We start from the raw sequence: 144,179 nt of genomic DNA, 5'->3' as shown, positions 1-144,179 counted from the left end.
CAAAGCCATGTGCTTTTCTGACAGCTATCATCGACAACAACGCATCGCTAACCTCAGTGCTGCCATCTTGACGGGCCTAAACCTCAGTGCTACCAACTAAACTTTACTAGCGCAAGATATGAATTGGTAAACAAAGCCACGTGCTTTTTTGATATCCACGTGCTTTTTGACAGCTATCTTTAAACAACAACCAATCGCTAACCTCAGTGCTGCTATCTTGATGGGCCTAAACCTCAGTGCTGCCAACTAAAACTTACTAGCGCGAGATCTGTATCAGTAAATCGTGATTTTTTGACAGCTGTCATACGCCACCTGGCATCGCAAACCTCGGTGGTGCACAGCAGCCATCTCATCAACAGAGCATCGTGCTGCCAACTTTAGCTACTACCTTTCAAATGTGGAGGCCGCAATTTGAAAAATTCTATGTGCTTTTCTTGACAAGCTGCCATCTTTAATCAACAGAGCACCGTGTTCCTAACTTTAGCTAATACTTCTGAAATGTGGTGGCGGGCAATTTCCACATGACAGCTGCCATCAGACATCTTGCATCGCTAACTTTAGAGCTGCCCTCTTTAGCTACTTACCATTGAAATATGGTGGCGGAAAACTTGAAAAATTCCACAGCCTTAGTGCTCCTATCTTTACGGTACCGCGGGTAATTTAAAATCCACGTACTTTTTGACAGCTGTCATCCGCCGTCTTGCATCGCTAACCCCAGTGCTGCCATCTTTAGCTACTTACATTTGAAATGTGGTGGTGGTAATTTCCACGTAACAGCTCTCATCCGCCATCTTGCATCGCTTACCTTTGTTTTGCTATCTTTAAGGTACTGTGGGTAATATGCGAAACATCCGTCAGCTGCCTTCCTCCATCATGCATCGCAAACCTCAGTGCTGCCATCTTTAGCTACTTACCTTTGAAATGTGGCGGCGGATAATTTGAAAAATTTTACGTGTTTTTAATCAAGAGAGCACCGTGCTGCTGTCTTTACGGTTACTACCTTACGCACGTAGTAGCAGGTAATTTGAAAAATTCTAAACATCTGTCATCCGCCATCTTTAATTATCAAAGCACCGTGCTGCTATCTTTAGCTACTACTTTTGAATTGTGGTGGCGGATAATTTGAAAAAGGTTCCGTTAGTATCATCGACTTTAATGCATTTGCGAACCTAAACTCTCATCTACCATTTTGAAGGAGACCATCCTTAGTTTCCAACAAGATGCCCCTCCCGACGTTAAATACTACTTAGAGGTTACTACACATGATGGCGGTATCTGTTATGGCTACTTCCTCCACCACTAACTCCTCCTCCCCTACCTCCTCCGCATCCACCTCCTCCTCCTCTGTCATAGCACAGCTTAATCGAACATGCATCGCGAAGGCAAGAGTGTGCAGCGATAACATCACTGTGCATGTTTAGACTTGTGGATTACAAAAGAAATATAACAAGACTAAAATCGATGCCGTTAACTTCAACATGTAATTAGAACATTGATTGATGTGCTGAGAACACTAACTAAAATCGAACACGGTATTCGATACAACATGTGTTTAGAACATTTCAGTGGTACCTTTGTTCTAAGAAGATCAGATTGAAACATAAGAAGACTAGAATGGAACACTTTACTGGTTGGTGCTACTTCAACATGTGAATAGAACAGTGTTTTAGATCACTAAATAAGTGATCAAGACTAGAATCGAACACTGCACTCGATGTCGTTAAATTTAACATGTAAACAGAACTTTGTTTGATGTGTTCAGAACACGATACACGATACAACATGTGTTTAGAACATGTCAGGGGTTACCTTTGTTCTAAAAAGATTAGATTGAAACATAACAAGACCAAAATCGAACACTGTACTCGGTGTCGTGAACTTCAGGATGTGATTAGAACAGTGATTGATGGGTTTAGATCACTAACTAGAACTGAACACTGTACTCGATACAACATGTGTTTAGAACATGTCAGTGGATACCTTTGTTATAAGAAGATTAGATTGAAACATAACAAGACTAGAATCGAACACTGTTCTCGATTTCGTGAATTTCAACATGTGATTAGAACAGTGATTGATGTGTTTAGATCACTAACTAGAACCGAACACTGTACTCGATACAACATATATTTAGAACATGTCAGGGGATACTTTTGTTCTAAGAAGATCAGATTGAAACATAGCAAGACTAGAATCGAACACTGTACTCGATGTTGTTAACTTCAACATGTGATAAGAACATTGTTTGATGTGTTCAGAGCTAAAGTACAACTTGAATGATTTGCCTAGAGTAAAAATCAGAAACACACACTGTGCACATATCGCGTAGCTATCTCGCTTAGAAAACGATACAACTTCAATGATTTGCCTAGTGCGTAATTTAAAAAACCATACTGCGTAGCTAACTCGCTCAGTAAACGATATAGCAACACTTCAAATGATTTGCCTAGTGCGAAAATCAAACTTGCCATAATGCGTAGCTAACTTGTTCACCGCACTGCTAAGACGCTCAGTAATTGCAAATACACGGGTAATCGACTAGAACACTGAGATATGTCATGCGAATATCAAGAAAGCACACTGCGTAGCCAACTCGCTCGGTCACTCGCTTAGTAATTGCAAATATATAACAACACGACTAGAACACTGATACACGTTACTCTTATGTTTCGAAGCACACGCGGACAAGAATGTTGCGAGATACTACACCTGACATACTTACATGTTTAAAAAATGGGAGGATGAAAAATCATAAATTATTTGTATACATGTCTCCTCGAAGTTGTAAGAGCAAATGGATGCAGTACTGTGAGTTTCTGCTACGGCTGGCGAACGTAAGTGGCATGTTATCTCAGGAAAAAATACGCATGACCTTGTCCCTGCATATACGCAAGTCAGACACAATGATGGATACCGCGATTTAAATCCTGGTAACTTATGCCGTCAGGAAGGGCATCCAGCCAGATCCTTACGTTTTATGTAATTACACGTTGTCAGGAAGACTGACGATCGCGGTTAGCCACCCCCTAGCAATCACTATTTTTAGGGCTGCCGACATTAGTGGTTCGAGCCCGCTATCTCCCGAAAAGTAACAGTAACTTCTTCGACAGGATTAGTCTATGTACCGGCACCGGGTTTTACCCTCTCCCTACTGTCGTATATCAGATCCTCGGGCAGTTAGTAGTATACAATTTCTAATGAATAAGATGTATGCCAAAAGCCAGCATTATGTTCTATAAGAGTTAGGGCATATGTCGGATAGGGTCGTTAAGCCCTGTGCAGGCTCCTTCGACAGGAGTAGCCTATGTGCCGGTACCGTGTAGGCTTCTTAATGCTATTCGATAGGATTAGGCTATGTGCTCTCCGTACAATCATATTATTTTATCTCAGGAACTTACACCAGCTAAGTGCTAGAAGGAATTACCTACACGGTCAAGAAAATGCGTAAACCGTATGCCTTATCATACACACAGTGCCCTCGCTGTTTGCCGAAGGTTACTACAGCCGGAAGAGTAGAGTACAGTTTCTGTCGATGCATGCATTCCTTACCTTGCTCTAACTGACTCTGTAACGCACACAGACACTACCTCAAAGACAGTGTTCTGGAGAGATATACTTTCAACTGGGGCTAGTACCTTACCTAAGCGGCTTTATCTGCTATGCGGAACAAGGCCTTTACAAGCTAACGCTGTATATCTTCGACCATGCACCCGGATGCCCTTCCTGACACAAAACCTACAATGTAATTACTATTGAACACACTCAAGTTCCTGAGCCAGAATCATTATCCACACGTCCTACTTGGGTGCTTGCGCACGATGGTGGCTACAAGATGGCTGCTGCTCTTATGAGACTCCCTTGGGATGCTTGCGCAAGATGGTGGCTACAAGATGGCGACTCTACATGGCTCCTTATGAGACGCCTTTAGGGTGCTTGCGCAAGATGGCGCTCGAAAGATGGCTATTGCTTTTATGAGACGCCCTTGGTACGCTTGGGCAAGATGGCGGACACAAGATGGCGGCTATGAGACATCTTGAGGGTGACTGCGCAAGATGGCGGGTATACATAGCTTCTCATGGGACTGCTTAAGGGTGCTTGCACAATCGTGCTGCTATCTTTAGCTACATACCTTTGAAATGTGGTGGTGGCAATTTGAAATTATATTAAGCTGCTATCTTTGGCTACATACCTTTGAAATGTGGTGGTGGGTAATTTTACACCGACTATCAACAATGTGCTAGCTAAATGTACATGTTTGCAAATTTCCGCATGCAATTTGTTAGACGCTACTTTCTTTGTTGACGGTCCCTATTGAACGGATCTGTTTTAGGATCTACAGCCTTAGGCGAACGCTGCTCAGCACGACTTGCATCTGACATGCTCTTGTGCAAGCAAACCGGCCCTGTTACGTCAGGAAGGGCAACCGGCTGTGAAACAGATTACTGTGACTTAAAATCACAGTCCTAGCGTCAGGAAGGGCAACCGGTTGTAAAACAGATTACTGTGACTTAAAATCACAGTCCTAGCGTCAGGAAGGACAACCGGTTGTAAAACAATTGTCCGTGAAGTATGACACTAGATACTGCGATTTAAAATCATAGACACTACGTTAAGAAGGATATCTGGCTGTAAAACGGATTCTTGCGATTAAAAATCTTAGTTGTTGCGTCAGGAATGGCATCCGACTGTAGAACAGATTTTTGCGACTTAAAATCTTGCGTCAGGAAGAGCATCCGGCTGTAAAACAGGACTAGGAGTGGGCGGGGGGCATCCAGCTGCTCCCTAGTTTAGTTCAGGCGTTATGCCTTGCGAGTAGGTATGTACTAGCACCGGGTTTCAAATAAGCAGACTCTAGAGTTCCCGAAAAAGAAAAAAATCGGGAATGTGTTTTACTAAAACGTTGTATAACCGTAAGCTTGAAGCAAACCCACACACATTGACACTGCTGGAATGTGATGCTTCGGCGAGTTTCGCCCAGTACAAAGTTCACTGCTCACCTACAGTAAGAGCAGCGGCCCGGGCTGGGCTAGGTAGCTTAGAAGCGCTAGCATTATAACATAACAGGTTCGATTCTGGCTTAGTCTGGTATACGTTATGTCGGTAAAACTTTTGAGGGACTAAAGTCTTACACTTTAGCGTCTCCGGGTTCGAGCCTGGCTTAGTCTGAAAGGGCTCGGAATAACTTCTGAGGGACAAAATTCTAGCACTTCGGCGTCTCTAGGTTTAATCCTAGCTTAGTCTGAAGGTGCTCGGAAGAACTTTTGAAAGACTACATTTTGGCACCTCTGCTTCTCCAAGTTTGATCCTGACTCAGTCTGAAGATGCCGACTAGAATTTCTGAGGGACAAAATTCTACCACCTCGGCGTCTCCAGATTCGAATCGTAGCTCAGTCTAAATGTGCCTAGTAGAACATTTGAAGGACAAAATTCTAACACCTCGGCGTCTCCAGGTTCGATCTTAGCTTAGTCTGAAGGTGCTTACTAGAAATTCTGAGGGACAAAATTCTAGCACCTTGGCGTCTCTAGGTTCGATCCTGACTCAGTCTAGTCGTACACAGCAGAATTCTTAAGGGGCTAAATTCCGAAACCTCGGCGTCTTATGTTGTTCTTACCCTAGCTCAGTCTAGTCGTAAGAGGTCGTTAACAGGCAGGAGATAATCCGTAGATGTTAGCTCTGCTCAATGCCCGATGATTAATTCTTCAACTCAGCTCAACGCCCCGTTTACGCTCTCCAAGATAACAGGCAGGGGATACCGTAGAAGCTGACTGAGCTCAGTAACCGAGGATGCCAGCTAATGCTGTGTATCTTCGACTATACACCCACTTGCCCTTCCTGACACAAACTTTACAATGTAAGTTCCTCAGCGAGATTCATTGTCTTTATAACTACTTACACGGTTTTTAGAAGGTAAAACCCGGTGAGGGCACATAGCCTACTCCTGTCGAAGGAGCCTGCACAAGGCTTAACAACCCCATCCGACAGATGAATCACCATCAACATCTTGTACCCGCAGTCGTTCTCGCTACTTCTCTTAATTTTCGGGAGATACCGGGCTCGAACGCCTAATGTCGGCATCCCTAAAAATAGCGAATGCTAGGGGGTGGCTAACCGCGATCGTCAGTCTTCCTGACAACGTGTAACTACAAGAAACCTAAGTATCTGGCTGGATGCCCTTCCCGACGGCATAAGTTACCAGGATTAGAATCGCGGTATTCCTCATTGTGTCTGACTTGCGTGTATGCAGGGACAAGGTCATGCGTATTTTTTCCTGAGATAACATGCCACTTACGTTCGCCAGCCGTAGCAGAAACTCACAGTACTGCATCCATTTGCTCTTACAACTTGGAGGAGACATGTATACAAATAATTTATGATTTTTCATCCTCCCATTTTTAAACATGTAAGTATATCAGGTGTAGTATCTCGCAACATTCTTGTCCGCGTGTGTTTCGAAAAATAAGAGTAACGTGTATCAGTGTTCTAGCCGTGTTGTTATGTATTTGCAATTACTAAGCGTGTGACCGAGCGAGTTGGCTACGCAGTATGCTTTCTTGATTTTCGCATGGCATATATCAGTGTTCTAGTCGATTACCCGTGTATTTGCAATTACTGAGCGTCTTAGCAGTGCGGTGAGCGAGTTAGCTACACAGTATGTCTTTTTAAATTTCGCACTAGGCAAATACTGTAGTTGAAGTTGTATCGTTTACTGAGCGAGTTAGCTACGCGAAATGTGCGCAGTGTGTTTTTGATTTTCGTACTAGGCAAATCATTGAAGTTGTACTTTTGCTCTGAACACATCAAACATTGTTCTAATCACATGTTGAAGTTAACAACATCGAGTACAGTGTTCGATTCTAGTCTTAATCACTTATGTAGTGTTCTGCTCACGTGTTGAGATTAACGACATCGAGTGCAGTGTTCGATTCTAGCCTTGTTATGTTTCAATCTAATCTTCTTAGAACAAAGGTATCCCCTGACAAGTTCTAAACACATGTATCGAGTACAGTGTTCGGTTCTACTTAGTGATCTAAACACATCAATCACTGTTCTAATCACATGTTGAAATTCACGACATCGAGTAGTGTGTTCGATTCTAGTCTTGTTACGTTTCAATGTAATCTCCTCAGAAAAAGGTAACCCCTGACATGTTCTAAACACATGTTGTATCGTGTATCGTGTTCTGAATACATCAAACAATATTTTGATTACATGGTAAAGTTAACGACACCGAGTGCAGTGTTCGATTCTAGTCTTGATCACTTATTTAGTGATCTTAAACACTGTTCTAATCACATGTTGAAGTTAACGACAACGAGTACATTGTTCGATTCTAGTCCTGTTATGTTTTCATCTGATCTTCTTAAAACGAAGGTATCCCCTAACATGTTCTAAACACATTTTGTATCGAGTATAGTGTTCGTTTCTAGTCTTGATCACTTATTTGGTGATCTGAACACACCAATGAATGGTCTAATCACATGTTGAAGTTAACAACAACCAGTACAGTGTTCGATTCTAGTCTTGTTATGTTTCAATCTGACTTTCTTAGAACAAAGGTATCCCCTGACATGTTCTAAACACATGTTGTATTGAGTACCGTGTTCGATTCTAGTAAGTGTTCTCAACACATCAATCAATGTTCTAATTACATGTTGAAGTTAACGGCATCGATTTTAGTCTTGATATGTTTCTTTTGTAATCCGCAAGTCTAAACATGCACAATGATGTTATCGCTGCACACTCTTGCCTTCGCGATGCATGTTCGATTAAGCTATGCCTTGACAGAGGAGGAGGAGGTAGAGGAGACGGAGGAGGAGAAGGTGGTTGAGGTAGCCATAACAGCAACCGCAATCTTGTGTAGTAACCTGTAAGTAGTAATTAACGTCGGGAGGGGCATCTTATCGTATAGTTTCCTTGAAGATAGTAGGTGAGAGGTTAGGTTCGCGAATGCATTAAAGTTGATGATAGCTAACGGATTTTTTTCAAATTATCCGCCATACAATTCAAAAGTAGTAGCTAAAGATAGCAGCACGGTGCTCTGTTGATTAATGATGGTATCTGGATAGAATTTCAAATTGCCGCCACCACATGTTAAATGTATGTAGCTAAAGATAGCAACACGATGCTTTGTTAATTAAGGATGGCGGATGCCAGCGGACGGAACTTTTTTCAAACTACCCGCAGTGCCGTAAAGATAGCAGCACGATGCTCTCTTGATTAAAGATGGCGGATGACAGTTGTCAAAAAACACGTAGAATTTTTCAAATTATCCGCCGCCCACATTTCAAAGTTGAGTAGCAAATGATGGCAGCACTGACGTTTGCGATGCAAATATTATCCTAAGAAAGTCGATTTTTGAAAAATAAATCCTGAAACAAAACAATACAGTAGAAATACACATCGCGTTCGGGCGCCTAACGAACACAAGGACGGATCATTGTGAATATTTATGGACTATGTACTACATTATTTTATTATCAAGTAAGTAAAATAAAAGATTCCGATGAAATGGCCGATGTGTCCTTGAAGGTCACGCGGAAACAGGAAACTACTAAAGGTGGAAGTAGCTAGGCCCCCGCGACCGACGAATATGAGATAAGAATTAGCCAATGAGATCAGTTGCGCCCGGCGGAAAGTTAACATCAGTAGTGGATATACAAATGAATACATGCAGTAGAATATATTCCCCACTCTATTTGGTACGGAATGTCCTCTTCTAAATATTTTAAAGGCATTAACTGGTACGAAACGTCCTAGAACCATCGGAGAGAGATTATGCGCCGCGCATGACCTTCTGTGAATGGATCGATCGCCAACCCGAAGACTTCGTGAATCATACTTTGTTAACAGACGAGGCCTCGTTTAGGAAGAGTGGCAGCTGTAACTTTTTGATGATAATAATAAATAAAATCATGAATAAAAACATATAAATAAAATTACTCAAAAACTTAATATAATTAATAAGCATAATTAACCGAAATGTCCGTAGTATGGGCGCCAGAGTTCACCAGAATGGATCCCTCGAATTTAGATAAGAGCATGATAAACTGTATATCCCAGGGTGTGTACATAATGTTGCGTACTGGTACATCTGCTGCAGGCCTTACCTAACCTCCTGAAAACGACTAATTAGGTAGGAACTGCACCTAGGTTCATCAATAACACTGATTCTAAATAGCTAACTATATTCTTAACAAATTCCGTGCATGAGCACCTCATCAACATACAACATTATACATATAATACACACATAAATTATTGCTGGAAGACTCCATATTTACAACAACAACAACAACAACAACAAAAATAATGAAAATCGTGGGAAAACGAAAGCGAGAACTAAGCTACCATTTGTAGATAGTCCGATGAACAATGTACATGTATGATGATAAACACCCTTCACTGTCTCTATATCAATTCGACTTACCGATTCTCATAATCGGCAGTTATCACATCACACAGATACTGTACCTTGTACTACTGTGTTCACATATTTTAACACTTGTTGTAAAGATATATACACACGTCTGTCGATCCTCAACATAAATTTATGGAAAGTCTGAGATAGCTTTCACCAACATCTAATGCTAGGCCGCCACAAGTGCTACAATACTTAATGCGCAAGCACTCTCCACAATCATTCACTTTCCACGAACATAACAAGACTACGCTCCACGAACGTTTGAAGTCCAGTCCATTACAGCCGTGTCACTCCAGTACCGTGTATCAGCACTACTTCCTTCCCGTAGTTGTAGTTCAGTTGTAGTTCTCTTCCTTCTCGTTCCTTTACAATCACCTCTACAATCACCCTTACAATCTCTTTACAATGTCTATGGTTGCCGCCGTATGATCAACCTTTATAGACGTCAACATCCCCCTCCTCTCAGATGATACGTCTGGATTGGTGCTTGCCTCCCAATCATGAGTGATCTCAAGTCAGGACCAAGCCCTGAACTACTACTTCCTCCCAAGACAATAACAAACTCTGGGGTATATTCCATGAATCACCAAACTTTCCTAATACAACAACAAGCTCATCTCATCAGGCTGGGATATATACATGACTCATGAATTTCCCGACACAAGTACATCACAACAAACACTGGGGTAGCCATATGACTCATTCAAATCACCAGAGTTATTAAAGCAATGTTTTCCCACTCGTGCAAAACAAATTACTCATACCTACATATGTGGATATCTTCCAGCTTACCAATATAAATGGCAAAATATAGAAATGAAATACTGATGATGATAATAATAATAATAATAATAATAATAATAATAATAATAATAATAATAAATCGAATACTGACAATACTATCTCTAACTTCTACATATAATTCGGGGGTGTGATATATGCACTATCACATAACGCCGCCTTGGTGAATCGATGATATCACATATTATGATTCACCATAAAACAGAACTTCATACATAACCTTATAATGGCATAAGTGAACACATAATTTACTGTAATAATTATATATACATTGCGTCTACTGCATTGTATTCGCACACACGAAATACAATTTGTCCAAACAATAATAATAATAATAATAATAATATGGCTATATACACTCAACTCCGATTATTTCATATACCATTGAACACAATCCCTTCTTGCTACTGTACACATAACTCATAATTGATAATATATACATCCAAGGTGCAGATCCTATCTCTTATATCTGCGAAGGCTATAGATATTACATGTCCCAAGAATCTTATTTTCAGTGGTTAGGAGCCTATAAGCACACTTGCCTATTCTACTGTCCACAGTATACGGACCCTGATATAAATGTAAAAACTATATATAACTTAACATTGGCATCGATAGACGAGGAATGCGTACCGTAATAAAATCTAACTACGTCTAGAATCCACACTACCTCATACACAAGCATTCATCCCATCCAGTCACACAAGAATCATACAAACTTTCATTTGGAACATTCATAAAAAGGAAATCCCTATTTCTGAAATGCGCGGGAATCTCACTACGTTTACTCTTCCACAAAACCATAATTAATGCAAGCAAACAGGTCACATACTTTTTCACACATTCCATATCGATATCATACAGCACGTCATTCAAATCATTCACACATCTCTCAGAATTAAATAAAACATAACACACTCGCCTGAAAAGACTTTCTTTCATCTCACGCACACTTCCACTCTCACACACGCTCACTCTATTACTGAAATTATTACCATAATACACTTTAAAATTGCCGTCATTACTACTTAATGACCCAACAATTAATCCATCTTCACCACCTTCCATATCAGCTACTACTTGCACCACTTTCATGCCAACAACACTGCTACTTTCGACTCTCTTATCAGAAGTTTCATTAATCTCCAAGTCACCATTTTCACACATAATGGATCTAACTTTACTCTCCTCACATACACTTAAATCAACAAAAACATCCTCATGATGTATACTCTGTAAACACTCTTCACTCACAAAACAACCTTCATCAACTTCACAAAAAACTTCACTTTCAATTTCAGAAACTTCCACAAGATTATCAATCGCAACACCGCTATTACCATCACCACTAGCAGAAAATAAGACATCCGACACATCCTTCTTACTTTCATCACGCCCCCTATTCTCAAAATCTCCCTGAACACAAAACACATGGTCATACAATAATTCCTCTTTCACGTCTACCTCGTAACTTACCTGTTTCATCGCGTGAATAGGAATTTCGGTATCGGACTGCCTATCTGACCCAACTAAGAAGTCCGATTCCGGTTTAAATTACTTAACGTGGACTGTTCACTATTATCATGTCTCGGCACTTGATCTGGCGGTCTTTGATCCGTACGCCCCCTACTTTCTGATTCCCCTTGATTAGGTCTTCTGCCATAATATTCCTGGTGATTACCTCCTTGGTTAGAGTGTCTGTTTCCCCTTCCGGAATTACCACCCTGATTCCCTTGCCTAGAATGACTGAAAATCTGATTATTCCTATCTCCCACTACCTGATTACCTTGTCTCCCATTATCCCCGCAATTTCTACCTTCACTTTGCCTAGTCCTCCCCTGCCCTTCCAAAGCATCAAACCTCTCTAACAGCTGCTCTAATTCCTTAATCGTAACAATATTCTGCATACATGCAGCTAATCCGACCTTCTCAGGAAAATGCCTCAACATCTGGCGGACTGTATCTCTCTCCGATGCTAGACCTTCAATATTCTGGCTGATCAGAACATGCGCCAAGAAATATTCCGTCATAGACACACCCTCCTGAGGTCTATATTTGCCAAATAGCACGCGATCTCTTTCCCTTCCCTGAATAGCATCACTCCAAAATTTAGAACTAAATTTCTCCCTAAATTCCTGCAAACTCGAAATACCCTGTGTATAAACTTGAAACCAGGATCTCGCTTCTCCAACAAATGCAATATCCAACATCTTATCAACCATACTCCATTCGATCAAACCATCGTCAAGATTCTTGGAAAACCGTTTCTCCACCGTTTTCAAGAATTCCATCGGTTTAAACTGCCGACCATTAAACTTGGGTAATTCAGAGTCCTTCGTACAAGATACGTACCTATTACATATGCTGCTACCTACTTGGATTTGACTGATCTCCTGCCTTAACTTTGCATGACATGCTTTAACTCCTTCTTCAACTACCATTCTGGCATTTCCTTCTACTGACTTGAGGTCATCTTTTACCGACTTATGGCCTTTCTCCAATTTCTCATCCTTCTCATCTATACGCTTCGCTAAAACGTTCTGATTGGATTTAATTCTATCTATTTCTTCGACTTCATCTTCCACTATTTTTAATCTCTTATCACATTCCTTGCTGTTTTCAACAAATTCTTTCCTAACTACATTAAATCGGCATTCAATTTTCTCAGTCAATTCCAAGCGTTGAGATTCAACCTTATTATTGACTTCCCGAATTTCCCTGCTTTGATGGTCAAACTTCTGGTTCAATTCATCTATTCTACCATTCACAGCACTACTTAAACTATCAATTTTACTAGACAATTCAACACTCACTAAATTTAACTCCTTACTTTGATTCTCAATCTTACTGGACAATTCCGTACTAACTGAATTTAATTCACTATTAATACTGTATATTCCATTACTTAAAAAACTCAATTCACTCTTCAACTCTTTACTCTGACTATCAATCTTGCTAGACAATTCAACATTATTATTATCGATTTTACTGGACAATTCAACATTATTATTATCGATTTTACTGGTAACAGCATTTAATTCAACACTCACTGAATTTAATTTCTTAATCTGACTATCAATTTTACTAGACAATTCAACCTTCAACTCTTCATTCTTACTGTTTAATTCACCCTTCAATTCATTAAGTAACGATTTAAGCATAATGAGCATTGAAGCCTCGCCTTGATCCCCTACATTCTGAGTTTGAGACGGGTTACGCGGTTCCTCACTGATCGTTGCCAATAGATCCTTCCTACTATGAGCCATTTTGCTACTCTCACTTAAATTAGATAAACTCAATGTGGTGGAATTCTTTTGCCTTCTCTTCTCCTGATTCTTAGTACCAGCAACTTTAAAAACCTCTCTATTTCTTAATTTTATAATACTCGACTCGCTACAACATTTCATCATACTCCAAAATACACATGAAACATATAAAAAACTTCACTGACATAGTTTGCCGAATTCCAACCACACCTAACAAGTGCACCTACGCTTATAAGCCTAACAGATGTATCAACCATTCAGCCACACGTTGGGAAGCCAATTGTAACTTTTTGATGATGATAATAAATAAAATCATGAATAAAAACATATAAATAAAATTACTCAAAAACTTAATAAAATTAATAAGCATAATTAACCGAAATGTCCGTAGTATGGGCGCCAGAGTTCACCAGAATGGATCCCTCGAATTTAGATAAGAGCATGTTAAACTGTATATCCCAGGGTGTGTACATAATGCTGCGTACTGGTACATCTGCTGCAGGCCTTACCTAACCTCCTGAAAACGACTAATTATACTGCTAATAATAAGAGATGGCTTGTGACATTTCGTAGAGGGAGGTCCGTTTACTGCCTGCCGAGGCGAGATATAGGGAGTGGCTGTGTGGTTGCCATGGAAACGAGGGTGGGGCGACTGCGGTTGCCATGGAGATAAAACTTCTGGGAGGCTCGTCTTGCTGGGAGTTGCCAAACCTCTCACTTCACTTGTGAGCTAGATCTTGTTGCAAGCAGTTCAGTGTGAGTGGCCGTTAGTAAGTTTCTAATTGTATTTTAAATACTATTTACGTACGTACGCACATGCAATCATTGTATTTATATTTTGAGTACGATGAATACTCCTCGAGGGAGAGGGAGGCCCAGGATTCGTCCACCTCGTGAAAAAAATACCGCTGGCCATGGTGTGACAGTTCATCACCAAGGAAGAGAAATGATGTGTGCTGCAAGAGAATTCTTTGAAGAGGAGGCTACGAGTTTATCGGAAAGGAATGTTCCCTTAATTCCATTCCAGAGCAAAATTTGTTCAATTTGCGACCCGTTCCATTACAGTGGAAAACAAGAATGTGAAGAAAGACCAGTTCTTGTCTCATTTGCGATCACTGTAAAATTTTCAGCAGCCTGTCAGGGTTTCCCAACTTTAACGCAGCAAGGGGACTGCTAATTAAGGCGTAGCTTTATATAATGGATACTCTTACAGACATTTACGGAAAAGGGAGGATGTTTGGTGACAAGGGTTTATTTACCGCTGGATTTACGTCGCAGCGACACAGATAGGTCTTACGGCGACAATGGGATAGGAAAGGCCTTGGAGTAGAAAGGAAACGACCCTGGCTTGTTGTGTTTGTTGTGAAAATAGGAAACCACGGAAAACCATCTACAGGGCTACCGACAATGGGATTCGAACCCACTATTTTCCGAACGCAATACATTCTCTTCGCGCTATCATTATAGAATCGTCATTTTTTCAACTTATTGTAATCTAAACATTTTCTTAACATTAAGTTCTGGAATCTTGTACGTCTAATCGAAGCGTACAGACAAAAATTATCATTTTATTTGTATAGATGAAAGTAGACCGAGTGGCCGCGCGTTTTAACGCTCTGTGGCTATGGAGCCAAGCTCTGCATTCGGGAAACGCGTGGGTTCGAATCCCACCGTCGGCTCTTCTCAGAATAGTTTTCTGTGGCTTAATATCTTCACTTCCAGGCAAATGTCGGTACAGTTCCTATCCATAGGCACCCCTTACCCAATTTTATACACCATAACACATTTCGTCTTCATTAGCTCCTCAACTGAGGTTGGTGCCAGGAAGGGCATCCAGCAGTACAAACATGCTGTGTAAATTAATTAGGAAACCACGGAAAACCGTCTTCAGGGCTGCCGACAGTGGGGTTCAAACCCACTATTTCCCGAATACTGAATACTGGCCGCACTTAAGCGACTTCAGCTATCCAGCTCTGTAAATAAAAGGTTTATATGAGTCCTGTTTATTCCCTGTCAATCCCGATATAAACGCATCAGTCTCAAACGGTAAATATAAGTAATTTAATGACTTTCAACATACGATGCGTAAGATTCCCAGTTTCGCCAGTTACTTGAGGGATGTCTTCCTGTACTAATCCTTCAGTAAGGATTTCCCTCACAGCAACCTGACTGTTTGTATGTCGCTGATAAGAACCTGATTGTATAAGAGTGATCGCAAATGGGACGACACCGCCTGGCCAGGCAGTCTACAACAGATCACAGTGGTCAGAACGACGGAGAGAACAAGTGAGCCGGAAGCGAGGGGTAAGAGCATGTACAGAAAGGAATGCTGGAATGTGGCAACATCGTGAAATGCCACGTGCAGTGCTCCTCCCTCCAACCTTACCTGTCAGACGCCATCTCTTCTTATTAGCAGTATAGGTAGGAACTGCACCTAGGTTCATCAATAACACTGATTCTAAAATAGCTAACTATGTTCTTAACAAATTCCGTGCATGAGCACCTCATCAACATACAACATTATACATATAATACACACATAAAATATTGCTGGAAGACTCCATATTTACAACAACAACAACAACAACAACAAAAATAATGAAAATCGTGGGAAAACGAAAGCGAGAACTAAGCTACCATTTGTAGATAGTCCGATGAACAATGTACATGTATGAAGATAAATACCCTTCACTGTCTCTATATCAATTCGACTTACCGATTCTCATAATCGGCAGTTATCACATCACACAGATACTGTACCTTGTACTACTGTGTTCACATATTTTAACACTTGTTGTAAAGATATATACACACGTCTGTCGATCCTCAACATAAATTTATGGAAAGTCTGAGATAGCTTTCACCAACATCTAATGCTAGGCCGCCACAAGTGCTACAATACTTAATGCGCAAGCACTCTCCACAATCAGCCACTTTCCACGAACATAACAAGACTACGCTCCACGAACGTTTGAAGTCCAGTCCATTGCAGCCGTGTCACTCCAGTACCGTGTATCAGCACTACTTCCTTCCCGTAGTTGTAGTTCAGTTGTAGTTCTCTTCCTTCTCGTTCCTTTACAATCACCTCTACAATCCCTCTTACAATCTCTTTACAATGTCTATGGTTGCCGCCGTATGATCAACCTTTATAGACGTCAACATCCCCCTCCTCTCAGATGATACGTCTGGATTGGTGCTTGCCACCCAATCATGAGTGATCTCAAGTCAAGACCAAGCCCTGAATTACTACTTCCTCCCAAGAGAATAACAAACTCTGGGGTATATTCCATGAATCACCAAACTTTCCTAATACAACAACAAGCTCATCTCATCAGGCTGGGATATATACATGACTCATGAATTTCCCGACACAAGTACATCACAACAAACACTGGGGTAGCCATATGACTCATTCAAAACACCAGAGTTATTAAAGCAATGTTTTCCCACTCGTGCAAAACAAATTACTCATACCTACATATGTGGATATCTTCCAGCTTACCAATATAAATGGCAAAATATAGAAATGAAATACTGATAATAATAATAATAATAAATCGAATACTGACAATACTATCTCTAACTTCTACATATAATTCGGGGGTGTGATATATGTACTATCACACAGCTTCAATTTTCACTACACGCATGTGTGGTTGGAGAACGCTCCCCATGCTGTGAGACGTTCCCACCGTCCGGTTTTTCATTAAGGGGTCATAAATGAAGTTTGGAACTTGTACAATTTACCACTTATCGCAACCAAATTTAAAGCACAAGCACATATTAATAAGATACAGACACACCATCACAAAGAAATTGGAGTCGATTGGTCAATTTGTTCAAAGTTATTAACAAATTATTTTTATACGTTGAGTGGAAAATGCTATTTGCGGCAGTTTTCACTTCTTCGGCCTATAATTTGGCAAACCTGTCAAAAACAGCCATATACTTAATATTTTGCAGTCAGATGTAAACTATTGGAGAAAACATTTTTCAATTTTTATTATTCATAAAATATTTTTAAAAATCTTGTTTAGTTCTGTTTTATGAGCAAAAATATGAGGGTAAAATTGAACTGATAATAAAACGCAGAAATGTTCTTAATTCCTTTACATATTGAAATGTTCTCTGAATCTGTGAGGAACTCTGCTGCCACAAGGCAAAGAGCTGAAAATCTTTTAGGTAATGTTGTTTGGAAACGTCAGAGAAAGGGGCGGGGACTTTATCTATAAATACCACACCACTAAACTTTAAATCAGAAATTTCGAGCTTAGAGAAAAACTGATGATGGGATTTAAAAGAGGAAGAAGTGGGGAGTATTTAAGGTTAAAACTAAAAATTCGTTTTTGTGTGTGTGTGTGTGTGTGTGTGTGTGTGACAAAATTCACAATATTTGAGTTACAACTCCCCTTAATGTTTGGTTCGGGATGTTGTCATAGGCTACTAATATGTTTCCAATACTCCCCTGGAGTGGAGAGGCGGGCCTCCTAGACGGTGACGCCAGGAGATTTGTATCGGAGAAGGTGAGAGGGTTGGCGGCTGTGGCTTGTACTATAATGGAACTGTCCCGGCATTTACTTTACTGCAGGAGAATGGAAAACCACGGAAAATCATTCTCAGGACAGCTGACAATGGGGACCAGCCCCTTTCCATCTCCGAATACAGAAGCCTGGAGCCACGGTAGAGCCGTGGCACCTCAGCTCGGTTGGCCGGACGGATTGCAGAGCTGTCGGACCACGGACCAGACGTGGCCACTTGTGGGCCGAGACCAACTCCGCATCCGCCGACCTGTGGTATTATCTTATAGACTGACTGGCGTGTATCTTATCTACGGTTTTTGTACTATTACTAGATGATGTTCCACTCAATACCCGTCGGCACAAGTTCTTCCAACATGACGGAGCAACCCGCACATTACCAACGCCTTACGTCGTCATTTGAATGCTAGCTATCCGCGCGCTGTATGGACGTTTGGGCCCTATCGTCTGGCCGGCAATGACCCCCGAGCTAAACCCCTGAGGTTACTTCTTTTGTGGATGCGTAAAATTTAAGGTGTATCGCAGAGAAATGGAGCCATGCAAGAGCTCCGGGAACGTGCCTCGGAAGCTGCTCAGAACATCAGTCAAAAGTACAATGTTCAAGAGAATTTTCTCCAAAGGTGTCAAGAATATATATTTTGAAGACCTGCTTTAAAAATGTCGAATGTCACTCCCTAAAATGTACACAAATGCTTTACCGTTGTGATGTCATGTTGTCTGTTAATAAGGTAATCTATGCTTGGAATTTTACACCACCCTTATTTTTGTGATCATAAGCCATGGGACCTCAATTATTACGTGGAATCCGACCTATAGAACGTGACATTACCTTTCGTAAAGCCCACATGCATTAGCTGGGAATCAAACTCTGATTCACTTGGGGAGAAGCGAGCTGCGATGCCACTGGGATTGTTTATATTGCCAAAAAACAAACCAAACCCCATGGCACTACAGCTCTAGAAGGGCCTTGGCCTACAAAGCGATCGCTGCTCAGCACGATGGCCTGCAGATTACGAGGTGTCGTGTGGTAAGCACGACGATTCCTTTCAGCCGTTATTCTTGGCTTCCTAGACCGGGGCCGCTATCTCACCGCCAGATAGCTCCTCAATTGTAATCATGTAGGCTGCGTGGACCTCGAACCAGCCCTCAGGTTCAGGTAAAAATCCCTGGACTGGCCGGGAATCGAACCCGGGGCCTCCGAGTAAGAGGCAAGCACGCTACCCTTGCACCACGGGGCCGGCTGTTTATATTACATCCCATTTTTATCCCGTTTTTCCTGCGAGGTCAGGGGTTGTACGAGATTTGGCAGATTTTTATGGCCGTGTCTTATTGTGTGCTGCGTGCAAGTGTTGAAGACGACAGAAATACCCTGTCCTCAACTCGTAGGAATGCACTTGATAATGTAATAATTCCTGGCTGAAACGGGAATCGAACCGGGGGCCTCAAGGATGGAAGGCCAGTACTCTAATCATTCTCATTACGGTACAATTTATTTACGGGCTGGTCAACTTCCTTGTTCCCTGCTGATAAGGTACGAAGGAACATTCTCGTTTCGTCTTTCAGAAGATCCAAAGGGAAACAGAATACAAGGAAAATGGAATGAAATGTCGTATGAATTTTAGTGCCGGGATATCCCAGGACGGGTTCGGCTCGCCAGGTACAGGTATTTCCATTTGACTCCCGTAGACGACCTGCGTATCGTGATGAGGATGAAATGATGATAAAGACAACACATACACCCAGCCACCGTGCCATTGGAATAAACCAATTAAGGTTAAAATCACCGACCCGGCCGGGAATCGAACCCGGGTCCCTCTGAACCGAAGGCCAGTACGCTGACCGTTCAGCTAACGAGTCGGACAAAATACAAGGAGAGGCTGGCCAAGCCCCCAGGCAGGCTGGGAAGTCTCCGGCTTGACTCACTCATCCCTTCCAAGAAATTCCGAAGGGGGCTACGGATGGGCTTTACGCTCTCTCAAGCACGTCACATTATACCGTATAAGGACAAAGTGCCCTTTCCGACGCTACGCGATATGTAAACAGTGTGCGTTTCTGAATTTTACACTAGGCAAATCATTGAAGTTGTACTTTTGTTCTGAACACATCAAACAATGTTCTAATCACATGTTGAAATTAACAACATCGAGTACAGTGTTCGATTCTAGTCTTGCTATGTTTCAATTTGATCTTCTTAGAATAAAGGTATCCCCTAACTTGTTCTAAACACATATTGTATCGCGTACAGTGTTCGATTCTAGACCGGGTCGATGACCTTCGATGTTAGGCCCCTTTAAACAACAAGCATCATCATCATCGATTCTAGACTTAATCACTTTTGTAGTGTTCTGCTCACACGTTGAGGTTAATGACATCGAGTGCAGTGTTCGATTCTAGTCTTGTTATGTTTCACTCTGATTTTCTTAGAACAAAGGTATCCCCTAACTTGTTCTAAACACATGTTGTATCGAGTACAGTGTTCGATTCTAGTCTTAATCACTTTTGTAGTGTTCTGCTCACACGTTGAGGTTAACGACATCGAGTGCAGTGTTCGATTCTAGCCTTGTTATGTTTCAATCTAATCTTCTTAGAACAAAGGTATCCTCTGACATGTTCTAAACAAATGTTGTAACGAGTACAGTGTTCGGTTCTACTTAGTGATCTAAACACATCAATCACTGTTCTAATCACACGTTGAAGTTCACGACATCGAGTACAGTGTTCCATTCTAGTCTTGTTATGTTTCAATCTAATCTTCTTAGAAAAAAGGTAACCCCTGACATGTTCTAAACACATGTTGTATCGTATATCGTGTTCTGAAAACATCAAACAACATTTTGATTACATGGTAAAGTTAACGACATCGAGTGCAGTGTTCGATTCTAGTCTTGATCACTTATTTAGTGATCCCAAACAATGTTCTAATCACATGTTGAGGTTAACGACATCGAGTACAGTGTTCGTTTCTAGTCTTGATCACTTATTTAGTGATCTGAACACACCAATAAATGTTCTAATCACATGTTGAAGTAGCACCAACCAGTACAGTGTTCGATTCTAGTCTTCGTATGTTTCAATCTGATCTTCTTAGAACAAAGGTATCCACTGCTATGTTCTAAACACATGTTGTATTGAGTACCGTGTTCGATTCTGGTTAGTGTTCTCAGCACATCAATCAATGTTCTAATTACATGTTGAAGTTTACGGCATCGATTTTAGCCTTGTTATGTTTCTTTTGTAATCCACAAGTCTAAACATGCACAATTAAGTTATCGCTGTACACTCTTGCCTCCGCGATGCATGTTCGATAATGCTACGCCTTGAGAGAGGAGGAGGAGGAGGAGGAGGTGGTGGTGTAGGAGGTAGTCATAACAGCCACCGCCATCATGTGTAGTAACCTCTAAGTTTTAATTAGCGTCAGGATTGGCATCTTGTTGTAAACTAACGATGGTCTCCTTCAAGATGGTAGATGAGAGGTTAGGTTCGCAAATGCATTAAAGTTGATGATAGCTAACGGATTATCTTTTCAAATTATCCACCACCAAAATTCAAAAGTAGTAGCTAAATATAGCAGCACGGTACTCAGTGGATTAAATATGGCATCTGGATACAATTTTAAATTGCCGCCGGCACATGTTAAATGTATGTAGCTAATGATAGCAGCACGGTTCTTTGTTAATTAAAGATGGCGGATGACAGCTGTTTAGAATTTTTCAAATTGCCCGCTTCTACGTGCGTAAGGTAGTAACCGTAAAGATAGCAGCACGGTGCTCTCTAGATTAAAGATGGCGGATGTCAGCTGTCAAGAAACACGTAGAAGTTTTCAAATTATCCGCCGCCCACATTTCAAAGGTAAGTAGCTGAAGATAGCAGCACTAAGGTAAGCTATGCAAGATGGAGGATGAGAGCTGTTACGTGGAAATTACTACCACCACATTTCAAAGGTAAGTAGCTAAACAGGGCAGCATTGGGGTTAGCGATGCAAGGTGGCGGATGACAGCTGTCGAAAAATCACGTGGCTTTGTTTACTGATTCAAATCTCGCGCTAGTAAAGTTTAGTTGGCAGCAATGAGGTTGAGGTCCATCAAAATAGCAGCACTGAGCTTAGCGATGCGTTGTTGTTTAAAGGTAGCTGTCAAAAAGCACGTGGCTGTCATAAAAGTACGTGGCTTTGTTTACCAATTCAAATCTCACGCTAGTAAGGTTTAGTTGGCAGCCCTGAGGTTTAGGCCCATCAAGATAGGAGCACTGATGTTAGCGATTGATTGATGTTTAAAGATAGCTGCCAGAAAGCACGTGGTTGTCAAAAAAGCACGTGGCTTTGTTTACCAAATCAAATTTCGCGCTGGTGAGGTTTAGTTGTTAGCACTGAGGTTTAGGCCCGTCAGGATGGCAGCACTGAGGTTAGCGATGCGTTGATGTCGATGATAGCTGTCAAAGAGCACGTGGCTTTTTTTTGCTATTTGCTTTACGTCGCACCGACACAGATATGTCTTATGGCGACGATGGGAGAGGAAAGGACTAGGAAGTGGAATGAAGCGGCCGTGGCCTTAATTAAGGTACAGCTTCGGCATTTGCCTGGTGTGAAAATGGGAAACCACGGAAAACCATCCTCAGGGCTGCCGACAGTGGGGCTCGAACCCACTATCTCCCGATTACTGGATACTGGCCGCACTTAAGCGACTACAGCTATCGAGCTCGGTGGCTTTGTTTACCAAGTCAAATCTTGCGCTAGTGAGTTTAAGTTGGCAGCACTGAGGTTTAGGTCCGTCAAGATGTCAGCAGGGAGGTTAGCGATGCGTTGTTGTCGATGATAGCTGTCGAAAAAGCACATGGCTTTGTTTACCAATTCAAATCTCGCGAAAAAATTCAAATTTTCCGCGGGAGGAGGAAGAGGCCCCTGAGAAGTGCCCCGTAGGTGGCGGTGGAAGAGGCCCCTCGGGAGGCCCCCGGAGGTGGCGGTGGAAGAGGCCCCCCGGCGGTGGCGGTGGGCGCCGAAGTCTCCATTATATCTACTAATGAGGCAAGCATAACCTAATTCAAAAATGGAATACGAAGATAAACAGCTGATTCATGCTATGACCTAGTAAGGTAATTGATGTTGTCACTTGTAAAACTTGTAATAATTCACTGGTAATATACAAGAGACTTTCAATCTTTTGTGGAACAGAAGTGTACAACTCCATACATTACAGGAATCCACACTAGTAACTTGTAATGTACAAGACCATACTTTTGTGGAATAGGTCCCTGACGTGGCAATGGAATTCCAGTTTGACCTCAAGGGGTACGGATTGTCCTGGGGTAAATACTTGCAGATTACAGGAAAACCGTTGGCAGGTAGATAGCGATATAGTGAACCCATAATTCTACGATGAAAAATAATTCCAAATATTTATATCAGCTACAAACAACATTTTGAGAGTAGACAAGAGCCTCTCTAACTCGTGGGAACAGAGCTCTCCGTGACAAGCGAGCCGCGAGCTCGTGAAATGCCGGGACACTTCGGTGGACCTCGAGTAACGAATAATCTACCAATTTCGAAAAATCCTCAATAACGAGAGATTTTGGCGACATGGTAAATCCAGGAATTAAGGATCTAAATTATTTATAAAACGTATGCGAAGATAGAATCCCCAGGGTAAATATAAATACAGTTAAGCCTGGAGGAATGTTTGCGTCCTGCTCGCGGATCGGCGACAGGTGGCGAGCTCCTGAAGAAAAGCCGCGAAACTCCAGGGCAGAAATAATTCATTTCGCCCGTTGCAACTATGGGAAAAATATGAAATTAACACAATGGTGAATTATAAATCTGTCCGAAATTATGGACTAAATTTCAAGAAAATTGGTCCAGTGGATGTGCAATTAGCAGATTACAGAATCGAGCCTCGTGGAGAGGGTGGCGTCCCTCCCAGAGGGTATAAAAGAACGACCCGGCATATTTTAGACATTCTGTCTGTTGGTTTGAACGGTGAAACCCACGTCCCTCGTCTGCAAGAAAGTGCGGAGTTTTGTTCTCAAAGTAACTTGTATATATTCGTGTCACTGTTTTAAGTAGAATATTAAGAGGAACGTGATATAAATTTTCCTGAACTGCCGCCGAAGAAACCTTTGAAGTTTTAGATATTTGGTTAAAATACTTAGCTAGTTTCTCTCTGTATTACAATTGTGTGTGTTTGACATTTTTCAAAGGGAAGTCTGGGGTCTAGCCGTGAGTTCTGAGTTTCTTATCTGTTTGGAATACCTGGCCAGCAGTAGCGGGAACGAAAGCACGGTCCTGGGAAACAGTGGCAGTCGCCATTTGAGTAGCGTGCTCTTCACATGTTAAACCCGAAGAAAATACGGTATTTGCGGTGTTAATCGACACCTAGTGTAAAATATGTGTAGTTTAAGTTATATATATATAAGAAGATGATGTCAAATGTAGCCATGGAAGGCTAAGCACGAAACAAGCTGGCTAAATGTTGCCAGAATCTCCAAGACGACTATGATTACAGGTCTGTGACTATATTTCTATCAATGCTGTAGTTAGAATTTGATTGTCCCAATAAATTTTCAATGCGTGTGCCGAATTAATGTTTAATAATGATCAGGCGAACGTATTACATTTCTGATTGTCTTGTGAAACTCTTTAGGGCTGTAAATTTCACGTCGAGAAGATATAAAATGCGAAGTTTAAATAATGTGTTAATATTCTTTGACATAATGTTCAAATTGTGTAAAGTTAGGAAGATGATAACGATCATGTAGTCGTAGTGAATGCCTTAACTTCGAATATCGTATGAGTTCAGAAAATTTTGTCGGAATAATAATAATAATAGTAATAATAATAATATTTACCGCGGGATAAAATTTTTATATGTTAAAAGTGTATTTAACAGATACGTACAATATGGTTTTCGTTTGTCTCGAAATTCAGTGAAGTCTGATAATATTTTTGTGGGAAGTAATTTTTGTGACATCGTGTATATCGGTGATATAGGAAATCACGGCGTGTTGTTGTATTCCTGAGGTTCGAAAGTTGTAGTAAAAATAAATGAAAAAGGATTCTTATAAAAGTTGTTTGTCACAGGAGGATTGAGGTGAAAGTCTTGAAACAGGAAGAAATGGATTGTGCCGGAGTGATATGTTTAGATAAGAGTTGCATAGATGTTGAAGGCAGAGGAAGCCTGTATTTCATGTGTAATGCCGCTGTGAGAGGCGATGAAGGTGAATTTTTGAGACAGACTATATTTGTTGATGGCGAAGAATTTTTGAGACAGGCTGTATATTAAATGTGATATTTCTGAGGCAGGCTGTAGTGATATTCCACTAACAATCCGGAACAGCGCAGCGGGTGAAGGTCGGTTCGAAATGAGTGCTCTCTGACGCACATTATGATTTCCAGTAAAAATCCACAGTGAAAATCAATTTCTGTAGAAGGTTGTAGCTCTTGGCAGTTAAGTCCAAGTGACGATATATGTAAAGTCAGTATAATGAATATTGTAGGCGACCTCAAGTTTAAAAGAGCATTCTGAATACACGGTTGGTGTGATTTGACTGTTATAACAAATTTCCACTCAGTAAATTTCATAATTATGAGACGATAATTTATCATTAAATCGGAAACATTGTGGGATGAGATATTGGATGTACTTAGAGCGATAGTTTGGCTGTGTAGATTCATTGAATTTCGCTTCACTGGATAGTTATGGACACGATTTGTTTGGAATTGTGAGACGGTAGGCGATTTGTGGGCCTCACCCTAGAATTTTTTTTTGCTAGGGGCTTTACGTCGCACCGACACAGATAGGTCTTATGGCGACGATGGGATAGGAAAGGCCTAGGAGTTGGAAGGAAGCGGCCGTGGCCTTAATTAAGGTACAGCCCCAGCATTTGCCTGGTGCGAAAATGGGAAACCACGGAAAACCATTTTCAGGGCTGCCGATAGTGGGATTCGAACCTACTATCTCCCGGATGCAAGCTCACAGCCGCGCGCCTCTACGCGCATGGCCAACTCGCCCGGTCACCCTAGAATTACAGTGTGAATTTTTGCGATGGTGATGATGACTCTTTTGGCGATATTCACGTATTTTTAGACGTGTGCTGAAAGTCATTATTATTTTTTCCAAACTTCATTGCGTATGTCGAGATCGTGTTTGAGTTGTGGATTGCTTGCGACGAGTTATTTATTTTCAATTTCACGTTTTATTAACAAGATAGGGACTTAGTTGCATTTCCCGACTTGCGTTCACTCTGTGGCAAGATTTGTTCAATTGTGTGCTATTATTTTCGACAAGGTTTACAGATAAAATATTTAAGAGTGTGTTTGAAGTTACGATTTAGCCTGACATTCTAGAGGAGGTGTAGACAACCAAATTTCCGCTCGACAATAGATTTAGAACGTCACATGTTATCCTAGGAGTATACTGATGATGAGACGTCCTAGTTCACGTTCAACGATAGGTTTAAGAAGGTGTGTGTATGTACATAGAGGTTAGTGTTAGGGTGTGCAGACATTAGGTAGGCCCGGCGACAGGTTTAGGGTGTCGGCTGTATATACTCAAGTCTTAGATTAGGTGTTTTTGGGAAGTGACTTGAGCGATGGTAGTCTCTGCAGTAATGTATGCAATGCGAAGAGTGTTAGCTAAGTAATATTGAGGCCATGTTTTGGCACAGCCCTTACCAGCTGGAAGGTGTTTACCTAAGATTATGGAGTCACTAGTGGCATGAACGTGAAGGTTGTCCAATGTTGGGTACTGAGCTAACGGTGACTGAATATTTATTGCAGTTTGCCACGCGTGTTTGAGTTCATTGAACTTCAGTATTTTAGTTTTGGTTACGGACTTAATTGTTTTGTCGTTCTGACGTCCGATTGCTTTGCTAGTGTGCGTGTTGACACTCAAATTGTTTGTGTGAGACTTGAGTTACGAAAGCGGGTTCGATTCGTCAGCCTGGAATATATTTTATTTTCAATTTTTCGTTCTTAATTTTTATAATACATAGCTGACTATGGTCGTTCAATAACTTTGTAGTTAGTTTGTTGGGACAAACAAAAAGTTTTTTTCTTGCTAGGGGCTTTACGTCGCACCGACACAGATAGGTCTTATGGCGACGAAAACAAAATGTAGATGGATCTGTAATGGTAGTCGTTGTTGTAAAGGAAATAATTCCTAGATTGTTGATTGTATTTTACCATGTGGACTTGTAATTTTATTAAGCTTAACGTAACCGTTTATAACCTGAAAGTTGGTTTTATAATAATATTTTTCAAGAGATTTACCACTTTTTATTTAACTTCACCGTTTGGCATGTGTTCTAACGCGTGATGAATAAGTGTTTCCTGCATTTCGCAGTTTTGTTCCTTCAGAACGACGTAACGTAAGATCCTCTCGGATCGAGTTTTTGTTGGTTCCTTCTGAACAGCTGTTTGGGTGATGCACGTTTCAGCATCGGGATTATTCTATAACTTAAGGGTGTCACGAGATGACAATACATGGTGGAATTTCATTTTTAATTATGACTGCTGCTGTTAACTTGTAGTTAACACCATGCTTTCCAGTAGTATTTCGCAACCTATCCAAAGCAACTGATATTCAATTTGGTTCGATTAAGGGTCCATTCAGCGGGTGTTCCCATTCCGACACGGTATTTGCTTGGTGGATAACCTTAGTTAAGAGTAAATCTGCAATTCTACTTGTTGAAGGTCAGATTTTCCACGGATCGTGTGGATTAATTCTCAGTTATCTTTTGGATCAATAGGTGCCCGATTTTCAGGCTTTCTTTTTCATTTTTTTAGTTTCGCTGTCCACTAATTTATGAGGTTCCTACTTTCCCCGAAGAAAATTCTTCGATATTGTAAAAGAAAAATAACGCTTTGCAATGTGACTGCGTTTGAAACATTTAATAATTAATAATTAATTATTGGTCAAGGATTTATATAAATATTTTGTGTGTGCAATTAATGATTCAATAAAAGTTAGTAAGCACATGTTTGCTCCTCATTTCAAGTAGTTAGGCTCTCTTCTGAACCCCATCGTTTGGTTAAGATCGTGACCGAATTCTTCCCGCAACGACCCCAAGATTTTGGAGCTCAATATTGCTCTACTGTAGCAGCTGTGGCCGACCAACGATGGAATGGTAAGTCAAGGGTTCAGTGGTTTGAGTTGAGTATTACAATTCAAACTGTTTTCTTGATCGGTGTAATTTTTCTTCCATATCTACTATTTTCTTCTTCACTCTGAATAGCGCAACACGAAGTCTTTTATTTGTTCTCTTTAGACTTTCCATGCTGCTGTCATCCAACATATCAACTTGACAACCAACGTCACACGGTTCGTTGTTACTGGTATTTAAGCCTACCTCTGTATCCGTAAACGGAGAGTCGAATGGAAAGAGAAAGATAGAGAAGCTGACATTAGTTTAGATATAACTGTAAAACCGAAACATCTAAAGAGGCCCTACTTGCGTAATGAATAATAATAATAATAATAATAATAATAATAATATGAAAATGAAAACCTACAACCTGTTTTCCAGTCAGTGACCGGGTCAGGGATGTAATGAATGAATCATATATAGGCTGGTATTACGATGGGGTCGCCACTCCCAAAGTGATATATTAATGAATGATAGATGCTATGAAATGAGAATGGAGAGTGTTGCTGGAATGAAGGATGACAGGGAAAACCGGAGTACCCGGAGATAAACCTGTCCCGCCTCCGCTTTGTCCAGCACAAATCTCACATGGAATGACCGGGATTTGAACCACGGTATCCAGCGGTGAGAGGCCGACGCGCTGCCGTCTGAGCCACGGAGGCTCAATAATAATAATAATAATAATAATAATTGTACCAGCTGGTACACCTCCGCGCCGCCAATTCAAACATTGCGCCAGTTGAAACTCCTCTACTGGAGGAAACCTGAACTTTAACAACCATGTTAATCTAAAGGTTATCAAAAGATGTCTCCACTGTAAATTTTGAAGTGTTCTGAACTATGTCAGTTTCGATGTGTATTTGTTTGCTCTGTAGTAAGAAGTGTGAACATTCTCTTCTAGATGGCACCTCTTAACACTAGAACGGCCGAACATTCCTCATACCTATAAAGGCCGCAGGCGGTCATTTTGACCGCTGCCACTTACTGACATATACCTAGGATCCAGGATCTGGGAAACATGAGAATGTTCAATAATGTATTTTAAAACAACAGTTAACATTAGGATGTATTGTATGCAGATCAGTCCATTGTTAAATATTAATAATTGTTCATATTCCCTCACTTCTAAAGGCGGGTACAGACATGCGCGTCGCGCGCCAAGGTTAAACGGGGCAATGTTACGCACCGCGCCGCAGGTCGTAACGCGTAACCTACCAGCGTTCCGCCAGTTGAGACAGTGCAGCTTTGAAAGATGGACTTAGCTGCAGCAGCCTATATTTATTTGCATTATGCAACTAAACGGAAACATAGGCGATGTTGGCAAACTCGGCTATATTCATGTAGAACTACACATGGTGGTTCAAATTTGCTGGCTAACATGAAGTTTCAGACAGTTAGTGGCATTATAAACATTTTACTTGCTAAACCTGACCAAGGCGTCGTTTCCGTTTCCAACGCTTTGTGTTGATTTTTGTTTTCGAGTTCCGCGCAAGAGTATTATTGCTTAGGCACTCAAGTCGGAGGTTTAAATGTTTCAATATGGGTAGGTTTTTTTTTACAGATAGGTCTTATGGCGACGATGGTATAGGAAAAGCCTAGGAGTGGGAAGGAAGCGGCCGTGGCCTTAATTAAGGTACAGCCCCAGCATTTGTCTGCTGTGAAAATGGGAAACCACGGAAAACTATCTTCAGGGCTGCCGAGAGTGGGGCTCGAACTCACTATCTTCCGGATGCAAGCTCACAGCTACACGCCCCTAACCGCACGACCAACTCGCCCGGTAATATGGGTAGTGAAAGCATAGTAAAACATTTATTAAACACGTTTTTCATCAAGTGAAAATAAGCAAGTGATTGACTGTAGCCGACCCTGCTCAGCGATTTTCAGGCCTGACGACGGTTTTCTGTACTTTAGTTTTACAATATTATATTTATACAGTATATAAGATTTTACAACGGTGAACTGGCCGAAATACACATTTCATCTTTTAAAGAAAGTCGTAATTCTCTGCAGACTTATTTTTTTCCCCTCCATGTCTTTCTATTACATTCATTTCGTGATCTGAATAATTCGGGGAGGGTGTGGAGGAATGTGCGGACTTATATTTAAATCATAAATTTAATCTATAACAACGCCTGAACTTCTGGGGCAGGAAATACCACTGTCTTATGCGTGTTGTACACCATTACATTTTCCTGTCAGTTCAAAATTTCACAAGAAATTTGTCAAATCTTGTCAAAGACTGCTCAACATTGCTGAAGGTTTGATAAGATTTGAAAATATTTGGCAAGATTTGATAGCATTTCGTTTTAACATAGAGGAAAGGCAAACAGCTGTTGTAGTTGTTGGACTAGCAGCGGGGTACAGTCTTAAAAAGAAGAGAAACGCGCAATAAACCACAATTTACATGGGCAAAAAATTAATGTTGTTATCTTCAACATAATTTTTGCAATGTATTTACTGCCATAACATCATTTGTAGAGGTTAAGTTATACTGCATAGCTATACTCACATTAATTGAATAAAAATGACAGCAATGAAACGGAAATACGTATCTCATTACATGAAAACATATTAGAAATTCCATAATAATAATAATAATAATAATAATAATAATAATAATAATAATAATAATAATAAAAATAAAAATAATAATATTCCATGGGTACTAGAAGTGAAGAAGGATCTGGTAAAAGCCCAGATAAACCCAAATGACACCGCGGACAGAAACCTTTATAGGAAAAAAATTAATGGATGAAAAGTGCAACCAGAGAACGAAGTGAAAAAGAAGACTGGAGCAAAGTGGACAGAAGAACGAAAAAGGATCCACGGAGAAAGGATGAGAGCTGTTTGGCAACTCAGAAAACAGAATCGTTAGAGCTTTGCGTGATCCATTGGGTCCATACGCACATAATAATAATAATAATAATAATAATAATAATAATAATAATAATAATAATAATAATATGTGTCTTTCTTAATCCATTTACCCTCCAGAGTTGGCTATTCCCTCAGACTCAGCGAGAGATCCCACTTCATCAATTTGATAGGGCCTATAGTTGCTAAGAAAGATACCACATTCAGAGAGGCTATATCGGTGCAAGAGAGACTGGGAGTGACAGTACGATTTCTAGCAACCGGTGATTCAAACATTAGTCTGCAGTATCTTTTCAAAATATCCAAACAGTCGATTAGTGTTATCGTACCGGAATATGTCAAGCTCTGATTGAAGCATTAGACGAAAATATAAACGTAAGTAAGGAATTTATTGCTGGTATATTCTAAGTTTCATACATCAAACATTTTCTATTTTAATTGCTTATTCAACACAGAAACACTACTTTGTAAGTCTAATCAAGTCCTGAAAATCCATATCCACATCGTGGGAATTGCCTACTGTATCTGACTCAGTGGACAAATTGGAGTTGGAGTGAGGAGAATTGGGTGTAGTAGTAGTATTCGGTGAGGATAAGGAAGCTGATGGAGTGGGTGGTGAAACGGTTTAACCTTGAAAATGTGATGGGTTCGGCAGCTGATGAACATTATGTTGTGCAGCATGATGGGGATATTGGGGATATGTAGAGTGAACCGGAGAATGGAGTGGATGGGGAAAGTGGTCATTCCTTAAAATTTTGTTGAAATGCCTGGGATGGCTAGTTAGCCACAACATTTCCTTAGCTCTGTACATTTCAATAAAATGCAGTGTGTTTTGCTCGGTCGACAACATTTTTACTGATCAAGCAGGCAGAGGCGAATGTGTGTTACGCGCCGTGGTCCTGTGTACGTCCAAGCTTGCTGTAACTTCCGCGCGCGCAGCTCTTTGATGTGACGCGGGAAAACCGACAAGCAGTGGAACGCACCGAACCTCGTTCCGTATCGTTATGTTGCGGGCCAAGGTTGCGCGACGAGTTTACGGAGTACCGTCCAGACAGGAGCGCGACGCGGTTACGTTACGATGTTCTGTTACAAGTCTGGACGCGCCTTAATAGGTAACAATGAAATATTTCGGCGGACTTGCTATTGAATGCCTTTGTGAAAAATTATGATAAAAATAACGATCTCTGTTTGTTTACAAGCCTATTTAGACACTTGACAAGCAATTTATGCAAGTTATTACCTTACACGAACATTTTCCACAGACTACTTTGTTGCACGAAAAACATGTGTCAGAGGTTTTGTTCTGTTTACAATTGGATTTCGCTTGACATTGTCGTCGCTTACGACTGGCACATTGAACCTGAATCTGAGGCTCAGGCTGAAGTGTATGGAGTTCAATCAACCGGGATCTTGTCTTCACAAAATCAGATCTTAGTTCTTGTATTACTTCAAGAATATAATCATGTCGAGAGATTCTCTGTCCCGTAACTTCCTTGTAGACTATCCATGAATATATTGCTGCTAGATCAAGTACGTTGTAAAATACATGTACAGGCCACCTTCGGCATCCAGCTGTAGTGGAGTATTTACGCGCCATTTGATCAGCTACATCCACACCATACTTAGTTCCGTTATAAAATTCAGTAGTACTAGGGAGCTTCTTGTTATCTTCACTGACTTGAACGTTTGGGTGTAGAGTGCTTAGCAGAAGCACATTCTTGTTCACTTTTCCTTGATATACTGTGAGAGTGGTGTGATCTTCCTTCTGAAGTACGACAGTCTCGTACAGATTCATACGTAGTGCTTTGATTGACATCGGGATTTCCTTCCTCACTCGATTGATTGTTCCAACAATACTAGTTTTCTTCTCTTTCAGTCTCTCAGCCAACTTCACCGATGTAAAGAAGTTATCAGTGGTCACGTTACGTCCTTTCATCAGGTATGGGTCCATAAGTTTCAGGACAACATTTTCAGGCAGTGACTCATTGGCGGGTCGCATTTCGTCTTTCCCAAGGTAAGGAAACCCATTGCACACATACTTAGAATCAACGTCTACCAGTAGCCAGAATTGTATGCCAAATTTATCTGGCTTGTTTGCCATGTACTGCGTGAACCTGCACCGAGCTTTGCTGGGGAAGAGTTGTTCATCAGCTGTGATATTCGCTCCTGGTTTATAGCACGCATAACAATTCTCAATAAATCTGTTCCAAATAGCCGACGCCAAAGCAAATGTATCTGTCCGCAAACGAGTGGATCTAGTTTTACGGAGATCAAAGCGCAAATACCTTAGAATTTCTTTGAACCTGTTTCTTGCCATAGTGTTAGTGAAAACAGGGGGACCCCATAAAGAAGACCACATATGATCTACAGCTAGACTAGTAAGTTTATAAGCTCCACGGGCGTATAACAATGCAATAAAGCATCTAATTCTTCCAAAGAAATAGACCAATTATTATCCGTTGTCTGTGTACGAGCTTCGGTCTCTGTGCACATCTTTATGTGCTTCAACATGGATGCGTCAATGAATAAACGCCAGGCACTAACCTTGCTGTTAGTCTCTACGTTACGCTTAGCGTGAGAAGTAGGCCCTGCTGCCTCTTTCAGTACATTCTGAGCAGCCATCCTTCCAGGGGGGTTCCCACTACTGTCGACAACAGTCCAAATAGTTGTTCCATCATTACCACATAACTGATACCCTGGTGCAAATGAAGAAGACTTTACCAGTTCATGACCTCTCCCACCTCGCCCCCTTCCTCTCCGAACAGGTTGCCCGCTGCTAAGAGATCGTCCCCTGCTGCAAGATTGATCACGGCTGGTTGAAGGAGTAACTGCGTCTATCGTAGGTGCGAAGTCCACTGTGTGCATATTTTCATCAGCCGAATCTCCATCACTATCCGACATATTATCACACTGTGGAGGTATAAAATCATCATCGTCACTCATTGCGTCTATATCTGATAATGTACCTTCGTCACCTGATTCGTCTTCTCCTAGCTTTTCAAGTTCTGCTAATAATTGAACAGGGGTAAGTTTTTGCCGCCGAGCCATTATTACGCACTATACGACACAAGGGACAGGCACTTACACGTCCACTCGCAACCACTGTTAGAGGCATACTATTTAGTTACATCATACGCCCGTATAGTGCCACTTGTAAATATATCACAGGAAGCAAGCAGTGAGCAGAATAGAGCTCTCCGTATCAAGGAAGTGAAGCGGTCAAAATGACCGCTTATGGCCTTCCTAGGTATAAGGGACAATATCGGTGTTCCCTTATTATCTACGGATGTAATTTTTGGCGTGAATGTACATAACCCTAAAAGATTAAAAGTCACAAAAGAACAACCTCGTGCGTAAAATATTACGAGCGTGGAAATATCTTGAAATTCGCTAACGGTTTGTACCAGGTGGTACACCTCCGCGCCGCCAATTCAAACATTGCGCCAGTTGAAACTCATCTACTGGAGGAAACCTGAACTTTAACAACCATGTTAATTCTAAAGGTTATCAAAAGATGTCTCCACTGTAAATTTTGAAGTGTTCTGAACTATGTCAGTTTCGATGTGTACTTGTTTGCTCTGTAGTAAGAAGTGTGAACATTCTCTTCTAGATGGCACCTCTTAAAGAACTACAATTGTGCACCCTAGTGCGAAGTGAAGGAACCTTTTTTTGAAGAAATTTAGTATTTATAAGTTTGCCCTTTGTTAAATTTCTTTCAGCCATTGTTTAAGTTGGCAATGTTAATACCTTCTCTCCGCCAGTTTTGAAATTGGCCAATCGCAAATTTCTGTAATTAATTTTCCACCAATCCTGTTTTTCTTCTCCAGTTTTGACATGTAATCTTTTGGCCGTCCAATGAAAAGCTTGTGGGCGGGTGTAATTATTCATGAAAGGTCTCGAATGTTCCGCGAGGGTATATAAACTGCTGATTTTCGGGTCTCCGGGCCACTTCAGTAACATCTCTAACTGTGTAATTATGTAGCAGGGGGCGGAAAGCGCCTCTTTCTTCGGGCAGCAGTTCATCCATAAGGTAATGGCCTTGTAATAACTTATTTTTTTGCTAGCTCAGCAGTTTAACCCTCGGGGCGGGTTCGAAACTTTTACCATGTAACTTTCCTTTAAAATGTAAAAGACTCTTGGTGTAAATTCTGTCTCTTTAACTACAAATTGGGATAGAGTGTGTCTAACCCTCTCGAGCTCCCATTCATTTTGTCTTGAGGTGACTACGTTTTTATAACAGTTTCCCTTCTCTTCGCAATATAATAAAGTTTTCCTATCGTGTCACCTCCGTAGTATGGGATTAGCCTTTGCATAAGCGGCCTAGTGCCCAATAGGTTTTTTATAAAGTGTATTCGGACTGCAGTTACGCCTCCACTCTTGTTGGTATTTTGGGGCCATGTAATTGTCCTGTTTCTTTACTGAATATGCCTCAGTAGGTTTGGGTATCATTACCCCTGTTCTTGTGTGCCCGTAGGGCAGCTTGAAAGTGGAGTTTGGGGTGGCCTTTGTATTGGCTTGAACTTTGAGAACGGGTTGCTCTTTCTTAAATTTGGTTTCTGTGTGCCTCGAGGAGGCTTTACTAGGTAATTGGGAGTAAGTGCTCCTTGGCATGATTGGGGTTTTCTGCCCCTTTGTCAAACCTGGTCTTTGGGTAAAGTCGGGCTCATTGCTCAAGGATTGCGTGTCTGAGGACTCGAAGTCCAAAACCATTAACAAATTGTAATTGTACTTTCTTAATTTGTTGTTATGCTACTGAGTACCTGTCATACTTGTTATTTCTTGATCTTGAAAAGAAAATATAACCTTTGTTAAAGTTTTAAATTAACTTTAATTTCGTAAGTTGAGACCTGTTCATCCCAGCACCTTCTTTCACCTCTAACTACCACGGATAACTCCGCAACAATAATAATAATAATAATAATAATAATAATAATAATAATAATAATAATAATAATAATAATAGTATATTGACACGATTTTATGCTACTAACAAACGTTTCGTAATGGAATCTATAACAGCATATTATTCTGTGCTGTACCTTCAAATTAACAGTACAATTATCCCCAGAAATTATATTACTTAGTATCTAATACTTCAAACGTTATTATAACGCTTACCATGTTCTTCAATGATGTTTGAAGAGCTCTTGTTAGACGTCTCTGCGCTTGAATCCCTTTTCTTCCTCTTCGCTTAAATCAGCGGTTGTTTATAAGCTGGATAATCAGGGAAAAGGCTGGGTACAGATCCTGTTTTTAATTTTCGCGTTTTGCTGGTCACTTTGAAATCGTCACTTACGAAATGTAGACTGCAAACCACGGAATAGTCAGAAGGAATACATTTACTTCCCCTGCTGTTTCCTTCCCTGGATATAATACTCAACCTCTTTCGACCTCTTTCTGTACTTCAAGGTATTTTCACGGCATTCTGGTTTCCCTTTCTTTGATTTGCAGAAAGGCACTCAGCAGTACACCATTTTCACTGAAAATAAGTACAGTATTACTCTATTTCCCGCTAATTCATTCCGACAGGTCTGGAACCGGTTGGTGCTGCCACCTGCTGGGGGTATTTGTAAACGGAGTATTTCATTTAGTGCCATATTAAAATGTTGTAATGAGCAGGCAGTATAAGCAGCCATTGGATGCAGATCGAGCAGGCAGTGGTCCAACCACGCCATTCTAGAAGGGGAAGAAGAAGAACTTTCGCTTGTTTTACTGTTCTGTTTGTCAACTAATTACGCAGAGCAGGTGTAATTTGACAGTTCATTTCATTCCTATTTTCAACTGGATATCTGGTGACGTGAAGGAAACAACTGTAATTACCTGAGATTATCACCTACACAGTCATCAAATCAAAGCAGGTTTGTGGTCATTAATTTCAAGCTCGGGCAGTGTACAGCAGCATAGTGACAATTTGGTGAGTTATGTTGTGTAATCTACCGTACTTTATAGGCATGAAAAGAATATTTAGATCAGATAATGCTTACACAGCTTGGTACTGTTTTAGTCATAACCAGAGTATACTAGATACGAAAGTTTTGAGAAATTGATTTAATTGAGGATCTTGGATAAGCGGAGACGGTGGTCAAATGGTCCGTCCTGAAGAAGGGAGTTGGTTTACGGACTCGATGCATTAATTGCTCCTCTTCAAAAGCTGTTGGTTGTCTCGTAGAGTTTCCTGTGGAGACTGCTCTACGATTTTTGTCCAGACGGTATTGACACAATGCAGCAAGCTGTTCAAGAGTTAAATCTTCTTCTTCTTCCACTACTACGCCCTTTCCCACATCTGTGGGGTCGCGGATGGGAACTCTGTCGCACATATGGATTATTTTTGCTAGTTGCTTTACGTCGCACCGACACAGATTATGGCGGGACAGGGAAGGGCTAGGAATGGGAAGGAAGCGGCCGTGTCCTTAATTAAGGTACAGCCCCAGCATTTACCTGGTGTGAAAACGGGAAACCACGGAAAACCATTTTCACGTCTGCCGACAGTGGTGCTCGAACCTACTATCTCCCGAATACTGGATACTGGCCGCACTTAAGCGACTGCAGCTATCGAGCTCGGTACATATGGAATTAGCCCTGTTTTATGGCCGGATGCCTTTCCTGACGCCAACCCTATATGGAGGGATGTAATCACTATTGCCTGTTTCTGTGGTGGTTGGTAGTGTAGTGTGTTGTCTGAATATGGAGAGAGAAGCGTTGGAACAAACACAAACACGCAGTCTCCGGGTCGGAAGAATTAATCAGACGCGTTTAAAATCTCTGACTCGGCAGGGAATCGAACCCGGGACCCCCTGAACCGAATGCCTCAACGCTGACCGTTCAGCCACGAGTCGGACCTAATAAAAGTTAAACAAGTGAAATTAATATTTTAGTTTACGGACTTATATTATTATTGTCCGACTCCGTGGGTGAACTTTCGGTGTTGAAGCCTTCGGTTCAGAGGGTCCCCGGGTCCATTCCCGGCCGGGTCGGGTTTGATTAATTCTTCTGGCTTGGAATTGGGCGTTTGTTTGTTCCAACAGCCTCTTCATATTCAGACAACATGTCCCCCTGTGGGTGGGGGCGGTAGAATAACACCCACGGTATCCCCTGCCTGTCGTAAAAGGCGACTAAAAGGGGCCCCAGGATCTCTGAATTTTGGAGCGTGGGTTGGCGACCACGGGGCCCTTAGCTGAGTCCTGGCATTGCTTCCACTTACTTGTGCCTGGCTCCTCACTTTCATCTATCCTATCCGATCTCCCTTGGTCAACTCTTGTTCTTTTCCGACCCCGACGCTATTAGGTTTGCGAGGGCTAGGGAGTATTTCATTTTCACGCCCTTCGTGGCCCTTGTCTTCCTTTGGCCGATACCTTCATTTTTCGAAGTGTCGGACCCCTTCCATTTTTCCCTTTGATTAGTGTTATATAGAGGATGGTTGCCTAGTTGTACTTCCTCGTAAAACAATAATCACCACCACCACCACCACCTCAGAAAACATGTTGCACTAGTAATTATCACAGGAGCAAGTAGTAGTAATTACATCTCTCCATATATGGTTGGCATCAGGAAGGGCATCCGGCCGTAAGACAGGGCCAAATTTTCGGTGACATAGTTCTAACCCATGACCACACAGATGTGGGAAAAGCGGTAGAAGATTATTATTATTATTATTATTATTATTATTATTATTATTATTATTATTATTATTATTATTATTATTATTATTGGCCTTACGTCGAAATGATACAGATAGGTCTTCTGGCAACGATGGGACAGGAAAGGGCTAGGAGTGGGAAGGAAGGGGCCCTGGCCTTAATTAATGTACAGTCGTGCATCGTGAAAATTGGAAACCACTTAAATCATCTTCAAGGCTGCCGACATTGTGGTTCGAATCCACTATCTCCCGAATGCAGGAACACAGTAGTGCGCCCCTAAACGCATGTCCTACTCGCTCTATTATTATTATTATTATTATTATTATTATTATTATTATTATTATTATTATTATTATTATTATTATTATTATAGGGCATGGAATACATCTTGTATTCGCTGTTGTTTTTTCGTTCATTCATTCTTAGGATTTGATATATCCTTGGTATTTAGTTTTATGCACAAGACCCTACGTCGGTTTTCACGTAAAACTGCAGTTTCCGTCCCTATGATCGCAGTATTAACAACATCTTGCTCTCTCGACAACGCGGAGCTACAGTAGTATTTCGTCAACAACGTCTCCCTTGTATTTTACTGCACACCATCATTACTTCCTTTGTTAAGAAACACACTCCCATGCTAAGGTCCAAAATTTAAATATTTAAAATAAGAGTTTTGTCTGTAGATTGCTCAGAATGTGAAAATAATGGTATTTCTGCATTGGGCATGTCCACAGTAACAAGGAAATGCACTTTTTACTTTTCCGTAATGTCTGTCTGTCTGTCTGTCTGTCTGTCTGTCTGTCTGTCTGTCTGTCTGTCTGTCTGTCTGTCTGTCTGTCTGTCTGTATGTATGTATGTATGTATGTATGTATGTATGTATGTATGCATCACCAGAAAACGGCTGAAGAGATTTAATGAAAATCGGTATGTGAAGTCGGGGGATGAACCGCGACAATCTAGGCTATACAGTACATAATTTTATTCAGGCTGAGTGAAATGTGAGACGTTGGTACTTTTAGTGATTTCGATAACGTGTTGGAAGTCCGCGATAATATTCCTGGAGCAATTGATGGATTGTTACAAAAAGTGATTTCTTCAGAAGAATGGCTGTCTTGAGAAGTAGAGGAATAAGAAGAATATTTCTGTCCCCAAGGAGCCAAAAGCTGTGCAATGTATTAATGAGTTGGAATGTAATGCGTTTGTGTATAACCATCCAAAAATGGTTGAAACTCTATTTGGATTACGTAGGAAAATTGAATCAGAATGAGCTCGTGCAAAGGTCGGAAAATAAAACAGTCTTGTGACTAATATTTTCGCTAAGCAATAAAGTATACTGAACGGTACAATATGCAAAATAAAACCTAAGACAATACTGTAGTGCTTATTTAAAAACTGTTAGTTGGTATGAAATTTAGTGCATTGTAATGTATATACACTCGAGGAACTACTGTTTTTAATATTTATATATATAGTACACACTAAATGGGAGTTTTTCCCTTCCTGCACTGTCAATGTATTTTTGAAATATTGTACACCCTTCCTGTAGTAGATTGGACACACATTTTCAAGCGACCGTAGGTGACCAACTTAGAAGATGAAAGTGAGACGAAAGTATAAGAAATGTAAGACTACCACACGTCCCCATGTTGTCTAGGTGAGAGCTTGTTGCTTTCCATCATACAACAAATGTTTGTCTTGTGAAAGTAAAATCAAACCTGAAGCTCATTATGATAACAAAAAGGGACAATTAGAGAAACATCTTAGCGCTCTCAACTCGGAAATATATTTAAACATTTCTAAACTAATGAGAATGAAGCTATGACTTACTTATCGAATACACACAATGGTATAAGCAAGTAGAGAAAGACCTCACTGAATTAGAATCACCGAATCTGCAGGACAGAAATGTAATCAGCAAAATTGTTCACACAAGAGGATTTGAGGAAGTTGAGAAACGAACACGACGTACTTGTCAGGGGAACAGAACAACTATTGGGCAAGGAGGAAAGCTCAACATATTTTGATTCCGTGTAGCCCTAAGTGACCCGTTCGCGCAGAATAATAATAATAATAATAATAATAATAATAATAATAATAATAATAATAATAATAATAATAATAATAATAATAATAATATCAGTTTGGTGGTGATTTTTGTTGGCTATTACATCTTTATGCAGCCCTTGTATGGCATCCCCCTATGGGTGGGGGTGGTAGAATAACACCCACGGTATCCCTTGCCCCATAGGCTCTCAACTTGGGAGCGTGGGTTGGTGACCACGGGGCCTTCAGCTGAGTCCTGGCATTGCTTCCACTTACTTGTGCCAGGCTCCTCACTTTCATCTATCTTGTATGAACTCTCGTGGGCAACTCTTGTTCTTCTCGACCCCGACGGTATTAGATTTTGAATCCTAGGGAGCCTTTCATTTTCACGCCCTTTGTGGCCCTGACCTTTCTTTAGACTATACCTTCATTTTTCGAAGTGTCGGATGCCTTCCATTTTTCCATCCGATTAGTGTTAATAGAGGTTGGTTGCCTAGTTGTACTTCTCTTGTATGGCAGACTTTTCGATAACGGTGGGTGTTAGGATCGTGTTTAAACAGGTGCGTGAGTTGCGGGGATGTTGGTAAAAAGACGCACCCTGTCCCGGGGACAAGAAATTACCCGTTCACGATTAACATCCCAAGGCCCGAATGGGAAATAAATCAGAGATTGTGAAGTCCGAAAGTCAAGTCGCTGACCTTTAAACAACGGAGTGTTTACGTTTAGCACCGAATTGTATTTGTGCGTATTTATTATTTTCTTTTTCGTTCGTCAAATTATATTCAACATTCTTGAACTGGAAACTCGAATGAGTTAATATTTTCCTCTTCGTCTCTCTGGTAAAATTAAGATGGTATTCCCAGAGGATTACACGCTCAAAAACTCGCGCCACGTTTTAAATGGTGATAGTAATGACTCATGTGTATACGAAACATGATTTTTTGGCATGGTACGGCAATTCAAATCTATTTGTAGTCAAGGTCAAGACTCGAGTTACTCACCCCATCTTCCTGCCTCCCCTTTTGAATATAACACAAAAATATTACATATTGACCACTGATGTAATGTCGCGCGGCCTCCAGAGAGGGCTGGTGCAGATCTTTCTAGTTATACACGTGTGTATAATAATAATAATAATAATAATAATAATAATAATAATAATAATAATAATAATAATAATAATAATAATAATAATCATTGTTACGGGGTTACCCGTGGAATGCAGAGGTGAAAGAAGGTGCGGGCTGGAATGGGTCTATCCACAATATGAAACTAAACTTCAAATTTCAATGAAGATTATATTTTCAATATGCAACAAGATTTAACAAATTTCCACTAGGTGAAATAACAATGAAATATCAGGTAGAAGGAATAATTTTGCACACAAGGGCACGAAAGCATAAGTTTAGGGGACTTTACAAGTTCTGGGCTTCGAGCCCTAATTTTACAATCCTTTAGCTATTAGCTCAAATTTATCAAGGCAAAAATTTGTTCAAAGGGCAGAAACACCCTCATACGCGGGCCCTTGCTCCTCCTTACAATATCCGGCCTCCCAGAGGCACGTTACAAGCTCCTGTATTAAAAAATTTTGCAGCTTCACACACGAAATCATTAACAATGTTTATAATCCACACCAACCGTTCTGATGGATAGAAGAAGATATTACACCGATCTTGCTTAAAAATTATGTCCATTAGTGGAGAACTGCATTTTTCTTGTTGAATTAGGCTACGGCATGATTCACGTTACTTCTTTTCTTATTTCCTTCACAACGAAACCACTGAGGAAAGCAAGCGATTCAAGTTTAGAGACACTACCTCCAGACCTGTAAAAGAAATAAGGGTATTAAGTTTACTGCATAATAACAGTATGGTTATTATTTAGAATACTGTTATCTAATAACCAACAGTAAATAAATTTTGTAAAAGTGAGTGTATGTACATGCTGCTTGTGAAGATTTTGCAGGATTTCTGTCACTGTTCCTGGAATGTTAGGGATCACTTCCGATGGGACTGATTGAGACAGCTAATAAGATTCATCTCACGACGATGCTGATTTCGCCGTTTCAAAGTAATTCCTATCTTCAAAATTTTGTTGAGGGCAGGTACTACAGCCCTTGAATCCAGCATGTCAATGTTGCCTGAAGTTCTCCTCAAAATGCTAAAGAACATTTCTAGGGAATCGCTGTTAAATACCCTAGTTAGCACAAAATGAAAGCCAGACGACAATAAGTATCGGATACAGAGAACTGTAGAACACGTAGTTAGCCGAATAGCTGAGAAAACTCGCTCCTTGCTCATGGCATGCTTCCTTCACATTCTCAAGATATACCACCAGCCAGTGAAGTCTGTCATCATCTGTGTTGAAACAATGGACCTTGTCAGGGCAAAACGTGGCGTTGTTGTGACTGCTAACATCACGGATATTGAACCATTTCTGAATCTTTTTCATGAAGTATATAGTCGCTGTGCAGTCTTGGAACAAGTGGGCTTTTCGATGTCCAGAATGTTTTTGGAGATATTCCAGAGCTCTTATTACTCGTGTAGAAAATGTATCCTTCGTTCGTTTCACATTCATTTTTTTTATGTTGTTTGGGCTTACACGTTTTCGAGTCAGAAAGCGAACAGGTTTTACGACTTGACTTGCTGCAATTCATATAAATTCTTCACGTGAGAGACACTTATTGTGTCTTCTCCGTCAAACATGGTCTCCTGTAAAAATGTGTTTCTTACGTTCTTTAAAATGTGACATTGGTCAAATGCAAGAAATAAGGGTCGGTTCGGGTCATTTGGGTGAGTAATAATAATAATAATAATAATAATAATCGTAAGGCCTCAGCTACCGTGTGCAGACATTTCGATTTGACGCCATCTGGCTGTCTGCTCGTCAATTTCGACGTTCCGTTTTACTCTAGGTCCGCTAGATGGCAGACAGAGTAAACCGGATCTCTCTTGTGTGTCTATGGCTGAGATTTAATTAATTTTGTCGGGTAAATACCAAATGTATCACCAGAGATCTTTTACATGCCGACATCTTACGACATGGAGTGTCGAATGGACTTTTTTTCCGCCCTTCAAAAATCCGACTACCTCTGCCGGGTTTGAACCCGCTATCTTGGGATTCGGAGGTCGACACTCTACCACGGATCCACAGAGGCAGCTATTTGGGTGAGTACTTTGTGGCTTCAAAATCTTGCTATTGGAAAGTCGTCTTATCATATTAACATCGGTCTTATGATTATCGGAATGTAGACGTATCACAAGAAATCCACAAGTCTCAATCTCTCTGATAACAGAAAGTGTCAAATTATACAGTTCCTTGCCTGAGATTCGTTTGGTAAAGAAGTACGCGGCCGGAAGTGCATAACCCCGCTATCATAAAACAAAGCAAATTATTGGCGAGAATTTCAGGTTCCCTCACATTCTTGACGTTCTTATTATCTGGAACAGATGTGGTTTTGTGACCAAAGAAAGTATCTAGCTCTTTGTCATATTGCAATTGTTGTTTTACTGCCATTTCATCCACTATCAAGGAACATACTCTTTCATCCTCATTCAAACGTTCAGATTCTAAGGTTAATCTCACTTTCACAAGGTTCGTAACTCCTGTGTCGCATGAAGTATCACCCAAATACCCGGATAATGTGCTCTTAGAAGGCAACTTTAGTATATTTTTCCTAGTATACCTATAACCTTTGGGCGATATGCATTCCCAAACTATACTGTGCTTTACCGTGGATTCTGTCCATCTCGGAGAGCATTTCTCAAAATTCGCTATTTGCTCAAGAAGGAATGAAGACTTGGCATTTGAGGGATCATGCTCGGCTGTTTTAATTATTCGTGACAAGGCTTTATGGTAATTATGGTTATAAATCTCCAACTCCTGATTAGTTTTATTCAGTTCGTTTTCAAGACGTGAAAGTTTAGACCGCGCTCTCCACAGTTTTAGCCGCAATTTATGTGTTTCTATTTTGAGTAGCTTCTCGTATAAAATGTCGCACTGGGCATCAACGGAACGATGAAACTCATGATTTGCGGGACACTCGTGCAAGGAAACACCTGAAGTATTACTTTCGTCACAGTTGATTCATATTTCCGTTTCTTACCTTTGGCAATGACTGAATGTTTTATAATAGGTTTACGTTCTGCTTTGATCTGTTTGACTTTGTAAGATGGATAAGAAGGGAAAACAGAGGGAAGAGCATCATCCTGCAGTTTCTTAATTTTCAATCCAGATCGATAGTCAGACTCACGAAAATGAAGGCTACATACCATAGAAGATCTAGAATTTAGATTGGGCCTGAAGTCTGCTCTTGATATAGCTTTAAGTCATTGTTCTCTGAGATCAGTTCGGTTGGGAAATTCGTGAAATGATACTCCTTTCACTTTACTACTCCGGCTTATGCAGCAAGGCACGCAGCAATACACCATTGCTATTGATAGATAGAAACCTGCAATATGACATTAATATGTCAAGTTAATGTAGCCTATGGCAAGATCGTAAGCAATAACTAATTAAAGCAAATATGTTACGATAGCCTTCAGTGAAGTAAGAAATTAGATTTAAGGGGTATGAGAAACTCGAACGGTGCGCGAGATTTATGCATGCCTTGTAATTACTTCTTTCATTAAATTACTACCATTACATACCTTGTTATGATGAAATAAATAGTCTGTACTTCCACTAATATCTCAACTCAACACAATTTCAGTAAACTACATAAAGAAACGACACTCGAGACATTGTTTACTCCCTCTTTCTTGTTGTTCCTAACGTACCTTCAGCGCGGGTCTCGTCCACGCTTCTAGCGCCACAGCGGCCAAAGTAGTCCCTACGTGATGTTCGCAAAGAAGCACGCAAGCCGAGCGAAGTGGGAAGGCTGAGAGGTGATGGCCGTACACAGAAGTGGAGTGGGCCTAAGGTGACGAACGGCTGCGGGGCACTGAAACAGTAAGATCTCGGCGGCAGAATTGTTGTTGGTGACTTGTTATTTTAGGGTACGGTCATTGTGGGTGATGCTGAGGGCCGGGCGGCGTGGAAGATGGTAGCCACAGGTATGGTTCTGCAGGAGACGGGAGCTAGGTAATGGCCGTAAGGAAAGGGACAGCAGAATAACCAGAGGGGAAGATCGTACAATTAACACAGGGTCACTGGGAAGTTAATCCAAGGGCAGAAGGCCTTAAGATAAAAACCAAAAAATATAACCTTCTAAGTTCTTACAAAATGTTAATGACTAAGTTAACAAGGGTATTGCACAGGTTTCACCTGAGAGAGGTGAACCCTAAAGATCCTCTCGATGGCTGGATTGCTCACTAATAACGTAACAGGAATCAGGAAATCCAAAATGATGCATGGCCCATGAAATCTGGGGGCAAGCTCGCCCGCGGGAACAAAGTTTTTAACCATGACTTGATCTCCTACTTTTAAAATGGTGGGCCTCCGTCCACGATCATATCTTTCCCTAACCTTTTCATGGGAAATTTTAAGATTGGCCTTAGCCTTCTTCCAAAGATCTCTAATATTATCTGGATCTATAGTCTCTGGTAGAATATCACTAAGAGACCAAAGGTTAGAGAGCGGCGTGTTAGGAACGAATTTAAACATCAAAGAAGCTGGAGTGAACTTATGAGATTCATGAACCGCCGAATTCAAAGCGAAGGCCAACCAATGCAGGGACGTATCCCACCTGGAATGATCATCATGATGATACGCAATAAGAGCCGATCTCAGATTACGATTGAACCGCTCAACCAGCGATGGTTGAGGATAATACATTGATTTACGGAAGAGATTGGAGGTAAAGGCTTTAGCATTATCAGACACAATATATTGACACGAACCAAAAGAAGCAAAGATGGAATTTAAACAGGAAATGGTGGACTGAGCGGTAGCCAGCTTAGTCGGAAATAACCAGACAAATCTAGTGAAGCCATCTACACACACAAGAATGAATTTGTTGGCATTCCTCTTTGATTGGGGGAAGGGTCCTACGTAGTCGATATAGAGGCGTTCCATGGGGCGTGACGCTGGATGTGAGGACAATAGCCTTTGCCTAGTGGACATGGAAGGTTTACTAAGCAAACAAGATTTACAAGCTTTTACCAATTCACGAATTTCACCGTCCATACCTTTCCAAATGAACATCTCTCGGATCTCTTCTCGGGTTTTAAAGATGCCAAAATGCCCACCAAAAGGGGTCTCATGGTAGTACTTGAAGATCATAGGTACAAGCACAGCTGGAACCACAACTTTCATCTTCTGATCATGCCTCGACGGGCAACATAAAACCCCATTCCTCAACACATACGTGACGACATGTTCCCCAGAAAAAAGGGTTTCCATTATAGAGGCCAGCGTCGGATATGCACGTTGATATTTTTCAATGTCCCTAAACAGCATGGGAGCATCAGTTTGCTCCCCCTGTGGGTGGGGGCGGTAGAATAACACCCACGGTATCCCCTGCCTGTCGTAAGAGGCGACTAAAAGGGGCTCTGAACTCTGGAGTGTGGGTTGGCGTCCACGGGGCCCTCAGCTGAGTCCTGGCATTGCTCCCACATACTTGTGCCAGGCTCCTCACTTTCATCTATCCTATCTATTTTTCCTGTCTGATTAGTGTTAAATAGAGGATGGTTGCCTAGTTGTACTTCCTCTTAAAACAACAATCACCACCACCACCGCATCAGTTGGAATGGCATTTACCCCAGGAGGTATGGACTCGGGAAGTGAAGAATTGTCTTCCTGTTCAGAGGTCTCTACATCATTAGAAAACATACGGCTTAGTCCGTCCGCCACAACACTTTCAGACCCTCTTATATGCCTAACATCAAACTGGAAGGCAGAAATCCTGATGGCCAAGTGGGCTATACGACCAGTACGACGCGGCCTAGCTAAGACCCAACTTAAGGCTTGGTTGTCAGTTTCCAAGTCGAAATTGACGTGTTACAGATAGAGGCGGAACTTCTCTAGCGCAAATAAGACTGCCAAAACTTCAAGTTCATAGATTGAAGACTTGGCTTCTTGAGCCGATAGAGTCCTAGATGCATAGGCGATGGGTCGCCTCCCTAGTTCAGTCTCTTGAAGAAGGACTGCAGCCACTGCTGACGACGACGCGTCGGTTTGGACTATGGATTTCTTCTAGAAATCAGGCATGGCAAGAACAGGGGCATTACAAAGGGCTAATTTCAGGTCTTCAAAAACGGCTTGTTGAGATGGCCCCCACTCGAATTTGACGCCTTTCCTACGGAGTAAGTTCAAGGGCGCCGCTCTGTTAGCGAAGTTAGGAATAAATTTCTTGAAGAAATTCACCATGCCTATGTATCTGGCAATGCCTTTGATGTCCTTAGGAGTTTTGAAATCACGGATGGCCTGTGTTCTAGAATGATCCACTGCGACACCATCGGGCGACACAATATGCCCTAGGAATTGCATGGAAGGCTTAGCGAAAGCAATCTTGGACAACTTCACGGTTAACCCTGCCTTACGAAGGCGATTAAGGACTTCTTTTAGATGATCTAGATGTTCTTCAAAAGTCTCGGAGAATACGACGACATCATCAAGATAATGATATAAGTACTCGAATTTGATGTCGGAGAAGACCCTATCTAGCAGTCTCGTAAGCACAGCTGCTCCCGTTGGGAGCCTAAAAGGCACGCGGTTGTACTCGTACAAGTTCCAATCCGTGGCAAAAGCTGTAAGATGTTTGGATTGTTCAGCTAGAGGGATCTGATTATAAGCCTAATTGAGGTCTAAGATGGTGAAGAACTTAGCTTTTCGAAACCGTGAAAAACAAGAGTGAAGGTCGGGAAGGGGCACAGATTGTAAAACCACCTTCCGATTTAAAGCCCTATAGTCAATCACAGGCCTGAAGCCACCTTGGGATTTCGGGACTAAGAAAATAGGTGATGAATATGCCGAGTTAGAGGGCCGAATTATACCGTCTTTCAGCATCTGATCTATGATCTCCTTTAGAGCCTTCACTTTAGTTGGAAATAACCTATAGGGTGGAAACCTAACGGGGATCGAATCCGTAACCTCAGTCTTGTATTCGACAAGGTCAGTAACACCAAGAGTATCAGAGAAAACATCTGGAAACGACTGACACAACTTACGAATACTCTCAGCCTGCTCCTCGGGTAGATGTCTATGGTCTAACAACATCTCATCCTGGGTAGGCGAAACAGATGAACATGACACAGAGCTACATTTTAACAAAGGAATTTTATAATTATTGGCAAACTTGAAGGTGCACGACTTGCTCTGAATGTCGAGCATTAGACCGGTGTGAGACATGAAATCCGCTCCTAATATAATGGGGCAAAACAAGTGCTTAGCCACAAACAATTTAACTTTCCAAGTGAATTTAGCAATCCTAATGTTGGCAAAAATGAAACATAAAATTTCTAAAGGAGAAGTGTTTGCCGAAATGCATTGAACCGAAGACGGAGAACAATCAGACAGTTTACAGACAGACTTTAATTTCGAATACCATTCAGCCGAAATAATTGATCACACACTCCCTGAGCCTAATAGAACAGTAAGCGGTTCGTTTTTCAACTCAATTTTGAGAAATGGTACAAGTGCGGGGGTATCCGCCGCAATTCTAAGACATTCTTTAGGGCATTCCACTGCCGGTTTAGAAGAACTTCTATCATGTTCCAAGCTTTCGGAGGCTTTAACCGGGGCTGAGCCTTGGAAATATGAATTTGCCGACTCAGCCGATGCCACTAGTCACTTTTGATTATTGGTGTTGGTGGGAGGTGCACCAGAAGTTGAGCAGGAGGGGGTGCTATTAGTATTCGGGAAATTCTTGGCTATATGGGAAAACGAGCCGCATTTAAAACAGCCTTGGGATGACCCGGCTCCGTTATTTGTCCCATTGGATTTGATCAAAGGACACTAGTTCCGGAGATGATCAGCCGACCCACAAGCATAACATTTGCGGGCTGTGAAAGTTCGGCGAGGTGGAGGCCGAAAATTACTCGAGGACGGAGGGGGCTCCTTCGCGACACGTAATGAATCGGCTTATCAAACTCCTTCGGCGAGACAGCCATAGCCTCTAATTCAGCAAACGTTTGAGGACGCGACGCAAAACACAGGTATGACCTGTAAGGAGGTGATATCCCTTCCAAAATAGCCTGTACAGTTTGATCTTCAGGGAAATGAAGAGCAAATACCCTGGTGTAAAATTTAATGTCTTGAATGAAGTCGGCAATATTTTCGTCCAATCGCTGTACTCTGTAATAGTACTTCTGAATTAATGAAGACCTTGTTCGAGCCGGAATAAAATTCGTCAGGAGGTGTGCATGAAAATCTTCAATCGATAATTATTCAGATATAGCTCTTACTATTTTGTCTGAGAGGACACCAATGGAATAAGGATAAATCATTTGAAGAATTTGAGAAGAAGAGAGGGAAAACACTAGAGCATGATCTTGAAAGTCAACTAAAAATCTTAAGAATGCAATGACGTCATTAGAAGAGTTAACGGAAAACGTAGAAATACTCCTAAGCAACATTGCTAAAGGATGGGGCAAACTGCTGAAGCCAGGTGCTATAACGGGTAAAGGCCTAGGGGGCGGAGAAGCTATTTCAGCGACTGCGTTATTCAAAACGAAGGGTGTAATTGATGTACGACGACCGGACTCGGTTTCTAATGCGGCAGATGTTAGTTGGACTCCTACGGATTCCCTACTTCTTCCCCCTTGGATGAATCCTCCTCACTTACAATATTTACCACCGTGGGCTGGTCGGTTTTTGGAATATCAGATCCAGATAACAATTGACTAACCTTACTAGACATTCTAGAAAGGTGTTCGGCAAGAGAACTAGCCTCCTTACCCTGAAGGTCGTTTAATTTGAGAGACAATAGATCACAATCCCTATAGTAAAAATGAAACAGTCTAGCTAGCACACGTTTAAGTTGATTAGAGAATGGATCATTCACTTCAAAAAATCTAACTACCGATGCCGGCTCAGTAGTATTGTCAGTGATAGTGGAAAGAGCCTCATCAATATCTTTCTCTCCCAAGGTTGGGATACAAATTGGTAACGCTAATGACTCCTTTAGTTTGTTTGTGTCTACCGCAACCGTGCCTCCAGATTGAACATTTCTAATGGTTAATTCGTAAATCAATTCCTCCTTGCGCAAATAGCCGGGATGGAGGACTTCGCGAGGGCAGGATATGATGACAGAACTTTATAAATTGGACATGAACATTCCAGCAACTGAGAAAATTGTTAGAGTTTAAATTAAATGCAATGTTTAGCCGTCAAAAGGGGCTTAAATGAGACCCATTCAAACACGCTCTGCTACCACTTGTTACATGGTTACCCGTGGAATGCAGAGGTGAAAGAAATTGCGGGCTGGAATGGGTCTATCCACAATATGAGACTAAATTAAAATTTAAATGAAGATTATATTTTCAATAGACAACAAGATTTAACAAATTTCCACTACGTGAAATAACAATGAAATATCAGGTACAAGGAATAATTTTACACACAAGAGCACGAAAGCATAAGTTTAGGGGACTTTACAAGTTCTGGGCTTCGAGCCCTAATTTTACAATCCTTTAGCTATTAGCTCAACTTTATCAAGGCACAAATTTGTTCAAAGGGCAGAAATACCCTAATACGCGGAGCCCTTGCTCCTCCTTGCAATATCCGGCCTCCCAGAGGCACGTTTACAATACATAAAAGAGCTGACCCGCTCTCACGTTCCTAAGCCTATTAAAGGCCATAACAGACTTTACAATCACTTGCCATCAAGGCACAAATTACACAACTGAAACGGGGGGTATCTTGTACCCAACCTACTGGGACTTAGTCGAAAAATAATAGGTTAAGTGAATGACCCCAAAATGCTAAAATGAATACACGCGAGTACCTGCACTCCTACATGAAAGCTTGTTAAAACCTAAGTGGCACTAGGCCGATTAAACAGGTGCTATTCCCACACCATGGAGGTGACTCGTATAAGAAAAATTTAAGACATTACAGAACGGAAGAAAACAGTTACAAATCGTAGTCACATCAAACCAAAAGGAAGGGGAATCCGAGATGGTAAAGCACTCTCTATCAAGGGTTTACAGGTTAAGATATGTGAAGTTTTACAAAAACGACGGAAGATTACATGTTTGAAAGATGGGTTACATCTTAAAGGTTTCGTTGCTATGCAGCTCCACACGTGTCAGCTTCTGAAATACCATGCGTCATGCAATCTAACTGTTACTAACTTTCTAAATGACCAAAAATGTAATCGAATTTACTCTCAACGTAGCAAGTGTTTAACTTGGATACTGGATGATCTTGTCAATCTAATCCTCCTATCACTAATATACAAGAAAAAAATCGGAATAATACTAAGCTAATTATCATGCATAATATAACAACAAATAATCCTAACAACTCCCTCGTTATTCCATCTAACTAATCGTAAATAAAAATAAAAGTAGGAAGATCATGCATTCCTCTCTTATCAGTATTTACAACATTACAAAGGTGAAATAAACACATGCCGTCAGGCTTAATTTACGTTAAAGAAAATCCCTACACTAAACTGCACTAGTATTTTATCATAACCCATATAACATGCCATAATTAAAACATGCGTCTTATCTTGGACGACTCTTAGGACACTGGCAACGGCTGGCGCGTGGTTACTCCATGTTGATCACTGCTCTAACTCATAGAAACAATCTTTCTTCTTCCATGGGCGATGCCATCTTCTTCCTGAAAGTTACTGAAAACTGCAACGCAGAAGGCTTTAGATGAATGTCTCTTCACTGCTCAATTCTGCACGTGCCGAACAAACCCTTGTTAGCTGTGAACACATACAACACACTGACAAACAAATGCACAGTTATTTAGAGCGGCTCGCGGTACGGATAGTAAGTTTTTCGCGAAACGCGACCGACACGAAAATGTGAAACAACTGAGCGTCTCTTCTTCACTTTACAGTCTGCGGCTAATTATTATCGTCTATTTCTCTGTAATAAACTTTGCGCCATCATATAATCGGCAATTTAACACGACACCAGTTGATTCAATCAACTGTACGACTGAAAACACTGTTTATCGGTCTTAAAACCATACACTGTTATTTATATATTCACGTGGCAAATTTCACGTACAAGTATCGGAGCAATACCGAACAACATTCACATCACGTTTGCTTCCACGATCAGAGTGACGCTCTCCAGAGCTTGGGACGCCAAGGAAGCGTGGCTAACGCCCTTGTAGCTATGAGATTCCCGCATGTTTAGACTAACCACCAATCAGCGTGCTTGCCATCCATCATGACGTAATATTAATTATAACATAGCATAAAACACACTCCAAGTATCATCAAATTTCTTCAGATTATTTCTATCACGTACTCCTTATTATACTTCACTTATCGACCTGTGGAAATCCGTCAACTAACAGAACTGATTTTAAGCAATTGTCCATGTTGGTTAACGACTTCGCGCGATCCAGACTCCATATTTGCCACCCCGACGCGTTCTCATTGGCTGAATATTTCTCTTAGCCAACATCATCTACAAGTGCCGAGATGTGCTAAATTTTGGTGACGCTAAGCCTTTCCCACGGTCCCGAGGAAGTATCGTGCAATATCCAGCAACTTGATGTCTCCATGGACTTCCAATCTCAGCTATCCTGCGATTCATTACTTTTACCAAATATGACTGAAATGTATATAAAAAATTATATATTATGTCTAATATTGGCGTAGGGATGTGGTGACCCCATCGCCCAGTGGGAAACCACTGCAATCAGCTACCCGAGTATTGGCGGGAAAACCATAACGTTCGCGGGGTATGGAGGAAATGCCTACTCCCAGCCCTGAACAATTAGGATGAAATAAGGCAAAAAGCCTTCTTCACAATTCATCTTTCATCACCCATCATTCACCATTCATCACCTTGCCAGATCACATCTTGCATTGTAAGCCCTGACTTTCGGTCAGAAATATATTGATCATTGATCAGACAATCAGCCTATTATGATTAGTCTTCTAATGAAATATCCACCGGTTTGGATACACACGATCATCAGATCCAAACAAAGACACCATTCGGATACGGTGGGGTGTCACATGGAAGACCAAGGCGAGTCGGAGCGCCTTCAACCCATTGAACAACATGCAGACCCATCCGATCAAGAGGAAACTTAAATTTAATAAATCAGGACAGTTCTCATACTTCGCTACAGTGAACATAAATTCATTAATGAAAGTGGGCAAATTAAAACATCTCACAGACGTCTTAGATCAACATAAGATACTGATAACTGCTCTTCAAGAATTGCGTAATACGGATCAAGACCCCCTTGAGTCAGGGGGATATCGCCTATACAAGGGTCCCCCAGGTGAAAGAGTACTAAAGAGTGTTCCTCAGTTTGGAGTCGGTGTTTTGGTTCATACTAGTATTTTAGATTCAATTGAAGATTTTTTCCACCTCCCCCCGAACGGCATTGATGACAATCAGAGTAGAGAATAAAACGTACACATTGATAAAAGTCAATGCCCCAACGAATGAAAAAAACAGGACCAACAGGGAAGAAACAGACAAATTTTGGGAAGAACTAGACCAACTATTATCATCCATTTCCGATAACCATATTAAAATCATGCTTGGCGATTTCAATGCTAAAATAGGCCGTGAGAAAAAGTTTCGTAATGTTGTAGGTACAGAGGTGTGAAAATTATTAGAATAATTGGCATTAACAGCACTTTTTTGTTTTATCTTCTAATTAGGTGTACTATTTCACTTTCATCACGAGTTTAAATATTAGTACATTTCATTTTCATCTTTCAAGAGTGATTTGCAATATTTATTTCCCTACAAAAGAGTAATTTCAGAACAACTGGGACATTTCTTCAAAATTGTGTCATGTTACCAAAATTGTGTGTTTGAACAGTTGACTTAAGAATTCAGGTAATGTCATTGTCAGAGTATTTTGGTATTGTTGTGATTGTTGTTATATGTTACCATAGTTTCCCAGCTGATTTATCTGCCTAATTTATTTTGATTTAGTGGTTTTTATCGAACTGTTAACATTGTTAATTGTGTGGGTGGGTGTTTTTGACAATGGGCAAGAAAAGTGACCTTTCTCTTAGGAAAGTGGCGTTGGTCAAGTGTCTTCTGAATGAAAAACGTTACACGCAAGGAGAAATAGCTGGTAGATTACAAATTTCACAATCATCTGTGTGTAGAGTGAAGAAATCTTTGAATTCTGGTTCCGAATATGCAAATCTCGGGTAGGAAAAAGGGGAAGGAAAAGTAAATTCAGTCCTAGGACTGAAAGAAAACTACTTAAAATGGCAAAGAAAAATAGAAGAGTCAATAGCGGAGATTTAAAACGGAGTTTGTTGCGATTCGACTGTTCGTCAAAAAGTAATTTCTGCTGGTCTCCCTGCACGCCGTCCAAAAAAGAAGGGTAAGATCACGCCTGCAATGACAAAGAAGAGACTTTCCTGAGTAAAAGACGTCAGAGAACGATTCGGAGATGACTGAAGCAAGGTATTATAAAATTAGTATTAGTTACTTAGAATAATACTAGTCAATGAACCTGAATTGTAATATGATATTCTGAAGTAAGAAAATTCCAAATTTAACACTAATGGAGGAAATTCTCTTTGCAAGCAACTTATTCATTTAATTTTCATTATACTGAAGTGTGTACGGTATAATATATGTTTTTAATTTTTCAGGTATGTTTTTCCGACGAATCAGTGTTTGCAATAACAGACGAAAGTAGTCAGTACGTGAGGAGAAGCACTGATGGAGAGTTCTTGCCCCAATGCAATACACAAACTGTCAAGCATCTCACCCAGGTTATGGTCTGGAGTGTTATGTCAGTTCATGGTACAGGACGTCTGTACATTGTAGAGGGTATGATGAACCAGCATCAACACAAAACAGTACTAGAAAGAAGATTATTACCGCAAATGGGAGAGTGGTTTCCCAATGGTGGCTTTGTATTCATGCACGATGGTGCTCCATGCCATAAAGCAAAGTCTGTGACGAAGTTTTTAAGTGAAAACAAAATGAAATCTCTTCCTTGGGCTGGTAATATTCCAGATCTAAACCCTATTGAGAATATCTGGGCCATTATGAAGAGAATACTGAAGAAAAACAACATTACAACCAAGATAAATCGCATAGAGACACTCATTAATAAATGGCACCTTGATAAGGAAATCAAAGATTCCTGCAAAAAAGTTGTAGAAAGCATGCCAAATCGCATTGAATCTGTCATACAATCAAAGGGCATGCATACCAAATATTAAATATGTGATTAATTTCAATTGGAAGGAAAATACCAATAAATAAATATGATTTTATTAAAAATATCAAATAATTTTCACACCTCTGTAAGTGGCCAGCTCATCATCTAACTAACAGGAATGGTCAGAGACTGATCGATCTTTGTATTGATCATGGGCTACTTTTGGAAACCACACGATTCAAACGACGACCACATAAACTGATGACTTGGAAGTGCCCTAATGTTAAATTAGGGGAGATCCAAATTGATCATGTGGCTATGGATAAGAACTATCATAAGGAAATTTACAATGTGAGGGTCCTCCGTGGAGTGGACATAGATTCAGATCATTATCTGTCCAAAATTAAAATAAAATTAACTCCAAAAAAGAAACGCATTCTCTCCAAATGTAATAGGAAGAAAACATATGACCCGAGCTATCTCATTAGTAATAAATTATATTATGAACAATCTAAAACCTATCTAAGTGATGATTTGGGAACGGTAATTAACAAGCTAAAAACCATTGCTGAGGAAAACGCTCCCGTTAAAAAGAGGGAAAAACCTGCTTGGTGGAATGAGGAGTGCGATGCAGCGATTCAACACCGACACAAGGCATGGTTGATTGATCAACAACGGAAAACAGAACAGTCACGCGAAGAACTTGTTACTGCTAGACGACATGCGGCTAAAATCATCCGAAGGGTTAAGAGAAATTATCACACGGAGATGTTACACTCTATTGACGAAGCATTTACTCAACATAAGACAAGAGATTACTATGAAACATTTCGGCAATACCAAACTAATTATACTCCCCCAACACTCCTAATGAGAGATACTAATGGAAAACAGGCACATACTAATCAAGATAATGCTGAAATTTTAGCTAGATACTTTGAGAACTTACTTAAGAGTGAGGAACCTTCAGAATATCTGCAACATGACACACATCCAAAAAAAAAGAATACCTTTAGAAAAGGTTACACCGCCCGTTTATAATGAAGTACGAGCAGCAATTGATTCCCTTAAAAATTATAAAGCACCGGGAGAGAACCAAATCGTCGCAGAGGTATGGAAGAATGCTAATGACCAAACCGTTCAGAATCTACATAAACATCTTATAGATATTTGGAATACTGCTACAATGCCTGAAGAGTGGAATATGGCAATAATTCAACCATTGCATAAAAAGGGCGATAGATCTGATCCACATAATTATCTGGGAGTATCATTATTGGATATTACATATCAGATTTTATCTAAGATTATCTATAACAGAATACAGGGACATCTTGACTGTGAACTAGGGGAATATCAAGGTGGATTTCGTACAGGAAGAAGCTGCCCTGACCAAATCATCGGTTTAAAATGGATTATGAAACATCATAGATATAGAAACAAAAATGTAGTTATTACGTTTGTTGATTTTCAAAAGGCGTATGATAGTGTACATCGTGAATCACTGTTGAATGTCCTTCAGGAATTTGGTCTACATTCCAAACTTATTAGCCTGATTGGTATGACTCTTAAGAATACTCAATCTAAAGTTAGATTCAGAAATGAGTTATCTAAATCATTTGCAATTACAACAGGCCTCCGCCAGGGAGATGGACTTTCGCCATTATTGTTCAATTGTGTATTGGAAAAGGTCATGCGAGAGTGGACTAAGGTATGTCCTCCAAAAGTCAAAATTGGAAAAAATATCAAACTAAATTGCTTGGCATTCGCGGATGATCTTGCGATACTGGCAAATGGTTTCGAAGAGGCTAAAGTTCAATTGGAAGAACTTTCAAATGTAGCGAAAAAAGTTGGATTGCAAATTTCGTATGATAAAACAAAAATAATGCCTACTTTCAGAACTTTAAATCCAGAGCTATTATTAAATAATAATAAACGAATTGAAATTGTAAGTACATTTAAATATTTGGATGAAAATCTCACTTGGAATTGAAATGAAAAACCATCAATAGAGAGCAGAATATATAAACTGAAGCAGGCACAACGGATAACTTGGCCTACATACAAAAAGAAATGTCTTTCGCTTAATGCTAAATTTAGGCATTATAACTGTTATTAAACCAGAAGCAACTTATGCTTGTGAAACATTATTTAAACTCAATACTAGATCAACAAAAGAACGCTTACAACGAGTTGATCGAAGGATACTCAGGACGATCATAAACAAGAAACATCAGGTGGATGGACAGTGGAGATTGTTGCCGAATGAGGTTATCTATCGGGTGAGTCCATCACAGACACGATGAGAAAAAGAAGAATTGCCTTTTTTGTCATATATTTCGACTAAGTGATAACAGAGTTTTAAAACAATTATTTAATTACTTTTGGAATAGTAAATCAAAAAACAATTGGTTTAAAGAAGTTCAAAGTGATTTGGAGGAGTAGAATATTACCATGCAAACCATAGAAAACAGAGGCGAGAAAAATATTTTGAAGAATAAATGCATCAGGCTTCCTCTGACCACTGTACAGAGGAAACAGAGAGCGCAGCCAGGTCAACCAGACTCAAGACGTTTTGGGAGAAGAAAAGGAAGACAAATTTTTTGTAGTCTGATTTAAGTGCTCCAATGTGTGCGTAAACTCTGTAAATAAATAAGTAAATAAATTATGTCAAATAATAATCTGAGTATCTCTTATGGGCCTTCAGGATACGGCTCATTAAGTCTTCTGTTCATAATCAAATACACGAAAAAGCATTTTGGTATTTGGTATAGATTTATTTTAGAAAAATATGTATGTGACTAATTCGTCCCATTATGCAGTCTGATGGAATGACGTATGCTGCTTATCCACTTTATTGCATTTTATGTTTGTAAATGTCAACGAATATATTAATTCCATTTTGAATAATATTTTAGGTGAGAAACGTGATAGAATGTCGTTCTTCAGCGAGCAGGTATTACAGGCACTTGCATTCCGGGAAGATTTAGCCCTTTCACTTAGTCAAGTGGGATTATCAATCATCCCAAAGCGAGGACAGCCAAGAAGGAGACCTCGTAAAGAAGCGGAAGAAGTCCTCAGCAGCAGTTTACACTCCACAACCAGTCCGTCAAGATCGTTTGGAATACTGGTCAATTCACAAAGACACTCAACAATGGTGCAAATTTCCCTCGTGCAAGGGGAAAACCCTTATATTTTGCGAAAAGTGTGATGTGCATTACAAACAAAAAGAACTATTTCAAGGACTTTCACTTCAACTTGAAAATGGGAAGTGAACCTTTAAAACAAACATGTCGACAATGCACGGTGGGACTAATTAGGCACATGTCAGTTTTCATCCAATAAATCTCTCAAAATCATTTTAAGAATATTTTAACTATTTTCCGTTGCTACGGAATAGATTATACATGTCCAGAATTAAAATAAAGAGAAAATTTAAAAAATCATGCAGTGTAGGGTTAAAGTAGCAGGATGTGTGGTATATAGAATGTGAAGAACACCTGGGTCATAGCGAGTAGAAGTGTGAAATCTTCCCTAGTTCATCGGTTCCTCCGCTAATCCGCTCTTTCAGCACTAAGTAAACTTGAGCTTACAAGTCAGCCTACGAATAAAATACAACTATTGCATGCAAAATATTATGCTTTTGCTTACCATTTCAGATAGTTTAGATAGTTTCCGGGTACACTTTGTGGTCTTTGAAGATTTCAGTTCCTTTTTCATGTCTTGTTACAAAATAAAATCGACACTTCAAATAATGTAACACTAGTTTAGAGATAATGTCCGCAACATGGTCATCGCAGTGATACTGTGCAAACTGTCCAATATATCGCCCCATAGACTATGTTCAACTACACTTTCAACTTGCACGAACACATTATAAACTGCTCTTGAAAGACGGGTGAGGAAAGTATTTCTGTAGTCTCTAATAAATGTGAGGGCTGCGGCAAGTAGACTTTCTGTGTAGCAGGCTGACACATTTATGACATTTTGTGACCTTGGATACGTTACGTACTATATATCCTCCTAGATAGTAAATCAAACACTCCTTTGCAAGACTGCGGCTATCACTGTTAATTAGAAATTTTTCTCCCAGTCCGGCAAGAGGTCATCCATGTTCTCAGTGAAGTCTATTCCTTGTCTTATTTTTTGTGCATTTTGTACTACAACCTTATTTGTCTCTTCCTTCTTCTTAGCCAGTGTTCTCATTTGATTGACGAATGATGCTAATGCCAGTTCAAATTTGCCTGACGCTGAACGTATACCCATGCGGCATATTCTGATCTCAAAACTTGGCCCACCCTGGTAATAATGAGGGTTGTCAGTCTGCCCGCCTTAGTCAGTTGTCAGTCGGTTTCTTTTCACTGGACACAAGCGGTACGTGTCGTTTAAAATGCAACAGAGCGCTGTCAAGAGCAAAGTTGTCATATTTTGCGTCGACTATTTAAACATGTTAAAATTTAATTTATTCTAAAGTCAAAATATAAATATAAAACTGGTCATGAACCACAACACAAACCAATTTCGCAGAATAATTTTATTCGTGCTTAACCCGCGCGGTGGTCGCAGATGTTGGAAGAAAGAAAGAAAGAAAGAAAGTAAGGAAGGAAGGAAGGAAGGAAGGAAGGAAGGAAGGAAGGAAGGAAGGAAGGAAGGAAGAAGGAATTGGCAAATAAACTCGACAAAGAACTCTCAAATAGCCGTAAATGATCGCCAAGAGCTATTTGTGCTTGCAAAAAGGTCTCCTAAAATACTGAACTTAAATTGATACAAAAGTAGGCCTATTAAAATATTAATTTAATGCTGCTAATATTTGTGTCTCGCTTTCAGTAAAGAAAGGGAAAGTACAACATATTTTTTACGTCGCACGGACACAGATAGGTGTTATGGCGACGATGCGAGAGGAAAAGCCTAGCAGTGGGAAGGAAGACCCGTGGCCTTAATTAAGGTACTTCTCCAGCATTTGCCTAGAGTGAAAATGGGAAACCACTGAAAACCATCTTCATAGCTGCCGACAGTGGGGCTTGAACTCGCTATCTCCCGGATGCAAGCTCACAGCTGCGTGCCCCTCACCGCACGGCCAACTCGCCCGGCAAAGGAAAAGTAAAATCCCGAACTAGGGACTTGGATAATAATAATAATAATAATAATAATCCCGTGTGGGGATTTACCGGTTACCTCGATCGGGCGCGTCCCATTGGAATTGGGGAAGCTCGCTGGCTCTGCCCCCAGCAGAGTCCGAGTGTAGTAGGGAAACAAAATACCACCGTGAAAAAAAACTGGTCCCTTGCCAGGGTTACGGCGAAGACTGGTAAATGACCAGCAGCCAGAAAACATCTTGAGGCAACCTCTAGGGCTAACAACCCTAGTTGTAAAAGGATGGGTACCCGTCCAAAGCAATGTCAAGTCAAAAAGCATGATGGCACAACATTTCAAGAAACATACCCCAGGGGGCAAATCTTCGGATAAATCCCTCGTCCTGAACGCCACGGCGCACGAGTCTCGTTCGGATTCTGGGGGAGACTCGACATCATGCAAGAGACGAGTCGGAGCGTCTCGGTGTACCCCGAAGAGTCAAAAACTCAGGCCAAAATCTAAAACCTTTCTAGCAACTTTCAACATAAATTCACTTACACAAACTGGCAAGCTGAAAACCCTCACCAAAGCTCTTCACGAAAATCAGATATCCATAATGGCCCTACAGGAAACTAGGTACCCAGATGAAGAGAGTTTTGAATCCGAAGGCTACCGAATTTTCAAGAGCAAAGCCCAAAGAGGAATCCTCAATGGAGCTGTGAGGCGTGGAACCGCATTTGCTGTCAGAACCAAGATCCTTAAATCGGTTGCAAATTTCGAACCTGTGATTGACAGATTGTCTATACTCACAATTAAATGCGCGAACAAAACCTACGCCCTAGTTAACGCACATGCTCCTACAAACGATAAGAACAAGTCTGATCCAGACGGAGTTGATAATTTCTGGGACCTACTGGATGAAAAATTAAACAAAATCCTCAAACACCATGTCAAGCTTCTTTTGGGTGACTTCAATGCCCAACTAGGTCGTGAACAGAAGTACAAGAAAGTTATAGGAAATTACCCTGCTCACAAAAGAACCAATCCCAACGGCAAAAGACTGGTGTCCATTTGCTAAAATCACAACCTGCAGGTCATGTCGACCCACTTTCGCCATCTACCCAGAAAGCAAATGACTTGGCGTTCTCCCGTCCAAGCTCTCGGAGAGTTCCAAATTGATCATGTTGCAATCTCCAGGAGAAACAGCCGTGAGATTACGAATGTCAAGGTAAAGAAAGGCATCAATGTGGCCTCAGATCATTATATGTATCTTATCAAATTCAAACCAATTCCCGCAAACACAAGGAAGACAACCAAACAGATCACACGCTTCGACAATGATAAACTTCGGCAAAGGGTCGAGGAGTTCCAGGAGAAGGCTAGACCAAATGACTCTGACTTTAACAACGCCAAAAGTCTCCTCGTTGAGGCCGCCAAAGACGTTGCAGAAATCAAGAGAAGCAAAAAGCATGCCTGGTGGAATAGTACCTGCGACTCAATGCGTGGAAACAGTACTACTCTACGAAATCAGAAAATGATTGGAAAACCTACAAAACCCAACGTGCCCAAGCAGCTAGGGTGTTCAGAACTGAGAAACGTAAATACGAAAAATCTCTCACTGAAAAGATAGAACAAAACGTTAGGAAGAATGAAAGCAGAGAGTACTACAGAGCCTTCAAACGCAAACTCACTGGCTATAAACCACCATCTCTATGCTTTGAGTGAAAGGACGGCACACTGGCGACGTCAAATGAAGAAAATTGCAGCATTCTGGAAGATTACTTCAAGAATTTACTTAATTGCTCTAAACCGCAAAGCGCCATTGAGACCAAGGAACCCTTACTCAGGTACCCAGATTCCAGACCACCCGACAGAGATGAAATCAAGCGCCACATTGCCCGTCTCAAAAATAACAAAGCACCGGGGGAAGACTCAGTAGTAGCAGAACTATAGAAATATGCCCCAGAGGAATCACTTGATATCTTGCAAAAGCAAATAGAAGAAATTTGGAACAAGGAGACCCTACCCGAAGATTGGAAAATAGCTTTGATCCATCCATTACACAAAAAAGGCAGCATGAAGAATATCAACAACTACAGAGGAATATCTTTGCTACCCGTGACTTACAAAATTCTATCACTTGCCATCCTGGAGCGTTTGGAAGCACAAGTCGAACATCAAATAGGTGAATACCAAGGAGGGTTCAGAAAAGGTCGCTCAACAGCTGAACAGATCCAAAATCTCAAAACGATCATCAGATATTGTACACTAACGTCCAAGCAGTATGTGTCTCTCTTTGTGGACTTTAAGAAAGCGTACGACTCCATTGACCGGGAAGTCCTGCTAAATATCTTAAATGAATTTTGAGTTGATTTGAAACTGCTGGCATTAATTAGAGCCACCCTGACCGATACAAAATCCAAGGTGAAGTTCCACGGATGTCTCTAGCATTCCTTTGATATCAAAACAGGAGTCCGACAAGGTGATGGGCTATCCCCGATACTCTTCAACTGTGTTCGTGAAAAGATCATCAGAACTTGGCGTGTGAGATTACAGGAAACCAACTACAGTCCATTGAGAATAGGAACCAAATCCAAGGGGATCGCAACAGACTGCTTAGCATTTGCCGATGATATTGCTGTTCTCTTAAACGACATAGAAACCGCTAGAGCTCAAGTTGAAATTTTAAAGGAAATTGCCAAACAAACTGGTTTGCAGATATCGTTTGAGAAAACAGAAGTAATGACTAACATAAAAAATAGGCTCCACCAAAACTCCATACAAAATATGGGGACATCACCCGAGTAGACAAATTAAAATACCTGGGTGAGATCATCATGAAAAATGGACTGGACAAAGAAGCACTTCAGGAGCGAGTACGCAAACTGGAAATAGCCTACCAAACATCCCGCACAATCTAAAACAAAAAATACCTTTCCCAAAACAACAGGATAAGTCACTATGAAACAGTTCTGAAGCCAGTAGTTCTATATGCAGCCGAAACCCTGTCTCTAAATGCCAACAAAAGACTCCTTGAAGAACTGGAGAAAAGAGAACGCAAAAATGTGAGAGGAATCTTGGGATCAAAGTACAGAAATGAAATCCATCAAAAGAGATCCAACAAGGAAGTCTACAGCAAAATAGAGAAAATTACCGACACAATCAGAAAAAGACGGGCACGATTTTACGGTCATCTGAAAAGAATGGACGAAAGAAAGTTAACTAAGTAAATCTTTCACTTTTTTATTCAAACCCCAAAACCACAATTCCCTGGTTTAGAAATACCAAAGAAGACCTGCAAATGCTACATATCTCAGCTGAAGGCGCCCTTAACAGAGATCTCTTCCGCAAGAAAATATTGACGAACGGGCTAAACCGAGACGAGCAACCGAAGAGAAGACACGGTGCCCCTTGGACAGAGGAGCGTAAGCAGGCCCACTCACAAAGAATGAGGGAAATTTGGGCTCTAAAGAAGGCCAAGTTCAGTGTCAGATGCAACAAGACTTAACGTGGTCCTTGATGGCCCCAGGGAATTATATATATATATATAATAAAAATAATAATAATAATAACAACAAATATCGGAGTATGTTGTTTGGGCATAAAATAGCCAGAAAACGTAGCTATATTTAAAAATAAAATCCAGTATTTATATACCTTTCCTCTATTCGTCGTCCTCGTCATTGTCTGATAGGTGAATTACAAATCTATCTTGGTTGCTACCCGTGTCGTGTCTTATGTCTTAATAGTGCTTCAAACACAAGCAGACCACCTCTCAGGACCGATGGCTCCAGCTTCTTCACGCAGTAGTTGACACACACTAGCACTCAAAGTTGGCGTAACATTATTTTTCCTAACATACGCCTTCAGTTGAGACCAGATCACTTCTATGGGGTATGATATGGAGGGAGTCGCAAAACTTCGTGTTCACACGAGGTTGCGATCTCCTCTACAGCGTTCCTATTACTGGTATCGGCTGATTTGATTTCCCGCAATATAACTGCCTTGATGGGTATAGATTTTGGCACTGGAATATTATTGCACTCCATAAACTCAATAGGCCTAATGTCCTTAATATTAGTGTTCTTGGAATGAAACCTAAACAGCTGCCGCGAATGATAGCTTGCGTTGTCCATCACGATTACACACTTTTGGTCACATGGTTGGTTCTCTAGAAGATGAGACCTAAACAATTTTTGGAAAATTTGAGCTGGTGCTGGTGACATTGTCAGCAATGACAATGGCAGCAAATGTAATTTACCGCCAAGTAGCGATCTTGCATCTTGCTGTAGGGTCCAGAACATCATTGACAATAATAATAATAATAATAATAATAATAATAATAATAATAATAATAATAATAATAATAATAATAATAATAGTTATAAAGTAAATTCAAGTAATATCACCCACCGTATTAATAATAATATTCCGGACCGTCTTCAAAATATGCGGACAGCGCTGGAAATGAATCTTGGCCGGGTAATGACTACGACTGCAGTCCGGCCGCCGGTTCAGTACCGCTAAGGCACCCGAGACGACACCACGCCGAATCTCCTCAAGGATTTGATCCATATTGTGCCCGTTTCGCATCTCGTAGACCGTTTGCAAAATGGCGGCATAGGAAGGTATGGCCCATGCGAACCTATCAGATACAATGAACTCCTTGGTAATGCGATGTTATAGAAGGCGATGCACGTCTCGGAACGGACCATTTTGCAAGGCACTACGGGACAGTAGAGGGTCATTTGGATTGTTTTAAAAAATATAGCAGCGAGGTGATTGTTTAAAAACTTCACTGTAAAAAATTTGCATCGGTAGAGGAAGGACGCAACTGCAAGTCGAGCTTCAAATCGGAAGATTATATAAGAATTTAGAAGAAGGTATCAAAGATTTACGATCGTCGTTCAGAAACTGACGAAATAATTTACCCCCGGACGATATAAGGAGAGCCGAGGAATAAAAAATAAGTAAAATACGGAGATCTGCATTTTAACAGGGTCCCGTAAGCAACCATCCTACGTTTTGGCAAAGGAGAACCTACTGTAAAAGAGGAGCGATAATTTCAATCGGGATGAAGATTATCCCTGTTCAATTTGAGAAGAACAAGAGTAAATTTCGAATTCTACAGAAAAAGGCTGATGTATATAAATACTTATATACGGAGATCTTATTTCCGACCACAGCAAAACTTCATCCCAAAGAACAAGGAAGAGAATATCAACTGAGAAGTATCATTGTGAAAAAATGGAATTTATTATGACTGAATTCTTCGTCGAAATGTATATCTTTGCTGCCTACAGTACTGAAGTCATGTCTGCTTGATAAATGTACAAGATGGACCGAACTGGGGAAAGGTACATCCTAACCAGATGACCAACCTATGGCGGAGGAAGGCAACGGCCAACCAGACGTCCTGCCAATGACGAGGAAAGCGATGTCCAACCCGATGTTCAGACCATGATGAGGGAGAATCTCAACCCACCAGAAGGCGATTCCGAACGCGTGGACGGAGGATGACCAGACCCGGATCCCAACCGCGGGTCTAACCACATCCGAGCACTGGAGTGACTACTGGACCACATATAACATCTAACGAGCTAAGTCTTTACAATTTTTTCTAGTTACGTAGTTTCTTTTGATCTGCATCCGCACTCTAACTTCGGCATGTGTCGATTAATTGGTAATATTAACTACTTAATTAAGAATGTGAGTGAGTTATTCAGGTGAAGTGTGAGATATTTAAGGCTATAATATAAGAAGGCAGTGTAGAATAAGATCTATATTACATTTACAATACGCGCTACCGTACTTGGTCAGAAATTGTATAAAGTGGCATGAGTAAATGAAAGAAGTGTTTTTTTTCAAAGATCTGATAGCAATGAGTTAACACACGTCGTGGAACTTCGATAGATCTCGTATTAACTGTACAATATTTACGTCACGTTTGACCCGTGCGGCAGATATGAATGGATTTCAGTTACGTACTCTTTTTTCTACGGAATGAGGACATTGAACTCTGTTTTGTGTTAAAATATACGAGGTTATTGAAATGCGTTTTATAGAAGGCAATTCTGAGATGTTTTGTATAGCGGTATAAAGGTAATCGGCGATATGAATTGATAGTAGTGCATTGAATTGAAGATGTAATATGATTATTCGACGAAGTCTAGTGAGGAATATTCAAACGCGGATATTTATTTATGTGCTTCGATGTGGATATGAATTGCTATTGCTGAGGAAACGTTATGTTACGTTAATATGAGGTGAGATGCCGTATTAAAATATAAAGAATACGTGAAAGAGAGCACATCGCGCAGATGGCCTATTTTGAGGTAAGATTGATATGTACTATAGTAGAATTGAGATTCGTGACAGAATTATCTGACAGTTGTTGATGCTGTGTATTATATACGAGAGTTCATTGACATGTTATTTAACTGAGCCCATGGCCAAGTGTAATTATGATATTCTTTGATGCGGTGACATATTTCCAAACATGAATGCGTATTATTTTCATTCTAACTGACCATATGAGTTGAGTAGCTCCCAAGGATGAGAGATATTTTGTAATATGAGAAAGGGAAGGCACATTGAGCCTGAGGTAGATGTGTGTGTGGATCGGAAACTATGTAAATAGTTAGGTTAGATGATTTATTTCTTTTAACGCAGAGATTATTTGACTCGACGTTCTTGAAAAATATAATGAATAGGGAAATGGTAGGCTAGGAGCCGTGTGTCACAGGCACTAGGGAAGTATTGCCTTAGCCCGTAAGCTGTTATTCAAGCGTATTTAAGAAGAAGGACAATATAATTAGAGTTCAGATTTATGGATGCCAACTTAGAGGAGCAATTTTATGAGTTCATATTCATGCTAGGGTTTATTTCAGAGACATATATCCAAAGATACGCTCAGTTTTATATTTACAATCTGACTTTAATCTATTTAATTATTATTACGCTGCATTTTGGTAAATTAAACGTTTATTCAGGTGTAATTAACTTGAATGTGGTGAGAACAAGTAATATAATTAACATGACAGTATTTATCTCAACCTAAGGAAATATTTTAATCAAGACCGTGATTGCTCAGTGATCAATTGTACATAATAAGGGACATTTTGATCTCATTTCGGAATACTAATATAATTATAAATATGGAACATGAATATCGAATAGTGATATTGAATATGAATGAACATAAGTATAAATATGAGTATGAATGTGTGTAAATAGTTTGAAATTCAAAGTACTTTTCTTTTATTTGAGCCAGCGCTGAATCTAAACTATTATGCGTGTATGATACCAAGATACTACTACCCAAATTCACATTAATTTTTCGTAGGTTGATATTTTATTTCAATAAATATTATTATATTATTTTTCTAGAATGTGTTTGTGTAATGAATTCTTTCTCTTACGTTTAGTTCATAAGTTAGTTGTTAAGTTATGTAGGCCTAAGTAAATGAATGGATTGATGAATGCTAAGAATTTTTCGAGGATTTATGTAGTCGGTACTCTCTCATATGAATTGATCCTCCGGTGATACGTCTTCGATGGACTGATGCTCTTCAGAACTCACGTTAAGCGCAACCAAATGTAAAATCACAGATTTTACGAGAGAGATGGAGTACCCTGAGAAGAAATCGAGCCGCCGGGAAAATAATCTGCTGACCGTGCTACCACGGGCGCATTATTTAATTGGCTCCCATACGTGGGGCCCGAAGAGAAAGACCACGTGGGACTCAGAAAGGAGGTAACGGACAAAGAAAAAGAGCTACCAGTGCATTATTTAATTGCCGCTCATAACTGGAACTTGATCAAGAGAAAGACACCGCGGGAATGTAATGTAGAAGCGAACTGTGGATTATGAGCGGTTGATGTCGCAGCTCAAGGCGAAACTTATTTGATCACGAGATGTTATAATGAAGAAATGATGTAACGAGGAGAAATACCAGGAATGTAGTATTGAGAGGACACATGATGGGAACTCTATGAGGAAAGGAAGATGGAAGATGGACAAAGATGTAATTCTAGCTGTAGGAATAGATGATGCTAAAGAATTACAGTTATTTGTCAGATGATTTCATTTTTTACGACAATAATGTAGGATAGGGTGATTTTTAAGTCTATATTAACTGATAATGAGTTGATTTTGACTATGGTGGAGGCTGATGAGCACTTATGCAGATGTTGGGTGCCGCATAGCGGAAATGTAATTTCTTTTTCTTGTAACCTCTTCCGAAATGAAATCAAAATAAAAAATCTGAACTCGTGGTCCAGTTGTTGATGGTCTATCTGGTGGGATGGTACAGATCTCCAGGCAGGTCCATCTGTATTATCATTTATTGCAAAAGGAAACTTAAGATTAGTGAATAAGGTGGAAACTTTGGACTGTTTTGAAAGTAGTAGATTAACATATTGTTGACTGTGTGGTATTATATGTTGATATTTTGTGAACTTAGAGAATTATTAGAGAAATTTTAGGAAAATTAGAGAACTTATTAGGAATTTAGAGAGACCATACAAAATAAAATTGAATTTAACAAAAATATGGCAACACAGGGAAGAGTACAGACTAGAAGGGAGCAGGAAGAAGAGATGAAAAGAATACAAGAAAGACATGAAGGAACTCCCTTATGGAATACCCTGAGAAGAAATTGAGCCGCCGAGAAAATAATCTGCTGACCGTGCTACCACGGGTGCAATAATAAAATGCTTATAGGAAAGGATGGCAAAGATTTAGGGACCCAACTGACCGGGTGGAATACCTGGACCTAGCCCGGGAAGTACGAAATCGATTGCTGGAAAGAAAGATTGAAAAATGGGAAGAACTTTGCCGTAATCTCTCAGAAAATGAGTCAGATCGCGAATTTTGGCGGAATCTCCCAGGAAACGAGTTAGATCATGAATTTCGGCGGATTATATATAAAACCTTAAGCATTGAAATATAAATTTCAGTATAATACCGTAGCGAGGCGCTGGTATCTTGCTAGTCAATTTATATAAAATAACATGTCCTGACTGACTGACTGACTGACTGACTGACTGACTAATTCATTAACGCCGAGCCAAAACTACTGGACATAAAGACATGAAATTTTAGGGATACATTTATATTACGGGGTAGGTGCTCACTAAGGAAGAATTTTTGGATATTCCGGTGATAAGGGGTGAAAGGGGGGATTACTTTTAAAATGAGAATATCTATATGTAAAAACCTAAAAGTTTACATACATAACAATTGGTGTTTGGAATCTCCTTTAAAAATAAATAAATACGTATTTTTTTCGGAAAATCCAATTAGGGGCTGAAAAGTGGTTGAACGCCTTTTGTGAGGAGACTTATATCTCAAAAACTGAAGATGTTGCAGACATGAAAATTAGTATTTGTAATTTCCTTTGAAACTAGGAAACACGTGTTTTTGTATTTTTGTATAATCCGATGAATAGGGGGTGAACAGGATTGACAAACGTGGTAAATTTAAAAAAGGTTATATCTGCAAATTATCTCAGACAGGTAACATATTACAGATTTGAATATCCTGTAAAAGTAAAGAATCATAAATATACAGTATTTTTCGGAAAATCCAATTAAGGGGAACTGAACAATTGGGTGAACTTTTATAATAGCATATCTACAGTATATCTCAAAAATTTCAGATGTTTCAGTCGTGATAATTCGTATTTGGAAGCTCTTTAAAAGAAACTGGTACTGTACATTTTTGAAATATTCACTAAATTGGGGAGTGTGAAAGGAAGTGAAAACAATGGAATTCTTTTTCTGGAGAAACTTATATCTCTAAACTGAAAATTACAGACGTGGAAATTAGCATTTGGAATCTCCTTGAAAAATAAAGAAACACACATATTTTTGGTGGGGTGAAACCAATTTAACGGGCTGGGTGGAGTGAAAAGGAGTTGAATTCTTTTCATGAGGATACTTATATCTCAAAAACTGAAGATTTTACAGACATGAAAATTTGTATTTGGAATTTTCTTTCAAAGTAAAGAAACGCGTAATCTCTTGTCTTTGGTAAATCCACATAAGCGGGCGAAATAATTGAAAAAATAATTAAATTCATTGTATGAGGATATTTATATCTCAAAAACTAAAGATGTTACACGCATGAAAATTAGTACTTGGAATCTCCTTTAAAAATAAAGAAACACGCATTTTTGAAGGGGGATCAACTTAACGGGCCGGTGCGAAAAAGGATTTGAATATTTTTATTAGGATACTGCGCCCTTTTCGAGGTTTGAGTACATGAATCGGTTGTTGTAGTTCTTGACCATGGCACCAGAATAGAAAACTCAGACGATATCTTCGGATAATCCCCGGCATCGAAGTCCCATCTCCTCTACTAGAATAATACGCTGGCTGCATCGGTAGAGCATACGGGTCAAGTGGAACGTCCTAAAGGGCAGTAAAATATCTATACAATAGGGGAATCTTAATTATGAGAAGAATGCTATTTAACTATGAAATGAGAAGAATGAATTGTACTTTTTTCAAACACACAATGTTAATACCTGAAAAACCACATGGATATTATTTACACGGATATGCCACCATACTACACATAAATATATACACTACGATTTTCTTGGTGATTTAATGTCCATTCCAGTCCTTCATCTAGATTCGCATTTCACTCTTAAAATAAGAAAACATCTCTGACCAATTTAACACTTGAAACATTTATCACTTTATACACTTACATCGCTACACACGAAAACAATAAAATGAATGCATATCTTGTATTTAGCTCGCCTTGCTTGCACTATTAAGTTATATGTTAAAATTACAAATTATATCGTCCTAGCCTTGATTATTAAATATTAGATGTCGAGTGAACCGGGAGATTGACATATTTATATACGAGCACATTTCAAAATATATGAACGTCGCATCGTACCACTTATTAGAAAACCCTATCTCACTATCTCATAACTGAGCAAATATATTACATATCTCGTATTCCATTGGGATGTCACTTAAATACTATTATACGACTCGGACATTTATACAACTGTGGTCACTGTAATGACACATTTAGCCATTAAAATATTGAAATAAATATCACTATCTGTAATAAATGGCAAACAAAAATACACTTTGCATTTACGTAATAAATCGTGGACGGTATCATCCGTCCGCAGTTGGCAGCAGTGGGCATAACTGCCTCTGGTGCTGCTGAGACACGAACTCAGCTCCTGTGACAGTGTGAGGTGGGAACTCCAATCACCCCTAGGCGGTTTAATTAACGTAAAGAATTGGAGGGAACTCTCTCATCTTTTGAACCGTAGATCTACCCAACTGTGTTATTTTCTGAATGGTTGTATGTAATTTCGACACCGGGAAGGGTGATGAGCCCCCTACAATGCGTTCTTCTCAATACGGTAATAGTATTCTATCTCCTTCCTTGCCTGGCTCGGCTATAAATTCCACAATCCAGCCTTCCGCTCACTTTCTCGTTCAAATCAAGGGACCCAGGTGGTCCAGTCAGTGAATTCATTCAGTGAACTATCTCGTCACTCGACATTCAATATCATTACTTTCCTAGGATGCCATTTGCATATATAACACACATCGGCTTTCATCTAGCCTTATTTATATCCTCAGTGCGGAATTTATGAATCGCGCCCATTTTTCACTCATTTGGGTAAGATTCATATTTCATTACCATCGCATTTAATTATATCCATTATCCGCTTGAAAAGCTCGACCCCATCTCACGGCATGCCCAATACATACATGTTATAGCAGGAAATGTCCTATCACTCGGGACAAATATGTTAACATTCGCGATCTAGGTAAAACAAAAACATTGTCACACATTCCCCCCTGTCACTCCTTTATTTCTTCTTCAACATCCTTAACTCATATAGGGGAATTACCTGACATTTTACGTGAAGCATCAAAACAAAGAGCTTTAGAATATCTGGATGACTCATATTGGTTATAACTGATGATAAATGGAGTGATTTTACGCGAATATTAAAAATTCCTTTAATTCCCATAATGCTTCACAATTAATCAAATCTAGCGCCATAAATATATATTATGTACTAGTTCTCAGAGTAAAATAAATGAATATGGTTATCTAACCGTGAAAATATCAATACAAACCCTATTAAGTAGCTATTACCTTCCCTTTGAAAACAGCGAAATCCTACACCACATTTCTAAAGAATTAGCATACATTAAGCTATTTACATTTTTACCATAAATTTGACTTTCAAATATTTTAAGTGGAACTCACCTGGTCTGAATCACACCCACAGCTCACTCAGAAAGCCACATACAGGGGTTTAGCTACACATTCCGTCTACATCAACAGCATGGAGTCCTATGTTCGGCTGCAGTCGGGTCGATGGCATGACGACTTGATTTACGTAAAATGCGGGAAGATCTCGATGTTCTACGGCGTGTTGAATAGGTGTAGGACTCCCGTACGCCGGTATTCTTCCTCGGAGAGTGATGTTATTGGCACATAACACAATGAGTGGATCTGACTTTATTGTAGTGATAATTGATGACACATTATAATTAATATCGACAGACTTCCACGTCCACTATCAAACGATTTATTTCACTGACAGCACTTCAACTTTGTAGCCACTGTTGAATAATTATTGATTTGCCACTCAATTTGCAGCACTGTAACAAAGAATACTATTACTGAAGAGTCACTTACAGCATGTACCACCTCACAATGCGACTGGAAGAAGCGAAGTATGACACTTGATTCGGTTCGCATCCCTTTTTACAATGAAAACATGTAAGGCTTGAGGGAGAGGGTAAAACTCCTCTTATTTACGAAATTCGCTCCGTTAATCGGAGGTTCACAAGGTCGGTTAAGATATCAAATTAAAGCTAGATTACCCGAGTTTCCACTGACCGATTCCCATCCAGATCGCTTTGTGCGTTTTGCTACACTACTCGAAGCGTCCCTTGGTATCCCAGTGAGGGAGGAGCCTATAGCTTCGTTCTCGCGGCCATCTTTCACCAGATGGTCTACACCTGTCAGGATGTTTGTTTTCTGCGTATATGATCTCATTACAATCATGCAAAACACTTCTTGGTGTCATAAATCACCACAAAATTCGCTGCTTGTAATGAACCTTGAGTCATGGAAATCTGTCTTGTATTACGCAAATTATGTTACTTCTGTCCCTGAAAACAGTTGAAAACGGTGTATTGGTAGTGGTGATTTTGCGGGAAAAAGAACGAAGAAATAATATTTTCCAGAGTTGACTGCATTGTTCGTGACCTACTTCGCTCTTTCAAATTGGCGTGGGTATTCTCTTCTCCGTCTCACCAAAGTGAGAGCGCTTTCACTTGCAGGCGAAAGTATGAATCGTTTACGGTGAGTACGCGTAAGTAGAGCCAAGTCCACTGGACTGGTGGCACGCGTCTCGCATTCCGGGAAGGGTAAACGTGTGATAGCTTGGGAGCTAATTAGCATAGAAGAGCGCGGAAAACGGCATACTCTATCTACAGGATACCGTAATATACTCTTGGCGAAGTGGTGAACGGTCACAATACTTATATCTCAAAAACTGAAGATGTCAGAGGAATGAATATTTGTATTTGGAATCTTCTTTCAAAATAAAGAGACAAGTGTTTTTTGTCTTCCGAAAAACACTTAAGAGGGGTAAATGAATCGAAAAATTAGTTGAATTCTTTGTATGATGATACCCATATCTCAAAAACTAAATATTCTAAAGACGTGAAAATTGGTATTTGGAGTCTCTTGAAAAATAAAGAAACGCATACTTTTGGGGACGGGGAATCAACTTAACGGGTAGGAAGGGAGGATGAAAATGGAGTTGAATTACGTTTATGAAGATACATATGTCTCAGAAAATGAAGATGTTACAGTCGTGAAAATTGGTATTTGGAATGTCCATTAGAAATAAAGAAACACGCATTTGGTTGGGGGGGGGGGAAATTGAGGTAAGAGGTACGGGGTTGAAAATAGGTAAATAAGGAATTGAAATATGTTTATGAGGATACTTTATCTTAAAAACTGAAGCTGTTACAGACATGAAAGTTGGTTTTTTAATTTCCTTTCAATATAAAGAAACACCTAATTTTTGTTTTTGGAAAGGCCACTTAAGCCGGGAGAGGGGTGGAAAGAAGTGAAGAAGAAGAAGAAGAAGAAGTTGAATTGTTTATGTTTATACATTTATCTCAAAAAATGAACGTGTTACAGAGGTACAGACATGAACACTGGTATTTGGAATATCTTTTAGAAATAATTAAACACGTACTTTTTTGTTTCCTGAAAATCCAGTTAAGGTTCTGAAAAGAATTGGAAAAGCGGGTGAATTTTTAAATGAGTACCGGTATATCTACATTATATGTCAAAAACTTAACATGTTAGAGATAAGAAACTTGGTAATTGGAAAGTCTTTTAAAAATACGGGAACATGTACCTTTTTGTTTTCGGAGAAGGCATTTAACGGGGGGGGGGGTGAATAGAAGTGAAAAATAGTTGAATTATTTTTATGAGGATAATCGTAAAAACTAAAGATGTTACGGACGTGAAAATTGGTATTTGGAATCTCCTTTAAAAATAAAAAAAAAGCATTTTTGTGTTAGGAAAATACACTTAAATGGGGGCGGGTTAAGGACTGATCAAGGGGTTGAATACTTTTTATGGGGATACTTATGTATATCTCAAAAACTGAAGATGTTACAGATGTGGGAATAGGTATTTAGAATCTCCTTTAAAAATGTTATGTATTTAATTTTTCGACTTGAGGGAAGACTGTTTCTCACAAGTACAGTTCTATGTCGCATGGTCATTCGTCTTGTTTACAAAGAATTTCTGGGGTAAATGAAACTCAATTTTGGGTGAGTTTTTATACTTAAAGAATTTTCAGATAATGTCTTAGTACAATGCCGTGGAACGATTACTTTGATTAAATTACGAAATCCACGCGAGTGAAGCCGCTAGTATGAAGATAAAGTTGGAAATCAAGAGGACAAATGGGGCAAATATTCATTTATAAGAAGAGAAGTTAGGGATTCAAATAACTTACCAAGGGGGCTGTTCAATAAATTTCCAATTTCTTTGAAATCATTTAAGAAAAGGCTAGGAAAACAATAGATAGGGAATCTGCTACCTGGGCGACTGCCCTAAATGCAGATCAGTATTGATTGAATATGTAAAACAGTCCAGATTCGTAGGAGACCGTGCATGTAGTTTTCACCAGCAACAGCTAAAGCCTCCGTTTATAGGAGGAATGAGGAAGTTTAGCCAGAAACGACGAGGAAGACGGGAATTCGTTCACACTTTGGAAATCGGTAATTCGTATAGGTGACTGTTGCCAGAACATATCTGACTCCATGTTCATAGGCAACAATCTCAAGAGTGTTAAGTTCAGTCAGTTCTGCATTTTAGCTCATTTCAAGGAGTAAAAATAAAATTTAACTTAAAAAATAATAATTTGAAGTTGGTGGTCATTATTGGATTAAAATGTCGAAACACCGTAACTAGATGTATGCAGTTAGTTTTTCACACATCTCCAACGAAGAACATTGTAACTTCACATACGATGTTCTTCACTGGATAATTCTAATTCAGTAATATCATAACTACATGTACAAGAGTTATTTAATACATAAAACACCCTTCGTGGGGCAAAAAAACTAGGCACTAAATGCATTCCATAGATCCTATAAACGTTAATATTGAAAAACTCTCTGATTTGTTGGTAATTTTCAAAACTTTAAACTGCGCTCCTCAACAACTTACTTTATGCAGATACGATGTTCTTAGTTGGAGGGGTCAAAATGTTGATGATGTTCTCCTCTTTCTATACGTGGTAACCCCAGTGCCTCATTCAGTATGGCCTCTTCTTTGTGAAACATACGAAGAGATGGGACATTGCCTTAACGGATTGCTCGATGGATCTCAATTTCTTCAGATAGCGTGCCTTCAGCAAAAATCCAAAGATCCATATTTTAAATCAGAACAAAACATTATGATATAACACGCATGTTCTTTTTTTTTCAGATGGGGCGACTGCCCGTGGCGGTGTTACCCCTGGGTAAGTCCTTGCTGATAGCAGCAGTGATTCTCTACACCCTCAATGTGATCAATGAGATGAATTATCACAGCATTGTACCAGGTAAAATTTATTTATTTATTTACTTATTTATTTATTTATTTAATTTAATTTATTTATTCAAATTAGCGTATGTATTCTAGTGCCAAGAGTGTCCGAGAAAATACCTGACTACTTCTATTTGACGCCCATAGGCAACCTCTGCGTCTGGATGTGAGGTGGTTGTGGTGGTGGTGAACATTGCTTTAAGAAGACAACCATTCCCTATTAATACTAATCAGAAGGAAAATGAAAGAGTTCTGACACTTCGAAATATGAACTCATCGAGAGAGGAAAGGAGTATCAGAAATAGATTCGGGCACAACTCTCAATAATATGATTGAATAGAAACATTTATTAAAACATTGTCTCAACTCAACTCTACACTCAACAACACATTGCGCCACTAATCACCACAAGAAAAAACAAAAAAATCACAGTTTTAGTCACAGAGTAAATATAAATTTAGCGGGGTTTCGTGTGAGAAGGCTGGCGACACAATCTCTGGATAATACAATTAAATAATAAGAAACAATACCAGATATGAAGAATACTACACACACTACGAACTATTTTTCTCATCATGTCAAATTTTAAATGACACTCAATACAGAAGAAAATTATTAATTCCAATACCTCCCCTTGTCATAAAAATTTGACCACAAACACAAATAAAAAGTAAGCAACATACGTAGATAAACATGTGGACACTAATCAACAAGTCCTAACAAGTTTCTAAATTTAGAAGTTCCCTCCCCTGACAATGCTTTTGTGAAAACGTCTGTCACGTTTTCATCTGATGGTACATACACAAACTTTACCAATCCCTTGGCCACAATGTCCTTTCAAACAAATTGCGAACACCCAAATGTTTATTTTTTCAGATACAACATGAGTTGAGCTCACATGTATAGCATCTTGATTAGCACAAAGAATTTGAAATGGCACTTTAACGTAATTATAATAATCAAAGTCATTGAAAAAAATACTCAACCACATTTCCTTTGTGCACACCACCATTGATACAATCTCACCCTCCACAGTTGAAGTAGCAACAATCTGTTGTTTCTTACTAGACCATATAACTGGACAACCAGCAAATTTGCACACATACCCAGAAATAGATTTCCTGTCCTCATAGTTAGCATAATCAGCATCGCAATAAACACTCACTGAATCATCACTAGCTTTGTAGCATAATTTCACACCTCTTGTTTTCTTCAGATATCTAAACACTTTCTTTATTCTTTGCATCTTTTACGCTAGCGTTTGGAGATTACTGGCTCAACTTGCAGACCGCAAAGGATATGTCCGGTTTGCTATATAAAGTAGATTGCCTACAGCCTTTTGATACAAAGTCTGATTACAACTATCAGCCTCCCCTGAAATCCTCTTGTCCCCTACATCCAACGGAGCAACACACCCTTTGACATTTTCTAAGTTATACATATGTATCAGATTATCAATGTATTTGCACTGATCAACATACAACGCATCTTTGGTTACAATCATAGACATCGATAAGAAACTCCTAATTTGCCCAAGATCCTTGAAGTCTAGATAGCGACACAACTCTGACTTAAACCACTCCAAAACTTCAACAATACCAACAGCTATCATATCATCAACATACACTCCAACTAGCATATTTTTACCGATGTACACACATGGTTCACAAACATATCTTTTAAGACCGACTGACTTCAAAACACCATCAAAACAAATGTTCCAGTCCTTTGAAGTTTGGTGTAAACCATACATGCTTTTCTTTAACTTGTAGACACAGTTGGGTTTTCTTTCAAAACTACTTGGTTGCTCCACAAACACTTCCTCCTTAATGTTACTCTTTAGAAATGCCGCATCTACATCATAATGTTCAATACTCCAACGTTCGACAACCGTAAGAGCAATCAGGATTCTGACAGTCTGACGCCTCTAAACAGGACTATAAGTATCATTACAATCAAGACACTCTCGTCTGTTTCTGATTCTCTGTGACATACGTAGTTCAGGAATTATGGGCTCTTCGTGCACTTCAGCATTGGTGTTATTGACACTGATTTCAGGACCTATCTCTGGCTCATCTCTTACTTGCTCATCAGTTCTGCGCACCAAGTTAGATTCATTATCAGAGTCAAACAAACTTAAATCTGCAACCAATTGTTTCTCACATGACTTAACAGGTAATACAGTAGCAGGTCCTTCCTTAGTTTTCATGGGAAACACTCTCTCCTCAAATACTATATTTCTGGACAAAACAACACACTTGTTTTCCAAGTCCCACAGCCTATAACGTCTTCTATTTTCAGGATATCCCAAAAAGACACATTCTTTTGCTCTAGAATCTAATTTCTCAGCTTTGTTATGTTCCTCATGTGCCCAGGCACGACATCCAAATACTCTCATTCTACAAATTTCCTCATCAGGCAATTTTTTATTAAACCACAACTCATAGGGCACACTGTTTTCAATAGCAGATGATTTACACCTATTCTTACTGTAACAGGCAGCACAGCGAGTAGAAGGAAGAAGTGTGATCACTTTCCTAGTTCATCGGTTCCTCCGCTAGGCCGCTCTCCCAGCAGTATTTGAGCTTGAGCTTACAAGTCAGCATACGAATAAAAGACAATTATTGCATGCAACATATTATGCTTTTGCTTACCAATCCAGAAGTCAATTGTCAGATAGATTAGATAGCTTCCGGGTAAATTTTGTGGTCTTCCTCATATGTCTTGTTACAAACTAAAATCGACATTTCATATAATGTAACACAAGTTTAGGGATAATATTCGCAACGTGGTCATCGCAGCATTCTATTTTTTTCGACTTAATGGTGATACTGTGCAAACTGTCCAAAGTCTCGTAAAATATATCGCCCCATAGACTATGTTCACAGTGGAGTTTTTGTTCCCCTACACTTTCAACTTGCACGAACACATTATAAACTGCTCTTGAAGGATGGTTTAGGAAAGTGCTGTCAGTGCTGCATTTATTGAATTACATTTGGCTAATAAATGTGAGGGCTGCGGCAAGTATTTCTTCTGTAGGCTTTCTGTGAAGCAGGATGACACATTTATGACATTTTGAGACGTTGGATACATTGCGTACTATATATTCTCCTAGATAATAAATCAAACACTCGTTGCAAGACTGCGGCTATCACTGTTAATTAGACCTAAACTGTTCTTCCTGTCCGGTAAGAGACCATCCATCTTCTCAGTGAAGTCTAGTGCTCGTTTTATTTTATTTTGTGCATATTCTACTACAGCCTTATTTCTCTCTTCCCACTTAGCCAGTGTTCTCATTTGATTGACGAACGATGTCAATGTCAGTTCAAATTTAGGCTCACAATAATTACTACCCCATGCCAGGGCAAGTTTGGTTTTGATATAAAAAGATTGCAACATGTGTAAATTCAGAAAATGAATTGTTGAAAGCTGGTCATCACAACTTAATGAGCGTAGTATACCAAAGTGCCGTTCTAGTGGATCTTGGCTGTGAGCACATATCGGAATCCATTATTCCATAAATACTCGGACGCCTGTATGGGGCTTTCTTAGGGATTCAAGAGTTCTTTCTGAAGCAAAAGTATTATTCTTCCCACTGAGGTTATCTCTCCATCTTCCTTCCTTCTTTTCCATTTATTTCTAAACATTTCCACACTTTTTACTAGACTGACTTCCGTCCGAGGTGAAACGTATAATTCTGGCGCCAATTTGCTCCAGTTGTAAGACCACCTGGATTTAAATTCGTGACTTTTTTAGCATGGTGTCAATAATCACCTTTTGCTTTCTGCTTAATGTCGGCTCACTTGAAAAATTTGGCTGTAATTTAGAATCTCCTAGTTGTTTTTCTAGCAACAAAATCTTAGCATTAGCTATTTTCAATTGATTCCGGATAGTCATAATATTATGTCTCTGTCTATTTAGTCTGTTTCTAAATGAACTTATTGTACTTTTAGCTGTGTATGAATCTATTTCATTTCTTTTAGGACTCTCAAAAAAAGCATCTAAATTTAATTCGCGGGGAGGCCTGTGTGATTTGTTTCTTGAACCTCCCTCTGTCTTCGTAGGCTGTCTTTTACGGGGTGATTTTCGTTTGTCTAATTGTTTCGTGAGATATTGTGGCAAATTGGGGAGTATGCGAGGGACAGAGCCAATTTTCAGTTTCCATCTATCTCTAGGAATGTCTACCTGTTCTCCTTGTATTACAAATGAATCTGATTTAACAATAAATTCATCAGAAAAATGTGAATCGCACACATAACACTTATCAAGAAAGCTTTTTGTCCTTTCTGGGAATCGCCTTTTCCCAGTTTGAAAATTCTGCTTCATTTTTAGGTGGTTTGAAGAAGTATTTTCCTTTCGTAGTTTTGTAGCCGGACTTACAGTGCATCGTGGAAGGAAGCATGTGAGCATTTTTTCCTCGTCGGAATTTTTGTAAGTTTTATAAACTCAGCAGTATATTTACACTAAATAAAATGATATCATCACCAAATCACACGGTCTACGCTTTCACTTAACAATAATGCACGACAATTAAGTTCTTGCCTTCACAGGACAACACTTACGAACACAACCATGTTACAACTACAGATAGCAACAGTGCTTCCCCTAGCCTATGCATAGGCACTGAACAATTCTTCATCTCCATTCCCTTTGTCATAAGCTTTCCATTGTCTATCTCAAAACGCGCATTAGTTTTCTCAAGTTGCCTCACCGACAAAATATTATCAGATGCATCTGGAACCCACAGCACTTCGGTTAGTTTCAAAGTCCATCCACCACACTGATCACTTATTTTCAGTACCGTACTATGGGCCCACTGCCTTTCACATCACATACGACACTTTTCTTTCCCACCTGCACTGAACCTGACACATTTCTTGTAAAGTTGTTCAACAATTCACGGCGAGGTGTAATGAGAAGGTACAGCCATTGTCCACAATCCAAGTGTTTGCAGCACTTGACTTTTCGTCCTGTTTACATTCTTTGTCCTCATGTCCTCTTATCAAATGCACACCATATTTCACTTTCACAGTGCTATTTCCAATCTTCTTTTCTTCTGTCTCCGGTTATTTCTTCTCTTCAGTAGTGGCAACTTTATTCTTGAATTCTCTCTGTGGCTTATTGTTGTCATGGGTATTCCCGTCTGAGTACCTATTTTCACTTGTACTAGCTTCAGAGTTTCTATACTTAAACGAAGGATGTCCCTCCTTGCCACAAGAGTAACAAATCACATTTTCTCTTGACTTGGCTTATCTAAATTTTGAACATTCTCTTGCAAAATGCCAAGTTGACCACAATAGTGACATGATCTATCAGAAGAGCTGAATTTTTCACCAGAAAAATTGTGTTTCTTCTCAAAATCATGGAATTTTCCTTTGTACTACATAACATAGCTTCTCAATTCTTGATTTTTCAATCAATCAATCAATACTGATCTGCATTTAGGGCAGTCGCCCAGGTGGCAGATTCCCTATCTGTTGTTTTCCTAGGCTTTTCCTAAATGATTTCAAAGAAATTGGAAATTTATTGAACATCTCCCTTGGTAAGTTATTCCAATCCCTAACTCCCCTTCCTATAAATGAATATTTGCCCCAGTTTGTCCTCTTGAATTCTAACTTTATCTTCATATCTTCATTCATATCTTCTCACGTTCATCCTTCTCTCTCTCTAGTTTGTCATCTTCCAGCAGCAATTTACTCTCCACATTTTCTGACGATAGTTTTTCTTCATTTAACTTTATCACATGGGCAATGTGTTTGTAATTTTCTTGTTCCAAACCTCTCAGCATGTAGGCCTCCAGGTCTTGATCATTGATGTTGGATCCAAGATTTCTCAGTTTTTCCACTAATTGCTCAACTCGATTCAGATATTCCAAAACAGGTTCATCATGTTTCTTGATGCAGCTTGCCTGTTCGTCCATGGTACTCACAAATTGAAAAGGAGAAATCTTGAAATGGATGGCTTTAAGTCTGTTCCAGACATGCTTTGCTCATTCATGTCTGGTTACATGATTCAAGTAACAGTCCTATACCAATTCCGCCAAGTAACTAAGTGCAGTGGCGTTTAGGTCCTCTTCGTCTGTAGTTAAATCTTCGTCATCATCGTAACCGGGATCACTTGCACCGCACCACATAGTTTTTCGGCCCAAGTCTCTCAATCTTTGGCTTATCCGCAACTGATGCTATTTTTACTCACGACTTACTGACGCACTGGGCCCATAACCTATCAGAAATAGATTCGGGCACAACTCTCAATAATATGATTGATTAGAAAAATTTATTAAAACATTCTGTCTCAACTCAACTCTACACTCAACAACACATTGCGCCACTACTCAGCACAAGAAAAAACAAAAATCACAGTTTTAGTCACAGAGTAAATATAAATTTAGCGCGGTTTCGGTGTGAGAAATTTGGCGACACAATCTATGGATAAAACAATTGAACAATCAAAAACACTACCAGATATGAAAAATACTACAAACACTACGAACTATTTTTCTCATCACGTCAAATTTTAAATGACACTCAATAAATATTCGGACATGAAAAACTTGGCGCAGGACAGGCAACAGTGGAAGAGGTTCATCCCATGACAAGACCTGCCATAAGGCAGAATACCTAGATAGATAGACAATACAGAAGGAAATTATTAATTCCAATAAGGAGAGATCCACGAAGGATGTAAACATGACTCACGCCCTTGGCCTTGCAAACCTAATAGCGTCGGGGTCGGAAAAGAAAAGGTGTTGATCAAGGGACGCCAGATATAAAAATAAAATTGAGCTACCTGGCACATGTAAGTAGAAGCAATCTCTGACGCAGCTAGGGAACCTGTGGTCGCCAAACCACAATCCGAATTTGAGAGCCCTTGGCTCCTGTTTAAGTCGCCCCCTGCCGCAATTTGTATATAAAAAATTTTGATCCACTACAGCCACCTCAAACCAGGAATGAGAGAAAACAATGTATAGAAGGGCTGTTGTCTTATGGTCTAATCCTTTCCTTTAATTTCTTTAATAATTTACAAAATTCACTCGACGGAAATATGCACAAAACTCATTCAACGCAGTTAACTAATTCGTACAGCGCCAGAGCATCATGTTTGCGCACAAATGAGTTTCGTATGTGAACGCGTAGGGTGACTAGGCTTCATTTCCCTCCCAATAGCTCAGCAGTAGTCAACCCTTCGACTAACTTCCTCCCCCTACTTTCCTCTCCACGCTCCGGTCTTCGCGCAGGTTCATGCCATCAGATGGTAATCGCATTTCTAGCAAGTGCTATGAGGAATGGAAACAGGAGTATAGTTTTGCCAATGGACAATGACGTATGATTCACCCGCTTGGCGCGCACATTCCGCATTCTTCAGTCTGGCAGCCTCACTCAGGCAGTTTGTCTGTGTGGTTCTTTCTAGCATCTTACTTTCTTAGTGTGTAGTCAGACACTAAATGTTTTTATTTTATAATCACGCTATACTTCTATTTAATAGTATTGTATGTGCAATTGTTCCCTTTGGTGAAACTGTTACTGTAGTATTGAATAAAAATCTGGAAAAAAACGATTATTACTGCTGTTAAGTTGTGTATGTAATATACCCTATGGGGCATACATCAATGGATCAAACACATAAAACAATAGTGGGTTACATAACTTACCAGCTTACTTGTCCATAAAGTAAATTACACCGAACTAGCAGCAGCCGGACAGTGGGCTTTACTGGTTGCTATTTACATAATTAATTGCTAACTTTCTGCGTAATTGCCACTAATCCTACCACATGATTACAAATTCGGTTCACTTATCTCGTATTCGGTGACATTCTCCTCCCTCGTTCAGGACTCATTCAGCCACGCATGGTGAAGACGTTGTTCATTGCTGCTGGTTCTCTCGTACTGATGTCTTCGGGTTGATGCGTTACCGGCATCATCTTGAGGCTCCGCCTTAAGGTTCCTCTCCAGGTGGTCTTGAAACTCGGTTCTCGAATTACTACATACATACATACATACATTATAATTATAGACTGTTATGCCTTTCAGCGTTCAGTCTGCAAGCCTCTGTGAATTTACTGAACGTCGCCACTATCCTCGATTTGCAACTAGTGTTGTGGCCTCATTTAGTTCTATACCTCTTATCTTTAAATCGTTAGAAACCGAGTCTAACCATCGTCGTCTTGGTCTACCTCTACTTCTCTCACCCTCCACAGCAGAGTCCATTATTCTCCTAGGTAACCTGTCCTCCTCCATTCGCCTCACATTCCCCCACCACCGAAGCCGGTTTATGCGTACAGCTTCATCCATCGAGTTCATTCCTAAATTAGCCTTTATCTCCTCATTCCGAGTACCCTGCTGCCATTGTTCCCACCTGTTTGTACCAGCAATCATTCTTGCTACTTTCATGTCTGTTACTTCCATCTTACAAATAAGATATCCTGAGTCCACCCATCTTTCGCTCCCGTAAAGCAAAGTTAGTCTGAAAACAGACCGATGTAAGGATAGTTTCGGCTGGGAGCTCACTTCCTTCTTACAGAATACTGTTTATCGCAACTGCGAGCTCACTGCATTAGTTTTACGACACCTTGATTCAATCTCACTTACTATATTACCATCCTGGGAGAACACACAACCTAAATACTTGAAATTATCGACCTGTTCTAGATTTGTATCACCAATCTGACATTCAGTTCTGTTGAATTTCTTACCCAATGACATCAATTTAGTCTTCGAGAAGCTAATTTTCATACCATACTCATTGACCTATTTTCAAATTCCAAGATCTTACACTGCAGGCTTTCGGGACAATATGCCATTAAGACCAAGTCGTCAGCATAGGCAAGACTGCTTACTACATTTTCACCTAACTGAATCCCTCCCTGCCATTTTATACCTTTCAGCAGATGATCCATGTAAACTACGAACAGCAAAGGTGAAAGATTACAGCCTTGTCTAACCCCTGTAAGTACCCTGAACCAAGAACTCATTCTACTATCAATTCTCACTGAAGCCCAATAGTCAACATAAATGTCTTTGGTTGCTTTTATTAATCTACCTTTAATTCCATAGTCCCCCAGTATGGCGAACATCTTTTCCCTCGGTACCCTGTCATATGCTTTCTCTAGATCTACGGAACATATACACAACTGCCTATTCCTCTCGTAGCATTTTTCAATCACCTCGCGCATACTGAAAATCTGATGCTGACAGCCTCTCTGTGGTCTGAAACCACACTGGTTTTCATCCAACTTCCTCTCAACGACTGATCGAACCCTCCCTTCCAAGATGCCAGTGAATACTTTGCCTGGTATACTAATCAATGATATACCTCGATAGTTGTTGCAACCCTTCCTGTTCCCTTGCTTATAGATAGGTGCAATTACTGCTTTTGCCCAATCTGAAGGTATCTCACCAAAACTCCATGCTAACTTTACAACTCTATTAAGCCATTTCATCCCTGCCTTCCCACTATCCTTCACCATTTCAGGTTAAATTTCATCTATTCCTGCTGCTTTATGACAATGGAATTTATTTACCATCCTTTCCACTTCCTCAAGCATAATTTCACCAACATCATTTCCCTCCTCCCCATGAGCTTGGCTGTTCGCAACACCACCAGGATGATTTCCTTTTACATTGAGAAGATGTTCAAAATATTCCCTCCACCTCTCCAGTGATTCCCTGGGATCTATTATGAGTTCACCTGAATTACTCAAAACACTGTTCATTTCCTTTTTCCCTCTCTTCCTAAGATTCTTTATTACTGTCCAGAAAGGTTTCCCTGCTGCTTGACCTAGCTTTTCCAGGTTGTTACCAAAATCTTCCCATGACTTCTTTTTGGATTCAACAGCTATTTGTTTCGCTCTGTTTCTTTCATCTACATACAAATCCCTGTCTGCCTCGGCCCTTGTTTGGAGCCATTTCTGATAAGCCTTCTCTTTACGTTTACAAGCTGCTCTCACTTCATCATTCCACCAAGATGTTCGCCTTTTCCCATCTTTACACACAGTTGTTCCTAGACATTCCCTTGCTGTTTCTACTACAGCATCTCTGTATGCCACCCATTCACTTTCTATATCCTGAACCTGCTTACTGTCTACAGTTCGAAAGTTCTCACTAATCATATCCATGTACTTCTGTCTAATTTCCTCGTCCTGGAGATTTTCTACCCTTATTCCTTTGCAGACAGATTTCACTTTCTCTACCCTAGGCCTAGAGATACTTAGTTCACTACAGATCAGATAGGGGTCTGTATCATCGAAAAATCCACGGAAAACTCGTACATTCCTAACAGATTTCCTAAATTCGAAGTCCGTTAAGATATAGTCTATTATGGATCTGGGACCCTTAGCCTCCCATGTGTAGCAGTGAATAGCCTTATGCTTGAAGACTGTATTCGTAACAGCTAAACCCATACTAGCACAGAATTCCAGCAAACTCTTCCCATTCCCATTAGCTTCCATATATTCCCCACATTTACCAATCACCCTTTCGTATCCTTCAGTTCTATTCCCAACTCTCGCATTGAAATCGCCCATTAGCACTATTCTATCCTTACTGTTGACCCTGACCACGATGACACTCAATGCTTCATAAAACTTGTCAACTTCATCCTCATCTGCACCCTCACATAGTGAATACACGGACATAATTCTAGTCCTAATTCCTCCAACTGACAAATCTACCCACATCATTCGCTCATTTACGTGCCTAACAGAAACTACGTTGCGTACAATGGTATTCCTGATAAAGAGCCCTACCCCAGACTCTGCCCTTCCCTTTCTAACACCCGTCAAGTACACTTTATAATCTCCTATCTCTTCTTCGTTATCTCCCCTTACCCGAATATCACTTACTCCTAGTACATCCAGATGCATCCTCTTTGCTGACTCAGCCAGTTCTACTTTCTTTCTTCCATAAGCCCCATTAATATTGATAGCTCGCCATCGAATTCCATTTCGTTCGCCAAGTTGTTTCCAAGGAATCCCTCGCCTGTCAAATGGGAGTGGGACTCCGTTACTCCCATATGTCCGAGGCTTGCTTAAAATGTTCTGAGCTCGGTAAATTCATGAAGTAAGATGCTACCCTACTTGCACATAGTCCAAGTGAGGATCTCTCCTCTAACGGGTTATGGACCACCGGTGAATTGTATAGTTCTAGCCGCCTGAGCACAAGGAGGGCCACGACTCAGAATATGTCCGAGATGTCACTCCCATTCCATAGCAACTGGTATCCCGACTCTCAGGACCACTTACTAGGCCACTCAGCCGTTGCCCATGGTTCACGAACTAGGACGTGACTACAGTAACCCGCAAACATGAACCATCCGAATGAAATATTCAATTATCTATCTGCACAGCACAGTCATCATACAGACGTTGTTTTCCGGCGTATACTAAGCAGGTCCAATCGTACTGACTTTAAGACATAGTTTTATGTGTCGTTAAAAACAACACGCACTACGGTGTGTGAAGGCTTATTTATACATGAGTTCATAGCCTATTTTGTTGAGTTAAACTAATTGTTCTACCAAACTACACACGTGAATTCTTCTAAAACACAAAAACAATTTCAGTTCGCAGATTACAGTCTACTGACGATCTAAATCATACTACGAGATGACCCGTACCACTTATGTGAATAAATCTATGCTATGGGCAAAATTTCAAATCAGTTATTTACACGCTCATGAACACAATATGACGAAACAAATCTAATCTCACTAGAAAAACTATTATTCACATATCTACAGTTCGAATGAAACTACCGCGAACACTCCAAAAGTAATATTAGTCTTTGTTTTAGACAATCGTTTATGGCGCGATAACACAGACAGACCCGCGACACGCACCAGCAGCAATCTTACCGTCGAATGAGATGCCTCCCTGCCAATCTCTCATCTCTTATAGGGAGCAAAAAGCAAAGCCACGCCGGGTGAACTCCCATAAAACACACTTGAGTTTGGTATGCAGCCACTAAACAGCTTCCCACGGTGGTTGGATTAATGCGGAGTTATCATTTCGTCTCTTATTAATGGCGTTAGACATATCATTGTGTTCATAAAATTCTGGGGATAATTTTAATCATTTTATTATTATTATGGAAAACCTTCAGGTAGAGGAGATATCACGCGATTCCCGTGACATGGTGAACCTGACTCTTCCCGCTTTAAATGTTGTTAAGGTGGCATGGTACTTCCCAAAACAAAAGTCTTACCCCTCTTTCCTGCTCCTAAATTTCTGTTTCACTCATGCGTGGCCACGCCCTTCCTAGGGAACCACCTCGAATTTCCCGCATTCTATACTGCATCGCGCCCTTATACTTGGCGTCATGTTGCGCAATATTACAATTGCGTTAAGTATCGCCTATTAAGTAATGAACAGAATGGTTCAGTAAACTGTCAACGTTCATTACTCTGTCGAAATTTGTTCAGAAAGCATCAAAATCTTACCATTTTAAAACTTTTAAAATTTTATCTATCCCCCCCCCCCCAATATATCCCCAGATTCCCGGTACTTTTATGTTGTCTCTATATTTTCCCCTTCATTTCTAATTCCCAATCGCCAATACTGGCGAGGATCTGCCTTGCAGGCTGGTGTCACGTAGGTTATACGAGGGTCATTCCGTTAGTCCTCACCCCCTCCCCTGATTAATAATGAGTTTTTAACATTCCACATTGTATACAGCGAAAATTACCCACATGCCATGTTTTAAGTTTGTAGGGTGTTGGGAAACACTGGCTGTGACATATAGAACCACGCGCACCATAAGGGTATGGGTACCACAATGGGACGCTTGGTTTTCTACCTACTTGTCAGATAACGTTTTCTTCGGAAAGTTTATCTAAAATGCCTTTGGATGAGGGCTATGGTTGTGATTCATATTACATAATACAAACAAATGGTATCTCTGATCAGATAATAGGGACACTGGGACAAACAAATTTTAAAATAAAGTTATCCGAATGAATTCTGAACAGGTACAATGCTATTTTTGAACATGCATTGAGAACCGAGGACGTTATCTCCCTCTCTCTAAGAAACTGAAGTGAGGAAAATGATTGAATGAGTAAGTTCAAATAATAAAACAAAACTGTAAACTTATACTACTAGAATTCAGAAAACTGCCAGTCTATAGTTGGGCCCATGAGACTTGAAATCTGACGTTTAGCGCCATCGGCGAGAAAAATTTGACTAACGCTGCTCGAAAATGGTCTGTTGCTATGGCAACGATAACAGACATGCCCCATTTAAGGAAGCTATCGCCACGTAGGTTGGCTTGCTCTCGGTAGCTTTTGCGATATTATTCGGAGTAGTACTATGTTAGATGTGTTAGCTGTTGCTGGTTCATGTAATAATTTAAGTGTTTGTTTCCTGAATATTATTTTCGTTGTTATTTTATTTTTAAGTTAATCAGTGGCTAGTTGTACAGTTCTATTCGAGCAGATGACCTTAGATGTTAGGCCTCTTTAAGTAACAAGCAACAGATCTATTCTCTATTTAACATATGCATTTGTTGAGGTTATTGACAGCTTAGTGAAAATGAAATCTCATATTTATCGACGATAACGTGTTCTGTCTTAATTGCCGGAATTATTAGCACCAGTTTAGGAACGGGTCAAAAAGTATTGAATTGCATTAGGCCAACATAGTTAATTAAATATTCAGCCTGTATGAAAGCGTGATATGCCGCAGATTGAGGTAACTATGACAACGCAGCGTACTTTGTAGTTACTGCTTTCACCGCTCAAAATGTTAGACTTCAACTTTCGTGGGCCCAATTCTAGTTGGCCGCTCTATCAAATGGAATTTTCTTTAAGGTTCCTGTAGACATCCCTTGTCATTTCTTCCTCTCAGCATTTCGGTGTGTTCACGATGACACTTCATGCTCTTCAAAGAGATGATCACCAATATCCATTGTTAACGCTCGCACAAGAAAGCCTGGGCACGTTTCCTTGAGCTCTTGCAGCGGGCCTGCGGGGAGCGGTGGGTTGCTATTCTGTCTCTCTTCCTGCAGTGTGGCCAACCAACCGACAATGGAACCAACAGTAATAGCGTTCCTCATATCGACATAAAATTCAAAATATATTTTCATAAATCCCCATTTGCATTCTAAGTACTAATTATGGCATATTGTACGGAATATTTTCAATCGTAATTCATTCACTGCTGTTTGATAGTGAGTTTACGGAGGAATACATGCCATTCTTATATTCTGAAGTATTTGTCTTTGATGACGAGACGTAATGTTTAGAGTGCACTATGTCTTCTAGTATGGGCTAGAATATATGTGTTACTTTCATTGACCTGTCTCAGTCTCATCCTTGGCTTTGACAGAAGAAAGTGACCGAGGAATGTGTAATGCTAGTAATACCATTCCTTATGCAGCCAGTCCCTGTCATGAATGGTGTGAAACTGTCTCTCGGAAGGTCGGTTGGTGCATGCATTGCAGTGGTCTTGGAAGACCAATATGTAATACGGCCTGGATTCATATGCGCTAAAAATTCCAAAAATATGCATGCTCATATGCACTACAAATGTTGAAAATATGCACGAAAATATGCTCTAAAAATAAAGCAAAATACACGCACCAAACGCATTATTTAACCCTATTTTTTTCAAGCTCTCAACTGATGAAGGTGTTAAACTTGTCAGCCATATATACCCAACAATGCACACATTTTTAAAAATTAAATGGAAGGCACAAGAATAAAAATATCAATATGAAAGTGTGTCAACTTTCAGAATATACATCACAAATTATAACTGCATATAAGTCATGTCCCTAAACCAGAAAGGTTCAGTTTAAAAAATAACAAATGCGTAAACAAAGTAGCAACTTTCAGATTTTGATAGTTTTGAAGTAATTCTGAAAAATGGTGTTCAATGCACAAATTTGTAATTGGTGTTAGTAAAAAGGTCATATTATCGTTTAATAGCATTGTAAATACCAAGATTCTATCGGCTAAATGAACTGTCTTTGCCATGTCAAACGCGATAAATAACTAGGCCTAACCTAAATTAACTATATACGACTAGGCTATATCTAATATTTCGCATACATTATGCACCCAATTACCTAAGAAAACTGCTTAATGAATGATCTATCAAGTAAACTAAATACAATGCAAATGATACTGCTTAATTTCACTACATAATCAGTATCATCAACAAAACAAGAGAGAAATGTTCGCATGTGTGCCGCCAACCATGACAATCAATTAATCAATAAATACTAATCTACATTTAGGGCAGTCGCCCAGGTGGCAGATTCCCTATCTGTTGTTTTCCTAGCCTTTTCCTAAATGATTTCAAAGAAATTGGAAATTTATTGAACATCTCCTTGGTAAGTTATTCCAATCCCTAAAACCCCTTCCTATAAATGAATATTTGCCCCAGTTTGTCCTCTTGAATTCCAACTTTATCTTCATATTGTGATCCTTCCTACGTTTAAAGACACCGCTCAAACTTATTCGTCTACAGATGTCCTCCCACGCCATCTCTCCTCTGACAGATCGGAACATACTTTACTATTTAATACAGCAGCTCGTCTCCTTTCTTCCAAATTTTCCCAACCCAAACTTTGCTATGTTTTTGTAACGCTACTCTTTTGTGGGAAATCACCCAGAACAAATCGAACTGCTTTTCTTTGGATTTTTCCAATTCTTGAATCATGTAATGCTGGTGAGGTTCCCATACACTGGAACCACACTCTAGTTGGGGTCTTATCAATCAATCAAAACAATCAATACTGATCTGCATTTAGGGCAGTCGCCCAGGTGGCAGATTCCCTGTCTGTTGCTTTCCTAGCCTTTTCCGAAATGATTTAAAAGAAATTGGAAATTTATTGAACATCTCCCTTGGTAAGTTATTCCAATCCCTAACTCCCTTTATTATAAATGAATATTTGCCCCAGTTTGTCCTCTTGAATTCCAACTTCATCTTCATATTGTGATCTTTCCTACTTTTATAGACGCCATTCAAACCTATTCGTCTACTAATGTCATTCCACGCCATCTCTCCGCTGACAGCTCGGAACATACCACTTAGTCGAGCAGCTCTTCTTCTTTCTCTCAATTCTTCCCAACCCAAACATTTCAAAATTTTTGTAACGCTACTCTTTTGTCGGAAATCACCCAGAACAAATCGAGCTGCTTTTCTTTGGATTTCCTCCAGTTGTAGAATCAGGTAATCCTGGTGAGGGTCCCATACACTGGAACCATACTCTAATTGGGGTTTTACCAGAGACTTATATGCACTCTCCTTTACATCCTTACTACAACCCCTAAACACCCTTATAACCATGTGCAGAGATCGGTACCCTTTATTTACAATCCCATTTATGTGATTACCCAGTGAAGATCCTTCCTCATATTAACACCTAGATACTTACAATGATCCCCAAAAGGAACTTTCACCCCATCAACGCAGTAATTAAAACTGAGAGGACTTTTCCAATTTGTGAAACTCACAACCTGACTTTCAGCCCCGTTTATCAACATACCATTGCCTGCTGTCCATCTCACAACATTTTCGAGTTCACGTTGCAGTTGCTCACAATCTTGTAACTTATTTATCACTCTATAGAGAATAACATCATCCGCAAAAAGCCTTACCTCCGATTCCACTCCTTTACTCATATCATTTATATATATAAGAAATCATAAAGGTCCGATAACACTGCCCTGAGGAACTCCCCTCTCGACTATTACAGGGTCAGACAAAGCTTCACGTACTCTAACTCTCTGAGATCTATTTTCTAGAAATACAGCAACCCATTCAGTCACTCTTTTGTCTAGTCCAATTGCACTCATTTTTGCCAGTAGTCTCCCAGGATCCACCCTATCAAATGCTTTAGACATGTCAATCGCGATACAGTCCATTTGACATCCAGAATCCAAGATATCTGATATATCTTGCTGGAATCCTACAAGTTGAGCATCAGTGGAATAACCTTTCCTAAAACCGAATTGCCTTCTATCGAACCAGTTATTAATTTCACAAACATGTCTAATATAATCAGAAAGAATACCTCCCCAAAGCTTACATACAATGCATGTCAAACTTACTGGCCTGTAATTTTCAGCTTTATGTCTATCACCCTTTCCTTTATACACAGGGGCCTACTAGAGCAACTCTCCATTCATCTGGTATAGCTCCTTCGACCAAACAATAAACAAATAAGTACTTCAGATATGGTACTATATCCCAACCCATCGTCTTTAGTATATCCCCAGAAATCTGATCAATTCCAGCCGCTTTCCTAGTTTTCAACTTTTGTATCTTATTGTAAATGTCATTGTTATCATATGTAAATTTTATTACTTCTTTGGCCTTAGTCTCCTCCTCTATCTCGACATTATCCTTGTAAGCAACAATCTTTACATACTGCTGACTGAATACTTCTGCCTTTTGAAGATCCTCACATACACACTCCCCTTGTTCATTAATTATTCCTGGAATGTCCTTCTTGGACCTGTTTCTGCCTTAAAATACCTATACATACCTTTCCATTTTTCACGAAAATTTGTATGACTGCCAATTATGCTTGCCATCATGTTATCCTTAGCTGCCTTCTTTGCTAGATTCAATTTTCTAGTAAGTTCCTTCAATTTCTCCTTACTTCCACAGCCATTTCTAACTCTATTTCTTTCCAGTCTGCACCTCCTTCTTAGTCTCTTTATTTCTCTATTATAATAAGGTGGGTCTTTACCATTCCTTACCACCCTTAAAGGTACAAACCTGTTTTCGCATTCCTCAACAATTTCTTTAAACCCATCCCAGAGTCTGTTTACATTTTTATTAAACCGTTTTCCACCGATCATAGTTACTTTTTAGAAACTGCCTCGTACCTGCTTTATCAGACATATTGTACTGCCTAACAGTCCTACTTTTAAGACCTTCCTTTCTATCACATTTATTTTTAACTACCACAAAAACAGATTCATGATCACTAATACCATTTATTACTTCAGTTTCCCTATAGAGCTCATCTGGTTTTATCAGCACCACATCCAGGATATTTTTCCCTCTGTTTGGTTCCATCACTTTCTGAATCAGCTGTCCTTCCCATATTAACTTATTTGCCATTTGTTGGTCATGCTTTCTGTCATTCGCATTTCCTTCCCAATTGACATCTGGCAAATTCAGATCTCCCACTACAATCACATTTCTTTCCATGTCGTTTCCCACATAGCTGACTATCCTATCAAATAATTCCGAATCCGCATCAGTGCTACCCTTTCCCGATCTGTACACTCCAAAGATATCATGTTGCCTATTATCTTTAGAAATGAGCCTTATACCTAGAATTTCATGTGTCTCATCTTTAATTTTTCGTAGCTTACAAATTCTTCTTTCACCAGAATGAAAACTCCCCCTCCCACCTTTCCTATCATATCTCTACGATACATACTCCAGTGCCGTGAGAAAATTTCTGCATCCATTATATCATTTCTCAGCCATGATTCAACTCCTATTACAATATCTGGTAAATATATATTTATTAAATTACTTAATTCTATTCCATTTTTTACAATACTTCTACAGTTCAACACTAACAATTTTATGTCATCCCTACTTGATTTCCTGTTCCCTGTTCCCTTATCAACGCTCCCTAGGCCATCCCGTTTCCCTGAATGTACCTCCCTATTACCCTTCCAAACAAATTTCCTGACTTATACATACCACTGCGGTTTAAATGAAGGCCATCCGAGCGCAGATCCCTATCTCCTACCCACCCATTAGGATCTAGAAATTTCACTCCCAGTTTCCCACATACCCACTCCATAGTCTCATTTAAATCCCCAATCACCCTCCAGTCAGTATCCCTCCTACACAGTATTCCACTAATAACAATCTCCGCTTTCTTAAACTTCACCCGTGCTGCTTTTACCAGATCCCACACATCTCCAACTATGTTGGTACTTATATCAGCTTGCCTTACGTTGTTGGTACCAACGTGAAACACTACCACCTTCTCCTTCGCCTCCTCCCTCTCTTCTACTTTCCTCAACATCTGCCTCAACCTAATTCCTGGATAACATTCTACCCTAGTTCCCTTTCCTCCACACACTTTCCCCACGTGTCTAACGATGGAATCCCCCATGACCAGAGCCTCAACCCTACCCACCTCATTTGATGCCCTCCCCTCCTGGTCAGCCCTATCTTTCCCGATAGCTGCAGAAGCTACTTCCTCCTCCCTTTTCTCCTTCCCATGACCCTGTTCCACCTGTCTTTTCCTATCCTCTACTCTACATTTCCCTTTCCTACCTTTTCCCTTCCTCCTACTTCCACGCATCTCAGCAACAGTTCCCTGTCCCTCATCTTCCCTCTGTTGTCCTATCTGGAGTGACTCGTACCGATTTCGCACAGACACCTGTCCTGAATTCTGATCCTGAATAGAGCCCTTGGCCTGCAATCTCCTTCCCCTTAGAACATTAGACCACCTGTCTTCTACAACTCCTCCCTTTCCTTACCCTCCCTCTTGCACACCTACTGTAACCTGTACATTGTTTGAGGGAGTCCTATCTTCCTTCCTGTCTTCTGTGAGAATCCTAATTATCTCCCTCAAACTTTCCAACTCCTCCCTCATACCCCTCAATGCCTCACCACACCCACAATAAGTACACTCGCGCTCCTTAGCCATTCATACGGGGGGGAAATTTTAAATTAAAAAATAAAATAACTTATTTGCAAAAAAATAAATGAACAGAGGGATATATTGTCTGGGATAGTACACAACAATAAGGTAATTAATATACGACTACACTACAATACTACTTAGTCGTGCTCTATTTTTTTATCCTACAACCCCTAACAGGATAAAAAACTGCTGTTAATTACTGAATATCGATAGTAATACACAAGAACTACACAATTCCAAACTGCAATTAAGCCTATCCTAATTTCAACAATATTTTAGTAAGAGTTTCTACGGATACCACTACTACACCAGTACTACACAAATATTTTACAATAATAAAATAAGCACACTAAATTCTAATAGGATATTACTCGTATACTACTGTACAGTACACTACCGTAATTACTAAACTACTTTCAGACGTATCCTAATTACGATACCGGTACCGTACTGTATGTCACTATTAAGCACAACAGAAATGAAATTTGCAAGAACTACTGTACTCAAAGATTACCAACGAAGCTAAATGCTTAGACAAATTATTATTAGTATTGCGGTCTAATAGATATACACGAAAGATAACACACGAATATAGCAGGCAAGATACGGCACTATCTAAATGTACTGTATCTATACTGCAATGTATCTACACTACACTACACTGAATAGAGCCCTTGGCCTGCAATCTCCTTCCCCTTAGAACATTAGACCACCTGTCTTCTACAACTCCTCCCTTTCCTTCCCCTTATATGCCCTCTTCTTTACATCCTTACTACAACCCCTAAACACCCTCATAATCATGTGCAGAGATCTGTACCCTTTATTTATAATCCTATTTATGTGATTAACCCAATAAATACCATTCCTTATATTAACACCTAGATACTGATAATGATCCCCAAAAGGAACTTTCACCCCATCAACGCAGTAAATGGAACTGAGAGGACTATTCCTCTTTGTGAAACTTGGAACCTGACTTTTGACCCCGTTTATCAACGTACCATTGCCTGCTCTGCATCTCACAACATCTTCGAGGTCACGTTGTAGTTGCCCACAAACTTGTAACTTATTTATCACTATATAGAGAATAACGTCATCCGCAAGAAGCCTTACCTCCGATTCCACTCCTTTACTCATATCATTTATATGCATAAGAAAACGTAAAGGTCCGATAATAATGCCTTGAGGAATTCCCCTCTTAATTATTACAGGGTCAGATAAAGCTTCACCTACTCTAATTCTCTGAGATCTATTTTCTAGAAATATAGCAACCCATTCAGTCACTCTTTTGTCTAGTCCAATTGCAATTATTTTTGCCAGTAGTCTCTCATGATCCACTCTATCAAGTGCTTTAGACAGGTCAATCGCGATACAGTAAATTTGACCTCCAGAATACAGGATATCTGCTATATCTTGCTGGAATCCTACAAGTTGAGCATCAGTGGAATAACCTTTCCTAAAACCGACCTGCCTTCTATCGAACCAGTTATTAATTTCACAAATATGTCTAATTAAATCAGAGAGAATGCCTTCCCAAAGCTTACATACAATACATGTCAATCTTACTGGCCTGTAATTTTCCGCTTTATGTCTATCATCCTTTCCTTTATACACAGGGGCTACAATAGCAACTCCCCATTCATTTGGTATAGCTCCTCCGACCAAACAATAATCAAATAAGTAATTCAGATATGGTACTATATCCCAACCCATTGTCTTTAGTATATCCCCAGAAATCTGAACAATTCCAGCAGCTTTTCTAGTTTTCAACTTTTGTATCTTATGGTAAATGTCATTGTTATCATATGTAACTTTTATTAATTCTTTGGCCTTAGTCTCCTCCTCTATCTCGACATTATCCTTCTAACCTACATTCTTTACATACTGCTGACTGAATAATTCTGCTTTTGAAGATCCTCACATACACACTCCCCTTGTTCATTAATTATTCCTGGAATGTCCTTCTTGGAACCTGTTTCTGCCTTAAAATACCTATACATACCTTTCCATTTTTCACTAAAATTTGTATGATTGCCAATTATGCTTGCCATCATGTTATCGTTAGCTGCCTTCTTTGCCACATTGATTTTCTAGTAAGTTCCTTCAGTATCTCCTTACTTCCAAAGCCATTTCTAACTCTGTTTCTCTCCAGTCTGCACCTCCTTCTTGATCTCTTTATTTCTCTATTATAATAAGGCGGGTCTTATTCATTGCTTACCACCATTAAAGGCACAAACCTGTTTTTGCATTCCTCAACAATTTCTTAAAACCCATCCCAGAGTCTGTTTACAATTTTAATTACCGTTTTCCACCGATCAAAATACTTTTTAGAAACTGCCTCATGTTGCTTTATGAGCCATATGGTACTGACTAATAGTCCTACTTTTAAGACCTTCCTTTCTATCACATTTACTTTAACTGCCACAAAATCAGCTACATGATCACTAATACCATTTATTACTTCAGTTTCCTTATAGAGCTCATCTGGTTTTATCAGCACCACGTCCAGAATACTTTTTCCCTCTGTTTGGTTCCATCACTTACTGAATCAGATGTCCTTCCCATATTAACTTATTTGCCATTTGTTGGTCATGCTTCCTGTCGTTCGCATTTCCTTCCCAATTGACATCTGGCAAATTCAGATCTCCCGCTACAATCACATTTCTTTCCATGTCGTTTCCTACATAGCTGACTATCCTATCAAATATTTCCGAATCCACGTCAGTGCTACCCTTTCCCGATCTGTACACTCCAAAGACATTAAGTTGCCTGTTATCTATGGAAATGAGCCTTACACCTAGAATTCCATGTGTCTCATCTTTAACTTTTTAGTAGCATACAAATTCTTCTTTCACCAGAATGAACACTCCCCCTCCCACCCTTCCTATCCTATCTCTACGATACACACTCCAGTGCCGTTAGAAAATTTCTGCATTCATTATATCATTTCTCAGCCATGATTCAACTCCTATTACAATCTCTGGTATGTATGTTGTTTGAGTCATCAGTCCATGGACTGGTTTGATGCAACCGTCCATGCCACCCTATCCTGTGCTAAACTTTTCATTTCTGAGTAACTACTGCATCCTACATCTGCTCTAATCTGCTTGTCATATTAATACCTTGGTCTACCCCTAACGTTCTTACCACCTACACTTCCTTCAAAAACCAACTGAACAAGCCCTGGGTGTCTTAAGATGTGTCCCATCATTCTATCTCTTCTTCTCGTCAAATTTAGCCAAATTGATCTCCTCTCACCAATTCGATTCAGTATCTCTTCATTCGTGATTCGATCTATCCATCTCACCTTTAGCATTCTTCTGTAACACCACATTTCAAAAGCTTCTATTGTCTTTCTTTCTGAGTTAGTTATCGTCCATGTTTCACTTCCATACAATGCCACGCTCCACACGAAAATCTTCAAAAACATCTTTCTAATTCCGATATCAATATTTGACGTAATCAAATTTCTTTTCTTAAGAAAGCTCTTCCTGGCTTATGCTTGTCTGCATTTTATTTCCTCCTTACTTCTGCCATCGTTAGTTATTTTACTAGCCAAGTAACAATATTCATCTACTTCCTTTAAGACTTCATCTCCTAATTTAATATTTCCTGCATCACCTGCCTTCGTTCGACTGCACCCTATTACTTTTGTTTTGGACTTATTTATTTTCATCTTGTACTCCTTACCCAAGACTTCATCCATACCATTTAGCAGCTTCTCAAGATCTTCTGTAGTATCAGATAAAATAACAATATCATCGGCAAATCTCAACGTTTTGATTTTCTCTCCTTGGATTGTGATTCCCTTTCCAAATTTCTCTTTGATTTCCTTTACTGTCTGTGCTATGTAAACGTTGAAAAGGAGGGGGGACAAACTGAAGCCTTGCCTTACACTTTTCTGGATTGCCGCTTCTTTTTCAAAGCCCTCGATTCTAATCACTGCAGACTGATTTTTATACAGATTGTAGATCATTCTTCGTTCTCGGTATCTGATCCCAATCACCTTCAGAATCTTAAATAGCTTGGTCCAATCGACATTATCGAATGCCTTTTCTAGATTACGAATGCCATGTACGTGGGCTTGTCCTTCTGATTCGATCCTCTAATATCAGACGTAAAGTCAGGATTGCTTCACGTGTTCCTACATTTCTTCTGAAGCCAAGCTGATCTCCTCCCAACTCAGCTTCAACTTGTCTTTCCATTCTTCTGTAAACAATACGTGATAAAATTTTGCAGGCATGAGATACTAAACTAATGGTGCGATAATTTTCACACCTGTCAGCACCGGCTATCTTGGGAATAGGTATAACAACATTCTGCCGAAAATCAAATGGGACTTCTCCTGTCTCATACACCTTACACACTAAATGGAATAACCTTGCCAAGCTGGTTTCTCCTAAGGCAGTCAGTAATTCAGAGGGAATGCCATCAATTCCAGGTGCCTTGTTCCTCTTTAGGTCGCTCACAGCTCTGTCAAACTCTGACCTCAAAATTGGGTCTCCCATTTCATCAGCATCAACAGACTCTAATTGTTCCAGAACCAATTTCCCTACATCTTCACCTTGATACAACTGTTGGATAAGTTCCTGCCATCTTTCTGCTTTGTCTTCTTTCCCTAGGAGTGGCTTTCCATCTGAGCTCTTAATATTCATACACCTAGATTTCCTTTCTCCAAAGGTTTCCTTGATTTTCCTGTATGCAGCATCTACCTTTCCTAGGACCATACAACCTTCGACATCCTTGCACTTCTCCTTCAGCCAGTCTTCCTTAGCTACCTTGCACTTTCTGTCCACTTCATTCTTTAATCGCTTGTATTCTTTTCTGCCCTCTTCATTTCTAGCATTATTGTATTTTAGTCGTTCATCAATCAGGTCTAGTACCTCCTTAGTTATCCACTGATTCTTAGTTGATCTTTTCTTCCTTCCTAACATTTCTTCAGCAGCACTGCTGACTTCACTTTTCATGACTATCCACTCTTCCTCTATTGTGTTTCCTTCTATTTTTTCATTTAGTCCTTCTGCAACATGTTCCTTGAAACAATCCCTCACACTCTTATCTTTCAACTTGTCTACATCCCATTTTTTCGCATTCTTTCCTTTCTTCAATTTCTTCAGCTTCAGATGGCATTTCATGACCAACAAGTTGTGGTCAGAGTCCACGTCTGCTCCTGGGAAAGTTTTGCAATCCAACACCTGGTTTATGAATCTCTGCCTAATCAAAATGAAGTACTGTATATTTGATACTTTCCAGTGTCTCCAGGTCTCGTCCACATATAAAGCCGTCGATTTGTGGTGTTTGAACCAAGTATTGGCAAGGACTAAATTATGATCAGTGCAGAATTCAACCAGCCGGCTTCCTCTTTCGTTCCTTTGTCCCAATCCAAATTCTCCTACTGTATTACCTTTTCTTCCTTGGCCTACTACTGCATTCCAGTCTCCCATCACAATTAGATTCTCGTCACCTTTTACATATTGTATTAAATCTTCTATCTCCTCATATGTCTTTCGATTTCTTCATCATCTGCTGAGCTAGTAGGCATATAGACCTGCACTATTGTGGTGGGCATTGGCTTGTTGTCTATCTTAACGACAATAATTCTTTCACTATGCTGGTCATAGTACCTTACCCGCTGAGCTCTTTTCTTATTCATTATTAAACCAACTCCTGCATTCCCTCTGTTTGATTTTGTGTTGATAATTCGGTAGTCGGCTGACCAGAAATCCTGTTCTTCCTGCCAACGTACTTCTCTTATACCAACTACATCTAACTTTAGTCTATTTATCTCCCTTTTCAGATTCTCTAATCTACCACAACGATTCAAACTTCTAACATTCCACGCTCCGACTCACAGAATGTCAGTATCCATCTTCCAGATGATCGCCCCATCTCGTGTAGTCCCCACTAGGAGTTCCGAATGGGGGACTAGCTTACCTCCGGATTATTTTACCCGGGAGGAAGCCATCATCAGTACATCATTCATACAGAGAGAGCTGCATGTGCTCGGGAGTTATTTACGGCTGTAGTTTCCCGTTGCCTTCAGCCGTGTAGCAGTATTAACACAGCTAAACCACGTTGAGTGTTATTACAAGGCCATATCTGTCAATCACCCAGACTGCCGCCCTTGCAACTTGCGAAAAGCTGCTACCCCACTTTCGATGAACCATTCCTTAGTCTGGTCTCTCAAGAGATACCCATCCGATATGGTTGCACTTGCGGCTCGGCTATCTGCTTCACTGGGACACGCAAGCCTCCCCAGCGCGGCAAGGTGACATGGTTCTCAGGGGAGGCTGGTAAATATATATCTATTAAATTACTTAATTCTGTTCCTTTCTTTTCAATACTTCTACAGTTCAACACTAACAATTTTAAGTCATCCCTACTTGATTTCCTGTTCCCTGTTCCCTTATCAACGCTCCCTAGGCCATCCCGTTTCCCTGAATGTACCTCCCTATTACCCTTCCAAACAAATTTCCTAACTTATACGTACCACTGCGGTTTAAATGAAGGCCATCTGAGCGCAGATCCCTATCTCCTACCCACCCACTAGGATCTAGAAATTTCACTCAAACTTTCCCACATACCCACTCCATAGTCTCACTTAAGTCCCCAATCACCCTCCAGTCAGTATCCCTCCTACACAGTATTCCACTAATTACAATCTCCGCTTTCTTAAACTTCACCCGTGCTGCATTTATCAGATCCCACACATCTCCAACTATGTTGGTACTTATATCAGTTTGCCTTACGTTGTCGGTACCAACATGAAACATTACCACCTTCTCCTTCCCCTCCTCCCTCTCTCCTACTTTCCTCAACATCTGCCTCAACCTAATTCCTGGATAAAATTCTACCCTGGTTCCCTTTCCTCCACACACTTTACCCACGTGTCTAACGATGGAATCCCCCATGACCAGAGCCTTAACTCTACCCACCTCATTTGATCCCCGCCCCTCCTGGTCAGCCCTATCTTTCCTGATGGCTGCAGAAGCTAATTCCTCCTTCCTTTGCTCCTTTCTATGAACCTGTTCCACCTGTCTTTTCCTATCCTCTACTCTACATTTCCCTTTCCTACCTTTTCTCTTCTTCCTACTTCCACACATCTCACCCACAGTTCCCTGTCCCTCATCTTCCCTCTGTTGTTCTACCTGGAGTGACTCGTACCGATTTCGCACAGACACCTGTCCTGAATTCTGATCCTGAATAGAGCCCTTAGCCTGCAATCTCCTTCCCCTTAGAACATTAGACCACCTGTCTTCTACAACTCCCCCCTTTCCTTCCCCTCCCTCTTGCTCACCTACTGTAACCTGTCCATTGTTTGAGGGAGTCCTATCTTCCTTCCTGTCTTCTGTGAAAATCCTAATTATCTCCCTCAAACTTTCCAACTCCTCCCTCATACCACTCAATGCCTCGCCACACCCACAGTTGGTACACTCGCGCTCCTTAGCCATTCTTTACTGAAAAAAATTAAATTAAAAATAAAATAACTTATTTTCAAAAAATAAACGGAGGAATATATTGTCTGGGATAGTACCTACTCAAAGATCACACAACAATAAGGTAATTAATATACGACTACAACACTACAATACTACTTAGTCGTGCTCTATTTTTTATCCTACAACTCCTAACAGAATAAAAAACTGCTGTTAATTACTGAATATCGAAAGTAATACACAAGAACTACACAATTCCAAACTGCAATTAAGCCTATCCTAATTACAACAACAGTATTTTAGTACGAGGTTTTACGGATACCTCTACTACACCAGTACTACACAAATATTTTACAATAATAAAATAAACACGCTAAATTCAAACAGTTTATTACTCGTATACTTCTGTACAGTACACTACAGTAATTTTTTAACTGCTTTTAGACGTATCCTAATTACGATACCGGTACCGTATATCACTACTAAGCACAAACAGAAATGAAATTTGCAAGAACTACTTTACTCAAAGATTACCAACGAAGCTAAATGCTTAGACAAATTATTATTAGTATTACGGTCTAATAGATACACACGAAAGATAACGCGAATATAGCAGGCAAGATACGACACTATCTGAACGTACTGTATCTATACTACAATGTATCTACACTACACTACACTGCGTTTGGTTAAATACTTAAGTATCGAAAGTATTGCCGTACACGAAGAAAAACACGAATATAACTGTCAAGATACTATCTAATATATTATACCTTATCTTCACTACAATTCTACTGAAATATGGTTATTTGATTATTACACCTGGTGGATTACTATTATTTTCCCTACTCCACGGGATGGAGAATAATAGTGTCCTTATTTAGGCCTACTGAAAAATACGAGGTTGTCTGCAATAATTTCTCAAATATTTCTATCAAAATTACTCCAGGGACTTGAACTGCAATTACTGGGATATATGAACTTTATTATTTTTAGCTAACCGCTCATAAATACTGAAAGATCGAGAGAGCGAAATATAAATTACGGATACTTTAACTACCTACTCAGAAATACAAATGATTGGAATACAAGGTCAGCTGATTCTTATTTATATTTACTTGACGACTGTAGCCAACGATGCAATATTTGAATATGAGCAACGGCAATAATCAATAACCATACAACAACTGTTAACTATTACCGTGTAATCTCTTTAACTACCTTTTAAATGGAAGTTTACATGCGTATCGTGTTTTTTAATGTAGTAAATTATTACCTTCGCGATAGTTTGGACGGATGTCTATACGAAATACCGGAGAAATTTCGGCGGAAGTTACGGTACTATTCCTTATGATAATCTGCCTTTGTAAGTATTATACCAACGAACCTACAGATATCTATATAAATAAAACTGTAGGGGGTCCGCTGTCTGTAATTTCTTTTGTTTTGCCAATTTTTCAGATATTTATCCGTTTTAGGTCAACTCAAGACCGAATCGGTGGTTTTTACGTTTCGTGTCTGTTTGTTTGTTTGTCTGTCTGTTTGTCTGTTCCACCATCACGTCGAAACGGCTGGATAGATCTCAACCAAACTTCATATTTAGAGTATACTCATCTCGGGGAAGGTTTCGATATGCATATCGTTTTAAATTCTTTGAGTACTCGGGGGGTTTATAGCAAAACCAGAAAGGTTTTTCCACCATCACGTCGAAACGGCTGGATAGATCACAACCAAACTTCATATTTAGAGTATACTCATCCTGGGGAAGGTTCCGATATTCATATCATTTTAAAATCTTTGAATAGACGGGGGGTTTATAGGGAAACCTGAATGGTTTTTGCACCATCACGTCGAAACAGCTGGATAGATCTCAACCAAACTTCATATTTAGAGTATATTCATCCCGGGGAAGGTCCCGATATGCATATTATTTTAAAATCTTTGAATAGACCGGGGGTTTATAAGAAAACTAGAATGGTTTTTCCACCATCACGTCGAAACGGCTGGATAGATCACAACCAAACATCATATTTAGAGTATACTCATCCCGAAGAAGGTTTTGATATGCATGTCATTTTAAAATCTTTGAATAGACGGGGGGTTTATAGGAAAACCTTAATGGTTTTTGCACCATCACGTCGAAACAGCTGGATAGATCTCAACCAAACTTCATATTTAGAGTATACTCATCCCGGGGAAGGTCTCGATATGAATATTATTTTAAAATCTTTGAATTGACCGGGGGTTTATAGGAAAACTAGAATGGTTTTTTCCACCATCACTTCGAAACGGCTGGATAGATCACAACCAAACTTCAATTTAGAGTATACTTATCCCGGGGAAGGTTTCGATATGCATATCATTTTAAAATCTTTGAATAGACGGGGGTTTTCTCTTATACTATTGATTTTCTGTAAACTTCGTTTACCGTACGTGAAACGTCTATTCATTATGAACATCTTTCGTTATGTTAATAATTTACCTTACTCTTCACATGACGGAGAAATTTACAATTTTCCGCTGGTATCATGCTCTGCATTGAGTGACCGACAGACCGACAACGAACCTACAGGTTACCATGGCAACGTCTCTGACTGCATGCCAGCAGGGTAGTAACGTATTGCTATTTTCCTCATCATGCTTTTAAATTCGTGGTTGTTCCTTGGGTAGAAGGCAAGAGAGGCGTCAATCGGCCTATCTGCGGAATATTGGCGGAATATCGTTGGATGTTATAACCTCCCTCGAATAGATTAAGTAATAACACCATTAGTCATCTTATTATTTTTTGTTTACCTAAGAATCACTGGACGTAAATTTCTCCTCTGTTACCGCTTTATTATATCAATAACTCACACTAGCATAATTTATTGAGGAGCATTTGATTTTCCAATACATTCACTTGGCATTTACATATTTGTCGTTATCCGGCTGACCTCAGTTATAATCCATTTTCTATTACTTTCAACTTTCTTAGCTGTATTATTTTCTTCCTTAATTACGCAGTATGTACGCGAGTGCTACAAACTACTGGATGTATTTCCACCAAGACTCATATTTAGAATACACCTGTCCTTGATAGGTTTTAGGGCAAATATTGTTTCTAAATCCCTAAACTGACTGGGGGTTTATACGAAACCGAAACAGTGATTTTGCACTTCCACAAAATATACACAACCAAACTTAATGGAAATCTACCTACCTTGGTAGAAATTAATTTCTAAACCTTTTTTCTCATGTGCATCATTTCGATACGAGGATTAATAAGGGAGATATCATTAACGGACCGTTTTTCTGTACAAGTCCCATCGGACTTGACTCACGAGTGGGTGCGTGTAAAGCGTATTCCTTACAACTTGAAAACTACTGAAGACATTCGAACCAAAATTTATATTTAGCATCCACCTGTCCAAAGGTAGGTTTTAAATGTAAATAACATTTCATGTTCCGGAATGGACTGGCGGTTTATAGGGAACACAAATGGTGATTTTACTCTTCCACAATATATACAGAACAAGACCAACCTGACTGGAAATCGACCAAACGTGATGAAATTCCACCTCTAAACTTTTTTTTCCATGTGCATTTTTTCGTCAGAAGGATTAGTAAGGGAGATATCATGAATGGTCACTTTTGCAGGTTAAGTCCAGCAGACATAGCCCAAAAGGTGTTTTACATGGAGCAGATTCCTTATCTATATAAATCAAATCGTAACGACTGTGTGCCTCTACACTGACTATTTTGGCGAAATTTTCGAACAGCTTTCCGTTTAAGAGGTAATAATGACCACCTTCATAATTTTTGGTTTAGTTTCCTGAAAGTCCTAATTTTTACCCGCCTCGCCCAAAATCCAGATTGCGGCATAATCTGCCAGAAGAAAAAGAAGATAATTGAAATTTGACAAAATTATACGTTTTAGCCTGTAATGAACGGAAAACATCCTAGATCATTAAATTTTTATCCCCGAAGAATATCGAAATATGCAGGCAATTTTAATGATGGTGCAGACCTTCTGAAATTCCTATCACATAACGGATTGCACAATCTCCGTTCAATTTTGGAATGATCTACAACCTTGGTCTTATGACTTTTTGCCGTATCTGTATCCCTTTAACATTTGATTTTTCTCTATTAATGGATGTTAAGTCAATTTGGACTTTTCACATGCATAATTCATACTTTCAATTATATGAAATACAGAATCATCAAACTCTTCACGAAAATTGGCCCACCCAGTAGCCATATATGAGCCAAATGCTATGTAAGTAGCTGCACATAATTATCCGAAAAGTAATGTAATGTGAGATAATCTTACAAAATCTTTACCCTGTTCCACGTTTCTAACTCAATCTGACCCAAGAATAGATGACACATCATAGGACCAGCCATTTAGGCCACTAAATCCGGCGTGTCTTATGGTATAATCCTTTGTCGATATGACGTACGTTTAGTAGCAGTTAATCTGTAAATGAAGGTCTTCAATATTGTAAACACGCATATACTTTCGTATGTCGATCTATATATATTCACTGATGTCGATTTTTAGCGATCGAGAAAGGGTGAGTCTGATATTGTAATCAGTACTCCCCACACCGACTTTGACTGGCAGTAGGAAAGGGTTCCTTCTCCCACTCCTGTGTAACTGTCATTAGTAAGGAAGGTCTACAATTGTAATGAATAGTTCCCTTCTCGATTTGACTTGCAGAAGGCAAGTGAGCATGCAGTTTTTTTAAAACTCCCCTACCCGATTTTGTTTGGCAGTAGGCAAGGGTGCCCGCTATTATAAAGAAATATCCTCATCTAAAATGTGACTGGCATTAGGCATAGTGGCCTGCTAATTTGATGGAAACTCACCATCTTGGTGTGACTGGCAGTAAGCTGGCTGGCAGTAGGAAAATGGGCCTGGCATTATAATGATAACTGCACAACTCAACTTCGAGTGATAGTAGGGTAAAATGCCTACCATTATAATAGAAACTCCTCAACTGTAATCTGTCTGGAAGTAGGAAAGGGGACTGCCATTTTAGCGAAAACTCTCCAAATCGATTCTGTCCGCTTAGTAGGCAATGGGGCCTGCAATTATAATGTAAACTTCCCAACTCGATTGTGAATGCCAGTAGGCAAGTGAGCCTGCCGTTATATCACAAATCCGTAACAAACACTTTACATTGGAAACAACGTACGAGGACCTCCCCATGCTGGGATAACGCAAAGAGACATGCAATTTTAAAACAATCTTAATTACTGCATGTACACTATTTACTTCGATATTCGAATACAATGTAGAATACCGTAGCGAAGCACGGGTACATTCGCTAGTTCACAAATATTTTTAAAGTTAATATTATTACCTAAAGTATTTCTTAAACCTAAATTCGAAACAAGGTACACCTAGCTAGCCTACGTAACCTAAAAAAACGTAATTTACTGAAGACTGTGACATTTATAACGTGTCGAAAGCCCTCTGGAACCTTTTGGACTGGGTTCTCAAGCCCGTTGAAATCTGTGTCGACGAACTTTGTGTATGAACTCTATCCCATGACATTTAGTAGGTAATATCATGCCTGTCTTATTTGAATTAATTGATCATACTGACTCGCGGTATGATGAGCTACACTCTGTTGGCTAGGCTTGGAACTCTCGGGCCGCCGCAAGTATTCTGAGCGCATGCTAGGAGGAGAAGAAGTTCCTGTGTGACGCGTGTGTTGCACCAGCAATATGTCTGGGAAAATTAGCTTTGAGAGCGGCTAAATTAAGTCCCTTGTGGGCTTTTGGCTGCCCTACAGATTGATTGTTGGCCTCGAGTAATTTTTGGTGTGGCACAAGCAGTTAATCTGCATATTTTACGTCTGTTTGAAAACCATGTGGTGAGAGTAACAAGGCAACCTTTCAGCATCACTTCGTACTCATGGATCGAAACTGTAAGTTCTTTTAATTAATATATAATGTGGAAAACTGTGCTCCAGCAAGATGGAAAGTCTTCAAGAAATCTCCTGGTCTGAAGTGAGAAAAGATACTCCTTTTGGTAATAATAATAATAATAATAATAATATTAATAATAATAATAATAATAATAATAATAAACTGTGTAACGACTGCATGTGTGTTACATCGCAATGTAAACAGGAAGAAGCTACAGCTTGGTGTTATAGCAGAAACGTTCGCTGGGGACAAAAATTATATTGTTTTAAGCTTAAACATGTTTTCTGTTTGGTAAATTTTTCTAGAAATTTCTGTTTCGGCAAAGCAATCGCAAGATTTTGTTTGATATTCGATCTTGCTTACTAATTTATTTTTGGTCTTTGGTTCACGTTAATTATTGTTTCTGCTTTGATAATTCGGTCCCTTATTATTTTTATTTTTCCGGTTTATGGGCACTTTCCTGTATGAATTGTGTCCTCGTGGACATGCTTTGTTGTTGTTGCCTTAGCAACGCTTTGTTGATGTGATTGTTGGGTGATATGGTATTTTAAAATGGAGGCGTGGCCTTTTGCTTGGTACATTCTTTAATATGGGTGTTTTGACTTTCGTGTGCTCTAAGTGAATTGTTACCTTTTATTTTCTTGCCTTTTCATTTTTTTCTTCTCTGGTAAATTTGATACCTGTTTCGTGTGTTCTGGGGTTTTTAAAATACTAACTCTTGCGAAGACTTGCTGTGCAGGAAAGGTTTTACGGTAGAGAATGTTGCTTCAACCTTGGATTAATTAATTAATTAATTAATTAATTAATTTTTAGAGTTAAGGTTTTTTACTAACGTACGCGACCGGTCGGTAGGAAGTTTTATTTCTTGTGTGCCATTCATTTTTTATCAAGGTCAGCATTTCATTCATTTATTTTAAAACTAATCTATTGTATTGATCGGTTCTCCACCTGTTTGGTCACAATTTATTAATGTTAACTGAAGAATTTTAAGGAAGTTAATTTCTAGTTGAGTTTCTGTTTTCTTTATTTTATTGCAAGTTTGTTTTCTTTAAAAGGAGGATTAAAATAATTTATTTTTACAAAGGTGGATTTTCATTCATTCAATTTTTTCAATGAGGCGCTGTCACTGTCACTGTTACTCCTTAATATAATTTTCTGACCGCTGCCTTTTCCTGCTTCCATCTGTTCGGTAAGGTAAGTGTGTTTTTCCTCTGGTTAGATGTTGTTTCGTGCTTTGTTGTTTTCCTTGTGCCCCTTGCCCTTCAGTGTGTTCGCTTTAACTTCCCTTTGGGGGCGAACACGGTAACAACCTTCTGTCCAGGGTTCTCGTTCTCTATTGCTCTCTCTCTCCCTGGCGGGTAAGGTTATGAACCCATCATCCATAGGTTGTTTCGGGTACCTACTGGATGGTGTTGGTTTGAAGACCAACTGAATACTTGTTAGAAAATTTAAATAAATATCACTACTCCCAATTTCTACCAACAAGCACTAAACACCACTATATAAATAGCACTTAATGAATCACAAATACAAAAAATTAAGCTACTTTAATAGGTTTTAACTACTTTATCACTATAATAATGCAAGAGCTCTCCCAACAGCCAAACGTTTTCAAGCGCATCCAACAATCGTATCAACAAACAAGACGTAAACAAGACACCGAACTCCAGTAAGCACATGCTTTAAACTATAAGAATGTCGATAAATACGGATAGTCGGCAGTTCTCGCGGAGTATAACGTGGTTAAAACTGTGCCCTTATTCCATGCAAAACTGCTGCTATCTGGCGCATAAATAATGAAATAATAATAACAATAATAAAGGCGGGTAACGACGGATCGTTACCGTGACAGTTTTCGCAGGGCCTGTGGGTAACGATAGATCGTTATATTGAGTGCCAAAGGGTTAATTTTAACTCAGTATTAAATTGACAAACATGTTTCATTCCTTGAGAAACGATGCTTGGCAGTAGGTTTAAACATTTCTCAGGGTCAATGACTTTCTGTTGTCGGACATAATTTATACGCTGAAAATGGTCGACGAACGTAACTGGGCAGTACTTGTGCACTGGCACTGACTGCTCGGAACATTCTTCTGGCAAAGTCTGCCTGATTCCAATTATGTAGTTAATTATGGATTGAATATTCTTCAGTCCTGGGTGTGAATCCAAAACCGCACTGAGTTTCATTTTTTTTTACTTTTTCTCCAGTGTCACCATGGACACAATTTAAAGAAATGATGGTGTTTTGAATTAACTGAAGGGATTCGTGTAGGAGTGCACTACGAATTTCTAGGCCCTTAATCGCCTTCGAAATTGACGAATAATGCACATGGATCAAACTGATATCTTTATGTACACTTTCAGATTCAAATGCGCACTTTGCTTCACGAACGCACGCAGTATGACTACTGTATCATCAAGACTTTAACTACATCTACCGGCCGAGTTGGCCGTGCGGTTAAGGGCGCGCGGCTGTGAGCTTGCATCCAGCTGGCTGTGGGTTCGAATCCCACTGTCGGCAGCCCTGAAGATGGTTTTTCGTGATTTACCATTATCACACCAGGAAATGCTGGGGCTGTACCTTAATTAAGGCCACGGCCGCTTTCTTCCAACTCCTATGCCTTTCCTAAACCATCGTCGCCATAAGACCTATCTGTGTCGGTGCGACGTAAAGCTACTAGCGAAAGAAAACTACATCTAACATTTGACTAAAGTTCTGAGAACGATACTGCGGATAACCAAGTTCCCCTTCCTGTGAGAACAGGTTCCGGTGGAAGAGAAACCTGAGACAGATGAGTGTTGTACAACTGTACTCTTAGGAACGGTTGTTTCCCACTTGAAATTACTTTGTTGACCGATGTACAGAGGGCACGTATTTCTTCTGCAATACGATGCAGTCCAAACGACAAAGACGTGACATGGATCAGATTTGGAAAAAATACTCGAAGAGACTGACCAGTTTTCAACATACCTTCGTTTATGTGGATGTGTTCGATTTTCGTGTGCACTAAGTGTAAAGTGATCTTAAATTTAATTTGTCATTCATTTATCTCGGTTTGGAAAGTTTTTGAAAAGGGTTTCGCGTGTTTCGGTGGTATAATATGCTATCCTTGCATGCGCTCGCCGTGATGTAAAAGAGATTCCTTATTGATGAATTTTACTACAAGCTAGGGCTAATAATTTTCTAGATATTAAGTTTAATTAATTTTAGGGTAGGCGACCGGTCGAGTAGGTAAGCTTTATCCTTCTTGTTTTATTAGTTTTCTTATCGAGGTCAGCATTTAAACTTTTTTCAAAAGCCCATTCTATTGACTTACGTTTTATTGTTCCTGTAAATTTGTATCAATTTAAATTACATTTCATTTTATTTTAACTATGTGAAGTGGTTTTCAACTTGTTTGTTTTGAATCATTCCAAAGCTGAATAATGTCCATAGTTTCCTAGATTTATCCAGGAGGTTTCAATAGCATTCACGAATTTTTAATTTCAAGCAGAATTTTAATTTTCAACTTTTATTTAGTGCAACATGTTTTCTTAAGTCAATTATAGTCAATTTGTGTTACAAATTGTGGATTTTCATTCCAATAAATCAATGAAGCACTGCTATTGTCACCGTTTCTTATTCAATTTCTGACCGCGGCCTTTTCTGCTTGCTTCCACCTTCTAAGGTAAGTGTGCCTTTTCCTCTTGTTAAGTGGATTCTGGTGTGTTGTTGTTGTTGTTGTTTTTTCGACAATTTTTGGCCTCCATTGTGTTCGCATTAACTCCCCTCCTGGGGCCGAATACACAATCAACCTTCTCACCCTTTTTTGGCGGATAAGGTTATAAACCCATCGTCCGAAGGGTTGTTTCGGGGACCCTGAGAATAGTGTCGGTTTGAGTGAACCGCGCTCTGCTACTTGAAATCGAAAAAGACTTTGAGAGAAACCACACACGAAATTTCTACAAGAGCTTCAAAACTAAGCTTGTAAGATATCAGCAACAAAGTCTCTGCTTCAAGAAAGAAAATGGACAGTTGGCACTAAACAACCAAGAAACCTGTGAGGAACTCGCCAGATATTTTAAAGAATTACTGAACTTCCCAGAACCAACACAAAGATTGTCTCCACAAGAACATGAAAATACTAATCCAAATTCATTGCAACCAGATGAAGAAGAAATTACAAGATAGATTAAAAGACTTAACAGCAACAAAGCATTAGGGGAGGATGGAATCATAGCAGAAGTACTCAAATCATCAGAAAAGAAATCACAAAAAACATGCAAGACACTTGAAGAACAGAACAAGTCCCCTGAAGACTGGAACAATGCATTAATTCACCTATTACACAAGAAGGGAAACAGAACAGAGGAATCTCACTAGTATCTGTTGCATACAAAATTCTATCCCAGTGTATTCATATTAGCACTGCCTTCGTGGTGTGCAGGCCGTACTGTACCTCCGGTGACGTCACACAAAGAGGCGAACTGTTTCCTCCGTCCGACCCGTGTAATGCAAGCCATGATGCGTCTGTACCTTTTGTAATAGGGGAATATTCAAAAATGCTACATTAATGTTACAGGTAAGATCACTAAAACCTGTAATCGCATCATAACGCGTGAGTCAGGTCTATGTAATTTTATGAGAAGTAGCTTTGAAGTGCAATCTACGCGGTCAAAGCTTCAGTGTTTTACTCGTCAATGTACCCAACAAATAATCATTATGCATTAATACAAATATGGAGACAACAAACGTGCAATAATAAACCTTATTCCATACCTCTAGATGGCCATAAATACAATAGCTTTCTTGTTTTTTTTTTGTTGTTTGACACTTCTGGCACAATCCTTCAAAGACTTTCTTGAGCTGTTTCTTCTATACTGAAATCTTTTTCTTAAATAAATATAAACTGATAATAACTAATGGAATTTGGGAGCCATAAATATACTAATAAATAATTCTTAAAAATTGCTGGCTGTTGAAACTCACTTTCCAGGGTCGTTGCCTTGTAACAAGGAGATCTGAATCACTGATACCTGGAAAATAATATTGGAAAAGGAGTCCATCTGGTACTTTCCCCCACCCATAAAATTAAACAGATTTTATCTTAATATCATACAAATTTACTTAATTAAATCAGAATATATCTTAAAATCTGAGCATAGCTCGTCGTAATACACCCTTGAACATATATATATATATATCAAAATAAACAGAATATTAATATGAATAATTAATGTCTCTATTATGAAGTAACTCTCTCTCTCTATAGGAACTCAGTTTATCCCGAAACGCATATTATACACACGCAGTCATGACTTTTTCGAAAATGGACTCCATTTTGCTGATAGCGTTGATATACTGTATTTTGGAACGGCCCAACACGTTACCTGATGTAGATATTCTTAACCATAGAATATTGTCCCACTCCAGCATCACTCTTCCTGGTTCCGTCAATTGAAGATCTCAAAAACTCCCAACATGGCATGGGACCTCTTCCCTCAACTCGTACCAAACACTTCTCTCATTACCACAAGTATCACCTCTGCACACTGCCAGCTCCAACTTCCGACTACTGACGCGTGCTTGCACCACTCTAGCCCAAGGCAACACAACAGCATCTTAAAATAGCCCAGTTCCGGGAATTTCTCTACCTCAGCTCCGTCAACACGTAAACATCCACTCGGAGAATCGTCACGTAGGTACACAACCAGGAGATAAACCGAGTGAACTAAACACGCTAGTCCCAAATAAATATCGAGATTATGTACAATAATGAGAGTCCCAAAAAGAATTACTAAGCCGCGACGGCTAAATACACATATAATTGAAATATACACATGAATAAATAATAATAATAATGATAATAATAATAATAATAATAATAATAATAATAATAATAATAATAATAATATATGACCGGGGTTTGTCAGGTTACAATACAGTTTAATCATTTTTGTTTAGGAATAGCCCATGTCTTCCCAAATATGAATGCACTGATCAGCCAGATCTATTAGTAACTTCCCACATTCACGGAAACTGCCGAGGAATGGTTTTTACTCGCATTAATTTTGGGGAGAAAAGGCAGCGCGTAATCAACATTACGAACCCAAGAAATAACCATATGTAAGTTCCATTGGTTACTGTTCACATTTATACTAAATTGTTCTGTATCAACAATAAAACGCTCTGCTGTAAATCTGTGCAACAAGTAAGTCAAAAGCAGAACTCATCATCAGCTCTAGAAAATGAGTGAAGCATACACCTTTATTCTTCGTAATAGGTACTTTTCCGGTTGGGATTTTCGTTTTTCATAAAGGTAACCTGCCCACATACGAAGAAAATGAATTTATGTCTATTTACTTGCATAGTTGTATTTTCGCCGTGGTACGCACAAGTTCTTAGCGTTGTGGCAAATTCTAACTTTGACACACTGTATTTCCACAAAACGTGTTATACGTTAACAATTACACGAGAACTAATTTACATTACTCACCACGTGAAGATGCCATGCCTAACCTCATTATCTTAATAACAGCTGTTTACGTAAATCCTGACGCAATAAATTAAAGGAAAAGCATGCAATATACTTAAATATAAATTTTCGTCTCTCAGCGGTCACAATTACCCTAAAAATGCCCCCAATCCTTATGGATTACATTCACAAGTACCATTTGTAACATTCCCTTACCAAACCAAACCAAACCCCATGGCACTACAGCCCTTGAAGGGCCTTGGTCTACCAAGCGACCGCTGCTCAGCCCGAAGGCCTGCATATTACGAGGTGTCGTGTGGTCAGCACGACGAATCCTCTCGGCCGTTATTCTTAACATTCCCTTAGCTCGCCTCAATTGATCAGCTGATTGGCTTGGCGCGCCTTCTACAGTACGGCCTGTATATTACGAAGGGAGTGATAATAGAATACAACAACAACTAGAACAGCAAATCAGAGAATGTATAACAATGGCGGTGTGAAGACGTATGCGTGCAGTGCTCCGATTAAAATGTTTAATTTAGACGTAACATGTGCTGTTCATTAGCTGTAAATGGTGTCTTCTGCTGCTGTGAGTACTATGTATGTATGTTTAGTCCTCAGCCCGAAGGCTGGTTGGATCCTCAACAGTTCCGCCATCAGCTGTCATAGATGGCCTAGGCATCACTGAAGAGGCGTACTAGGGAAATGAGGAGTGAGGTAGTTTCCCGTTGCTTTCCTCACCGAGCCATAAGTTGCTATTACACATCAGTCTACCAAGCCCACTGAAATGCATGCACCAACTGACCCTATGAGCAATATTTTCACACCATTCATAGCAGGGACTGGCTGCAGAAGGAATGGCATTACTAGCATTACTCATACCTCAGTCACTTTCATTTTGTCAAAGCTAAGGATAAAGCTGAGACAGGTCAATGAAAGTAACAAAATTGCTCTAGCCCATACCAGAAGACATAGTGCACTGTAAACACTAGGTCCTGCCAGCAAAGGCACGCTGTGAGTACTACATAACAAATTAATATCATTGGCTCATGTAGTTGACTTCGATATTAAAAGTTATGAGAACAAATATTCACTTTATGTAGTGACAAACTAACGTTTGGAGGTTATATGAAGTCGATGATGGAAGACTGTCAACCACGGTCATTCTGCCAATTTACCGCATATTAGCACATTTGAAACGCCTTTTCTCGCAAGGTAGAGTTTTAGTTGTTGCCGTTAGATATCAATGTATATACTCCGTGTTACTGAATTTGCTCTGCATTTCATGTGAGGTATTTCTTGCTGCTACAGCTGACATAGATGATTCTCATCTTCAACACTGGTCTCAGGAAGTGGTACAAAGTTGTCTGCTTCTGTGTCACCTTCCAGGGTTACACTTGTGCCATTTAGGTGTTTGTCATGGCAGTTTTAGCGAATGGTGGTGCATTTCATTGCAACTTTTCTGCACCTGCACTTGTCTCCACTACTGCCAGTTTAGAACTGCCGCAGTTGTCACTGACATGAGCTGATTCTGTTTTTGCTCCTATCCCCAGAGTTTGACAGGTAATTAATTGCCTAGGCATAGCTGCACTTGGTGGTAAACACAGAAGGGATTGCTGTTAGGCTACTCCTTCCGTTGTTGGCAGTGCAGAAATAGCGGTTTGATGTTGGATACAGACTTCGTGAATGAACGTAGCGGTGCACTTTAAGAGGGGTCGTTTTAGCAAGTGCTCCATATGATTTCAAAAAACATTTGTTCCCTGATTCTACTACTGCCTCCTGGGAAAAGCTGGAAATGTTGAATTCTATAGACCAATGTGCTTCTTAAACTGTTTTCCTTTTCAGAATGCTGCTGATGTATCCAAACTGCTATGAAAAATATGCTATTCCTCGGTCTCATCTCTTGTAAATCCTTCCTTGTTTCAACCTTGCCATGGCTTGGCTTCACAAATAATATTTCTCTTTCATTTAGTGTTAAATCTGTGAACAGATCCATCAATAACTGACAATAACTGTTACATTGTCACTGATCATGGATTTGTGTAATATGACAAATTATGAATGAGTAATTTAGTTAGAAATATTGTAATATCTTTGGGAATAGGGTGTACAAAGCTACAGATTCTTCTGTAACAGATGTATCTAAAGTCACACATATAGATACTAATGTACCATTAGTATCTTCAGGTACTAGTACAGAGGCACAGAAACAGCTGTACATCAGTGCCCCAGGAGAACAACACTATGAACACAAGTACAGGAGTAGTTATAAAAATTCCTTCGCCTTGACATTGGCAACTCTGTTGGAAAGCAAAATATCCCTGACGGGATAAGCTCCAAAGCACTGTTGGAAACCTAGCAAGGACAGCAAGAACTTCTGATACTGTCAATTATTCGCACGTATAGTCGGGACCTGTCAAAATCAGAAAGTGTTGTGGAAAATGAATTTGGATGCGCTTGTGAACGGTTGGCTGTTGAGAGAGCTCTTGCATTATTGTAGTAAAAATGTAGTTAAAACATATTGAAATTATTTAAATTTTGTGTGTGTGCGTTCCATTTAGTGCTATTTGTTTATTGGTGTTTAGTACTTGTTGGTAGAAGTTGGGAGTAGTGTTATTTATTTAAATTTTATAACAAGTGCTTCATTTTGTGTTCAGTAAGTAGGCTAGCTAGGTGTACTTCCTTTCGATTTTAGGTTTAGGAAATACTTTAGGTAATAATATTAACTTTTAATTTTTTTTTAATATCTGTAGGTTCGTAGGTATTATACTTACAAAGGCAGATTATCATAAGGAGCTGTAACTCATTGTAATTTCCGCCGCCAGTTTTCCGATATTTCGTACAGATATCCGTTCAAACTATCACGAAGGTAATAATTTATTACATTAAATTACACGATAAGCCTGTACACATCGATTTAAAGAGACGTTAGAGAAAATTCACGGTAATTTCACTGGATAATTACGGTACTTAACAGTTTTTTGGATTGTTGACGATTGATGCTACTGCACATGATAGTAGTGTAAATAAATACTGTTTTGTGCAGAGCCGTGTTTATCTTCACATAAAAACATAATAATAACAAGATGAAAATAGAATAAATAACAATCCAAAGAACATGTATCAGTCTCAGATCGCGTCACCAACATGCCGTCCACCTAATTCGAGAAACAAATTACGGAACCAGAATCAAGAAAACTTCACATAAATAACAAGGAAGAAACATACACGAGCAAGAAAATGGTTCAGGATACTTGAAAAGTTAAAAGAACAATTTAAAATGTTATTGAACAAATTATTCTTGAGGAAACACACAAATTTTTGAAATACGGCGTTTGTACATGCCCTTTGGAGTGCGCACTGATCCAACACGGACTTGCCCATCAGCCCCAGGATGAACCGCCTCAATTACCCAGTCTGCCACATAAGAGGGGGTAAATTGTCCTCCTTCACGATTACCAATGTACCAGGTTGTAGACTGGGTAGTCCTGTAGACCATTTACTGCGTTGCTGAAGTTGAGACAGATAGTCGCTAGACCATATTTTCCACACCTGTCGTCTGCATCGCTGAATGAGTTCCCATCTTAACAAACGTGACACTGGACTTGGAAGCAAATCTCGCTCCGGCATGGAAACAAGAGGTTCACCTACTAAGAAGTGGCCAGGTGTTAAGAAGGAAAATTCATCAGTACTCTTAGGTAAAGGAGTGATGGGTCTGGAATTGAGGCAAGCTTCAATCTGTGTGAGGAGTGTGTACATTTCTTCAAATGTAAGAACTGTGTTCCCCACTACTCTCCTTAAATGGTACTTCACTGATTTTATCCCGGCTTCCCACAATCCACCAAAGTGTGGTGCTTGAGGGGGGACAAAATACCACTCAATTCCTTCTTGAGAGGCAAAGGCCAGTACTTCACTTTGATGACTCCGTGACTTAAATAGAAGATGCAATTCCGTGAATTCATTTTTTGCACCCACGAAGCAGGTGGCATTGTCACTGTAAATGTTACTACATCTACCACATCTACCTCTCCGTGCTAAAAAATCTTCGTGGTGCAGCCATGAAAGCCTCTGTAGTAAGACTGCTCACCAACTCAAGGTGAATTGCTTTAATAGCCAAGCATACGAATAAGGCAATATAACATTTTATCTTCACCTTGCTGCGTCCCGTACCTTGCTTGATGTACAATGGTCCACCATATTCTATACCACAATTAAAAATGGCTTACTTGGTTTAACTCTTGCAGGAGGCAACTAACCCATGAGCTGTTCTGTTGTAGTAGTCTTCAGTCTGAAACAACGAAGACATTTTTGGATGGTCTTTCGGATGACAGATCGCCCGTTGGGTATACAAAAGCGTTGTCTTAGGGATGCAAGGAGCAATTGAGGGCCGGCATGTAATAACCTTTGATGTTCATACAATATGAACAGTTTTGTTACATGATGCTTTGGAGGCATTACCAGTGGATGTCTTTGATCATAGGGTGCTGATGAGTTCTCTAACCTACCGCCCACCCTGAGCACATTATTGGCACCCAGGAAAGGATGCAGAGGTTTTAACTTGCTATCAACGGGAAATGACCGACCTTGTTTCAGCGTTGTGATTTCTTTATTATAAGTACTTAGCTGAAAATTATGGACAATGACGTTCGTAGATATATTAAGCTCTGTGGTTGTCAGACTTCCAGTCAGACGTCGTCTCGTATCACTGCATTTGAGATTGTATATAAATCTTAGAACATATGCCAAGGTTCGCAATAACCTTGACCATAAGGAGAAATAGTTCAGAAGGTGTTCCCATGGCAAATGCACGGAAAGTAGACTGATGCCAGCTTGTTTTCTTTCTGGTACTTCCTTCGCTTCGTTTTCTTGTAATTCTGGCCAAGTGGCTTGAGGTTCCTTAAGCCATGAAGATCCCGTCCACCACAGCCGAGTTACCTTCAAATTTTGAGGATCAACTCCTCTTGAAATGATGTCGGCAGGGTTATATTGAGTTGGAACATGTCTCCAAACCTTTGTATCAGACAGCTCTTGTATTTCAGGAACAAGATTTGCCAGATATGTCTTCCATGAGTTAGGTGGTCCAGCTATCCAAGCTAAGACTATATTAGAATCAGTCCAATAGAATTCACCATCTGATATGTCGTTGATAGCAGTTCTCACTTTCTTCATTAGCCTAGCTAGGAGTAAGGCACTACACAGCTCAAGACGTGGCAAGGATACTTTTCTCAGTGGTGCTATTCGAGATTTTGCAGTTAACAATGAAACAGTTGCGTTCCCTTTGGTGTGTACACATCGCAAGTAAATGCACCATATGCTTGATCTGAAGCATCTGAAAATCCATGAATCTCTGCACGGGTGCTATTACTACTTCCGAGAACATAACGAGGAATGTGTATATCATTAAGAGATGAAAGTGTGTTGTGTATTTGCTGCCACTGTTCTTGGAGCTCACCACATAATGTTTCATCCCAATTTACTCGTAATTCCCACAAATGTTGAAGAATTATCTTGCATCTTACTATGACAGGACCTAGTAAGCCAAGTGGGTCATATATTGCGGCTACACTGGCCAGTATTTTCCCTTTTGTCCAAGTTGTTGTTCTTTTTGTATGCTTAGACGCGACAAATTGGATTTGATCACTCGATGGGTGCCATAACAAACCAAGGGTTTTTGTGGGTTCTTTTTTTACTGTCAAGACTCCATGGAACTCTAGTTTCTTGAAATTCCTTAGGGATGGCTTCAATGATCTTGGGGTGGTTAGCACACCATTTTCTAAGTGTGAAACCCCCGCTGTGAAGCAATTTCACCAACTCCTTTTGCAGCTCAACTGCGTTTTGAATTGTGTCCATTCCTGTAAGTAGGTCGTCCACGTAAAAGTCTTTCTTCAGGATTTCTGCAGCCCGAGGATATACTTCTTGTTCGTCATGAGCCAGCTGCACAAGACACCTGGTTGCCAGAAAAGGTGCTGCTGCAGTACCGTATGTCACGGTGTTCAATTTATAGATTTCGATAGGTTCTTGATATGAGCTTCTGCAAATTATTCTTTGCAGATCATGATCTTCTGGGTGCACCTTTATTCCTCTGTACATTTTTTCAATGTCTGCGGTGAGAGCATATCTATGCATTCTAAATCTTAAAATAATGGAAAACAGGTCTTCTTGTACTGTTGGGCCCACCATCAGAATATCATTTAATGAGAGGGAATTAGTAGATTTAGCTGACGCATTGAATACTACACGAAGTTTTGTGGTGGTACTATCTTCCTTAATAACAGCATGATGTGGCATGTAGTACGATGATTGACTCGGTCAGATTTCTTCAATGGGTTCCATGTGATCTAATGCAGCATATTGGCTGTCAGTAACCCTAATGATTGCAGTTGATAGCAACACTTCACAGGTGTGGTATTTTCCCTTTAAAGAACAATATGATTGTTGTTGGGATATGTTACCGGTATCCTTGTGTAGTAATGTATGATGCTTTTTGTTGCACAGTTTACAGTTTCGAGAAGAACAGTGGCTGGTTTGATGACCACTCTTCAAGCAATTGTAACAAAGATTATGCCGCTTTACATACTCTAATTTGTCATTAATTCCCATATCCCTAAACTTTAAGCACTGGAATAAGACATGAGGAACGTCACAGAGGTTACACACAAGGTAATTACATTATTACGTAGGCTACTCCGGAGGTTGAAACTCCCATTGGCTGGAGCGCTATGACGTCACGCGGTATGAACGATAGCGAGTAAGGTACACAGTCGCTGTACAGCAAGCCTGTCAATTCTCGCGTCTGTGAAACAACTTCCGAATCTTTCAATAATAACCTGGTTTACTCCGATTCGATAAGTAACGGTACTTCCAATAAATTTAAAAACAAGAGGAGTGAAAATGCGTTAAATTTTATCACATGCTGAGCAGGCATCAACTATCAAATAAAATATTGCCATGCAACTCCAAATGATTAATTTCTTTCCTGATGAAGTAAATATTTAGATCAATTGGCGTAGGAAAATATGCATCATATCGACATCTTTATAGAATTATATTAAAGTATTAAACTTACGTGTCAGGAGACTTAATTAGTTGATGAACCAGCCCAAAGCTTAGCCTTCTTATTGGCATATTTTTTCAGTGCTAGCTCCTTACTATTTGCATTTAAGTGCCGTATAGTAATAAATGTCCTGGTCCTTACGTAGAGACAAATTATTTTGTCATGGAATACTGGAAATTTTGACTTAATAATAGAAATAAGGGTTTTCATTACTTTTTTGCTTCTGGATACAGTCTGACCGTGAAACACATCAAATGTAATTTCGAACTGGGCTATATTTTACAACCACTGATGACTGGGATGTGTAAGGCCCCCTTTTGAAATAACCGAGATCCAGTTACATTTTCATTCCGTCATTTATATATGACTCCATTTTACCGTAGAGCTGTAATAATGGAAGAGTTTATTACAAAGTGTATCAACAACCAAGCACTGCTGACGAGGAAGTATTGTTATGCTATCACAGTAGCAAACTAACTGGCTATTATGGTTGTTGTCGTTATTGTCTTTATAATATGCAAAATAATAATGTTATTTGTATTACGTCTCACTAACAACATTTACGGTTTTCTGAGACTCGAGGTGCCGTAATTTTGTCCCACGGGAGTTCTTTTACGTGCCGACATTTATAGCACCACACACGATTCCATAATAGGTTGACTGCATTTTAATCAGTACAGTAGTTCTGCTTCAGATACTAACAACACGAACACGTAGTGAACTACTATAATATTATTATGTGCTAATAGCCGGACTGAGTAGCAACGCAGATGGTAGAGCGCTAGCCTTCTTAGCCCAACTTGGTAGGTTCGATCCTGTCTCATTCCGGTAGTGAAGGTAGTCTCGTCCGCGACATCGCACTGTACGGTTGGTAGTGTTCGAGGTTTCGTGTTCGGTGTCTGAAGTTTGTAGAATTTACTCCTGCATTCGAGTGCTAGCTTGCGTGTGATTGTGAAGTGGTGGCATTAGTTCTGATAGTGGAGGTACTCGGGACTTTCTTCCCGCGTCAAATAGTAATGTTGAACGGGAAGAAGAGGTGAAAATGGATACAAACGTGAGTGGTAGTTCTCCTACTACACCTTCGTTGCAAACTTCGACCCAATGCAAAAATAACCCTCCCCCTCCTGCTCAACCTCCTAATACTATTGCATGTAATTTATACCCATTAAACCACCCAGGACCATATCTTGTTTTTGTTTCATTCAAACAAGGTAATAACATTGGCAACCTGCACCCTGTGGCTATTGGGCGTTTACTCCATGAAAGAAACTTTCCTGTTAAATCCATCCAGTATAAAGGCCGTAACAGGATTCAGGTAAACTTTCACTCTCCTAATCATGCTAATAACTTTTTGCAGAATAAGTTCCTTGATACACGCAAGTTGCATGCCTTTATTCCTCACTCTAATATCTTCCCAGTAGGCAGTATACGCGGTGTTGAGAAAGATCTAACTGAATCAAATATTCTTACTTTACTTAAGAGTGACATTAAAGTTCATTCTGTTCATCGCCTACGTCGTAAAACCCTCCAAGATGGTCAGGCACTATATCTACCTACCGGCTCCGTAAAGATTGTTTTTTGCTCTAAAACTTTGCCCAAATATGTTTCAATCTATCACGTAATGTTAGAAGTCAATCCCTTTATATTCTACCCCATTATTTGTCCCAAATGCCAGCGTTATGGTCACACCATACGCAATTGCCAGTCCACTAACTTTCGCTGTCGCAACTGTGGTATGAATCATGCTACCTCAGACTGTATTGCTAATGTCAAATTATGTGTACATTGCAATCGGGAACACGAAACGGGCTCATCTGATTGTGCTGTTCATCAGAAGCAAGTGGAAGTCAAAAAACTCATGTGCACTGATAACATCTCCTTTTCAGAAGCTTCTGCTCGACTATTTCCAACTACTTATTCTGAGTATAATAACATTCAACAATTTCCTCCCCTACCCTCTCAATGTCCTTCTCCAATACCAGAACTCCCTCGCAAACGCAAATTCACACAAATGATTGTCAAGGATTTGCCACCTAAGCCTTCTCCCGGATATGATAGAGCTGGATATCTCCAGCCTCCTCTGCGAACCATGTGACCTTGCCGCGGTGGGGAGGCTTGCGTGTCCCAATGATGCAGATAGCCGAGCCGCAGGTGCAACCATATCGGATGGGTATCTGTTGAGAGACCAGACTAACGAATGGTTCATCGAAAGGGCGGTAGCAGCCTTTCGGTAGTTGCAAAGGCGGCAGTCTGGATGATTGACTGATACGGCCTTGTAATAATACTCAACATGGCTTAGCTGTGTTGATACTGCTACACGGCTGAAAGCAACGGGAAACTACAGCCGTAACTAACTCCCGAGGACATGCAGCTCTCTCTGTATGAATGATGTACTGATGATGGCTTCCTCCCGGGTAAAATATTCCGGAGGTAAACTAGTCCCCCATTCGGATCTCCGGGTGGGGACTACACGAGAGGGGGCGATCATCAGGAAGATGGATACTGACATTCTGCGAGTCGGAGCGTGGAATGTTAGAAGTTTGAATCGTTGTGGTAGGTTAGAGAATCTGAAAAGGGAGATGGATAGGCTAAACTTAGATGTAGTTGGCATAAGTGAAGTACGTTGGCAGGAAGAACAAGATTTTTGGTCAGGCGACTACCGAATTATCAACACAAAATCAAACAGAGGAAATGCAGGAGTTGGTTTAATAATGAATAAGAAAATAGGGCAGCGGGTAAGCTACTATGACCAGCATAGTGAAAGAATTATTGTCGTCAAGATAGACACCAAACCAATGCCCACCACAATAGTGCAGGTCTATATGCCTACTAGTTCAGCGGATGATGAAGAAATCGAAAGAATATATGAGGAGATAGAAGATTTAATACAATATGTAAAAGGTGACGAGAATCTAATTGTGATGGGAGACTGGAATGCAGTGGTAGGCCAAGGAAGAGAAGGTAGTACAGTAGGAGAATTTGGATTGGGACGAAGGAACGAAAGAGGAAGTCGTCTGGTTGAATTCTGCACTGATCATAATTTAGTCCTTGCCAATACTTGGTTCAAACACCACAAACGACGGCTGTATACGTGGACGAGACCTGGAGACACTGGAAGGTATCAAATAGACTTCATTATGATTAGGCAGAGATTCAGAAACCAGGTGTTGGATTGCAAAACTTTCCCAGGAGCAGACGTGGACTCTGACCACAACTTGTTGGTCATGAAATGCCATCTGAAGTTGAAGAAATTGAAGAAAGGAAAGAATGCAAAGAGATGGGATCTAGACAAGTTGAAAGAAAAGAATGTGAGGGTTTGTTTCAAGGAACATGTTGCACAAGGACTAAATGAAAAGGCTGAAGGAAACACTATAGAGGAAGAGTGGAGAGTCATGAAAAGTGAAGTCAGTAGGGCTGCTGAAGAAATGTTAGGAAGGAAGAAAAGATCAACTAAGAATCAGTGGATAACTCAGGAGATACTATACCTGATTGATGAACGACGGAAATACAAGAATGCTAGAAATGAAGAGGGCAGAAAAGAATACAGGCGATTAAAGAATGAAGTGGATAGAATGTGCAAGGCAGCTAAGGAAGAATGGCTGAAGGAGAAATGCAAGGATGTCGAAGGCTGTATGGTCCTGGAAAGGTAGATGCTGCATACAGGAAAATCAAGGAAGCCTTTGGAGAAAGGAAATCTAGGTGTATGAATATTAAGAGCTCAGATGGAAAACCACTCCTAGGGAAAGAAGACAAAGCAGAAAGATGGCAGGAGCATATCCAACAGTTGTATCAAGGTAAAGATGTAGATAATTTGGTTCTGGAACATGAAGAGGCTGTTGATGCTGATGAAAAGGGAGACCCAATTTTGAGGTCAGAGTTTGACAGAGCTGTGAGTGACCTCAATAGGAACAAGGCACCTGGAATTGATGACATTCCCTCTGAATTACTGACTGCCTTAGGAGAAACCAGCATGGCAAGGATATTTCATTTAGTCTGCAAGATGTATGAGACAGGAGAAGTCCCATCCGATTTTCAGCAGAATGTTGTTATACCTATTCCCAAGAAAGCCGGTGCTGACAGGTGTGAAAACTACCGCACCATTAGTTTAGTATCTCATGCCTGCAAAATTTTAATACGTATTATTTACAGAAGAATGGAAAAACAAGTTGAAGCTGAGTTGGGAGAAGATCAATTTGGCTTCAGAAGAAATGTAGGAACACGTGAAGCTATCCTGACTTTACGTCTGATCTTAGAGGATCGTATCAAGAAGGACGAGCCCACGTACATGGCATTTGTAGATCTAGAAAAGGCATTCGATAATGTTGATTGGACCAAGCTATTTAAGATTCTAAAGGTGATTGGGATCAGATACCGAGAACGAAGAATTATCTACAATCTGTATAAAAATCAGTCTGCAGTGATAAGAATCGAGGGCTTTGAAAAAGAAGCAGCAATCCAGAAAGGAGTGAGGCAAGGCTGCAGTTTGTCCCCTCTCCTTTTCAATGTTTACATAGAACAGGCAGTAAAGGAAATCAAAGAGAAATTTGGAAAGGGAATCACAGTCCAAGGAGAGGAAATCAAAACCTTGAGATTTGCCGATGATATTGTTATTTTATCTGAGACTGCAGAAGATCTCGAGAAGTTGCTGAATGGTATGGATGAAGTCTTGGGTAAGGAGTACAAGATGAAAATAAATAAGTCCAAAACAAAAGTAATGGAGTGCAGTCGAACGAAGGCAGGTGATGCAGGAAATATTAGATTAGGAAATGAAGTCTTAAAGGAAGTAGATGAATATTGTTACTTGGGTAGTAAAATAACTAACGATGGCAGAAGTAAGGAGGACATAAAATGCAGACTAGCACAAGCAAGGAAGAGCTTTCTTAAGAAAAGAAATTTGCTCACTTCAAACATTGATATCGGAATTAGAAAGATGTTTTTGAAGACTTTCGTGTGGAGCGTGGCATTGTATGGAAGTGAAACATGGACGATAACTGGCTCAGAAAGAAAGAGAATAGAAGCTTTTGAAATGTGGTGTTACAGAAGAATGCTGAAGGCGAGATGGATAGATCGAATCACGAATGTAGAGATACTGAATCGAATTGGTGAGAGGAGATCGATTTGGCTAAATTTGACGAGAAGAAGAGATAGAATGATAGGACACATCTTAACACACCCAGGACTTGTTCAGTTGGTTTTTGAAGGAAGTGTAGGGGGTAAGAACGGTAGGGGTAGACCAAGATATGAATATGACAAGCAGATTAGAGCAGATGTAGGATGCAATATTTACGTAGAAATGAAAAGGTTAGCACAGGATAGGGTGGCATGGAGAGCTGCATCAAACCAGTCTATGGACTGATGACTCCAACAACAACATCTCCAGCTAGTGCAATCCACTACATCCTCTCGCCCCTCTCAATCTGTGAGTTATCAATACCCCATTCAACCCAGTCAGACAACTCCCTCAACATCAAGCCCGTCAATCCCTCTGCAACCTGCACAGCATCACCAAACAGCTACTACACTCCCACAGCGAGAACATGTTCAACAGTGTGTTCTCAACCTTCTCATGCAACTTACTCAACTAATTGGGCATCACCCCAATATCTTACCAGTTATTAGTCAACTTAGAGAAAGTTTACACCTTGTCTTTAATAATGGTAGTACGCATCCTCCAATGGAATGCTAGGAGCCTACAAAATAAAAAATACGAATTCAAAATTCTAATGCACGAAACATCTCCTCATATAGTCGCTCTGCAAGAAACTTGGTTTACTCATAACACCAACTTTTATTTTTCAAGTTATTCTATTGAACGCCATGACGGACCAGGATTTGATGGTGTCGCACTTATGATACATAATTCGTTATCGTACACTCCATTACATCTACAATACATAATACCAAATACCTACTCCCTCGGCCTTATATATAATAACACATATGTTATAAACTTGTATAATCCTCCTGATAATTACATCTCCTTCGCCCAATGGTTCAAATTTTTTAATCAGTTTCCATCTGATAACCAACTCCTTTTTTGGGAGATGTCAATATTCATCATAGTCAGTGGGGAGCCCCGCCCGAAACATCTAAACGCACACAGTTCTTACATGCTGTAACTCAACATAATCTATTGTTTCTTAATGATGGTTCCCCTACCAGGCTTACTCTTCCTGGTTCGTTGCCTAGCGCAGTAGATTTATCACTATAACCACGTGGCGAGTACTAAGTGACACTCATACAAGTGATCACTTTCCTATCCTCATTACGTAAGGACATGGGTATATCACTAAAAACACTCTTAACCACCGTTATACCGCTCAAATTCGTTCCCTGAAACATTTCAGTGCTTCGTGCTTTAAGTCCTTCATGGTAACCCAATTAGAGACATTCCCTGTAACAGATTTATCCTATCACTCAATTCTCAACATAATAACACAGTATCTGGAACTTTACCACCCTTTTAAAGCACCATCATACTCCATAACAACTGGTACCTCTAAATTAAAGTGGTGGGACACTGAATGTCACCAATTAATCCTTAAACGCAAGAGACTCTTCAACATATATCGTAAAACTTTAACCCCTTCACACTAATTTCACCTCAAACATCATATTGCTCATATCAGACGTGTATTCAATCAAAAACGACGACAAGCCTGGAAACCTTTTATATCCTCTTTCCATACCCATATATCTGCATCTCAGTTATGGAATGCTATCCGTGCCCTCACTCGGGCTTCCACTCATGTCCCACGCCCTCAAATCACATCGGATATTCTGAATCAATTTCTAACGTCCCTCACTCCAGATTATGTACTGCAACCGTAAGCTACAGTCGGAGAACACCGAGACACCTCACGTGTGCTCAGTTCATAAATTAGACGCACATATAACAAATCGAAGGATGTGGCATGCATAGGAAATATGACTGAATTGTGGCATATAACAAATAAAATACAGAATAAAATTAATATATGGCATGGTTTATTAATAACCAAAATACTCTCAAATTGTCATCCTCCTAACTTGTGATGATGTGAATGATCGTTAACGAATTAAAAAATGTATCTCTTGAAGTACAAAAGAAATAATCAAATGGGGTGGTACATGATTTCACACCCTATCTGGTCCTAGCAAATCATAATTACATATCCATTTAATATTTTGATCAGATAGACAGATTCCGTTTGATTTACTTAAAGTTCTGGATTCAGACGATCAGCTCTGAAATATTTAAAAAAAATTAAATTAACTTTTGCTCAAAATTCCATTAAATTTCCACTTATCGTTTCAAAAATTTACGATTCTTTACAATTACATAATTTGATGCTTCAATTTCAGTTTAAAACTGAGTCGGCTCAATGAAATAATAATCTGTTCCATTACCAGTCGCTTACTGGATTAACAAAATTAAATAGATAAATTACTGATGTCTGGAAATGTAATACACATTTAAAATGGTCTGCATAACTCAAAATTCAATTTCTTCAATGCCATATCACAACTACTAAATGCAAATAACGAAGAAATTAACATCATCCGCACCGTGTAACAATATCTGAGACAAAAGAAAATCAACTCCAAAACACCATAACCATACGAAATACAAAAATACACTACTATTTACACCCTATTTTACATTATCTACACATGTGGCTACATAAAGACGATCATATTGTCAGAGTATTACTGAATAATTTGATCATATTGTCGGAGTGTCATTGTATAAGTTTATCATAGCTGAAGGTATCGTGAAATTTCCAAAGTTTAATCCGATGACCTGGATAAAAATCCTCGAATATTCTGGTAATCTCGAGTTCAGGCAAAGTCTCGAATGGTGTTCTAGAACCATTGTAAATTATCGTAAACATTAAAATCGTGAATTATAGAGAACTCGGAATAGATCTAATTAAGATTACCTCTTCGAAAACGTACACAAATTCAAACAGACGTAGGTTCCATATCCTAAATCACGCAAATATCTATCATAATCCACTATCAACTTATCACTTGCCTCAATAACTATATGGCGTGATTCTACTCTCGAAGAATTACTTCGCTTATTCATTATAATATCACTTCTCTCGAAGACTAAATTATGGCATTAACCGTAGCAAAATTTCCAATAACGATTCCTACTATACAATTATACATTTGTGATCCACCCCGGGATATCACAAACTCAATCTAACATCACATAACAAGTTCTACGCGTGTAATTCTCGAAGATTCAATCCACCTACCGGTTCTCATATCTGGATTCAACTATCTTTGTTCCGCAGGATTATCTACACGGGTTCTGATCCAAAATGACGGAATCATCTCTCTTTTAAGACTTTAAGTTCCAATATTTTACGATTATACACCCAATAGATACCATGCACGGTTATATCTCATCTCTGTACGATGACTGTACATCCAGAAACATTTATTATACATAAACGAATGCTCTAACATTATTACCACCAATCGTGGCTATAATAAAGCTGAAAGACACACTCCGAGAATTGTCACTACCTGACACACTTACTATACACATAAGCCGTGTACGCCGTTCCAATATCACCTTATTATCTGACAAAAATAAATAGGCTATGTGAAGATCTTCTATTGTCTTTATGATATGGTAAAGTACTACAACAACATAACTAAAATATACTGCCAGACCATTTACTAATTACTACTACGTAACTACACTTCTACCAAACAGATTATCTTAGATAATTGTGTCGACTTAGCTTTAAGGCGTCTTCACGATGTCATATGACGGGTCCTCCTCAGGAATAATATAGTCATAGGTGCCTTCCTCTCATCCTATTGCCTGTCAGCTGGTCACATGGGTTTAAGCTTCCATTTCAGCACCAACACATATAGTAGTATGTGACAACACCATGATAATATTCATCAATATCCTCTTGAATTTCAGGCTGAAACTAGTACAAGAAAGATTAGTAAATTTGTCACACAACACTTCCTGTAGATATCGTTCAAATATTACACACGGTAGGCAGCTCAACTTAACTTGACGTCCGCTATGTTACGTACGTTGACAAGAATAATATTCTGAGTAGTATATTTGAATGGTCCAACTAAGTTAATACAGTCCAACTTCCACAATTCACTCTTTAATTATCGCCGTCCGCTCTCGAACCAAGGACTTATCTCAAAAGCGTGTCAAGCTCCACTGAAGTCCGGCGACTGGCAGACACACTAACCCAATAACCTACTTCTCTTCTCAGCTGACCGGTTGGAATCCTTGATACTCCACGCACGCGCGTTAGAGCCGCGACTCTAATCAAGTTAGCAGTAGTAATAATTTTCCACACTGGTTTCATTTGTAAACTAATGTTCAGGAGCGTTGTTATCATTATTACTATAATTGTTATTTTTGACATACACATTAATTTTCTATCATGCTATTCTGATAGTATCACAAATCGTTCATATGGTTTGTTATGACCGGTGTGAAACTGTAAGTTTCTCGAATGCTAGCGATGCGCGCTCTGTTTTCCTTTTTCTTTTCTTTCTTGGACGGTTACTCCTAGTCGTTGACATCAAAATACAGTTTTATATCTTAAACCATTAATTCGAAAATTATTATGCTCACAGGTGAATTCATTGAGACTCCAAAGAGTACTAGTTCGAAGATATGCCACTCCATCCACATATTCAAGCCATCCGGCCTATTGAAACTGTCACATACACCCCTTACATCAACAAAATTTTATTCTATGAATAAAATTTTCCAGATAGATAACACGTGGCAGTTTCCAATCATGTCTTACTGTTAGAATAATTGAGGGAATTCACACCTATAGTGTTTATCAGGCTAAGGTCTCTAAATATGACTTGTCTTTATTCATCTGGCATATGGTATAATCTTAAATTTGCGGAATTGTAGATGAATTCATTCCGTCCGTCCAGACTATGTACTTTATACGCGTTGTTGTTGTTGTTGTAACTTTTCACAACCTTAAATGGACCCACATACAGCTTAGCAAACTTGCCGTATATTCGTTCCGCAGGATTAGACATAACTGGTTTGCGGACTAACACGAGTTCAGATACTCTTAGTGGTCGGTGGAATCTTTTCTTTTCTACCTTCTTAAGGCGAGTGTTAGCCCGTTTCCTTAAGTGTTCTGCTGTTAGTTCGATGCATCTGTCATGTGACAGTCTAGCATCAGGTGGACATAGAAGAATACTACTCCATGGTCGGACTGGGTAACACTTGTGATGAGTAACTGCTGGAATTTAGGTATGGTAGCTGGTTGACAGTCCTCAATAAGATCTTCCGATTTGATTTACCAGGAGTTTACTTGAACAATCGTCCATCCCTCGTGTAGCCTAGAACTTTGTCCGGAAATCTCAAATCCTGTTACAAAATCGGCTTTTTTTGCACCTTTATCCTCTCCTGAGGTATTACTAGTGTATGTGTCTGGTGGTTTGCCTTCCATGACAGCTTTCCGATGTTTCTGATATTCCAATCCCTCTGCGCCTTCGACTCTGTCAGGATTTACATCTTGGTTGGTAATTGCTTGCTTCCATTTCTCCTTTTGTTCCTTTTCCTTTCCTAATTCATCCAAGTATTTCCTACTTTCTTGATAACGGTCTTCCATCTCTTCCCTGAAATTCCGCGATCCTTGTCGAAAATATCTGGGTCGATCGTAAGGCCTATTTCTTCGATTTTCCCATTGTTGACTAGGTATTCTGGTATTATTCCTATATCTAGTGTTTCTACTATCATCTCTTCCTCTATCTCGAAACCTTCTTCTGCGATCATTTCTCCTACCTTGGAATTGTCTCTGACGACCGCGAATTTCCTGGGGTTGATAATCTCTTTTTTTCTCGTATCCTGTAAGTCAACATGTTGTTCACCAGCAGCGTCCATAACATTAATTTGAGGATTATTGGTTTTAGGTAGTCTGGATACTATTTGACTATTAGTCGTATAATCCAGCTGTCTGAGAATGGCCTCTGCTTGAACTGCGGTATTAACGTTCGCGGCAATTAGAATACGTTGAACATCTGGAGGAAATTGTTTTGCAAGTGCTTGCAGCAACGCAGTTTCTTCCAATGGCTGATCTAACTCCTTCATGCGTCGTAATTGCAAGGAAAAGTAATCTGCGTATCTAGTAGGTCCAGAACTTGTATATTTCCTCGAATATAGATCAAGCTGTAGGTGTTGTTGAAGTTCAACTCCCCAGTACCGTTGTAAAAATAAGCGTTTGAAGCTATCAAAGTCGTCGAATAAATACCGGAACGCATAAAACCAATTAAGAACGTCACCCTCTAAGAATTTCTCTACTGTTCTCATGTGTCTTTCGGGCGAAATCTTATTATCCTTCATGTATTCCTCTAAGTTATGAATACAAATTTTAGGAGAAATTTCTTGGCGGCGATCGAATTTTCTGGGCTTATCCTCACTCATTCGGATAATATTTATAACCTGCTGATTTGCCGATGTTGACGTATCGGATGGGTTTAATGTCTGACCTGTAGTATTACCTAAGTTGGGTTGCTCCTGCTGACATTCATTCATAACTACTTCCGAATCGACCATCCCTTCCTGGATGACATCTTCTACATGATTCTGCCTATCTTGTAAGGATTGTACTAAAGCTCGAGTACTGCGATCCTGAAGTTTGATCATGCTGACTTCCTTCTCTAACTTCTTTATAACGTCTGTATTTTCCTCAACTTTCAGATTGCTAAGTTTAATGTCTTCACCTAAATTAATAATCTGTTCTAAAACATCGGTTTTATCGTTTTCTCCCCTTGTCTTAACATCCACGATTAACTGTGTTAACTCCGCGATGTCAGCTTGATTTCCACGCACATCTTTTCGAATGCCACTAATGTCTGCTTCTATTTGTGTTTGAACTACTTTAAGGTCCCCTGTCAACTCTTGTTTAACTCCCTGAATTTTCTCGTCCATGTCCTTTTTCATAGAATCCATTTCATTCCTCACAGATTCCATAGTAGTTTTAATTATCGCCACGTCACTGTGCAAAGCTGTTACTTTTCCTGTAATTATATTATTTTCTTCCTGCAACTGCGTGGTCAAGTTTCCAACCTTTTCTAGAGTTTTCTTTTGGTTTTATCGACATTCCAAAACAATGTTGTCAAGCCTACATTGTGTTTCCACAATTTTAGCCGTTAATTCATCTCGTCCTTTCTTGGATTCTTCCCGAAGTACTGTCCCTACTATATTTATTCGTTGCTCTAACCGCTCCAGATTTTTCTTACTTTCTTCCCTTATTTGTTCCAAATTTCGCTCCGCAGTTTTCTTACTTTATTCCCTTATTTGTTCTAAATGCACCGCAGTTTTCTTACTTTCTTCCCTTATTTGTTCCAAATTTCGCTCCGCAGTTTTCTTACTTTCTTCCCTTATTTGTTCTAAATGCACCGCAGTTTTCTTACTTTCTTCATTAATTCTTTGCCCTAACAGTTCCAAGTTTCTCGTCTGCTCTTCCAATGCTTTCTTATTATCTTTACTTTCTTCATTAATTCTTTGCCCTAACAGTTCCAAGTTTCTCGTCTGCTCTTCCACTGCTTTCTTATTATCTTTACTTTCTTCATCAATTCTTTGCCCTAACAGTTCCAAGTTTCTCGTCTGCTCTTCCACTGCTTTCTTATTATCTTCCAATGCCGAAATAAAATCATTTCGTCCTCTCCTGGACTCTTCTCGCATGTCCTCTAACATAGCTCGCCATGCCTCAAAATCCATGATAATCCTATCACTTGTCAACTGACCTACGCTAACAGACGTCAAGATTTCGAGTCCGCCACCCATGACTATATTATTGAAATTATAGCATCAATTATGTACTTTAACCAGATCTTTCATTATTGTAAGCCTCAAAATCGGTTAAATATAAAGCTAATTGCCAAATACGCAATATTTGCTAGGACCCTACCTATCCAGGATGACACAGTCACTAATATGTATAAATTCATACCAACGTATGCCACGTAATGCCACAGTTAAATGAAATAAAGTTAGACCATCTAAAATACGGATAAAGTAGGCTTATCTCACGTCCTATGCATGGGAAAGCTATGATCGAGCCCCACGCTTGTAAAGCCATTAATGCAACCGTAAGCTACAGTCGGAGAACACCGAGACACCTCACGTGTGCTCAGTTCATAAATTAGACGCACATATAACAAATCGAAGGATGTGGCATGCATAGGAAATATGACTGAATTGTGGCATATAACAAATAAAATACAGAATAAAATTAATATATGGCATGGTTTATTAATAACCAAAATACTCTCAAATTGTCATCCTCCTAACTTGTGATGATGTGAATGATCGTTAACGAATTAAAAAATGTATCTCTTGAAGTACAAAAGAAATAATCAAATGGGGTGGTACATGATTTCACACCCTATCTGGTCCTAGCAAATCATAATTACATATCCATTTAATATTTTGATCAGATAGACAGATTCCGTTTGATTTACTGAAAGTTCTGGATTCAGACGATCAGCTCTGAAATATTAAAAGAAAAAAATTTAAATTAACTTTTGCTCAAAATCCCATTAAATTTCCACTTATCGATTCAAAAATTTACGATTCTTTACAATTACATAATTTGATGCTTCAATTTCAGTTTAAAACTGAGTCGGCTCAATGAAATAATAATCTGTTCCATTACCAGTCGCTTACTGGATTAACAAAATTAAATAGATAAATTACTGATGTCTGGAAATGTAATACACATTTAAAATGGTCTGCATAACTCAAAATTCAATTTCTTCAATGCCATATCACAACTACTAAATGCAAATAACGAAGAAATTAACATCATCCGCACCGTGTAACAATATCTGAGACAAAAGAAAATCAACTCCAAAACACCATAACCATACGAAATACAAAAATACACTACTATTTACACCCTATTTTACATTATCTACACATGTGGCTACATAAAGACGATCATATTGTCAGAGTATTACTGAATAATTTGATCATATTGTCGGAGTGTCATTGTATAAGTTTATCATAGCTGAAGGTATCGTGAAATTTCCAAAGTTTAATCCGATGACCTGGATAAAAATCCTCGAATATTCTGGTAATCTCGAGTTCAGGCAAAGTCTCGAATGGTGTTCTAGAACCATTGTAAATTATCGTAAACATTAAAATCGTGAATTATAGAGAACTCGGAATAGATCTAATTAAGATTACCTCTTCGAAAACGTACACAAATTCAAACAGACGTAGGTTCCATATCCTAAATCACGCAAATATCTATCATAATCCACTATCAACTTATCACTTGCCTCAATAACTATATGGCGTGATTCTACTCTCGAAGAATTACTTCGCTTATTCATTATAATATCACTTCTCTCGAAGACTAAATTATGGCATTAACCGTAGCAAAATTTCCAATAACGATTCCTACTATACAATTATACATTTGTGATCCACCCCGGGATATCACAAACTCAATCTAACATCACATAACAAGTTCTACGCGTGTATAATTCTCGAAGATTCAATCCACCTACCGGTTCTCATATCTGGATTCAACTATCTTTGTTCCGCAGGATTATCTACACATGTTCTGATCCAAAATGACGGAATCATCTCTCTTTTAAGACTTTAAGTTCCAATATTTTACGATTATACACCCAATAGATACCATGCACGGTTATATCTCATCTCTGTACGATGACTGTACATCCAGAAACATTTATTATACATAAACGAATGCTCTAACATTATTCCCACCAATCGTGGCTATAATAAAGCTGAAAGACACACTCCGAGAATTGTCACTACCTGACACACTTACTATACACATAAGCCGTGTACGCCGTTCCAATATCACCTTATTATCTGACAAAAATAAATAGGCTATGTGAAGATCTTCTATTGTCTTTATATATGGTAAAGTACTACAACAACATAACTAAAATATACTGCCAGACCATTTACTAATTACTACTACGTAACTACACTTCTACCAAACAGATTATCTTAGATAATTGTGTCGACTTAGCTTTAAGGCGTCTTCACGATGTCAAATGACGGGTCGTCCTCAGGAATAATATAGTCATAGGTGCCTTCCTCTCATCCTGTTGCCTGTCAGCTGGTCACATGTGTTTAAGCTTCCATTTCAGCACCAACACATATAGTAGTATGTGACAACACCATGATAATATTCATCAATATCCTCTTGAATTTCAGGCTGAAACTAGTACAAGAAAGATTAGTAAATTTGTCACACAACACTTCCTGTAGATATCGTTCAAATATTACACACGGTAGGCAGCTCAACTTAACTTGACGTCCGCTATGTTACGTACGTTGACAAGAATAATATTCTGAGTAGTATATTTGAATGGTCCAACTAAGTTAATACAGTCCAACTTCCACAATTCAATCTTTAATTATCGCCGTCCGCTCTCGAACCAAGGACTTATCTCAACAGCGTGTCAAGCTCCACTGAAGTCCGGTGACTGGCAGACACACTAACCCAATAACCTACTTCTCTTCACAGCTGACCGGTTGGAATCCTTGATACTCCACGCACGCGCGTTCGAGCCGGAACTCTAGTCAAGTTAGCAATAGTAATAATTTTCCAAACTGGTTTCATTTGTAAACTAATGTTCAGGAGCGTTGTTATCATTATTATTATAATTGTTATTTTTGACATACACATTAATTTTCTATCATGCTATTCTGATAGTATCACAAATCGTTCATATGGTTTGTTATGACCGGTGTGAAACTGTAAGTTTCTCGAATGCTAGCGATGCGCGCTCTGTTTTTCTTTTTCTTTTCTTTCTTGGACGGTTACTCCTAGTCGTTGACATCAAAATACAGTTTTATAGCTTAAACCATTAATTCGAAAATATTATGCTCACAGGTGAATTCATTGAGACTCCAAAGAGTACTAGTTCGAAGATATGCCACTCCATCCACATATTCAAGCCATCCGGCCTATTGGAACTGTCACAGTACTTCCACCTTATACCCAAACTATGTCTGCTTACACTAGTCGGTCTTCAGTCCTTTCTCGTCCCATCACTCTCCCAGAGCTCACGTCCATTATTAACTCCTGCAAATCGTCCAGCCCAGGTCCTGATTATATCTCTTATGCTATGTTACAACAATTACCGATCAAAGCCCTACAAGTGCTTGTTCAGTACTTTAATTTTGTATTAACCACTACGACTCCTCCTCCGGAATGGAACACTTTTTTTCCTATTGCCCGTTCCTAAGCCTCGTCGTCGAATGACCACCCCTCACAATATAAGGGGAATAATATTGCCATCTTGTCTACGCAAACTATTTCTCAAAATCATGCTCCAAAGGTTTCTGTGGTACTTAGAGTATTATTCCCTTCTTCCCAAGTATCAGTATGCTTACTGTAAAGGTCGAAATGCTCAGGATGCGATCAATATGCTTATTATTGACATATTATTAGCTAAATCGAGGAAACAGCACACTATTGCTGTCTTCCTAGACATACAAGGTGCCTTTGATTCAGTCCCCCTGAATATATTATGGGATGTGTTATTACAAAAAGGAATCCCGACTACTTTCATAACTCTTCTACGTCATATGTTAATATATCGCACCCTCATCTTCAAACCTCCCCTCACTACACAATCCCCTCGTCAGGCTACTGTCGGCATCCCTCAAGGCGATATATTCAGTGGAATACTCTTTGCTTTATATTTATTCGACCTTGAGCAACTTGCCCTCCAATCTGCCAGAATTCTTATATATGCTGACGACATAGTTCTCTATTTTTCCCATAAAGATCTAGATGTTGCCCGGAAATGCATAACACAGCTCCTGCTTAAAGTCCGGTCTTGGTTACACTCTCATGGGTTATCCTTATCTCCTGGAAAATGCTCTGCGGTAATTTTTACTACCAAGCGTGTTTATAATTCAGAGCCTTTACTGTTCGATAGATATGAAATTCCCATACGTTCGCACCATAAATGCCTTGGCATTATACTCGATCGTAAATTACAATTCTCCCACCATATACAACACCTACGAAACAGTACTGCCACATATATTACCCTATTAAAAGCTATTACACGTCGTTCCTGGGGAGCTGATCCTGTCACAGCAAAATTAGTGTACTGCTCCACCATCCGTGCTCGTTTCGACTACTGTGCACATATCATTGATCTTGCATCACCATCCTCCCTTCAATCCCTCAATACGACACAAAATCAAGCGCTCCAGTTTGTTTTGGTGCATTATATACCACTCCTACTAATGTGTTATTAGTAGAAACTGGTGACCCTCCTCTTCTCCTTCGACGCAGATTTCTAGCATCTAAGTATCTTCTCAAACGACTTCTAGTGATCTCCAATAACCTTCTCCCCAAACTACAACTACTCGCTCAATCATTTCCATCCCCTCTCACAAAAAATTGCCGAGCCCCTGCCTTAATCTGGGCATTAGAGTCTGTCTCTCCATTTAAACCTAATATTATTCGTAGTCAGGTGTTACCATACTATTCTGTGTCATATGACGTGATTCAATATACTCCTACTATTATTTATTCTAAAGAATCCTCCTTTTCTATGCTCCCTTACCGGCTTTCATATTTTCTTCTATATTCTAAAAAAAGTTCGTGTCTCACCCACTAATGCATGTACCAACTTTTATACCGATGGATCCAAAATTCTTGTGGCGTTGGAGCTGCTTTTTACTACGAACAAACTCAGTATGCTGAATTGTTTCATTTATCGTCACACTTTTCCATTTTTTTTTGCCGAACACCTTGCAATACGACAAACGTTATTGTACTTAAAAAATTCATCCATACAATCTGCTAATATATTTACTGACTCTCTCTCCGTGCTCCAAACACTACAATCTACCAATTTTACGCTGAATTGGTATGTATATAACGTAAAGCACATCCTATTTCTTTTAAATCAATTAGGTGTCCAAGTTACATTCATTTGGATACCGGCACATAAAAACATACCGGGTAATGAAAAGGCTGATCGATTAGCAAAAGAGGCTTCACTATTATCTACAAACCCAGCTACATTTTTATTCCCGCCACAGATTTCATATCTCTCTTAAAATCAAACAAAAACACTCATGGCAACACATATGGACAACATCTGCACGTCAGAAGGGCAATTTCTATCATAGTCTACAACCACTATTACCTACTACTTTCAGGTATCAACACGCAACCTACACTCGTCGGCATATTATTAATATCTTACGCCTTCGCTTTAATCATGCTCTTACGCCACTATATAAATTTCGCTTTCATTTACAACAGCATCCCCTATGTTATTGTGGATCCGTAGATGCTGATATCAATCATCTCATTTTCAATGTCCGTTGTATAACTCCTCTAGACGCTGCCTGTACTCAAGCTTAATACATTTCAATTTTCCCCTCCCCACGTCCATTGCATGTCGGGTATACAAGCCCTCTCACACAATAATCAATATATTAAATCAGTTCTTAGATCACATTAATTCACAACTGTAATCCCTCATTACCACTGTTCCGAGGTATCTGTGGAACAGCAGAGGTGAAAGAAGGTGCGGGGATGAATAGGTCTCAACTTACGAAATTAAAGTTAATTTAAAATTTAACAAGGTTATATTTTCTTTTCGAGATCAAGAAATAACAAGTATAACAGGTACTCGATAGCATAACAACATATTAAGAAAGTACAATTGCAATTTGTTAATGATTTTTGGCTTCGAGTCCTTAGACACACAATCCTTGAGCAATGAGCCCAACTTTACCTATACAAAGTTCAACAAAGGGGCAGAAAACCCCAATCATGCCAAGGAGCATTTGCTCCCAATTACCCAGTTAAGCCTGCTTGAGGCACACAGAAAATACCATTTAAGAAAGAGCAACCGCTCTCAAAGTTCAAGCCAATCAAAGACCACACCAAACTCCACCTTCAAGCTGTCCTCCATGCACACAAGAACAGGGGTAATAATCCCCAAACCTACTGAGGCATATTCAGTAAAGAAACAGGACAATGACATGGCCCCAAAATACCTACAAGAGTGGAGGCGTAACTTGCACTCCTAATACAACTTTTTTCAAAACCTATTTGGCACTAGGCCGCTTATGCAAGGGCTAATCCCATACTACGGAGGTGACACGATAGGAAAACTTTATTACATTATGAAACGGAGAAAAACGGTTGTGAAAACGTAGTCACCCCAAAAACAATATGAGAGGGAGCTCGAGAGGGTTAGGCACTCTCTATCCCGATAGTAGTTAAAGAGACGGAATTTAATACCAAGTATCTTTTACATTTTAAAGGAAAGTTACATGATAAAAATTTCGAACCTGCCCCGAGGGTTAAACTGCTGAGCTAGCGAGAAAAGAAGTTATTAAAAGGCCATTACCTTATGGAAGGACAGCTGCCCGAAGAAAGCGGCACTTCCCGTCCCCTGCTACATAATCACACTAAGAAAGATGTTACTGAAGTGGCCAGGAGCACAGAAAATCAGCAGTGTAAATACCCTCGTGGAAAGTTCGAGACGTTTCATGAATGATTACAACCCGCCCACAAAATTTTATTGGTCGGCAAAAGATTACAAGTCAAAACTGAAGAAGACATCTAGGATTGGTGGAAAATTAATTACAGATATTACTCATTGGTCGAATTCAAAACTGGCGGAAGGAGGAGGGTTATACTGCCAACCCAAACAATGACTGAAAGAAATTTAACAAAGAACAAACTTATGAACACAAAATTTCTCAAAAAAAGGTCCCTTCACTTCGCACTAGGGTGCACCATCTAGAAGAGAATGTTCACACTTCTCACTACAGAGAAAACAAATATAAATCGAAAAAGACACAGTTCAGAATTCTTCAAAATTTACAATAGTGACATCTTCTGAGAAACTTTAGAATTAATATGGGGGTTAAAGTTCAGGATTTCTCCAGTAGAGGAGTTTCAACTGGCGCAATGTTTGAATTAGCGGCGCGGAGGTGTACCGCCCGGTACAACCACAATACATTAACATCACTTACTTATTTCATAATATTCTCATGTGACTCACGTCCTCCCTCCCGCCTGCTTTACACCAAGCCACATGGCTACCGTATATTGTCATCAGTCCCCCTCCACCGATCACGTGTACATTTTCTTTGGCGACATATCATCACACTGTCACCCCTCTTAATTTTTTGTTTACGATCTCAATAACACCTTCCGCTCTCTAAATCCCCCAAATACGTTGATCAGATATTAATTTCCCTCTGTCCAAAGTTCCACACTCTTACATATACTCACCCCTCCGTAGTTCCACTGCCCTCTCCTACTTATCCCTCATATGTTGGCCCGGTGTTGTATGTTTTGTAGAAGTCGCTGAGATCGGCCACTCTAGCGTGAAGATTAGTATACCTTGTGTCCCTGTGATTCTCCTATATCTCCTAGTATTGTGTACATAATTTAATCACTCTCATTCGTCTAGGTGCTACGTCTTCTAATGAACTATTTCAAGTACTTTGAAACCATTTTGTGCGTCCACTGCACAATCTACTTTAC

Source organism: Anabrus simplex, chromosome 4, assembly GCF_040414725.1.
Source record: "Anabrus simplex isolate iqAnaSimp1 chromosome 4, ASM4041472v1, whole genome shotgun sequence".
Lineage (NCBI taxonomy): Eukaryota > Metazoa > Arthropoda > Insecta > Orthoptera > Tettigoniidae > Anabrus > Anabrus simplex.
This window is presented reverse-complemented; position numbering follows the sequence as displayed.